Source organism: Strix uralensis, chromosome 6, assembly GCF_047716275.1.
Source record: "Strix uralensis isolate ZFMK-TIS-50842 chromosome 6, bStrUra1, whole genome shotgun sequence".
NCBI lineage: Eukaryota > Metazoa > Chordata > Aves > Strigiformes > Strigidae > Strix > Strix uralensis.
In genome coordinates, this window is record NC_133977.1 from 25,251,212 (window position 1) to 25,395,390 (window position 144,179).

General features: G+C 37.3%; 1 protein-coding gene across 1 annotated transcript; it reads left to right on the forward strand.

Annotated features, from left to right (window-relative positions):
• The first annotated feature begins 3,090 nt into the window (after positions 1-3,090).
• GRB14 (growth factor receptor bound protein 14) lies at positions 3,091-70,202 on the forward strand. The gene is made up of 14 exons (XM_074873972.1): positions 3,091-3,257; positions 4,947-5,079; positions 39,592-39,748; positions 47,242-47,363; positions 49,324-49,398; positions 55,754-55,891; positions 56,899-57,009; positions 57,204-57,299; positions 57,881-57,961; positions 60,223-60,339; positions 60,436-60,493; positions 60,585-60,672; positions 65,333-65,426; positions 69,521-70,202. The coding sequence occupies exons 1-14, from the start codon at positions 3,091-3,093 to the stop codon at positions 69,665-69,667; spliced, it is 1,584 nt and encodes a 527-aa protein (XP_074730073.1). The 3' UTR covers positions 69,668-70,202.
• The last annotated feature ends 73,977 nt before the right edge of the window (positions 70,203-144,179 follow it).

Consider the following 144,179-nt stretch of genomic DNA (forward strand, 5'->3'; position numbering starts at 1 on the left):
GTTGCTATGACAGAAGGTGGTGTAAAGGTATGATATTAGTTGTCTTCGTGTAACCATCTTCAAGAAATTATAGTGAAGCTTTTTACAGTGAAGGCATTATACATATAAAACCACATTGAAAATATCTTGATAAAAGCAAGGGGTGTGTGTGTGAAAGGGTGAAATAAAAAATCCAGCAAAAACCCTCTAAAGTTTTCAGACATAATCACAAATAGTTTGGATTTTTTAAATCTTCACTTCATCAGTAATAACTGTGAAAGTTTACTCTAATTAAAGGCATAATTTTGTCACATTAATCAAGTGTCATGGTTCTAAATAGCACACAGGCTTTTGAGAACCAGAGCGCTTGATTTTCTGGAAGTGGGGTGCATACTGAATAGCTTGAATCTGTTGGGGTTTTTCTCAATATATATTTTTAGTTTTACTTGATAAACACCTGGACCTGATTAGGGCTAACAAAGATTAAATTAAAGAGAAAATAAAACTACTGAGTTGAAGATTCAGGGAAATGTTGTCTTAGAATAAGGACCACTGTGCTACAGAAGCATAGCAAATACCAAAAAAAACCAGACTAGGCAGCTTAGATGTATTTATGATAAAAAGGAAGCCAAGTCACAAATATTTTCATGTCAGGACTTAGCAGAAATCTGCTAGCCTTTTAATATCAACACTATTAATTGTCCACAGATTACTGGGTTTGTACTTGTTCAAAGAAAGAGTTAAAAAAGGTTATACTTAAACAGAGCTAGGTCAAACGCTCTCACATATCTTTAGCCAAGCTCTGGCAATATTTTTTATCCTTACAGTGGTTCACAAGGAGAGGCAGTAACTCAGGAGAAACTTTAGTTTCACATTTTCACCTATGCAACATTTCCAGTGCTACACCGGAACAACCACATCAGTCTTTCTGTGTCTCAGCTTTCCAGTGACTATTTTTCTCATACAATGCTATTCCCACAGAAAGCACTGAAAGCAGCAAGCATCAGGACAGACTATGAGAAGCAGAAAAAAAACCTTTTAAAGTCCATTTGTTTCTTAAATTCAAGTGAAATTATAATAGCATTACATTTTTATTGATCTCTCCTACAAGTGGCATTTTTGCTGTCATGACTCATTAGAATCCTAGCAAAGCTGTTTTGAAACAGAAGTATTTATTTGCTAATATTCCTCCTAATTGTGTTTTTTATTTGCCTGCCATTTTAAAACAATTACATGACTAAGCCAAAGACACAAAAAAAGGTACCATGTGTGTCGGGTTGCAACTATGTAACAAGTTGCGAAGACTGTGTGAAAAGTCAAAACATACTTTCTTTTTGTGGCTGAAATTCTAAAATGCTGATTGTATCAGCATACAATTGCCACCTGAAGGTTTTTATCTCTTCCCGACCTCATTTTTCTACCTAGAGCACCTACACCGGTTGTCCTTCCTTCTATTCTTTTGAAAACAGTGAGGTTTAACATGCTACACGTATGCCAGTGAATCAATTAGGCAGAAAACAGTGGTCTGGTCAGTGCAGTTGTGTCAAGATAGCTGTTTGCAAGCAACGAGCTAATCAAGCCAATCATGTCACACTGTAAAATTCCAGATATGTTTGCCATTCTCTGTATATAAGAATTGTTAATCAACTTGGACTTGCACTTCTGCTGTCAGCATAACAGAGAATGAGCTGTTCAGAGGACAAGGAATCCTTCGTTTCATTGAAAATAAACGTCCTGCAAAATCATCTGTGACTCAGCCAAAATGAAAACTGTGAGTATGGCTTCAATGTCAGAAAAATCTTTCTCCAGAATTGAAATTTTGACACATGTGTGATGATTTCTTCAATGGGTTCAGGAAAACAGCAGAACACAGATATCCCCAAACAGTCTGTATTTTCACCAGTCTGTTTCTGTTACTGTGCCTGAGCACAAGTACGGTCAGAGGGTTTCTCATACAGCTGTTTTCACCAGGGGCTGGGCTTTGATTATTTGACTTTCTATCAGATTGACCGATTTATACAACTTTACCCACTCTGCTTGGTGCCATCAAACTGTTCTCCATACAGCGAGGGGCTATTTTTATTTTGCAATAGGGCAAACGCCAGTAAGGACGGCCGTGGAATTGCCACATAGGATTTTGTGTACATAAAGCGGGGCAGGAGCTGCCTTCCTCACTGTGGAGGAGCTCAAGGCGTGAGGCAAAACCTTTCCACTTCGCGCTCTTGTCGGAGCTGTGGCTGACGGAGAGTCCCGGGCCCAGCTGGGCGCCCGGCCTCCCCAGAGCTGCGCCTCTGGCACAAGGTAACGGGCCGGGCCCCCAGCCTTGTTCATCCCTTCTTTCTCCAAGGTGTAACCATAAATTCCCGACCTCGCTGAGGGATGCGGCACCTTCGTTAATGATTTGTCAGGCTCTCAGACAAGCGCCAGGCCCGCCCGGCGCAGCGCGGCTGGGCCCCGTTGCGCTCCCCTGGGCGGGGGGGCGGCCCTGTCTGGGGCAGGAGTTACCGGCCAGGCCCGGGGCAGGGCAGGCCCCGGCAGCGTTACCCCTTCGCGCAGGCGGAGGGGCCGAGGCACTCGGCGGGCAGCGCCCGGGGCCCGCTCGGCGGGGCGGCCGCCCGCCCCCTCCTGAGCAGTCAAACGGCGGCGCCCCCTCCCCTCAGCCGCCCCGAGCGCCCTGTCAGGCCCGGCCCGGCGCCCCGAGCGGTCCGGCTGACGCCGCGACCGCGGCTCCCGGGGCCGCGCACCTGCCGGGCCCGCCTCGCTCTGCCGGCAGGAGCGGAGCGCGGGTCTCCGACCCACCCCCCCGCCCCGCCGCGGCGGAGGCAGCCGCGAGGGCACGGCTTGGCCCCCGCCCGCCCCGCGCTGCCTCCCCGTCGCAGCGCGGAGCCGGCGGCCGCCCGCCCCCGCCGCCGCCCGCGCACGTGTGCCGGGGAAGGCGTTCGGTGCCGCTCGCCGCCCGGGCGGCGCTTCCCCCCCCTCCCCGCTCCCCGCCGCCTCCTCCGCAGCGGGAGCGGAGAGCAGCCTCCGCCCGGCACGCCCGGCAGCGCCGGGGCCGCTCGCCGACGTGCCTCCCGCGCGGGCGGCCGCCCAGCCAGGACGTCGCCGCCGCTGATGGCCGCCCCGCCGCCCGCTGTGCCGCCCGCTGTGCCCCCCGCTGTGCCGCGCGGCGCGGGGCGGGCGGCGGAGCCCGCGGGCGGCGGCCCCTGCGGCGCGGCGGGCTCCCCCTGCCCGCTCCCCCGGTCCCCCGGGGGGCACCCGTCGCCCTCGCCCCCCGACAGGTAAGGCCGGAGCCCGGGCGGGCGCCGCCAGCCCTGCCCGCTCCCTCGAGGGCCCGCCTGCTGCCGTCTAGGGGCGGGCAGGCGTCCCGCGGGGGGGGGGTCTGAAGGTGCGGGCGCCCTGCGGCCGGGCAGCGGCGGTTTGGGGAGGGGGCGAAGCGCCGGAGGGGAGCGGCCTGGCCCGGGCCCGGCTCGCTCCGCCTGGAACTCAAAAGTTGTTTCCCGGCCCTGCAGACACTTCCCTGCGCTGCGGATGCGTCTGTCTGTCGTCCCGTGTGTCCCCCCATGTCGTCCACCCCCCGCTTTTTCTTTTTGGTGTTTTTTTGTTTTTTTTTTTTTTTTTTTTTAAGAGGTTTCCCAGTTTGAGGTGAAAAGAGACGACGTTGCTGAGTCTGTCTTGTCTAACTGAACCGAGCCACTACTTTCTCATTGCAGTGTCTTTCTTATATGTTTGTGAGATAAATCGCTTCACGGTTAGCGATGTCGCTGTAATTGCTGTCAGTGATGTGCACGCTGTTTCTTACCTCTCAGGCTCTTCTTAAAGGCATTAGTCTCTATTCTTAGTAAAGGAAACTGTGATTTAGGTTTTTCATGAAGCGTCTGATCAGTTTTGGTAGACTGAAGTTTACAAAACCTTAAAATGCTGCACAGAGGATTTTTTCACTCCTTGACGCTAAATACTACTTTAAATGAATGCGGTGACAGTTTCCAGAAAGTAAAGCATCTTCATTCTGCATCATTACCTTACTCTGTTGGTTTTCCCCACTTTGTACCAATTAGTATGTGAAATCTGGAATGATTGTGATGAAGGTAATAAATACTAATCTTGGAGCCATCAACTCACACATGTAGAAAAATCTGATTATATGTTGACAGACTCAAAATACCTCAGGTGCTTTGGGTGGTGCTCTCCACATGAAATCAAGTAGACAAAGTGCTGCTCAATATTTTATGTGAGAAAACCATGCACTGTAATGTACACAGCAGTCTAAACAACCATGTTATTAATGTGATACTTTAAACCGGTGCATAACTGAGCTCTTCAGCAAGTACAGTAGTGATTATCTTCACTACTCTAGCAAAATGCTGCTTGATGATACTTCCAAGACAACCAGATTTAGGTAGCCAGCAACTACTGAGACATTTATTTTATGATGGAGCTATGGAGATTCAAATACAAAAGTAATTGAAAACAGAAATTAGTGTATTGCTTTGCACTATTTTGTCTTGTCAGTCACTTTGACTCCTGATTCTGGTGGAAAAAAGTTTCCATTTGTATAAAATACAGTTGTGATGTACTCAGGAGATATTACTGAGAAGTTACATGCATCCACTGTTGTAATATGTGTGCATAGGGAATGGCATGAACACAGGGACAACAAAATATTTACTAATGCCCTTAGGAGCCAATATAAATATATCTGTGCTCTTACTCTGCAAAGACTTACACATATTCAAACAACTTTATATTCAGAGCTGAATACTTGGATTGCTTTCAAGTAGTGTTAAACACTATGTTAATAGATTCAGCCTACTGATTAAAAAAAATAACTGCACAAAAAAGCTAATTGCTGCAACCAGGAAGTGTCATGGTATTAGTGCCTTAGGATTTCATGCATTGTGGTTGGATATTGCAATTTTAACAGCAGTTGTTACAATTATCACTTGCTATTATCTATTTTGTTGAAATAGGAGAAAAAAGAAAGATGACAATACTTTGGAGATCCCATCAATTCCAAATCCTTTTCCCGAGCTGTGTTGCTCTCCATTTGCATCAGTTTTGTCAGCCAGTCTGTTGCCCAAGGCAACTTCAAGAAAAAAGCAGGTAAGATTTATAAATTATTATTTGACAAATTCTAAATTGGTTTCATGAAAGCTTGAGGAAAAGCTCAATTACATATTAAGTTATTTTTCTAATAGAGGTGTTCCATATTTCTGTAATTTGGTGAAATTTTTTCTGTAGGTCATTGGTGATTGTAGAAAATGAGGTTTCAGAATCTGTGAGTTAAGACGTGACTGTTCTTTCACAGAGTCCACATGTGACTGTGCACATTTTTTGGGTAGAGCAGAATCAGGGGCAGGCAGGTGGTACTTTATGTCCTTAAATGAGAAGGTAATTTCTTCCCTTCCTCCCCATCTCCAGTTACTGTCATCAGTGCTATAGCATGGAGGGTTTTAACAGTCACTGAGCAGCTTCTTTTGTCTGAAGGTCTAATTTTGCAAGGATAATTAAATAAAACTGAAATTGATGGGGAAGGAGCAAATGATGTGTACATGGCTATAATTTATATGCATGTGTGTTTATCTGTGTATGGCTGATGTTACTGTAACTCCATAAATACCTTAAACTGTAAGCCAAGGGAAGTTCTGAGTAGGCAGACAGACCTGGCAGTGCTCTTAATACTGTTCACACACAGTGTATTTGTTATGCTGAGCAGGGGGTAGGGTTGAAGAGGAAGAGTTGCCAATTAATGGAGATTACTGGTGTCGAAGATCTGTTTCATTCTTTGAAAGCTTACTTGTCTCATTTCACTTTTCTTAAGACTGGAAAGAGTTCTGGCAAGGAACACCTGTGGGATTAAGCGTACTACCTCCTTCACATTCTCTTTTTTGGTGGTCTGCAAGATCCCTGTCTTAACAGTTTTAGTGGTGACATTGAAGGTGTAAGAACTTACACTGCTGCTTACTCAGTTTTTAGATTTGCATGAAGAAATTGTCTGGAAATTGAAGTTTCTTGTAGTTGTATTAACTTTTCTGAAGCTGACCAGCCATGTCTGTTTCTGTGCACCTGCAGAGAACTTTACTTGCAAGTCTTGGCCGGCACCTTAAGCAGGAACCTTCTCCCCGCTTCTCCAGTGAGAAACATGTATATGTCTGGGAAACAACTGATTCTATCTTGCCATATTTTGCATATTCTCTAAAAATAGCTGTGCTGTCTTTCTGGACTACTTTTATTGCTTTTAGTTCTTTCCTACAACAGCAATACTAATCTGAAGCATTTTCTGGTCAGTGTGTATCTAAACATTGCTAATGCAGTGGGATAAAAGTGTGCTAGTTTTGTGCTTGGGCAAGGTGGAAGCATTGACTGTCTCTGCAGAGGCGGGAAAAACACTGCATTGGTAACATTATCTTTCAGAACGTAAGGACTAGAAGTCACATTTTAAAAAAAAAATTAGTTTAAATTACTCATGTTGCTAGCTTAAATTGTGGTAATCTTTGTGCTTGCAACTGGAAAGTAGATTTCCCAAGCATAATTTAACACACAAAGGTCAACTATCTGTTTTTGTGGCCTGTCATGTTTAAAATTACTGACTGGCTTGATCAGTTAAGCCAGCTAAGTGGTAGCTTCAGTCTCTCAGAAACTTATGTACGTAGCTTCACTGATTTCACTTCTGTTTCTTCACAGAGGCTCTTGTCATACCTTTTGTGGCAATTTCTGCTCACAGTCCTTCCATTTCTCCTGGTTTTCCGTTTAAGAATATAGTGTGTGCTCTGGTAAAAGCAGGATCAGGTTTACTGACAGAAGTGAGCTAAAGTAATAATAGTGTCTATGGAGGGCCTGATCAATTTTTCAGTTACTATAAAAATTAAGAAGAGTCTTCCCATTATTTTCTGGAGGCATTTCAACAAGACCATGGTTTCTCTCAAAAAGCCTTTCACCTAGGTATGTGTTTATGACCACTGGAGGAGAAATGGTACTGGGCTAAGTAGACCTTTTGTCACACTCGGCATGACTGTCGCTAAGTTCTTCATCTAAAATTATTAAAGGTTAAAGCCAAATGTCAACTGTTGAGTTAAACTTTTACTTTGAAATTCAGGTAGAAGTCTTCTAATATGTTTTTAAATTAATTAATTTTAAAAGGAGAGAGAGGGAATGCTAGGCAAGTGTGCAAAGAGAAATGAACTGGCTGTGATTTTGACTTCCCACAATTGGCTGTGGAGATTGTGCAAATGTCTCATTTCCACCCTGTGTTCTTATTTTCGCAACTTTGTAGCAGCTCTGTCTGCAAGTACCTAATCCATATACTAAGATGTCATTGAATATAGCCCCCAAGGTCATGTATATTACTGTTACAGTTTGCTAGTTTCCTAACTCTTAAGATAAACCTGCTACACTTTTTGGTATAGTGTTGACAGCAGCCAGAATTTTTTCTGTTGCCTCTGTGATGATCTACATATGTTTTCAGTGATTCTTCCTTTAGATTAGTTTATTTTTCTGCTGTATTTTTAATTTCAGGCATAAAGAAAAATTACAGAGTGAATTTCTACTTATGTCTAGTAGGTAACTATTATCAAGATAGGTGTTTCTAAAAGAAAAAAAAAAAAAGAAAAGTTATGTCTCTTCTGTCTTTTCTCTCAATAAAAGATTTTCTACTTCCAGGGAAAAAAGAAGTTGTCACAAATACCTGCTTTCTTATTCATAGCACCTGTGACATCTGAAATCTTTCCTCTTCTGAATAGATTATTAACATTATTTTGAATTCTTGTTTTTCTAAGCTGAAGTTCTTACTGTCTTCTGATGATCTTTTATCATAAGCCTCTCAAAACATTGAACATGCTGCTTGAACAGCATGTCTGTTTGTGGGGTTGACTTACTGGAAATAAGTTTATAAAAGAAAATTGGCAAAAGCCACGTAGCAGAATAGTGAGTTGCCTCTGTGCTTGGGAAGTAGGACATCTGTGTGTCTGAACACTATTCAGTCTGCCTCATCAACACAGCTGTCCACCTCCTTTCACCCCCTGCAGTTAGGAAGAGTTTTGTGTTACATCCTCACAGACTCACAATCGTGCCAGTTAACAGTAATTAGAACGAACTTTAAGATGCAACCTTGACTATTTTTTTCTCTTTTAATTTCAAAAATGAAGGGACGGGAATGATGGGTATCAAAATAAGAAGTAAAAGTATAGTCAGCATAGTGACAAATTTTATCACGCTAGAGAGAGGACTGGGACCTGGGAGAATGCAGTGAGCAGGCTTGCACTGAACTGCTGAGAACATGCAGACTTGTACCTCAGATGACCTGTTCTCAGTGGAGCATTTCATGGAGGTGACCCTGTGAAGCTGATGTCATGGTATCACACCTGTGTTTGGGAAGGTGGAACTTTGAGACATTTCACAAGTGGGAGTGGGATTATGTATTTAACATCCTCATCCTCAAGGGAATAATATGGAGATGAAATCAACAGCTGAATGTATGGATAGCAAGACCACCTTGTGGATTGCATAATCCATTCTGTAAGAAATCATCAAGTCTGGTATCCTTGGAAGAAATATAGGAGGGAGTTGGGTGCTTTTTGCATGAATAATGTTATATTTATATATGTTCAGATAAACTGAATTTTATTCTTCAGGGTGGAGACTTGTATCTGAAAAGGCAAAAAACCCCAGCTTTTTCCTCACATCCCACACAGCATGGTCAACAATTTCCCTGAGGAATCAATCATTTGCTGTTATTAGGTGGAGTTTGTGAACTCGTGTGGAAAATCCTATCGTCGCAGAGTCTGTGTTCTCTAAGAAGTGACAAGGAACTAAAAATATAAAACACTTTGTACTTTTGTCTCTAATTATGATCAAAATGGATAATAGTAGGGAAAAATATAAGCTGTAAGAAAACTTTTTCTGTTCTTTAGTATACTTTTGGTTTTCTTTGGTCAAGTGAACTAAAAAGAAGTTATTATCATTTTATGAAAGCTTAGCTTTTAAGTCTTTCTGAATACAAAACCTGAATCATTTGCACTGGAGTGACAGTTCTTGCCCTGCTCAAGGATAAGCCAAAAAGTGTTTCATCACAAAAGTAGTTCAAGGTAATTAGTGCCTTGTTTCTTTAAATTAAATTAGAAGTGCAAAAATAAAACTCAAGTAAATCTCAAGGTGAAGAACACTCAAGTCTTTGGAGTTTTATCTTGCCTCTTTTGTCTTTCTTGATGTTCTAAACAAGTAGATATTTTTATCATTTAGAATCCAAATATACTCCCACGATGTTCTTTCCAGGAAATCAATTGTATAAAGAGACCTCAAATACACATTTGATTGTAGTGGAACATCACTTCTCTTTTTGCATTAACAAAGATTTTCATGTAAAGCTCTTTGGCAAAAAAGAACTGAGAGGAACTTTATGACAAAGAGCAGATGTTTCTTTAAATGTGTGCTATTCTAAGTTTATGAATAATACTGAGCATTGACTGTTGTAATTGGACTACCATTTATATTTTTTTACAGCTATAGTTCATGGTCTCCTAGTGTACCCTCTTGGAATCTCATTCTTCAAAATTTTGTGTATAATTCTATTACCAGACATAAATGGCTAAATATCTGGTACTTAGACTTTTTAATGACAGATTTTTTGGCTGAAATCTCTGTTTTCTCTTAACTTTTAAACAATGAAAAGATGAAAGGTTTTTTTATTGAAATGTAATAAGTCATGAATTTCCAAACAGTTTCCAAGGGTTGAAATATCTTTTCCAACCAAAAGATGCATTAGTTAAATTTACTCTCTAATACCAGTTGGTCTGTTCCTTGCCAGATTTCTTTCCAGGTTGGAGAGCATTGCACGTATCCTCCTTTATCAGTTCTCAATATTTTTTCCTTCCAGCTCCTAAATATGTATCTGTTTCTCCCATGTCTTTCCCTTAAATTACACAAAAAAAGACAGAATTTGAAAGGCAGAAGGGAGGGGAAAGAGCCCTTCCAACCAGTTTACAGATTAACAGAAAAAGCATCCTGTACAGAACCAATTTGAACAGCTCAAGTCCAAGCTCAGTTGGACTCCTTTTTGTGGTGTCTCATCTGGTGGTCTTCTGCTCCAGTTTCTGTGTGCTGTTTTTCATTGAAATGGCTGTACCCTCCCACCAAGGAAAGATTTGTTGCTGTTACAGTAGATTAAAATTAGTTAGAGCCCTATTAAAACTTGCTATTTTAATGCATGTACCTTTGTGCTTTGACCAGTCACCTTAACACTGTGGCAGAAAGTCACAGGTCTACATAGGTAAAAATCAAGAGGCAGAGTTGAACAATTTCTCATTTTAGCAATAAGGAATATCATCTGGTTTATGTTGAGGTGGCCTAGTGCAAGCTGTCTGATATATCAACCTGAGGAAACTTCAGAATAATCACGCATTTGTGTCTTTTTCTTTCTGTGTTTTACTTTATCTTCTTTTACATTGGTTCATTCACTAGTGTATCTTTCTTACAGAGAAAATAAATTGCTTTCTGCCAAACTTCACATCAACCCTCAGTGTTATTACATATTAACCTTGTACTTTGTTACTGTCCGAAAACAACCCAAGCAAAGATTCTAAACGTTCTAACTTCACAAAAATAGCGTGTTTTTTTATTTGGGTTTGGGTGTTTTGGTTTTGGTTTTTTTTTTTTTTTTTTTTTCCTTTCTAATGAGCAAGAAAACAAGGTCATTCTAACTTTTCTGGTTACTAAGATATTGCCTCTGCAAGCTTGTTTCACTTATATCAGGAAAATATTAGGCTTAAATTTTTACTATTTGTAGCTATAAAAAAATCATCAGTACTGTCAAAGATTCTGGTAGACGGTTTGCCAATGTTTGTCAAATTGGAATGATTTGAATCATCCTTTGATTTTGATTGTTTTAGGCTTCATGAGCCTGAAAGTCAAAATTGAAGTTTTTTGTCTTTTCTGTTAGGACTGTTTTATCAATACAAGAAACTGCCTCCTCTGTGCCATTTAGGAAGTTATATCTGGAACAAGAAACCTCTGGTACATTGCAGTAGATCTAATTCTTTGTGTAGAAACCCTTCTCTGTAAATTTGGAAACCTTTATTCTCCAAAAAAAATTTAATATTAATCTCTTTAATTCTGAGTTGACTACCCGGTATTTTGGTCCTGTGACACTTCTACAGTACTATGTAATTACAAGGTGGCTAGGGCAGACAATGATAAAAACAGTCTCAATTTCTTTGAATATACAAAAGACAGTTAAAGCCAGGAAACTGCAGGGAACTTCTGCTCTAATGTTGCTGAGTCACTTTTAATAACTCATTTTTATTGAGTTTGGCTTTATAAGATTAAACTCTGATAAATGAAGCTTGAATCCTCATAATTTTCAGAAGGGAATGAGATGTGATAGGTACTAACACTGTTCTTATTCGTAAGTGTTCCCAGGGATGGGTGCGTTTGTTTAGGGTTAGACTGGAGCACTGAGAAGTTCAGGTTATTTTGTAGCAGCTCCATACCTGCCGTAGACAGATGCATGATTAAATAAATATTTTATTGACAGATCTTTTTCCAGGTGGTTTCTCACTGGTGGCATTGTCAGTAAGTGATACTGTGGTAAGGGGGGATTCAGGATGTCAGTATTGTAACAACAGAATACTATTGACATCTTCCCTTTTACAGACCACTGTCTGAACTGTCTTTTAGTCAAAACAGATAAACATTCCCATCTGACTTTGAGGGACACACAGTCTAGGTTATTCAGAATAGTTTTTAGTAACATTCATAACTTGTATCATTTATTCTAGATTAACATTATGATTCATATTGAAGAAATTATGTGGATTGCTGTTTAAAGGCATTATTAAACTAGAAGACCTGAATTCTGTTGCTTTTTGAAGCAGTACTCCTCCCAAAGTATTGAGAGCTTTTCTAATTCCTCAAAGGATTGTTTTTTACAGTCTTAGAAATCTTAAACTACAGTGTTTTTCAGCATATACCTTTAGAACTAAAGTTCATATCTGCATGTGTGTGAGAGCTCCATAGATAATTTTCTTTTTTTGTTGCCACAGCAGTTTTCATTTTCAACCAGATAAAAATGAGAATGAGCCATACGTATTTTTGTATTTCTTGTGGTTTTTTCTCCATTTTGTTTTTCCTCAACATTCTTTTCTGGTCTTATAAACCTCTGTGGTCCTGTTCTTGGTCTGCTTTTGTCATCTCATTGACCAGTATTGTAAACACCTGCTTTATTTTGTGTTCTGCTATTTTTATAATATAAACAATTTAATAGTTGTGTATTATTGAATGAGATGAGAGTAGTCAATGATGATTAGTTAAATTACCTGAAATGCTACAGCTCTGGTAAAGCTGGCAACTTAGATGTTTCTTATTGAAGGTTTACAACTTTGACCTCCTTTGAATTAAAAGCTGTGCAACAGATGGAGAAAATACCAAGTAGTTTACCATATGTTTTACAGTACTTAAACTAACATAAGATTATTAGAAATGTTATTATTTTATCATAGTAGAACTTTGTTATCCTAGTATTGGGGCATTAACTGAAGAATGGAGCTCAAACTCAGATCAATTTCTGTTAGTTTTGATGCACTTTTTAGCATATCTTTGGATTGTTGCATTTTTGATGTTCTGAGAGTTGTTATCTATTCAAATAAGAACTTGAGAGCTATAGAAACAAGCAGAGGAATATCCCCATCCTACTTCTCTGTATAAATGTTGACACAATAAGAGTAATTTAGATTTTACATAAACAAAACATACCTCTGCATAAACATCAACATTAAACCTGGTTAGTTTTCACCAGATGGAATTAACTTAATCATGTATATAGAATAGTCTTAAATATTTGTGATTGGTAAAACAATTTTATATTTGTTACACGTGTGTATCTTCTGGTAAGTTGTTTACAGTCGATAGCTGAGGATTTATTTGTTCTTTCACATGATAATACAGTATTTTTTTTCCCCCAATTTTTGCTTCATGATCTTTTTAACTCTTTGCAGTGGTAATCTTTATGCTGTCCCAGTGTATTTAAGAGATCTAGCTAGAATTGTAACAGAAATTGAACCAATTGAATATGGGAATATTAGGATAGAAAAAGGACTTTTAATTTTTTAAGTTGCCTCCTTACATCTCTTCCATGCTTTACTTGCCTTTGCTTTCAGGACCAAGGTTCCTTTGTGTAAGAAAAAGTATAGAAACTGACAATAAACCTGAGATCTCTCACCACCCTATTTCATACAGTGTAGTAGTCAACATCTGATATCTGTGTCTTGACATCTGCAGATTACTTAGATGAGTATCTTTAGGATAAGAGGGGAGTGGGGGTGGGTGGGTGGGTGGGTGTGTGTGCACAGATGCAAGAACTGATACAGCTTCCAGTTGGGGATTTCAGGGTGCCAGGATTCCAAACTTTTCTGAGCTGATTATTTCTATTAACAAGATGGGATATATCTCTAGCAAGTGGTGAAATCCTGCAATGATAAGTTGGAGATGACAGTTGACCACTGGCCATATTCTCCTTATTTGTCTTCAACGTGTTTAAAGCTGTTACTTCTGAGGGAATTCACGCCTTTATGACTGCCTTTAATTTGGGAATGAAGGTAAATGGAACAGTGTGACAGTGTACTTAAGCGTGTCTCTCATGTTAGAGTCCTGATGGGAGTCATCTCAAACAGGAAGATTAAAAAAAAGTGCTATTCAGGCCAAAGAAAATTTTTCAAGAAGGGCTGTTGTGGGAAGAGGGATTAGGAGGGAGAAGAAATTAGACCTCTCTGCTCTAGTAACAGCATGAACTTTCTTTTCTCCTGTTTCAGTCACAGAACATTCATTTGCAGCTAATCAGCTCATATTTTAGCCCTATAGTGTACATGATATTTAACACTTAAGTCTCAAGAGAGAAATGTATATTGGTTATCTTAGAGATGTGCCTGTGCTTCTAATAAGGATACTGATGGATTGTTCCTGCCTGTTTCTGGTATGTATGCATGTGCTGCATACCAGTATGTCTATCTCTTTGCTCCTTAACTTGATATTATATCCATAGGAAAACAAGATACAGTAGATTGCCTTGTGATCAGAATTGGATTTTTCAATGACTGCATTCTTAGGCTATAAATAGCCTTTTTATATTAGTTATGATAACTCCTGTTACTGATTGCATTAAGACTTGGAGTTTATAAACAGCTGCAAGGACTTGATAATGGCACAGAAATGGTATCAACTGTTGAGAAACAGGCTGGAAGTTTGCAATAATTTATTCTCATAATCACTAGAATTTACTGCTGTGTGGTGAGAGGGAAGTCCATGCAATATGAGGATTTTCTTATAACTCAATTGACTTTGTTATCAGTGTGCTTTTCAATCAGGTTGAGTCTATTGATTGCAAAAATGGCAGCTGAAAAGCTTTGCAGGGAATGTTCATAACAAGGCTCTAAGATCCCATAAGTTTGTGAGAATTGGTGAGGATGGAAAATTGCATTATGCTCTTTGATACTGTGAAATTTAGAGCTGCATTAGAGAGCAGTGTTCAGCTTTTTGCAATGTTCTTGTAATGTGAACCCTTCCATAATCATTCGAGGGGAGATGAATAATCTGGTGAGTGAAGATTTTTTCCAGGCTGGTGTGATTTTCATTATTAGGCTTTTCTCTAACATCAGCCCCTCTCTGAATAGTGCGTTGTAGCTAATAATTCCTGTAGAGACAGAAATAGTCTCTTCCACATTGGTAAGCAGACAGAATTTGCCTAGTTTCTGTCTAGTACAAAAATTACTCATTAGGGCTAAAGTAAATGTGTCTATCTCCTGATTTTCATACTTTCACTTAGTTCCCATATCTGTAATTTTTGACTGGTTGCACTTAATATTTATATCTGATTGTTCTCATTAAGTTATATTTTAAAGTGATTTTCTTCTTTGAAAATTTCTCAAAGTATGGGATATTTGTGTGTGTGTGTGTGTGTGTGTGTGTGTGAGTGACATGTTCAGGAGGCAACAGCTGTCTAATTTCAGATTGTCCAGGAAAGCTGTTTTACTTCTGCTGTTGTGTTAAGATTTGTGTTAAGATGTTAATTTTCTGGGTAAAATATGAATTGCTCAGTTAGAATAGACCTGGGAGAGAGCAAGGTCATTTAGACTTCTCAAATAGGGAAAAAGAGTGTTTTACAGAGTTGAAGATTAAGGGTCCTGCTTGTGATGCTGAAGAAGGTTTAAATCCTTTCCTCAATTTGAAGTGATCTGGATAGCAAGTCATTACTCTAAATTGAGAAAAGTTGGCTCTTCCTAGTGGTTTTTATAACTAATAATTCTGCAAAAAAAGAAAAAGAGACTTCACAGCTAAAAGTTTCAATTGACAGTATAGGCTCTAGTCCATGATTAGTCACTTTGGTTATAGTAAATTACTTTGAGTTTACTGTATTCAGGTAACTTCAGAACATGGAGCTTTCAAAGGAAGTTTGTGTGTTGTCTTCTCTGGGCAACTCACTGGACAGTGAGATCCATTTTTACCCAAGTGTCCACATAATTAGTATGGTCTTAAGATATTATCCTTCTCATTCATGGAAATGAGCAGCAACCATGAAAAGGATATGGTGTGGGGGTTTTTTTGTTTGTTTGTTTTTTTCCTTCTTAATGTAAGATCAGAAGTGAGTTGAAAGAATTTTGGAAAAGGATTCCCCTTAAGTTACTTCTTAGGAAGTTTTATACTTTGTACGTTTGCCCATGAGACAATGACCTTATAGACTCTTATAGACTCCTCTAAATAAAATTTAAGAGGATATATACTGCTGTGGCTCCAAGATAAAATGTGTTACTGATTCAGTCCAAGCAGTCTCAATGTACAGTGAGGAAAAAACATGGTTTGTGGAGCTCTTGTGCTTGCTTGACCAACTGCTGTTAGTTGATACCTGTAACAGAAATACTAACATGAGAAAGGCTTCTCTTTCTCAAATGAAACTATCTCCTTTAGAACACTAACATATGGAGACAGTAAAACTGAAGCCAGTGATTCAGCTGTGGCATCAAGAAGCTGCCTTATGTGTCTTTGTCCACTCACTTTCTTCTTGCAACAGTGCTTCTCTTTGCTTTGGTTCTATTTGTATGATTAAACACATTTTCCTGTGGAAAACTGGCACTTGATAAAAAATTGTTTTCTAATACAACCAGCCTGTGATCTTGACTGTCAGAAAGTACAACTGCAGAGATTTTTTTTATCCAAGAATCTTGTTTTAAGTATGTCTAAGGGTCAGTTTGACCCAGGTATATCATAGCTATAACCAGGGGGAAGAGGGAAGCTGACACATGGGTTAGTAATTGAAGGACAGCATTAAAAAGGAGGAGTTCAAAGTTCATGTGATACATGTTTCTTGGCCAGCAAAAAGACAGCAGTCTGCTGAGAACTATGAAATTACATATTTGGAGATGGCTTTTCAGTGCAGGGTTTGGGATCTGTGGTTATCTTGCTTTGCCCCTAGACTGCTCTGGCATGGTGTGTTTGTTTGTAATGCCTGGCTCATGCATGGAAAGGCTAGAAGAGGAAGAGCTGAAACTATGAATTGAGGTCGTTCTTTTTTGTGGTGTTTTAGTCTCTTAAAATAGAAGCATTTAATAGGTGGATAATTGTATGAAGAGAGAGAAGAAGAGAGATAACAATGGCTCAAATTTCATTATGAAGTTCCCAGGTACACTATAATACATATGTTGCATTACAGGTAATATAGCCTGTTTTACTGCAACTGTTTCTGCATAGGAATCAATCATTATCAACCCTCTAAGAAGGTGTAATGTATTTCCTATCTGAGGAATAAGACCTTGTTACATTTCTTTGTATAAGGGACTATAGGAGTAGAAAGGCAACTCAATCACTTTGAAACCTTTCTTTTGTGGAGTGGTTTTAAAGCAAATAGTTATTTGCCAAACGTATGCAAATATACCTATGCAAAAAGTACCCTGTATGTGTTTCCACAGTCATGTTGATGGTATTAACAGACTCTTCTTCTAGTAAAGAGACAAAGTGACTCTCTGTGCCAAGCAGACAGGAGCATTCTCTCAAGGAAGTGCAGATAGTACTACAAATAATTTACCTGACTTTATGTTGGTCTTGTGTAATAATCTCTGCCTTAGCTTAAAGAAAAAACAAGTTCAAAAAATAGAATCTAAGTTTTTTATAAACCTTAATGAGTTTGTATTCTCTAGAATTTTTTTTTATCTACAGAAGCAAAAGCTGAGTTGGATTTACTCTTGTTACCTATAAATGCCCACATTCCTGCGTTATGTCTGGCAGAACCAGGAATAGATCAGCTGTTGTGACTCCATATCCAGTGCCTTAAGTACATCACTGACCTTCCTCTACTAGCAGGATATCTCTATTCCATATGTTGTTATAAAACCCTTACTTGGAGCTACTAACTCTTACTAAGAGATTTTCAAGTCTTGCCCACTCAATTTAGTCACGCTTTCTTTAGTGGCAAGAAGTAGAAGTGGTTTATATTTTGAAGTATCTAAAAAGTATCTGCACGGTGTTTTCAGAACTGTATCTGGTAGCTTAGTGACAAAAATAGGAGTGAAAAGCTGCATGAACATAGTCATTTTACAGAGCTCTCAAGCAAATGAGCCAGATCTGATTTCCTTCCTGTCTACCAGCACCAACAGAATTCTTTGTGCACCTGCCATGGACAAGTCAAATCTTTTACCTGTAGAAAAAAAAAAAAAGTGGTTATATATGTGTTTCTCTGAAAGCATAATTGGCTTTCAAAGCATTTCTGTATCTCACGTCAACAGAACTCCTCTTGACTTTCGCATGGTGAGAGGCTTGCTCTTAGAAGTTGAGATGTCCTTTATTTTATTTTATTTAAATGGGTGTTTGTGAAATTTAAGAGATTAAAGTATTCCTCAATGCCATTTTCAGTACTCCTGGGTGCAACTGATGTGTATTTTCATTAGTATATGTAAATTACTGTGGTATTTTTGTTTAAAATCAAGTCATGTGAGAGTATTGGATTTTTATTACAAAGTCAAACACAACACTTAAGGTTTTGCTTACTTACTAAATAGGTCTGGTCTGTGTATCTGACGGGAGATGATAAAATACAGATAATCTCACTGAGGAAAATAATCCTCTGCTTCACCTTGCAGACAAATAGGTCAATATTATTCATAGAATGAAAAGCTGCACATGCAGCTTCAGTACCCGGGAGTAAGGAAAAATGGCTTGCGTTATTTTTTTTTTCTTTCCCAATAAAGCCACTAATGCAATGCACTAAGTTTTACAGTTACTGTTTCCCAAATATTTTTCTGTAAGATCCAAGGGAAAAAGATTGTAGAGAGAGGGTTTTTTCTGGTGCTGCAAACACATGCATGTCTCATATTCCTGTGAGTAAAATGTCTACAGGATCAGGCTCTGGTACCACAAGTTGTTTTCTGAATCTTACAGCAAAATTTTGAAGATATATTATAGAATTTTGTGAACATGCTCCCATAGGAAATAAAAACTGTGTGCCTGAAAGGTAAAAACCTAATTGCAAACACTTGACATTTATTGTAGCTATCTCTAGCAGAAAAGGATGTTCATTCTAAATGTTACAGAATTAACACTTTAAACTTGATCGCTAGAATAGTTGTTTATTCTTCCGATTTCTCGTAACAGTGATAAAGATTTTGGACTGGAGCTTAAGAGAGAAAAACAAAAGTAAATAAATATAATACCTTAAACCTAAAAGATTAGTTGCTATGGATGTATTGCTACTATAGACTCAATGTAAAATGAGTCAAAGTTAAAACTGAACCTTTATTATTGAGCCAAAGAAATGGGTTTTATGGCTTTCTTAAAAGCTTCTTAAAAGCTCTTTTTTTAAAGCTAACTGAACAAGGATCAAATATCTGTCTCCAAACAAATTCTCTTTGTGACTTGGCATCAGTTTCTTATCAGTTTTTTTCCATCCTGTATGTCTCAATCAAGGACAACAGGTTTTGAAAGTTTAGGAAAATATTTGTCTTTACTTCCTATGCTTGGCAGTATTTTATTATTATTTGAAAGCTGCAGGTAAAATGCCAGTGCACTGCAGGTTTTAGTTTTTGGGAGGGAGCTGTATTCTCGCATTTATGGTGTTTGTTCTTCCTCTTCATCAACAGAATTTGCCTAAGCTTTACTGATTTTAGGATTTCAGGAAAGTGATTTAGCATGAAGATAGGTGCTTTGAATCCATGGATTCTGAAGTATCTTACTGGCGCCAGTGACTTGTTATATAGTTTTTGCCACTTACAAAACTCTCAAAACACAAAATTACATGAAATCACATTGTTTATCTTTAATTTGCCAATATATAATTTCTTATGTCTTGGAGATGAGATTTTTTTCCTAGACATTTTGGGATTTCTACAGAGTGTGCTCATCTCCAATTACTGAGGGAAAAAGACTATCAATATGATCTAGTGAATTTTAGCATGGATTATTGTAATATTTGCCAAGTCAGTTCTGAATGCTTCTAAGACATATACATTAGATGTGTGCTAATAATATACTTGCAGTAACTTCCTATGAAACTACAGTATTCTGCATATCTGATACATTATTATTTGGGATGTTATGAATGCTTAATACAAACAATTTTTGCAGAATGTGTGCAGTCTTCACCTATGGTGAGCAATGTTTCTGATGTGAATTGCTTGTTCAAGAGTTATAAAAGAAATATCCAATATCACAGTTCTAACATCTGTTTAATAATTTTGTTTACAACAGGATTATTGCTTAGTCATGCTGCATAAAACCAGAAAACTGGTTTTTTGCTCTTAAGCAGGTTATGAGACCTCTACAAAAAGATTATAGCTTGCCTTATCTTATAGGCAATGCAAAATTTTACCCTTTTTGAGAAAGAAGGAAAGAAAACACCCTGACTTCCTTAGAACCACGTTAATGAAACCAGACCTGTTATGCAGATATTTGATACATAAAGTAAATATGGGGGGGGGGGGAGAATCAACAAGTTGAGTTCAGAAAACAGTCTTAAAGTTGACTTGTAACATTTTACGTGCCACATTTTCAGGCCTTTGTTGCATTGCAAAAGTAGAAATTGCATTATTTTAAGTAAAAGGGGAGTTTTGCTGCTGCTTTGATTAAAGGTAGTTAAGAATTATAGAATTAAACTCCATGGATTCAGTGCATCTGTTTTTATGCTCCGTTACTTTACTGAAACCCTAAGATCAGAAGCACTGAAGAATATTTTTTTTGTTGGAAAAAGCCAGGAAAAAAAACCCCAACACTGTAACCACTCTGTAAAGTGCTAGAATACAGTCTGATGATTTGATTTTTGTTTTTGTTTTGACAGTGAAGACAAGGTTCTGAGTGATAGAAATGCATGTTTTTCTGCTTATTTTTATAGCCAGAGATATCAGTGTGGGCCTTTCCAAGGACAGAAGATGAGTTTTCAAGCTCTTTGGTTGGTTGATTTCTAGTTAGTCCTACCCCAGTGTCTTCTGTAATTGGCTTTGAGTAGGACTAGATTCACATAAACAGAGTGACATTTACTAAATCCTTAGCCTTTTCTTTGCACTGACTCTCCAATATTTGAGTTATGAGAAGTTAGGCTTCGAGGAATATTGCTAACTACTTTGTTCTGCTTCATGTTATCACCTGGGTGAAGGTTGGCGAGTTCTCTGAAAAACCGACATGAGTTTGTGTTCAAGAAGAGTAACACTGCCTGCAGTTATGCCAGTAACTCTGCAGAAATGGGTATGATACTTAAATCAGTCTTGTAATTCTGACTTTAGTATGGTTTGGTAATACATTCGCTTAGTGTAAATAAAAATGTTTAAAATAAAGAGGGCTATATTTAATTTTTCACTTATTTTTTGTTTCTCTAGTGTAGTAAGAATTTTTCTTTTCTGATGAATGTAGATTTTTTTATTTCATTATGTGAAATATATGTTTACATACTATACATAAATATATATGTGTACATAATTGAATATTTGTTACTGTGCTTTTTTTCTCTGTTACTGTAATTCTGTACCCTGTGCAAGAAATTGATTTTGCTTACAGATTAATGTCATTTTAAAATATAATGTGTCATAATTGCATTTCAGAATATTAAAATATGCCTCTGTGGAAGGCTATGGCACTGTTCCTAATGGAGGATTATTGGAGTCCTCTTCCACAGGCTTTGGATCAGCCTTAAACACAGCATACTTTTTCCTCACCCTCTCTGGCTAGCACCTTAACGGTGGATGGTCCATCACGTATTTTGGGAATCAGGGTAACACAGTACAGTGTTTCTCCATATCCGCTGTAGCTTGCCTTTTTTTTATCTTGCTGAAAAGCGGAAGCAATGCGAAATCATCACACCCATGTGCACTAGGATTGCCTAGTGTAACTCTGTGCATCGGGGGTATCTATGAAGTTAAAAATACAGATGGATGTGAAGTATGAAAATACCACTCTCTGCTAAGCCAGATATATTAACTTCTAAGAAGTTAGTTCAGACAAACTGTAAGTAATTCTTTAGTTCGATTTATTTTGTAAATGTGTAGGTATTTTTCAAAAATCCATTGCTGCATAATATGCCTGAATCACTGTTAATAGGCTCTTCTGTTACTCAAAGTCTTTTAATATACCAGCAGTGTGAAAAATGGAATTTCATTGAAATATTGCTACAGTATTAAATGGTTCTCATGAGCAATTTACACAGGATACAGCATATATTTCTTCTGGCATAAGTCCAGTGGGTCTAAAGTAGTACATGAGCACATAACTCTTATTGATTTTGGACATATGGTATTCTTGTAGATTACTTCATTGTTTGAGTTGGAGGGGAAGCCTGTGAACATAGAATTTTAGTGTGATTGATTGGTACAGATTAGATTATACTACTATCTTAATAACATGATCATATACTACTTTTCTGGTATAACTTCCCTTTCAGATTTAGATGTGTGCAAGATGTGCTCTTACACAGTTTTATCCTAACAATTTGGCATATTTCTGTTACATGCCTCAAAAATACTCTTTTAAAATTGTTTTTTAAATTTAACTTCTCAGTTGTCATCCTCTCAATCCTGTGGTTCCCTCCCCTTCCTCTCTTCCTCCCCCCAACACCCCACCTGGTCTCAAATCTTCAGTTGTCACAGTTATTTTATTTTTGGCTGTTCTTTGGTTATTTGTATGTTAGAAGATGAGAGTCTTTGTTCTTGCAGCGTGTAGTTGTGTTGGACTCCTCTGGTATGCACATAGCAGTACTTGGTGCTATGTGGGAGGGGAGAGATGTGTAATTTTGCTCAATCTAGCATTCAGAAGGCTAGGAAACTCAGTTTTAACTGAACTGTATATTTTAATGGATTGCTTTTCTTTTTTTGCTGTTGAGAGGTGAGCATCATTCTCCGATGAAACTTAAGAGTTTTTCTCTTTTGACAAATGCATGGTGAGTAAAATTGTTTTCTGTGCATTCTCTCCTGTTTTAAAACACAAATATTTTCACACTACTATCAAATTTGCTGTCAACTTCTCTTTGTCTGTGCACTTTGTAAGCCCAAAATAAAAATAATGGAAGTAGGAGGAGGAAGAAGTGCAGGATGTTGCTGTAGGTAGGTAGGTAGGTATTGGGTTACACACAGTTGCAAAAATTCTCAGAGGCATATATCCTCACTGAGGGCTCACTATATGCCAAATTTAATAGTCCTGTTTATGCTTGTGATGTTTGTATCTATGCATGTAAAATTCCTCCTGAAAGTATCTCTTTTCTCTTCTCAGAAAGTGCTTTTGTTATTTCTGTAACAATACCCTAATTTCTGGAACTGGAGTAGTGCAGGGGGGGAAGGCAGGAAAGCAGGAAAGAAAGAGCCTTGCTTGTAAGGGGTAATATTTGTGCATGCATGTGCATGTGTACATACATGTTTTTGCTTCTCATGGACATTAGAACCTTAGACACCACTTTTGACTTAAAGTAGTGCAACTTCTATTTTTTTGTAATGCAAGAAGGATCTGGAAATGTAAAAATGTTATGTTAGCACTGCATAGTCAAGAAGAGCTTAAGCATTAACTCATAAAATATTGTTTAAGCTATTGATCACCCCCAATCATTATTTCTTAAATTTATGGAATGGGTAACTGTGTAAGAAGTCTAGTTTAATTATGGTACTGCAAAAATTGCAAGTCTGTTTTTTTCTTTTTTTTTTTTCTCCCTCACAAAAGGTAAAATTTTGCATTATCAATGTGATAATCTGGCTGTTCTGCCAGTTTCTTGAATACATGGTTTTGTCTCATTTTCATTCCAAACATCTAATATGTCCAAAGTTATTTCATACTTCTTTCTGTTTTAAAATCTGATATGAAGTACTTACCACAGTTGATGTGTTTTATTCTTAAGTAATGTATTTTTAACTAAAGCTACAGGGCCTCGTTTAGATTCCAAGAGGTCTTTTAGCACAGGCAGAAAAATGACTTGCTTAATAAACATGGGGAATTATGCATATTGAGTACTATTACAACCAGATTTATAGACTGGACATATAATTAATCCAACATGGTTAGAGTAAACATCTTTATCTTCTGTGTGAAAAACTTTGTACTCCTCTAAAAATGCTTTTAAGAAATGAGATTTAAAAGGTCATAATCATTCAAAACATTGTTTTACAGTTAAAGACCAATCATTTATTCAAGATAAACACCCACAAGTCTATTAGACTTGTTATGTGGTAAGTAGAAGAGTACTTATGCACCTGATGTTGGATGCAAGGTGTATAACAGTGAGAGTTGTAGTTTTTTCCACAGCATCTGGGAACTTCATAGCGTACTAGATCACACAGTGTTAAAAAGCCTTGTGTACATAGGCGGTATGTATTGCAGCTGAATAATTTCCAGTGATTCTTGAAGAGATTGCATAGTGTCTTTTAAATCGAAGAAATATTGATTAGAAAATGAGGATGTGATATACATTGCTCAAATCTAGGACTGGTATAAACATGCAAATTTCAAGATTCTCTTGCATCTTTATTACCTCTATTTTTCTGGCTTGAAATCGCATGCTGCTTTAATCAACACTCGCCCCTCCCCGAAGGAATAATGGTCTCTTAAGGCAAATTGTACAGAGAATTAGTAATGTCTGTCTGCAAGTCCAAGAGCGTAAAAGTAATATTTTGATTTTGCATTTGGGTTCCCTGAGATGAAAGGCCAGTGTGCTAATCCAGGAATCACATAAGGCACTTTAAGTGACATGATAATGGTGTCATTAAATTGATACCTTTTATAAAATAACTGGAGGCAGACAAAACATTCATGTATGAAACATCTCTTCATAAGGACAGTTTGAAGAATAGTCATTTAAAGATGCATGAACAACACCTGTGCCCTCTTTGTCTTTTGTACAGTAATAAAAATAAAAGAAACACAATAATAAAATAACAGAAAGGGTAACATCCCACAAAGATTTGAAGACAGATGAGAGGTTTAAGTGGGAGATTGACTTGAGCGTGCTTTAAAGATTTTGGGAACAGTGGTCAGAAAACCTGTGGTGGTTGAGGTGAAGTATTTGAATCATTGTAAGTTCTTATTCTTAATGGAATGTTTTGTTTCATGACTTATTGGGGGGTCTGAGAGAAGATAGTGGTAGTAACCATGGGTAAAGCAGTAAGATGGGCCTGACTGAAAATTCAGTAAAGAATTAGATCTCAAAGATACATTACTAGGATAAAGCATCAAGATATGCTGCTACTGGATCTGCAGAATTTAATACAAATAGTAAAGTTTTTGAGCCAGAGCAAGAGTTGAAGAAGGTTGAGGAGGAGGAATATATATGGGAATGGGCAAAGACTCAAACTGAATTCAGGAGACTGGTAGTGTGTTTTTCAAAAGAAGTTTATGTTTAAAATTGCTGGAAGGCCAAGCTAGTATGTAGGCTGAAGGAAAGGTCTTGCCACCTTTGTGTATCTAGCATATTAGGGTAGCTCTATGTTGTTTGAGGAGATCTAGAATTCTTGCTTCCTTTTGGTAATACATAAAAACTTTGTGAAAATAGTTTTACAAGTATCTATCTCAGATACTTGTTTGAGGAAGCATACAACTTCCATGTCAACTATGAAAGGATTCATGAACTGCCTAGAATTCAGTCATCCGTCATACTGTACTTGCAGATATTAAGTTCCCTAGTCATGACAGAGGCTGACATGATGCTAGAGATTCAGTTTGTGGATGACAGGGAAGAAGGAGGGTGACAGACTAGCATTTTCCGTCATTGTGGAAGAGGTCTGGATAGGTTCAGGGACTGTTTAGAAGAGAGCTACTGACAGGGTCTCCTCAGGGGAGGGTATTGCAGGATTTTTCTCCTCTCTGATGATGTTGACCAAATAAATCTAGATCTGATACTATACTTGAGAAGGGTTCTAGGATGAATTTTTGCTTTGAATATGTACTCTTTATACTCAAGCAGGCACCTAAAAATGGATTCTGGTATAGCAGTCATATACTGCTATATGACTATATTACTGGTTGGCCAGTAATTTTTCCTGCTTTGAACAACATGAAACCAGTAAAGCTTCCTACCATTTTATTGTGTATAAAAATGATTCCACATGGATAAATGAAATCAAAATGGGACTAACTTTAGCAGTCCCTATGGTTCCGCTACTGGGGTAGAAAGGGAGGTTTTGTATCATTTCAGTCTCTACAAGCAATAAAATTTTACAGAGCATTTTGTACACAAAATTGTCAATGATCTTGGAATTTAAAATGTATAGCATTATGCTGCATAGTTGCCATGAAAGGTAGATAGGGATGTATGTGTGTGTGTGTATGAGAGGATGAGTGATAAGTGCACAGAGTTTTTTAAAAAGTCTTTTAAAATCTCAGTGGTTTAATGCACTTGGTCATTACTTGTCCCTTGTATAGTTTGACAAGGTTTAGTGGCACAATTAACGTTGCACTCTGTCTCCTCTCTGTCTTCAGTCCTTGAACAAATCTTTGATACGTTTTTCAGTTTCTTCTTGCCTTCTTTGAACATCTAACATTCTTCATACAGTAACCAAGGAAATTGGCAGTGTTTAGTGCCCTACTCTGCTCATAATCCTTTTCTGTTGGCAGAAATCCTTTGGAAAAAAAATAGCTTTTTCATCAATTGAAGAAAGTGTTTGGCCATTTTCTAGCTCTAGTACTTTAGTCTCCTCTTGAATAAATTAGGCTTCAAGAAGTCAGAACTTGACCTTCAGGCTGTGTTATCTAGCCTTGAAGTATATCAAGAGCTATTGCTGAATAGTTATTTCTACTGGTAGTAAACCCCATACTGATTATGCTGCTTTGCTGTATATGAAGGGAGAAATTCAACAAACTGCACACAAGGTGTTGGCGTCAGTCCTATGTGAAAAATCTAATTTCCCTTACTTATTATGTCTTCTGTGTGTTACTTCCTACATGCTGCAATAAGTAAACAAGTACCTGGAAAAAATCAGAATATTTTATTTACTTTTGATAAATTGAAGATATACTAATGAATACAAAGAAAATTCATCACCTTGAACCAAGGAATTATTCATATTTAAGCTCACTTTCTTCCTCATTTTCATGCTGTTGCTATGGGTACTGGCCATGCCCCATGCTCCCTCACTCCTTGTTTTTCTGCCTGTGGGTCAGAAACAGAGGCAGGATCAACCCAACAAAATGCCAGCTGCCTTAAGGACCTAAAAAAGTTATGACTGCATGATCGTGTATTGGGTTTGTGTGGCCCAGTTTTGGTAGTGGGTTGGGGGGCTACAGGGGTGGCTTCTGTGAGAAGCTTCTAGAAGCTTCCCCGATATCTGACAGAACCAACACCAGCCGGCTTCAAGGTGGAGCCAGTGCTGGCCAAGGCCGAGCCCATCAATGATGGTGGTAGCACCTCTGGGGTAACATATTTAAGAAGGGGAAAAAGTTGCAGGGAAAAGGGCAGCAACTGCAGCCAGAGGTGTGAGAATATGTGAGAGAAACAACCTAATGTGAGGAGCCCTCCACCTGAGCAGGAGGGAGCGGCAGAGACCATGTGTGATGAGCTGACTGCAACTCCCATTCCCTGTCCCGCTGTGCCGCTGGAGGGGAGGAGGTAGAGAACTCAGGAGTAGAGTTAAGCCCAGGAAGAAGGGAGGGGTGGGGGGAAGGTGTTTTAAGATTTGGCTTTATTTTTCATTATCCTACTTTGATTTTGATTGGTAATAAATTAATCAATTTTCCCCAAGTTGAGTCTGTTTTGCCCATGATGGAAATTGCTGAGTGATCTCCCTGTCCTTATTTTGACTGAGTCTTTCATTATATTTCTCTCCCCTGTTAAACTGAGGAGGGGAGTGTCAGAATAGCTTTGGTGGGCACCTGGCATGCATGCAGCCAGGGTGAACCCACCACAGATCAAAACTTCTGAACCAATATAATGCTATCGTAACACTGGAAATTTTACCCTGGTTCCAGTCCATCTCAGTCTCTTACACTTGGTAGTGACTTCCTAAAGTTTCTGTTTTGAAGTTGACCTTATTCAGTTGCTTTCAACCCTTTATTTCTCTTTACATAATTTCAAGGCAACCTGTTTTACAGTTAAAAGTAGTTCTATGAGAACAGATTTATTCTGGCACAGTACAGTGCATAATGGGTGCCTAGGGAACAGTACAAAGCAAGGCGAATCAAACTTCCCAAGTCACGCTTTCCAAGAATACATATCCAGCTTCCTGAGCCACAGTTGATAGGCTCTCATCATATTTCTTGTAACATATTTTATCTCCTCTCTCTGACAGATCCTAATGGCTGACCTATATCTCTACCAATACACATGCCTCGACATCAAAAATGTTAACTTGGAGAAACATCTTTGGTTCCTTTCTTTCCCATCCCTGTGGTTACAACTTCCTGCCATATGTGTCTTTGCTAATACCTTTTCTGTTTGGCACCACTGAAATTCTCATGAAGGACAGACCTGGGAGGAAGTGTTCACTTGAAACCCTTAATGCTTTTCCTTTATTTCTTGCTAGAATCCTCTTTTTTTCACTGTTCCTCAGTGTACTCTGATTTCTTCACAGTCTTTTTCATCACTCTTGTTGCATATTGTATCATTTCCACCTCCGACCTTTGCCCTAACATAATATTGTGTTTTTTTCTTAGACCACTTAGACTGCTTTTCTGAACCAGTTAATTCCCTTCTCCAAGAGGTTAGCAATTAAATGGTATCTACACTGAACAGCAATTGGAGCCCTCTGCTTATCTTGTATTAGCTTGACAGCAAGACTTAACCAGCTGCCTATGCAAGCCCTCAATGTTATCATTTTTCCTTTGGTCCTATTGATTGTAACTTGTTGGATTGGTGTCTGTCACCATCCTTTTGGGTATCCTGTTTGACGAGACTTTTAGGATGATCATAACACAAATAAAATACATACATTTATGATGATATGATCATTGCTTGTGTGTGGGGGAGAGAAGCATCATCCAGAAAACCCAGAAGACCTATGAATGTAGGGTATCACAGCATGTGTAGAGATGAGAAATGTGCTACTGACTTCTCAGTTTTCCTGTATGACTGAAGGCTGTTCAGTCTACGTACCCCATTTTTGGTTTAGAACAGATGATTAGAGGTGAATATTGTCAAAATACCTGAATTTCTGAAATGATTAGTCCCTCCTTATTACTACATCATCCACTTACCATCATCTTTCTGTTCTACTTTGTTCACTTGTGAGTGTCTCCTGCACTAGGTGACTGCTACATTTTTGCCAACAATTACAGGGCCTGATTTCCATTCCCAGGTGCTCCTGGTCTTTTTTTCTGTTCCAGTAGTGGGTTGGATTTGTCAGCAAGATTTGCTGACAGTTCTGTGGTAACGTGACAGGATATAGTTGAAGGTTTTACATGGTTTGAGTAGACATTACTAGCTTTATTGCAGGATTTACTCTTTATCTGGATTTTATGCTTTGGCCAGAGGGAGCAATGCTATGTGAATAAAATGAAAGACAAGTTGAAAAGTGCTGAGGGTAAAATGTTCTGTCAGGATAACTATTCTACAACAGTTAAACCTTGCTGTTATATACCACCAGTGACTAGAAACAGATACCCAGAGACAATAGTGGGCTGGAAGGATGTTTTAGTCTGACCCAGTAAAGCATGTTTTTTGGTCTTATACCAAATGGCAAAGTGTTTCAGCATTCTAAACCAACTATTTATTATAGTGGGTTAACCTACATAGCCTTTGTCATACGTGCTCTGAACATTCCTTGTACCACTCCAGAAATTCCAAGAAAATTTCCAAACGGTATCTTCTTTAGCTAAAAATCTAAACTTTGCTTAGTCTTACAGAGTCCGTATGCTTTTCTCCTCTAGTGACCTCCATGGGAATACAGAGGTGATAAAGGTGATGACAGAGGCATTCTTTGCTTTGAAGCTGTGTTGTAATTCAAGGCAGAACTTCTGTATAAAATTGTAAAAGTGAAAGAATGTTTTAAGAAAAAATATTTTTTTTCTTCTTTAATTTTAAAAAAATATTTTAGGGCTGCTGCAAAGGAAATGGAAACTAGTTGGTCTCTTACTGGTGTTATTCAGAGACTTGGTCTTTCTCAGCTTCAACAAGAGATCTGCTCTACCGAGAAACCAGCAACATAGTGTGAAAAACCTGGTAGAAACAATAGGTACTTCTTTTTATAGCTGGTATCTCTTCAGAAACATAGAGTGCAGCCAGAACGTGGCAGTAACAGATTTGCTTTCTCTTGTGCTGGAACACAGCATTCTATTTATCTCTGACAAGCGAAGGATATGTTGGACAAACTGCACTATTAAATACAGAAAGCCTCATTTAAATAACGTTAGTGCTTTGACATAAATAGGGACAAGCTATTCAAACACGAGGCTGATAACATTCTGCCCTTAACTTTTTTGTACACAGAAAACAAAAACCAGAAGTATATTTTATATTTAAATTTCTTTCTCCTCTGATCTTCATACATGACTTCTTTCAAAAGTAGAGTAGTATGTGAATAATTTATTCCATATTTCTAGTTTGGGGGATAAAGAACACTGTTGCACTGGGAACTTTTTTAATTTTCTGTTCATTTTCTATTTCACAAACTTTTTTTTTTTTAATGAAATACTGAAGTTTTTCCTTCAAGTCAGATTCTTTGAATCTAGTATAATTTTTCCATCCTCTCCCTCTTTTTAAGTCCAGTTAGTCTAACTGGATATTTTTCCATCAGTATATGTTAAGTGCATTCTAAATGTTGTTACTGTGTATAGTAAAATATAAAACTGGGTATTACTAAAAGTTATGTAAAGTTAAGACTTAGCAGGCAGTGTGGAAACAAAGGACTGAAGATACTAAATACCTAATAACTAAATAAACTAAGTTTACTAATATGACTAATAAGCTGTTCATCTGCACTAAATTAACTTTTCATGAAGAAAAGTTCATGTGAAAGTACACTCTTATTAACCTTAATACAATAATCAAGTCTGGTCTGAATATTGATCTCTTTAAATTGAACAATAAGGCTTTTGAACTTTTATTTTGAGGGACTTGGTTTGGGGACAAAATATGAAACTCTTAGCCACTACCAAGATGAGTTTTGCACCTTGCTAGTTATTTTAGCAATTTTCTATGGATTTCATGAGTATTAAGGTATTGGGTCATAAAGCATGTACTTTTAGCCTAAATATCTTAAGCTTCGTACCATGAGCTGTATGGGTTGGACATACTGAATGATATGAAAGAGCGAGAGCGTGGTGATTCTGACACTAAGAGGTGGGTATGCATGGCTAGAACGGAAAATAACTTGTGTACAAATGTACTTGTTCAGAAGTTGGATTATGTTATGTTCTCCACTGAGTTTCACAATTACTTTCCATTGGTTAAAGAATTTTACCCAAGTTTCACTGGACTGTCATCGTCCTTTATTTATTTTTAGTGTCTAGGAAGATGTAAAACTCTCTTGTCTTCCTAACTGAGATCCACGTGTCTATGTATTGGGTTTAGATTAATCAGGAAGCCATGTGTACTGTACACTGAGGTTGAGAAGTGACCTGCATTTGATTAGTAGGTTTACATTTGATTAGTAGATTACTGTCTGTAAGTGGTACATAGAAGACAGGAACAGTGAACCTTTTATCTTTCCTAGGGCCAAGAGGTTTTTCAAATAGCTTTGTGTCAGATGTTAATGTACACACTTAGCAGTGCTCAATAATGTAATGAAAAATAACTAAGACTTATTTTTATCATGGCTTGTAAGACATGGGTTCTCCACTCCAATGTAAAAGTTAGTATGAGTAAGAGTCAAAAATTACCTGACTATAGCCAGCTGTTCTAAAAATGAACCAGTCATTCCAAGTTTTTCTTTATTTTGCAATCTCTCCATAACTGTTTAATCTTCATAATAGCTCTTCTTTTGAAGGGCTTGGGAAAAGTTATTGGTACAAATCAATGTGAACTGCATTACCCTACTGAGATTTTTCAGAAGTATGATGATTACTAAATCATTCTAGTAACTGCTATGAACAAGATGGGGAAGCGTTTTCATAACTTTAACAGTGGATTTTCTTCTAGGAAGAAACAGATTCAGGTAATGTTAGTAGATTCTTACCTATCTGCGTGGCAACAGTGGCTCACAAATTCACAATGAAACACCCCAAAATTAATCTGCTGCAGTAGCCCTTGGGCTTTTCCTCTTTCACAGGACTGAAGAGAAGTTTATACCCTATGCACATCAGATGAAGTAATAGATGGAGCCTAAGCCTCCATTTCTGTTGATGTTAGGATAGACTGAGGTTTGCCATTTAAGTTTCTTTAAATTTAGACTGTATAACCTTCTGTTAACTATTTCGTTTTTGCCTTTTTATTTCCAGTGTCCTCTCTATTTAAACTGGCAATTTTATTTCACCTGTAAAGAGTAGATCTGGGAACATGTTCTTCCATATCCGTTGTGAATAATTAATGCAAATAAATAATTTAGCTGCTCTGCAGTGTGTTTATCTTGTATAAGTGATCCTTTGACTGCTTAATCATTTGGCAAACCTGCTAATTTTCTTTCGTTTCTGCTATTCCATGGAATTGTATTATTTGAAATTTTTGCTAATGATGTATAAATTTCCTCAAATCTTTCTAGTTGTTCATACACATTTTACCAGTTGTACTTGAAATGCCTCTTTAGCTGTTTTTGTCTGGAAGCTCCAGTCTGAAAAAAATCTCTCATAAAGCAGAATAATTTGAGACTCATTATTTAAGTAAATTGGCTCATCCAACCCCACCTTTCCTTTTAAATAATGTGCATTCTTTTTAAGGACTTTATTGTGGTTTTTACTTATATAGATCCCTCTGCATTTGTTACTGCTGATTTGGTCCTTTGTTGTGATAATGGCTGTTGATGGTGATAAATCTTTCACTTTCTATGTTTAATCTACATGTTATTTATTACTGTAATTCTTACAGTATGTTGAACTTCACAATGTAGCTGTTGTTACTATAACTGGAGAATTAAATAACTTTTTCAGCAAAGTATCATATAATTATAGTTATTGAATAATTAACAATAATCTCACTTTCTGCTCTAAAAGTAGTTAGGTGTCCAAAGTGTGGAGCTTGCTTTCTCTAGACCTTGCCTTTTGTTCAGTTTTATACAGAGAAATGAAATTTCTATACTATTTTGTTGATATTTATAACTACATTTTGCTTCTGTGGACCAATATTAAAAAAGTGAATGTATCAAATTCAGGATTAAATAATGTTATTTATATTTTAATTTTCCTGTTGTCTTTCAAACTTTGTTTCACTTCAGTTTTACTGATGTTGTCTTTGAGATGATTGCATGTCAGCATTGCCCTCATTCTGCCATTTTTTAAAATATCATAATGTGATTGTCATAACCTTCGTTTGAAAGAACTTTACTGGTATATTTTTGCACATAGCTTATTATAATTTGGAGATCTGCATAATTTAACCTCCCTTTTTATAATACAACATATTTATACATCTAAAGCAGTAGTCATATGAGGAAGTCTAAGTGCTTTGCAAATCTTAATGAGTTCAATCTGTTACCCTGCTGTACAGAAACAGATTTCAGTTCCCCTGCCCCGTTTTACAAAAAGGAAACTGAGGGACTAATACTGACTTGCCCAAAGTCAGATGGCAAATATGTATTTTAAAAGTAAGAATTGGACTTTTTTTGCCTATAGGCAATCTCAAATATTTTTTGTTACTACTTCACATTGCTATTTAGTTCCTTTTTTTGGTGTGCTTTTTTCATTCATGGGATGGTCAATCTTGTGCTGGATTAGGTGGGGCACAGAGTCTGTACTAAGAGTACAGGGAAGGGAAGTGACTGTATGAGCTGTATAATATAGACAGTTGTGTTAGTGCCATAGTAAACTGTCAGAAGACTACTATAGAAAATGAATAGAAATTGTTTTAGTTGATAATGTGTGTATATTGTTACCGTGAAATTAAACATTTTTTTTAATACCTTCTAACAGAATATGTAGTTCTAAAAGAATACATTGTGTTTTGAGGCAACAAATTCATGAATTGCTTGAGAAATCGAGCTTGTCAGTGGTCTTATATTTGAATAAAGGCTGACAATTGACATTATTTTTGCTCTTTGAAGTGTCAGTTTAAAAATGGATAGAATTTGGAAACAATATGAGATTTTTCTGGATTGTGGTAGTAAAGGTAGTCAATTTTCCTAGACTTTCTTGGCACTTTGGTTTCATTGCAAGACAGACATAATTGACTATTAGTGGTTTTATATCTTTTAGTGCTTGTGGGCCCATACCTCAATCTATCAATAACAGATAGTGTATTCAAAGTTAATTTTTGGTCATGTGGAAGAACAGCTCCTACTCCTTTGGGCAACCACTTCCTTCTTTGATGTTTGCTGTACTTGTAATCAGTGACTTGGCTTACCTTCAATTTCTCTGAACTGATCTCCCAAGTCTTCAATATATGGCTTCACAAGCCATACAACATGCTTAACTTTTCCTTAATAGCCTTGATGGTCGTATTGAAGAAGATGAGCGTTTCATTTCATGTCACTTCTGAAGTGTCTATTTTGGCTGGTTTTTATAAATTTTCTGTTTTGTACCTTAAGAAAAAAGCAAGGTATTCTAACACTGGAGCTATAGAATAGAAAATGTTGCTGGCAACGGTATCTTAAAATATCCCTTCCTGAAGCTGATAGGAATACAGTCTGTGCATGACAGAGATTTTAAGTCTAATGCTTGTGTCACCTAAGCTACTGTATATATGTCCTGTATATTTTTCTGCATGGGAGTAGTGAACCTGCTGCCTCTTGAAGCTATACTGTGTTCCAGATAAGAAGTCAGGATTCACTGGGACCTGCATTTTACATAAATTTGTTTTTTGGATTGCATGCTGGAACTCATTTTGCCCTCTTCCCCTATAGGCAGGCTTCCAGGTCATTGTCCCTAATCACTGGGGGACAGTTCATACCTGCCCAAGTATACACATTGACGAGTCTATGCAGAAATCATGTCATGCCTTGTGAACCCTCCTCAGATGAGAGGTTGACAGGCTTAACCACCACCATTTTTGTTTTGGGTGCCTAAATTATTAACTTTGGCCTAGATATTAATAAATATTAATATTTGTTTATTATTTAATATTAAATATTAATTTTGGCCTGGAAAACTTCCTGTTGGAGGAAATATTGGAAGCTGGTCTTTTAACTGTAGACTGAGTTATGTAAAGGGAAAGTCTTGCATTCACACCTGATAATGAAGACAGTAAATGCTACTAACACGCTTTTTTTTTAAACTATCATGAGTTAGCCTGCTCTTAAATATTTTTATGAATGCAGAATTTTACTGATTCTCTCTAAACCCAAGGCAGACTACTGCTAGCGGTCATAAAATGGTTCAAAGTGATAGAAATTTCCAAGCATTTCCGTTGTAGTTCAAATACACTCCAGATTCCCCAACCCTCTGCCAGTATCAATAATCAAAAAACTTTGTCTTGCAGGGGGCAAGGTTGGAAGTTGGAGAACAAATGCTTCAGGCAAATAGCCTGTTAGTTAACACTAAAGATAGAGGTTAGCACAGTATCAAGCAGGATCTCAGGGGAAGTATGGCACCCTGGAGTGTAAGACTTTTTAAGGCCTGGTTTTGCATACAATAACTGTGCATTTAACATAAATGTGACTGAAATTGTAATGCAAGTACAAAATGTGTGATGTTTTATTCATGGGGGGGAAATAGTTGTAGAAAGATAAGCTAAGGTTAGGTGCTTGTATCTTTTATAAATAAAAGTGGCTTTTTTTTTTTTTTTTTTTAAAGATGCTGACCTTCCACTGTCCATGGCTATACAGGAACATTAAGAATCATGTAAATGTCAGGTCATTTTGATGTAGGCACCTAAATATGGACTCCATGTGCTGGGTGGTTCTTTATCTGTTGGATCTACCTGGCTTTTTTTCACATGTTAGGACTTAGTTTGAAATTTGAAATTCCTCAGTGCAGGGTATGGTCTTTCCATATGTTTGTGCTGTTTCTGCAGATTGGAACTTCCAAAACAGATGGCTTGAAGATTCTGAAGAATCAGACTTGGAACTTGGACACCCTCTCTTAAAAGTCTATGAAACACATTATTTAATTATTGTAGTGGAGATGACAGTTGAGTGTGGAAGAAGACTCGGGGGAGTAGAGCCCAGCCTTCTCTTGCTCCTCCCTCCACCCACACTGATTACCTTATGTGCTCTTTTGCTTATTATTTTAAACAGTTCCTGATTTTTTTGCTCCTTATGATTAATTTTTAGTATAAAAGCTAGGGTTTCCTTTTTCCTTTTCTCTGTTAAATACTAGGTTATATTTGTCAATATTGATTTTACATTCTGAGTTCAGATGATTACTGAAATACAAACAATAATATATTTTATTTTGAAGCAATGTTTCTTATCAAAATAATGTTTTGGAAGGATAAAGATGCATTACACATACTTCTGGGATCTTGGCTGATTTTTAATATATTGAAAAATGGAAAGAGGATGCACAGGAAAGCTGTACCTTCTTGCCAGCTCTGATAGGCAATGAAAATGATTAATGCTTGTCATGCTCAGCTTGGTGCTTTCCTCTTATAAGATGATCTTGGAGCTACTAATTTCTTACTTCTGGTGGTTTAAATGGAAGCTATCAAGATATTTCTTTTCCTGACCTTGGGAAGAACTAAAATCTCCTTGTATTTATAAACTAGACAGGAAAGAAGAAGATTTGAGCACTACTGAGACAACTTTTTCTGTCTACCAATAGGTATAGTCAAGGGAAGTTAAATAGCTTTAGAACAAAGCTTGAGGGTATATGGTAATGAAAACCGTAATGACCGCTTGTTCTCAATTAGCAGCTCTTTTCTTATGTGTTACTTCTCAGACAAATTTTCAGGGGAAAAAGATGGAAGAGAGTGGGGATGATTGGCCAGCCTAATGCATGATGATAACTGCTAATAAAAATAAAGTAATGGTCACTCAAACTTCCTTATCTCTGTAGGAGGTCAGCATAACTGCATCTTTAGCATAATCCTGCCACCCTTTAATTCTGGGAGCATCCTCTACTTCTGGGAAGAGAAGTATTTATTGCAACATATTTCCAAGGAAAAACAGGCTTTTGAATTTATCCTTTTTCATCTGATCCACTCCCCTTGGAACAAATACATTCCCTGCAAATCCTATAAGAGACTTTGCTTCAAACACTGCAGAAAGCACAGACTGAGCAAGTTTTTCTAATTAAAAAACCCCTCAAAGGTCACTCTAACTGATGAGATTTACACCATCACATTCAATTCATTAAACTAAAACCGTAACAGAAGTTCAGAAGGGTCTGTTAGGTGGCTGCCTGTCTGTTGTCTCCTGCTGTATTTGAATCCCTTTCAAGGAAGAGAAAAAGGGCATAGCATTTGTGTTTTATATGGTAGCACATGTCATAGCTGTGAACTGGGGTGATCCATTGTCCTAGACTTGCACAGGATTTATTTCCCTATACCGAGAAAGCCAAGTGAGAATACTCACAGAGAATATAAACTCGGGGTTTTTTTCCATTGTTTTTTTGTTGTGTTGTTTTGTTTTAGCTGTGCTCCTGTAGTCCAAGGCCACCTCCAAGGCTTCCCGTTCCCCGAGTTGAATGGCTGCAGGCAGCTCATTATCATGACTTGTGTTGCTGTCTTCAGCATCTTAAAAAGTCTTTTTCTATTTCTTCAGCAATGAGTGTAGTCATTTGCACTGCAACTCTTAACCTTTTTAAAAAGAATTTCTGTAAAAATCGTCCGTCAAGGGCCTCAGTGTGGGCTGTACGTGCTCTTGCTGTAAAATGAACACACCACCTAACTTGATGAGTTCCTGGAGAAAACTACAGTTGCTAGTATGTGCTGGCAGGGTCCCTAGCCAGGGCACTGGTGTGGATTCTCAACCTGGCTTTATTGCAAGAATATTGAGAAATAGAATAGAATATTTCAGTTGGAAAGGACCTACAATGATCATCTAGTCCAATACTAAGGAAGTTGCAGTTGCTTTCTCTCCTTTTTTCCCTTTCTATACAGTCTCTCTCCTTTCTGGCACTTCAGCCTGTAAAATCTTTTAGATTCAGTGTGACACAGACTTAGTGGAGAGACTAATGAAGCTGTCTCTGACCTTCAGTGCTGCCCAGAGTAGGACATGTTTTAAGGTGATGGGATGCTGTTTTGTCTACTCACCTGTACAGCCCTCCATCCCATTCACAGTGCACCCTGCCAGACATGTCTTTTAATTTCATCTTTGAATCCTTGTAAATACTGCAGGAATTTAAATCATGCTGGTTTATCCTGCACTGCAAAACATAATTTCTGTGTTATTAGAGTAGGAGTTTAAGTTGTGTGTGTGGAACAAGACCCTACTGCAAGCAGGTTACATTGCTACTGGTCTCACTTGCTTAGCAGTGGGAATGCTGCCAGAGCATAGATATCTTATAAGACCAACCGTAGCCATCAACAATGGCTGCTTTGGCAGTAATGATCACTGAATTCAATATTGATGTGGTCTTTTTCCCTTTTGCATTAAATGTGAGTACTGGGCTATAGCTTAGGCCTGTGGTAACATCAAATCAGCTTTCTCCAAGGTCTGCCTGTTTTCCCTGGAAAGCTCTGCTTTGAGGTGAGACAGATTTTAACCACTTTAGAAGTGTGATTTTAGTGTTTTCTATATCCTGGAGATCACTGTCATGTCAAGGGTGGCCGAACCTCATGTGGAATTCTTGAGCTGTCATCATCTATTACCTGAAATATTAAAGCAAATCATATTGGACTTCATCATGATTTAATATGCAAGGCCAAAGTATTGTTTACCTGCCTGTTTGTGTTTATAATAAAATCTCAAACATTTGTTTTATTTTAGGAACTATGTTACTATTCCAACATACAGTACCACAGATAAGAGTTGATTCTTGTCAGGAGACTCAATATTTTTCACTTTTTTTTAATGAGAAATAGAGGAAATCTAGCAGAGTATTGAGTTTCTTGACTGCTGTGAGGAATAAGAAATTATTTTCTACTCCTATACAAAAAAAATCTTCTGTATTGACTTTAATGGGATTAGTCACTGTGCAGAGCTTATAAAGACAGAGCACTAGTGTTTTGCATCAATTCCATCCAATTCACTGGTTCATCTGATTCATTTCATTCATTCTCCTTCAGAGAAAGAAAATACAGAAAAAAATACCTGAATGGTCATGTCTTCTTTCAGTCAGTCAGTATGCAATGACACCTTAAGCTGTTCATTTGAAACTAAGCATAAGCAGGTTTAGCTTCACTTCTTCCAGAACTTAGTGGATACTCATTCTTCAGGACTCTAAAATGTGTACCAATGTTGAAAAAAATATTTTTTTACTGAAATGTAAAAGTGAAAATGAAAAGGATAAGTAATGAGAATTTGTATTGACTCCTTCCATACCGCCCCGCCCCCCCCCCCCCCCCCCAACATAATAAAGAATCTTGGAAAAACCACTGAGATAAAACATGATGAAAATTGTCTACTTTGTGATAAGCTTTTTGCATGTACATATTTTAGAACATTTTATTTACTTTCCTGGTCCTCATATGATGGTAATTCTTTTCCATGTATGATGTTTTTGTTTCTGTATATATGTATATATGCCTTCATTTACTCATAGTTCCAGTTCTTGCTTGTCAAAATTTGAAGCAGCTCTGTAGCATCTCCTGTTTTTATGGTCTATAGAATTGTGATTACTGTTATGGTCTATAGAAATCTGATTACTGTTCTCTGAACTAACTCTAATTTTATCAAATCTTTCTATAGTTCTGCAGTCACAGAGTTCTTGAGTTTCACTGTTTATCCTCTGTGGTTTCTTCTTTGGTTTATATAAGAATGTACAGTTTCACTAGGTTTATTTACCTTTACATTACTTTTTTTTTTTTTTTTTAAAGTGAATGCACCAATCTGTCCAGTGTCCTGTGGCAAGGGATGTCCAGTAGCCAAATTTAGAAGTGGGATATGCTTTGCTCAGCTGTTTTGTACTCAATTATACCATCGCACTAAAGAAAAATGACTGTCTTTAGTATTGTATCCTACGTGTATAGGTTCTTGTCTCAGTCATGAAGCTGAGAAAGAAATATATTTGGACTAACTGAATCAAAGATTAAACTTATGGATATTTTAGCTTTTTTATTTATTGCAGGTAATTAAAGTGTATAGTGAAGATGATACTAGCAGAGCTTTGGAAGTACCAAGTGATATAACAGCCAGGGATGTATGTCAGCTGTTGATATTGAAGAACCACTATATTGATGACCACAGCTGGACTCTGTTTGAACAACTTACACACACAGGTTTAGGTAAGACTCATACTATATAATGGTATGGCAGTAAATAAGGTGTTTGGTTTTCATTTTCACATAGAAGTACAATTGTAATAGAAAGGCTTGGGAGGGCTTGTGTGAATTTGTTCTTTTGGGAGTTTATTGCTTCTGCTTCTCCTTTTTTGAAAGCATAGCTATAAAGTACATTTGCCTCACACTGCTTGGTCTGTGTCTGTAAGAGTGATTTCACAGAATCACAGAATCGCCTAGGTTGGAAAAGACCTTGAAGAATCATCTAGTCCAACCACCAGCCCAACATTAACAGTTCCCAACTACACCATATCCTTCAGCGTTACGTCAACCCTACTCTTAAACACCTCCAGGGATGGGGACTCCACCACCTCCCTGGGCAGCCCATTCCAACGCCTAACAACCCGTTCTGTAAAGAAATGCTTCCTGATATCTAGTCTAAACTTTCCTTGGTGCAACTTGAGGCCATTCCCTCTTGTCCTATAGCTTGTTACTTGGTTAAAGAGACTCATCCCCAGCTCTCTGCAACCTCCTTTCAGGTAGTTGTAGAGGGCGATGAGGTCTCCCCTCAGCCTCCTCTTCTCCAGACTAAACAACCCCAGTTCCCTCAGCCGTTCCTCGTACGACATGTGCTCCAGACCCTTCACCAGCTTCGTTGCCCTTCTCTGGACACGCTCGAGTAATTCAATGTCCTTTTTGTAGTGAGGGGCCCAAAACTGAACACAGTCATCGAGGTGTAGCCTCACCAGTGCCAAGTACAGGAGTAAGATCACTTCCCTGTCCCTGCTGGCCACGCTATTTCTGATGCAAGCCAGGATACCAATGGCCTTCTTGGCTACCTGGGCACACTGCTGGCTCAGCCAGCTGTCAGTCACCCACCCCAGGTCTCTCTCTGACTGGCAGCTCTCCAGCCACTCCTCCCCAAGCCTGTAGCGCTGCTGGGGGTTGTTGTGGCCGAAGTGCAGCACCTGGCATTTGGCCTTATTGAAACTCCTACAGTTGACCTCAGCCCATTGCTCCAGCCTGTCCAGGTCTCTCTGCAGAGCCTCCCTACCCTCGAGCAGATCAACACTCCCACCCAACTTGCTGTCAGCTGCAAACTTACTGAGGGTGCACTCAATCCCCTCGTCTAGATCATCAATTAAGATGTTAAACAGGAGTGGCCCCAAAACCGAGCCCTGGGGGACACCACTTGTGACCGGCTGCCAACCGGATTTAACTCCATTCACCACAACTCTTTGGGCCCGGCCATCCAGCCCGTTTTTTACCCAGCGAAGCGTGTGCCCATCCAAGCCGCGAGCAGCCAGTTTCGCCAGGAGAATGCTGTGGGAAACGGTGTCAAAGGCCTCACTGAAGTCAAGGTAGACAACATCCACAGCCTTTCCCTCCCTTTGTAAGACACTGATTGTTAAGGTTCTCACTGCAAATTGTTCCTTGCTCTTCCTTGCTTTTCTTTGGCCGTTCTTCCTCTTGTATGGGTATTTCCTGCTTATCTCTAGCAAGACTTGCATTATTTTCATTGCAAATAAAATCTTTGTTGTTCCAAACATCTGAGTGAAATCTCTGATATCAGGGACAGAAAGCTGTTACACAGTCCTGTTCTTTCTGGACAATAAGGCTCAGTCTTCAGAAGCATTAGAGTAGGCTCTCGATATTTTCCTTCAATATGGTCAGTTTGGCTAGATTTATTGTGAACTCTGGTGCAGGACTGCTTAAAAGCAAACCAAAACCATTCTTCTAAACTTCCACTTATGGACCTATGAACTGTGTTGAAGTGACTTTATGCTTAGTATTTTAAGTTGCTGGAACCGAAATGCTCTGAACTTCCACATTATCAGTGTTCCTCTAGTACAGTAAAAAACCTCTTTTTCTATTATACAACTTAAAAGGTTTAATCTGTGGTTTCAGACTACAACTATAATTTTAACCTCTGGTCTTTATTCCTTTTTGTTGTGTATAGACATAATTTTGCAGTATAAAAACACATTAAGACAAATTAAATTTAGGGAGAAAGGGGATGTTTGCAGAGATGTAAAGAATGCAGAACACAGGAAAGACTTCACTCAGCAAAAGATGAGTTTAGAAGCCCACTACTAGGATGTAGTATTGAACTGATACTCTAGTCAGACAGTCTTACTTATACAACACTGTGTTACTGTATTATGTTTGGTTTTGATGGGGTATTATATCAGAAAAATGTACTAGAAGGCAAATGCCATAAAAAATCTGGTTTTCATTTCATGTCACTCAAAGTTTCTATATTATTCTTGAACTTTAGCACCGTACTAGAGTTACCAAAGGTAGTACTTCCGCAACCTCAAGGGCAGTTCAAGCTGCTAGTGCAAAGTGTGCCTTGAGAAGAAGGATGTTTTGGGCGCCTTCCTGCATTCTAAAATACTTAAAAATCTCCTTGGAGTTCTTAATTCTTAGAAGAAACTGCACTGGTACCTGGTAATGGCAGTACTGTCCATTTAAAACCCCCCTCACACCACCACCAAAAAACCAAATACCACTCCTCTCCCCCCCCCCCCCCCCCCCCCCCCCCCCCATATTTATATATGGCTAAAAGCTATTGTTAAGCTCCCTTTCTGTGTATATATCTAGGGAATCTGGACTTGTGGATTTGTGTAAAGTAAACTTGACTGTGCATCTCCGACTGTATTATGTTTAACAGCTGTATTTTAAAGATGAACTACAAAAGCTAAAACTGTTTTCTGCCCTTTTCTGCTCCTTTATCCTATGAAGGCAGCCACAAACGTTTTTCAAAATTTTTTACTTGCTTTGTAACATTTCAAAGATATTTATAACCTTTTGCACTGAATGTATCAGTTGTAAGATGCTCCCAGCTCAGAGTAAGGTCAGAGTTAAATCTGGGTCGAGGCTGTAAATGACTGACTGCTACAGAAGAGGAGGTATAAAAATAGCTTTATACAACACTACGTAGAAGTGTTTTCTGTATTTTATAGTGTGGCTGATGTTTAAGTAGTGTAGTAAGTATTGAAGAAGACACTTTTGACAAACCATGCCAGAACAATAGTGGCATTGTTTCTTCAGGTTTATTTATTTACACGATATACGTTTTGTCAAATAGTGTATTTTCTTCAATCTGAAGGATTTATTGGAATATTTCAATATCAAATCATTAGTGAAGCTGCTTTTTCTAAGATTCTGAAATTCTCAAAATTGCTGGTGTGCAGGTCTGAAGACCTGCATTCACCATATGGTCTTCTGATTGCTCCAGCTGCTTTGGGCATAATTTTAGAAAAAGGTGAATTGTTCATTTTTAAAATAAATTATTTCCTAAATGATGAGGGTGGCAATTCAGGATTTATATTTATGATACTGTTAGATCTGGTTTTGTTTGAAAGGTTTAACATATTGATCTTGACTTGCATTAAGTATATTCTTAAGCACTGGATGAGTAGCATGAATAAGTATTTTTCAAATGCTAATGTAGTTTTGGACTGTTTGCTATTTATTATTCTGTTGTATGCTTTACCCATGGAAATTTAGACAGGTTTTTTCTGCTCCCAAGTTAAATGAATGGATATAGAAAGGAGAAGTACTGTGAGTGAGTGTGTGTGTCTCTGTAAATTCCAGTGTGATGGGGATTAATAATTCATTCATCATTTAGTGAACGTTTTCTTTAATATCTAACAGCTGTCTGAATACTTCAGAATTAGATATAATTGCATGAATCTTAGTGAGCGGAGCACAGCATTCTGCTTTTAATCAAGACAGACATTAATTACATCACCGGAGTGTGCCTTCATTGCTGTGTGGAGGCATCTGCATGTGAAGGGTAAAAAAGTAAAAACAAAAAAATCCTACCTAAAACAAAACATAAAACCATGGTCTGAATATTCCTGTTTTCACAAACCTATATGCCCTTTACTGTGGAGCTATATTGTTAACAATAAGCATGGTCTTGTCCTCGCTACATTGCATGGCAAGTGCTGACCAGCTTGTGTTGACTCAGAGTGAATGGGCAGGGGAGATGGTTCCTCCATTTGCGCCACTTCCCCGGGGTGCTGGCCGGTGCACCCCATCTGCCTGCCCTGGGGCACCCACACTGCACACAGCCTGCTGCTGCTGCCTCATCACCTGGGATCCAGATCTCAGCCTTCCTACCCATCTTCAAAATTTTGCAGTAGCCTGGGCTCTGTTTCAAATATCTGAAGTATGACAATTATTACAGCACTATAAATTGCAATGTGTTTCAGAACTGTGTGCTTCAGGTATGTGTCCTTTTTGTCTCAAGCTATTGAATTCAAAGAAATCCTTGGATGTTTTTCACCTTGTCTAAGGTTATTGAAGGCAGCTGAGGTATGCCTAGATTTGGATGATGCCATGTTATCCCTACCACCAGGTACCTTGGTGTTGAAGTCCCATGCTTCCATTGCAACTTCCCTGTACAGGGCAGGCTACAAAACCAGAAGCTGTTCTCCTTTCCAAGAAAAGTACTGTCTTCATCCTGAAATTTTTCCTTTTCTAGTGAGAAATTTTTGTGTTGACTGTAAACGGTTTTCTATTTGCTTCTGCAGCTCAATAGACTTGTGTTGTAGGGTTCCTCTTTGAGTAGGCTATAGTGCCTTGGCCAGACCCATCATTGTTGTGTTTCAGTCTCTTATTTTGATTTCACTGTCTGCATTCTTTTAGGTAGCCTGTGGGAAGACTCACAAAACACTATCTGTGCTATAGTACTGGACAATGGCTTTTCTGATTTTTGTTTAGTATCATTTTTTTTCCCCTGCTGGGTGGCTAAAGAGGAGGCTATTTGAAATGTGTTCTGTCATGCACTTCAATGTTAAATTTTCTTTCGTGTGCTTTAGTTACTTCCCATAGTTAAGGAGACTCTGTTTTGGACTGTAGCAGGTGCTCCTAATGTTAGAGATAGTAGTAATAAAGAGGTGGTAGAGAGGAAGGTGGAAACTCTTCAGTCTAACCGGAAGAGAAAAAATGATCTAACTAAACCAAAGTGCAGCTTTTTCATGGCAGCATTTAGGGATTTGATTACAGGTCTGTGTTTTGGAGGGCACTAACTCAGTCTTTCAGTTCCTTCAAGAAAGTAAGTTGAATCAATTGTAAAATATTCCGTGATGTGACACCTTAAAAATAAATAAATACCAGCATCTTTACCCATCCATTGGGGTGACGCAGAATGTCTTATTTTTGTACCAAGAAGTAAGTCTTGAGGAAATGCTATTTTCTTAAATGTCACAATGCCAAGCATTTAAGAGTTTTAAATGTCATCCCAGAGGAGCGCTTTCTCTCTGTAAAACTGAAGGGAAAAAAAATGCTGGTTTTGAGTAGGAGCTTCAGTTCTTTAGTGTCTTTTTACCCCTGCGTCTGAAGAAAGTGTTTTGGAGTCGTAAGCAGCCTGTACAAGATTTTAAAATGCTCACTTTTCTTTCAGTATTTTTGAGGTATTTTTTGTTTTCTGAATTGCTTTATGTTTTTATTTGCTTCCTGTGATCTGGTTACAAAATGCGAGTTTCATATAGCATCATTAATCAGTCTCTTTATGGGCTCAAGAATGAGTTAAAGTCAATGAAGAATGAATTAAATTCAATGAAAGTTTAACTTTTCCCTTCTTGATCATGAGAGTGCTTTGTCTTCTGCTAGTCATGAACTTGATATTTTCCTACTGAGGTGAAATTTAGCTGTGTGAGTGTATTGTCTCTAAATTTTCCAGCTGGAAACTTCCTGAAGAAGTTTATAGATTTGCAGGCTACCATAAGGGTGTTCCCCACCAGATTGGACAGTGTGGAAGCATGAAGCAGTGACTGGCAAAAGAGGTGGCAAGAGAAGATCAATAAAAAGATGCTGTAGTTCTAAAGAGGCTTTAATGATTTCAAATTTGAGGTTTGATTTTTATCTCTTAGAAGGTTGTACATGCTACACTTTATGAAAGTTAGGCTCTTTGCTTAGCCAGGATCACTTGCAAAAATTTACCATTTATATTAAATTAATGTTATGTCTAATTAAGATTTTAAAAAAATCCATACTAGTCTTTTATCTGTTATGATTTTTTAAGATTTTTCTAACAGGCAGTTATATGAGAGCATCAACATTCCTTTAAAGTATATAATAAGATCTTTTATGATAAAGCAATGAAGTGGAGAAAATGTGATCATAAAATTGTGAGTTACATGGTTTTTATAATATATTTTTAATTGCCATTTCCCTTTGAAACCATGATCAGAATTGGATGTTAAAACCCCGTAATTGGCAGGGAGACATAAGTTCAAATCTCAAACCTATTCTTAACCTGTAACTCATTGTTGGAGTACAATTTAAATTTGGAGGTGCCAATGATCATTTAAATAAAATCTACAACTTTGTTCAACTCCATCTTGTTCTCATTAGTTTGAGTTCACAAAAAGTACAAGTGGCCACAAAAACTGTATACTCATTTGGAATCATGTTCATCCTTTTTTTGTAGCATGAGTTCATAAGCTGCTGAGATTTATTAAAGAAAAAAGGCCATACAAATAGTATTGCACAGAAATTATCCATAGTCTTTCAGGATTTATGTGTAACTTCCTGCACTACGAGTAGTCCCATTACATTATTCAGGATACGCAACATGCAAACATGCACAACGCAGGAAAATTCTTAAATTCTATATCTTTCTTATAAGTGCATTTCATATTGCTGTAAAATTGAATCTGAATGGCAGAAGCAATCTAAAGCAGTGAGAAAACCGATTCTGAATGCCAGTGGTGTGGTACAAATAACTGAATTCTTTGCCTTTTCTTCCCCTCGCCCCACTGCAAAAACAAACTACACATTAGGATTCACTTTGTAGGTTATTGTTTTGTTTTCTTTTTAATTTTTTTTTCATGGCTTACTTTTACCATTCCTTTTGCTTATGCTAGTTCTGTGGCTCAGTATCCCTGGTTTGTGCAAAAACATTAAAACACTGAAATGCCCTAATTTCATTTGCAGTTTTAGAAATGCTTCAGGACATAGTGGGGCCTTGGGGAGAAGGTGGCAAATTAATGCTTTTCTATATTGCAGATAACTTTCACTTTACAAATGATGCATTAGAGCAAGGAATTCAACAAGACAAACATTCCTGACATCCCAGACAGGCTGAGTGAATGGTTGAAGTGGTCTGCTGCCTACTGCCCCATGTGTCACCCAGCAGGAACTGCCTGGCTTCTGCAGGGAGAACGTGGATTTGGCCGTGACATGGAATAAAGCCCTCAGCTGCCCCTGTAAAAGAAAACAACAACAACAAAACACAAACAGAAAACCCCCATGTGGGACAGACCTCAGAACTTGGGCCCTACTGGGGTAGAACAGTAACTTGGTATAACATGGACCTGATTAATGGACTGTGTTCAGATTGCTTGTTTCATGTTTTGTATTCATTTTAATTAATTTAATTTGATAATATTTTTTTATCTGACCTTTGTGTTTTTATGTTCTGCTCTTAAGCTCTTAGGCACAGGTTATGTGTTTCTTTTTTAATTTGTTTGTTTTTTTTACAGGAAGAGCTATAGAAGACCATGAATTAGTGATGGAAGTCCAGTCAAATTGGGTAATGGAAGAAGAAAACAAACTGTATTTTAGAAAAAATTATGCCAAGTATGAGTTTTTTAAAAATCCACTGGTAAGTCCTAACGTTCTATCTGTGAAGTGGTGCAATTGCTGTTGCTGCAAAATAGGCTTTTCTGTTACACACAGACAGGCAGAGTGTAAAGCTGTTAGTATAACGTGAGTCAAAAGGAATAATTGGGAAGGAATATATGGGATATAGGAATATATTGTAGTGCATGTAACTGTTGGCCAGTCCCTTTGTTGGAACTGTAAAACATCCATGTTCATACTTTTTTTTGGGTGAGGGGGCAAGCATGGGTTTAACTTTATTGAAGTTTGCACATGGACCTGTGACAAAATAAAATTTTTGAAATTGAGTGAAGTTTCCATCAAGTGACAACAAAATATAAAATGAAGCAGTGTGAGGAGGGGCATCTGTAGCAAAGATGATTTTATTGTTAAAGTGAAAATTTAATGTTATGACCAAGTGCTGTTCAATGGCAGCTTCTCACAGCTGCACCAAAATGACAAGTGACAGAACAGGCAGTGAGCAGCCATAACCTGTTAAGAGTAAGTGAAAGTGAAGCCAAAGTTAGTGTATGTAAGGAATGGAAAGAGAGCAGAGACAACTTGTAACTCAAGGATGTTGCCAAAGGTTAATGTTGCTGATTCAGACCTTGGCTGATGGCAAAGGCTATGGAAGCCGTCCTGGCTCAGCAGGAGAAACTCACCATCTGGTTGCTCAAACGCACAGTGTATTGGGATCACTCCTAATGCTGTCTCTTATAAAGCCAGCTAGTTTCAGATGTCAAAGGGAGAAATAGCAGAAGTGTATGAAGACTTAAAAGGTGAAAAGTGGAAGGGAACTCAAATTATCTACCTGTGAAAAGGCAAATATTAAGATACCAAAAGATAGAAGAGATCTAAGGGTTTGTTTGGTTTTTTTTCTTGCTCCGCCTGTGTTTCTCTGGGCAAATCATGTACTCACCTGACATGGAGATATCACTGCACTAGTGACAAATTCTAAGTTTGAGATGGTCTACAGTTAGTAGAGAAGCTTTCAAAGGATAAGTCTGTATGTATATTGGTTAACCAGTGAGTGGAAACAGCTGTGGAGTGTGGCAGACGTGAAGCTATGACTAGCATCAGCAGCTGTGGCTAATCAGAGTCCTTACTCTTCCTGTTGAGTCATTCTTCTGGGCACTATGGTCCCAGGTGTAGCAAGAATGCTTTATCAGAAATGATATGAATTAACCCTACCAGTAGTTCAGTTTTGTTAAAAATGAAAGTCAGTGGACATTGGATGGTCAAGGGAATATAAGCTTTGAATGTCCAAGCTTTAAGAAAACGTTATTAGTAACGGTCAAACTTGGCTGGTTTGTATCTGCATGACTATATTGAACTCCCCAGCTGCAGATCTGTCCCATAAATTACCCCTTGAGCTTTCCTTGATAATGAAATTGACACTTTAAATGTGGACTTTTTAACCACACTGTATTGAGGTAGTCAGATCATGATGTTAATTCACATTCATATCATACAAAATGGACAATTAAGAAAAACAGAGAGGACTTGTTCTCTATTAATGGAAGTTATCCCAAAATATTTTACTGGGTTTCTCGTGTAATGAAAACAATATATTTTTCAGCATGTTGGTGTAGCATGCTGAAAAATATATTGTAGCATTTGTAGCATCTTGAATCCCCAGGCAAGTCTTATATGTCAACAGAAATAGAAATTACTACTAGAAAAACAACACTAAGGGCCAAGTACTGCAATATGACTCACACTGATGTATGAAACCCTCTTGCTTCCAGAGACCACTGATGTTTTCTCGAAATTCTAAATTTTTCAGCAAATTATATATAAGATGTCACCAATATAGGAATGATATTAAGGTAAGCTTAAATTATTGGATCAGAGAATCTGCAGTGTCTTGCATTGCACTGGGAACTTTAATTTTACATCCACAAGAGATAGGAAGTTTTATATTTATTTTTACAGAACTTTGATACAAATTATTATTGTTACAGAGCTTTTTTCCAGATCGTATGATATCTTTTCCAAGTGACACCAATGCAGCTGTAAGTCACTCTGGGATATTACAGGTATGTAATCTTTGAATGAAGATGAGCCAGCATAGCTCAGAATTTCCCCTTGTCTGTGTTGTGTGAGCATAGTTCTTTGTCACTGTTGGTTCTGTTGCTGGTTTTTGAATAACTCAAAACATGTTTAATAACTTTTCCTTATGAGATATGAAGCGGTGTGTCCCTTCCAGACAGTTATTATATGACCACAGTTGGAAACTTGCACATTCTTTCGGAATCAAGGAGTGCCAAACCAGACACAATGCAGTAAAAATGGTTAATACCTTTATTGGGTATTTCAGGTGAAATATCCTGTTCCCTTAAAAAGGTGAATGCTGCAGTACTTAGCACATACTTAACAGCAGGCCTGGGTAGAATACTGAGGAACTGGTAATGTGATACAAATGGGTATAAAAAAGAATTAAATGGTTAAACTTAATGAGTAGAAAATTTAGACTGACTGGTATGATTTGTTAGCTTGAAGGCTACTGTAGCCTTTGAAAAAAAAAATATGGTAGGTCACTCAGTGTTAGTCATATTTAAGCAGACACAAGATTTTAATTTACAGTGGGAATAATTTCACAGAATGACCATATCAGGAGGGATCATCGTCTTACTTCTCAAAGAGGGGAAAAATGAGTAATAAAGGTGGAAACATACACATCACTCTTGTTTGCTTGTCACTAGAAAAATTAATTAATAGAAGAACTTTCACTGGCCTTAAGACAACAACCCTGCGTGTGAGTGTTTGGGATAAAGAATGATTGGAAAGGCAACATAATAACACAAGATATTTAAGGTAGAACTAAAATTACCAAAATTTTTGCATCTATATAATAAATTCTGCCTTAGCATCCATCAGTAAATAAAAAACATTGAAGAACTAATTCTCAAAGCATTCTTCTGTATTAAATAGCTATAATCCTTATAGAAGCAGATGTTACTCAGGATGTTAATTATCCCAAATATAGTAAAAAATGTTTCAAATTAAATTTAAATGACATGTGCTAGATTCTGTAAATCATTTTTAGAAACCTAAATAAAAACTTTGTAATTTCAAAATATGCTGCGTATCTAGTGAAAATCAGTTCACTTTTGCTACCTAAATAGAAAATAGATTTTGCAGTCTAACATAAATGTTTTGTTTAGAAAATCTTGTCCCCTGTATTAATAGAACTTGATATTCTTTGCTCACAAATGTAATTTGGTAGTTTGAAAAAAAGACTTTTATAATGGAACTCTTTGCCATATAGTCTTGCACAGAACTTCCTTAGGCCCATATTGTGTTATGTAGAATGTATGTAGAGCTTGCGGTTAAGATTAAGAATCTTTCTAAATATATATAGTTACATCCCATTTTGGTAGCTTGAAAAAATTGTTGTGAACTCTCTTCTGTTGCTATTTTATGCTGTATCATCTGTTTAATTGTATTTCATCAAATAAAACTTACTAGGCACAAAGTAGAGAATGCCTTTGTGAATTGTGCAGCCATTATACATGTTTCGGCAGAAGTTGTTGGGTAAATTGTTTACAGTGAGTCGCTATTTCCTTGGAAACTTTCATTAAGACAAGTTAATGGGCTTGCGTTATTATTTGTGATGTGCTTGGTCAAGTATCAAGAGAGACATTAGTTTTAACAAGTCAATGCTTACAAGTGATTAAAAAATCACTTCTGATACTTTTATAGTTTTTTGTGGATTGAACTGTAAGCAAGTAAAATATTTTTCAACTATGTTTTTCTTGACTTTCATTGAAAGTGGGAGAGTGAGTATTTTGGCTGATGACTTTAAATCAGAGCATCTAAATAGCCTCAGAAAAACAGAAAAAGTTTACCTGTCTCCTATCTATTTAGCATGTGCTAAGTAAAATTACTAGGTCTGGCATATACCAAATGTCTATGTATACCAAAGAGAGAGGTTTAATTTCTGCCATGAAGATCTTCAGCCTAAAAAAAGAGAAGCAGCATGTCACTATTTTGATTAGAGTATGGCTGCTCTGAGACACAACACTGTATGTACATGTCTAGTGGTAGGCAGTATGGATCATTTGGAACTTGCTTTAGGTTATTTTTGCAAATTGGATGCTTTAAAAAATGTCAAAAATGAATGTAGTGTGAAGATTTTAATCTGAGGCCTCTCCCTATAGTAATGAAATATTCTATTATTTTCAGAATTTGGGATGGGTTGGTGGTTGATTCTTCAGAATTATCAATTTTCATAGCTGGGCAACAAATTAATTCACTTGGTTTAATTAGATGTGAAACTGTTGTTAAATGTAATTTTAAATAGGGCTTGTTTAAAACATCATCTGCTTATTGGAACAACTCTTATTTTAGATGTATTCATGTGTGTACTAGATCCTTTTGTATTCTTATTCATGGCAGCAGTTCCAATGAATACACTGCACAGCATAGATAGCATTGACAGGATTGAGTTCTGTGTTAGTGGGTGAAATCCTAGCCTTCCTGAAGTCAATAATTATTTTTTTTATTTACTTTGAAGCATCAAAATTTTATCCTGGCTTTCTTTCATTTTGTCTGTGAACATTTCTCCAGTGTTGTAATTCTGTTTTTTTAAATCTTTAATTGTATTTGGAACAGAATTTTTTTCACTATGCAGTATGTCAATCAGTGTTTTAAATTTAACAGTAACATCTTCAAAATGGAAGGTTGAAATTACTTGGGTAATTACACTTTTTTCTGGTTTTGCTTTAAGAATAGACCTATCCCCCCACTCCTTCCTCATTGTTTAATAGATGCAATTGATATTCAGGTTCTGTAGGTAGACTTGAAGTTCAGAGTTCAAGTGTTCTATTGACCAATTTGGCTGCTTCTTTCTAATAGCTTTTTACATATAATGTGAATACATTAAAAAAAGCTATTGTAGATAGCACATGTCCAAGCCATCTTCCAGAGCAATGAAAAAAGCTTGCACCTGATGTAGAATATATTAAAGAAGGGAGCATATGTCTTTCCTAAATAAACATAAAAAAATGTTATATATGCAAAAATTAAGTTAAAGACAGAACAGGATTACCAACACAAACACTCATAATTTTGTGAAAGGTAGAATGACTGATAGTATCTTTTCCTTTTGCCCTTTCCCAATTGATGTCTCTTGCCCCATGTTCTTAGTTTTTCCCACTCTCTGCCTTCACAATTTGAGATTCAGGCTTTCATTTCTTTAATCCCTCTGCCACAGCAAGTCCCTCTTTCCCTGAGCAGTTTCTCATCTGACTCTGTTCCAGTCTTCAGGTTGAAATAGTCGTGCACTGAGTTTCAGTCTCTTGTCAATATCCTAGACATGTTCTGGTTTGCCCGTTGCTTTTCCCCGTCTTAGACTCTAGGTTTTGCTCGCCTTTCTCCCAGTCTAAACTCCTCAGATTGACTGAAGTCTATAGGAGACAATACTGAGAATCAGCATCAGTTCTTCACTGGAATTACTTGGTGCCCCCCAAATTTATCATAAGGTTCAAAGGAAAATCCTTCTCATTCCCAGTAGCATTGGACTGGATCATGGCCAGCTGTCATCACATCTTTGAAGAAATCAGTCATCAAATTCAAACTTGTTTCACAGAGTCTTAGGGAAATGATGGCTTCTTTAGCTTTCCAAAATAGTGTATAAGTGCTCGAGAAGCATCCACCTTAGCAAACGTTGTTGCCTCTTCTACTGCAACCATCCTTTCATTGAAAATGTTGAAGATGCAGACAAATAAGTTGTACAGTTAGGAGTGCAGCTCTCAGTCTTTACTTCATTCAGTGATGTCTAGTATTTCTGCTGTTGTTATTATTATATTCATGTTAGATAGTGCAATGTTTTTCCCGTTCTGTTGTTTTTCACTTGTTGATTGATTTTATTTCCCCACCCCCCAAAAGACATTTATTTGCTTTCTTTTTTTGTTCAGATTGGTTTTAAATTGGTTGGTTTTACAGCTAATCAAATTGTAATCAAGTCCTTGGTACTGTAATATATTAGTATCTGAAAGACATGGTGACATTTGACACCACCCTACATACCATGTTATATATTTCACTGCATGGGAGAGAGGGTGCAAGCTTATTTCTGCATATTGTGTGACCAGTAATCCCTGTCTGCAGCATACCATCGTTTAACTCTGCCCTCTTTTTCTTCCTATATTAAGGACTTTTCTTATTTTTCTTATTTTTCTTTTATTTTGATTACCTCTTATCTGCATAAACAGGGATAATTTCCCGTATAATAAACTTGCATGTACTTCCATTGGAAAAAAAAAAAAAAGCCAACCAACAAACAAAACCAAAACCTCAACATAAACCCCAACCAAAACCAACCCCCAATAAAAAAACCCAAGGAAGTTATCTTTTCTACTATCTTTAGTTTTAGGGTTTTATTACAGACATTCAGTTCTCACTATGAAGTATTTTTACTGTTCATTCCTTCTGACAGTTAAAGGTTTTGACTACAGTTTATTCATGTTATATTTTCTCACGGAGTCCTCAGCTGTCTTAGAAAGAAAAAGATGGATCTAGGATTGCCTTTTTCCTAGCATTATTGCTACTTTATTTTAATTGATAGCATGGGTACAGCAGTGACTGTCGAAGCTGAGCTTTGTATTGCTCCTCCACTTTGGTCTGCTGAGTAAGAAAAGCATTTTTCATGACAGCGCTTCTAGTTTGAAGCTCTTATGGCAGAAATCCTGGGGAAAACACTTGTGCAGGCTGGGAGCCAACCACTCCTTTCATCTTCAGCAGAGATGCTAAAGCCTAAAAAGATGCTCTTTTATTTTTACATACATTGACTCTTTTAGGTTTTCCTAAAGCTTCCATTTGACTTTGTTTATAGAGTTAAAATACTTTTTCAATTCAGCCTTTATATTCACCATCAGTGAACCTGTTAATATGTGGCAAATGGGAAGATTAACAGGCTGGAACACCTACTAGGACCTACCCATCTGCTTCAGTGTGGCTGAAATAGCTTAAACTGCATTTGCACACAGCTGTGTGCCAGCAGCACATGTAAATAGATGTACCTAGCCTTATTGTAATTTAACTATTCAGGTGAATAGCAGTGAAGCAATTCATAATGCATTCCTAGTTGTGGGCTAGGGCACTCCCTTGTCAAATGAAGCCTGCCCATGTTACTGCATTCACACCAGTTGAATTTAATTAGCTCAGGTTGGTCTACAGGTAGTACAGTCATGCATCTGACTGCAAGGGAGGAAAACAATAAAAGTCAAAGAAACCTTGTGTATCTTGTTTGGGCTGCATTATTTAGTGGCCAGAGAACTTGGTGTACTTCCAAAATCACAATCACTTCATCATTTTGCTGCAGTCCAGTACTAGCCAGTCTGTCTCTTGCCTGGTAATTTGTTGCTTTGTGTCCTCAAATCAGATTTTCTGAAAGTGGTAGTGGACAGAAGGAAAATGCAGCAATGAAAGCTGCAGATATCAACCAGAAAATCCTTTGTTCCCTACCTCTGTATAAAACTAGATGATATGATATTTATGATACTGCAGGCCAGCCTGGGGCAAGGTTCATTGAAGAGCTTAGTAGTAACAGAGATTCTTTTGCGTATTTGGAAATTGAAGGTTAGTATGTTTAGCTGTGAGTCATAGTTCTGAGTAGTTTTATTGGAAGAAGAGTAATAAAAATGGATGCATTACATGGAATTAGAATAAAGTTAACGTGGTTGCCAGCTTTTAGTGGGTACTTTTGCAGACTGAGTAAAACTGTGTACTTTGTTTTAGCAAGATAACAGCTGTGTTGCACTCTGACAATTGAATATCTTGAGTAGAGGCAGGAGCTGTCTTGGTGACTGGTCCAACCTCTCCTGGTTTTGGTTCAGCTAATGCTCCTAAAGCTAAAGCTCCTTAAGCATCACTTCAGGTCCTGAGACCTTTGTTCCCTCCTTTTGAAAATGCTAATATCTGCCTGACCTGCATGGTTTTGTGATTCCGATTTTGTGACTTGTTTGTTGAATTAATTCTAACTTGGATCAGTTCTCTTATCTGGCTTGTAACAGAGAGGAGAGAGGGATGGCATTTTTTTTTTTCTTCTGTTGGTGGTTTTATATAAATAGGGTCTGAGGCACGGGATCAGAATTTCTTACACTGGTTTTGTTGCTGAAGTCAACATATTGCATAACTAATGCTCTCATTTGAAACCATATGTTCCATATAAATATGTAACTTGCTTAGCATACCTTGGAGTTGTGTAACATTCTACATGCCTTAAATCAAAGGTACTTTTAATGGGATTAGATGCAATCATAACTGAATTAGTGTGGTATGATAGTGGATTTAGGGGTTTATTCCCCTTAGTCCTGTCTGAGTATGTTAATGAAACAGAAAGCTGGTTTCAGATGAAAAGAAAAGTGCATGTCTGATATTTTCTTTCAGATGTTCTTAAGCTCCAGCACGTATCCTGAGATTCATGGTTATTTGCATGCAAAGGAGCAGGGAAAAAAATCGTGGAAAAAATTGTACTTTCTGTTGAGAAGATCTGGCCTTTATTTTTCCACTAAAGGTACATCTAAGGTAAGGGAAGGAAAAAAAAAAAAAAGAGAGAGAACTACGAAGTTAGAGCAAATGTATATGTATTTATCATTTGTTGTAATAATAACCAAAATTTGAATTTCAATTTATAGTGATAAAAAAGAAAATAAAATCTATTATAACTAAAAATTAGAGCGATATTGAGATATAAAATTGGGAAAGTATTGTCTTAGAAACAGTAGTTTCTTTTTTCCTGATAACTTTGCTTCACTCTGGTTAATATTTTTCCAATCAGTTACCAGAGTACCCTTTAAAAATGAATTTTCAAATAGTAGTTATAATCCTGAAGTATAAGTAGATGCTCTGAAAAGTGGACATAATGGTTCATTATCTAAAATAAACAAAAACCTATGTATAAAAGGATTTTATAGGAAAATTTTGAGAGTTTTTAGATTTTGTCACTGGACAGTTTATCATTTAGTACTTTAAACCTGATTATGGATACATTGGAGTTGAGACACCTTTTACATAAACCACTTAAACCAATGTTTTTTCTTGTTCATTGAGGTGTTTTTGTATCCTTTAGCAAATTTCTTTTGTTTGCTTCCCTGACTTAATTTACCTTAGCGGATGGAGATATTGGTTAGAAATAATACTTGACAGTAATTATTACAGTATGTTGTTTTCCAGATTATGAAAGTATATTTTATTTTGATGCTTGAAATTCATACTGCTCTCAGAACTTGAATCCTACTCGAATATTACTGTGGATTGAATTTAGTGGATGTTTTCCCAGAAATTATATTACCTGTACTTTGGTTTTTCTCCCTCTCTGGAAGAATGATCTTTTTGACTAGTCTGAGGTGTTTTTTCTTTGCATTATAAAATTAATGTTGAATTGTCTCTTTCTAGATTTCACGATGTCACAGTTAAAACTGCAATACGCAAGACTGTTTCGGAACAGGATAACTACTACACTCTTCTGAGTTTCTTATCTGGAGAGGCTGGCTAAAAATAGTCTAACTGTATTACATTGCTCTTCTTTTTAGGAGCCAAGGCATCTGCAGTTTTTCTGTGAATTCAGCAATAGTGATATGTACATGTCTTTGACAGGCAAAAAGATTTCTGGAGCACCAACAAACTATGGATTCTGCTTTAAGGTACAAGCTTATTATTCTGATATATATATATTAAAGCAAGCCACAGTTTTTAGGTAAGCTTAAGTTTCTTTAAGGTTTTTGAAAACAATATTCAGCTGTCTATTATAAAATAGGAGAATTAGTGGCTTTTATTTCAACAGGTATTATCTTCAAGATATGCATTAATGCTAAAAAAATGTGCTGTGGCCTTCTAGCCTAACAAATCAGGAGGAACCAGAGACCTGAAACAGCTCTGTGCAGATGATGAACAAAGTAGGACCTGTTGGATGACAGCAGTTAGGTTGCTTAAGGTAATTTTTCTGTGTGAAGTTACCTTCTTGCTTAAGGTTACTGCATGAAATTTTGACTTGGTGTGGTAGAGAAGTAACGTAATTCCAGGTTCCCATGCAGTAGCAGTATTGATTTTGTACTCCAAAAGCTTATTTTTCTTCATCTCAACAAACAGAGAAAGTCCAAATTACTGGAATCTTTATAGGGGATGGAATGATGTCTTGAAGCCTCAGTCCTGCAAATATGTAACATTAAGCATATGCTTTTAGGTAACCATGGTGAATTCAGTGAGATTGTTGTGTAGTGTTGAATAAAGCGACAAGAATGCACAAGAAGGAAACTTTATTATGTTTTTCAAATGTGTCTGTAAAAAAAAGAATAGGTCAGTTGATGTATTAAATGGGTAGTATTTAATGCAGAGTGTGCATTTATAAAGGCAACAGCAACAATGATGATATTGTGCATTTCCTTATCCTAACAGCATTTGTCCCTGGTTTTTAATGGTAAAGAAAAGCATGTGTTATCTTTTACATCTGGAAACAGATTTACTTGGCTTAGGTTTATAATTTAAAATGCTAACCATGTTATTTTCTGGTTTTAGTATGGGATGCAGCTGTATCAGAATTACATGCAACCATATCAAGGTAGAAGTGTCTGCAGCCCTTTGAATGTAACACCTATGGTATGTCCCACGGTAGCTCCATGAATAAATACCTTGTTTCTGCCGTCATGCTATTTTTAAGTAACTTGTGTCAGTTATACTGCTGACCCAATCCTGCAAATCTTTGTATGTGCGAATGCTTGTCGAAATCTTTAGGGCTGTCAGAGTTGACTAGAGAGCTAATTAATTTATTTATTTACTTGCCTAATACAAATTGGGTAGTTCAGAGCAGTTAACAGGCTTTTTCCCTTTGTCAAATCTCCAGTATTTTGGGTGTTAATTGGCTTATTGTCACAGTCAAAAAGAATGGAAAGAGGATTTTGAAAACAGAGCAGCAGAATTATAAATGCATTAAAAAAGAAGCAAAGTGTTTAAGGTTACACATGCTGTAAATGATGAATAAGAAAGCTATAACAGATCCTTTCTGGTATACAGTAATACTTCCATTTTATTATTCTTTTAAAAATATAAAATATTAAGTACTTGAGATGAATTTCAGCTGGTATAATACTGACTGGACCTCAGGGGAACACCATAGTTTGGCAGAACTGGGTTTTGGAGGGACAACAGCCTATACTAGATGTTGTGTCCATCTTCTCAGTCAGATAGTTGGGATTGGATCAGGTTGTCCTGTTCTTTAACATCTTATGTTATCCCAGTTCTTTAAGTCATTTGATTTTAGACTTTTTCATGGATGATTTATCACTTTTGTGTTTTTTGTTGGCTAAATTGGGTAAAAATTACTTGTTGCTGGGACTTGTGACTGATTTTATGGTGGATTTTTTGAGCTTTTATTACAGTTCTTGCTGTTAAAATGCCCAAAATATGCATTTGCTATTGTAGATATTCACAAAAACAGTTTTTAGTGATAACGCTAATAAGTATAGCTCCAAAACTGTGCTTAATACACAGACCGTGTCTTTACTTTGTGTTATGTGAAGCTGTTAGAATAGCCAGTTGCTGCTTTTATAACGGATCTAGGAGCCATTACTGATTCTCTCTCACGCTGTTGCATGTGTTTAACTCATGTAGCTTCTAACGCAGGCAGAATCTATAAACAGTATTAAGCATGGTACTGTTTTTCTACTTGTGTATAATTCATGATTAAACAGCAAATTGGGTAAACTTGAGAATTAAGTTCACAAGCTAATGAACATATTCACAGGGGAACCACTTCCATGTTTCACATTCCTCAATAACTCACAACCATGTCAGCTATAAGGAGTTCCCTCCACTCTCCTAGAGGCAAACATTTTTTCTTATTCCGCCCTTGTTTTTTTACTTTTGCAAAGTTCTTTACAGGTTACAGTTACTCAGGCAGACCTTAGACTACAATGTCAAGAATTACAGTGAACTACAGAATTGCCATCTTCCATTTCTAGTTACATTCATGTGTGTAACCAAACAGGAACAAAACAAATCTCCTTCGGTTCTGGAATGGGAAGCTTTGCTAACCCTACAGAAATCTGGGCCTCTTGGGTTCTAGATGTTACTTTTAACTTACAGAATGCTAGAATGTTCTTTTAATTATTTGATATTCCAGTGCCTGCCAACATTTGAGCTGTTACAATCCCTACTAAACTTGACTTTGTAAACCTTGGTTTCTGAGAAATATTTTGGTGAGTTTTAAGACTGTTTTGCCAGGCTTCAGTGCTTTTTACTGTATTGTTACAAACTTGATCTTCACTGGGAGAAAAAGAAACAAGCATTGTTTTATAACAGATCCTACAGTTGTTGAGCCTGTGATAAGAATTAGAAGAGATGTATTAAGATAGAAGTTAAGCTCCATGGAAATGGCTGTTTTCAATGCTTAAATCCAGTAAACTTTGAGTGAAAGTTTATCTAGATAATATATAAATTTGACATATTTATAACAAAATGTTTCAAATCTTTGTTAATCTGATGGTTATGTATAAGAATTTTGCATTTTATCTTTTTTCTGTTACTTGGACCACTTAATAGCAGTTTCCTGACTTGTTTTGACATGCAAAGGGCTAGTTATAGTTAAAAATATAAATAATAGTTTATGGTAAAACGATGTATTTATCATCCAGTGCAGTAATGTAAAAAGATGATCTGTCCTGCCAGACTGTAAAATTGAGGTTTGCAGCAGCATACTGGAATTACAAATGCTCCCTAGGGTAAAATGAGTTTGGCTCTGATGGGAAACACTGCAGATACTTGAAACACCACTTACAAAACAATGTTTTCTCAGAAGCTCACTTTTAAATGATGGATCTTTTAAAAAATGAACAAACTAAATTTATTTTTCTTCGTTGCAGAGAAGCATTTCAGAAAACTCTTTAGTAGCAATGGATTTCTCAGGAAACAGAAGCAGAGTTATAGAAAATCCAACAGAAGCTCTTTCAGTTGCAGTTGAAGAAGGATTAGCATGGCGGGTATAAACACCTTTGCTTTTCAGAATAGTATTTTCTGATTATTTTTTTTTAAACAAAAAAGATTTGAAATCATGTTTTTATTTCTCTCTCATACAGAGGAGAGGGTGTCTACGACTCAACTCACATGGTAGTCCTATTGCCATGTCTAGCATGGGTATGTGTGAGTTAATTCATTGACAGAGAAATGCAATAGCTGTTTCTTTCAATAAAGGCAAAATGTTTTTTAAAGGTCTTTATTTCTACAGCTATACACAGATCTCAGTCATGGTTTCATCATAAAATCTCTAGAGAAGAGGCTCAGAGACTTATTTTGCAGCATGGACTTGTAGATGGGTAAGTTAATTCTTTACATAACTCTTCTGACACATTTCTAGTCAACAACTGCTATTTTCGTGTACTTCTTATTGAGGGGAGAGATTGAGGAAGGAAGATTTTAGACTTACCTAATAGAAATAAAAATTCTTTTATATAGGGCTATCTGGGGATCAGTTGGTTTCTGGTTTATATCTTTTGGAAGCAATAAAGTGGTGATCTAACACTGCGATTCTGTCACTGACAGATTAGTTATGTCCGCTCAGAGCCAGGCATTTGAGCTCTGTATTTGCACAATACTCTCTGGGAACTGTCAACTTTGGCACCAGTGTCTTTTGTATCTCTTATTAGTGATGAAAGAATGAAAGAAAGCCTGAAAACATTACTCTAAGATGAACTGTGCAGGGACAGCCATTGAAAAAAGTGTTTTTTTCAATGCTTTTCCTCATGATATGACTAAAAATCATATTATCCCTTAATGGTAAACAATAAACATTAGGGTAAGATTTCTATTTTTCTCTCATTTAAATATTAATTTTAAAAAATAACAAAGCAAGTAGGCATTTTATGTTTGAATCCTCCTGTTTTTCATTTCCATATTTTTATCCTTACTCCTGTATTAAATGTAAACTTGGGCCTCCTTCATTCAATGCGTAATTCCATAAAACCCTAAGTTTCTCTGACTCTGTTTCCAGTTAGGTACCTGTAACATCAGATTACTGGTTAAATGACTTCAGTTTTATATTTTCTACATCTGCAGAAAGGGCTCTAGGAACAAAAGCAATGGGAAGGAAAGGGAAACAAAAATAGTCGTACTCAGCAAGGATGGCTAATTGGACTTCCTCTTTTGTATTTTTTCTTCTTTTTTATTAATTTCAGGGGTCTGGTTTTTAAGCCTGGATAATCATCCTGAAACTGCTTCTGTACTCTGTATTCATTTTTGCATTTGTTACATGAGAGGAACAGGACATGTGGGTGAATCCAACATGTATTTCTGAGCAGTATGTCATTCTAGGACTGATGAATCTTCCACTGTATTTCAGTGGGTACACACACATACTGTTAAATGAAACCCAGTAGATTTGGCAAGTAAAGAGCAATGGTGTTTGAGATGAGAAAGTCAATATCTTGCTAACATTAGTTTAGTACAATGTTGTTTATGTTATATTCTTGTATGTATTCATAGACATGCATTGTGGTTTTGGTGAGGATGATACTCTTGCTTGGACTGTCTAGAATTGATTAGAACATGGTAGTATGAGTGCTTGTATTCAGGAGTTACAATGAAGTCATGAATACCTTAAAGCATGTGAAAAATGCTGTGAGTTTTGATGGGCTGAAAGCCCAAAATACAGAAGCTTTTAATGGGAATAATAAGATTCTAGTTTCTGGGGCCAGGAGCAGAGAAAATAATCCATGTTGAGCCTTTTATGGTGATCCCAAGCAGGGAGATCTGCGTATAGGACAGAGGTCACAGGACCTCTGTAATACCATATGTAGCAACAAATATGCTGCTCATGATGGCTTATAGAAGATAAAGGGACTATTATATAAAGGATCTACAATAGTTTCAGTATTTGGATAACCCAATAACAGAATTAGGGACAGCAACAATCTTAAGGTGTACTACGAAGGAATAAAGTTTTTGGATCTACTGTTCTGGTGTATGTCATGGTTTGAGCCCAGAGGGCAATTGAGCACCACACAGCCATTCCTTCCCCCCTTCCCCCTCAGGAATGGGAAGAAGAAAAACAATGTAAAAGGCTCCAGAATTGAGATAAGGACAGTGAGGGGTGATTCACTCTAACAACACCACTTAACAGACAGAGTGGGACAGTGAGAAGCATTACCACATCTTAAAAACACCTTCCCCCACCCCTCCCTTCTTCCTGGGCTCAGTTTTATTCCCAATCTCTCTACCTCCTCCCCCCAGCAGCAGAGGGGCAGGGAATGGGCATTACAGTCAGTCTGCTGTTCCTTCCTCCTCAGGGGGAGCACTCCTTGCATTCTTCCTCTGCTGCACATAGTTCCCCTCTCATGGGAGACAGTCCTCCACAGACTTTCTCCAGTGTGAGTCCTTCCCACAGGATACAGCGGTTCCCATGCTGCTCTGGTGTGGGTCACCCCTGTGTGTTGCAGTCCTCCCAGTGCCTACAAATAGCAGGGGGGTGGTTCTTCCCTCAGAGTCCCAGCCTCCTTTAAGCACAGCTGCCTGCTCTTGCATGGGGTCCTCCACCGGTTGCAGATGGATCTCTGTTCCACTGTGGACCTCCATGGGTGGCAGGGTGGGGTGACCCTGCTGCCCCACCATGGGATACAGGAGGGTTCTCTGCTCTGGCGCACCTCTCCCCCCTTCCTCCTCCTTTCTTCCACTGACCTCTATGTTTGCATAGGTGTCCTTCTCAACTCCTCCTCACAACTCCCACTCCTCCTCCCAGATTCCCCTTCATAAATACGTTACCACAGAGGCGAAGCCACCACCACTAATTGGTTTGGCCCTGGCCAGAGGCGGATCTGACTTGGAGCCAGGGGAGCTCCAAGAAGCTTCTCACATGGGGTGACTGCTGTAGCCCCCTCCCCCACTACCAAAAACCCTGCCATACAAACTCAGCACAGTATAAACCCAACTTTCTTAAAGAAGTTTGTGTAGCAATATTGTTGATTTCATACTTTATCCCCTAAAGGATATTCAAAGACTTTTCGGTGATAAATGGTTGACAGGATTGCAAACTGATCAGCATCTGATTGGTGTATGCAGTAATAGCATTACCAAGAGGCCCATGACAAAATGCAACTGGTCATTCAGAGAATTCCTTAAGTTTATGAAGGAGCAGTTGTTTGGAGTCATCCAGCATGTCTAAAAAGCTCCCTTTCAACCAACGTTTCTAAGATTCTGTGAGCTACAACCCTTTCTTCATAATAATGTTTTTAAAGGTTCTTTGACAACTAAAGTAGGTCTATTGCGATAATGTTAGAAAAGAGTAAAGATCTCTTTATGTGAAGGAAAACAAATATTGCTTATCTTTGCTGTTAAAACAAGGAAAACATTAAAAAAAAGACTTTAAAAGAACTGATGAATGTGAACATAAATCCTATTCAACCTGTATTTTCTTTCCTACCCAATGTGATTACTTTGTGTATTGTGTCATGTGGATCCCAGTATTTGGTGTAGAGACTCCATTTTGGATATTTGCAAAGTGGCACATTCCTAGTGTCATTTTTCTGAATAAAATAAAATGCCAGTCCTTAATGTCAAACATATAAAAGATTCAAGTTTATGCATAGGATCTAACTGTGCTCTGAATAATTTCATTCATGTCCTGGAGAGGGTGAAAGGCCACTAGGTGGTGAGAGAGAGCTTGTTAGGAGAGCCTGAGTCTATTGAGAAGTCTTACTTGTCCTTATACTTGCCATGTGCTCTTACAAGGCATATGCTGAGTTGGCAATTATCCCTCATTAATAACTGAATTAATAGCAGAGCTCCGAATTAGACTGGATGGGAATTTTGATAGAAATGTTAATGATTATGGACTCCAGATTTCTTAATTCCAGGTATTTTCTTACTTTGTAAAAATAGAACTCTTAAAAACTTTGAGGATGAAATTAGTAGTTTGGATCCATGCTGTTAGTAAGTGAAAATCCACTGTAAGCTTTTCTTCTCCTGAAATCTTCTATTTTCATATAATAGTTGTACTCTCATTCCTGGTATGTGGTTGGGCAAAAGTAGGTGGCCACTAGTGCTCACTTGGTTGATACCTGCAAGTCCATCTTGCCCATTTCTTTTGTGTCCTGAAAGAGGAGCATGCTTGCCAATGGCAGTCCCTCCATTTCCCTTCTTTGGTGTGTTGGTTAGCTCTATCTGCTCCAGACCTGCACAGTACAAGCAGTTCAGACTCTCTCCACTACAAAGCTGTGAACCAGGTACTTCACCCTGTCCTTCAAATTGTTCTCTGCCAATATTCCACACTCAGTGATTCAATGAAAGATATCTCTTATTGGTAATCATCCTTTGCCTATACCAGATTATCCTACTAAGATTATGGCAAAATTATGTCTGTCCATAACCTAGCATAAACTAAGTTATCGGTAAACTAGTGGCAGTGACACTGTTGGCCACTGAGTGTTGTGATTTGAATAATGATGCCATAAAGTGAGCAGAGTGTAGCTCTGTCTCAGTGGCAATTTTGCCAATGTGCAGAAATGACTGTGCATTTATGAATATTGGCCAGATGTGAAAATTATTCTGGTATGTCTTTCATTACCTTTTCTGTAAACTTCCTGTTGAACAACCTTTTGAATTTTCCCTATAACGCTTATGATTTTAGGTAACAGTCAAAGTCCAAAGAAAAATTTTGTTCAAAGCACAAACTTTGAGGGTGCTTTTCTGTCTGAAGAGATGCATTGTAATTCTATGCAGTGTAAAAACTAACGCCTACAGTGTTACTCATTCTGAGAATGCATATTTTTCATGTAATAGACAAGGTGAGGAAGAACTTAAGAAAAAGTTTTTCCAGTGACACATTTGCAAAGAAATACTGATTAAAAGCATAGCTTACGTAATTAATATTATCTCTGTTTTTTCACTAATACTTACTGTAGTGAATTTACAACAATTTTAACTGGATATTTACAAAAGGATTTCCAGAGTGATCTTACTGTGAAAATTTTCAATCTCTTTTAGGGTATTCCTGGTACGTGATAGCCAAAGTAACCCCAAAACATTTGTATTGTCATTGAGTCATGGATTAAAAATAAAGCATTTTCAAATTGTACCAGTAAGTAAATTTTTCAGTTTATATATGCAGTTGTAGAACAAAACAACTGAATAATTGTGATACAATATTGATGGATTTTTTTTCTTTTGCTGTTATATGGGAGATGTAAACGTAATACCTGTATCACTAAAAATAATCAGTATTCTTGAGTTGAACACTTCGAGCGTTGCTGTTTGATTTTGTTATAGACTAGTATCCTAAATCCTAAAAAGTATCTTGAAATAATAGACAAATCTTTTTGAGCTGGAGTAGAAGCAACCCTGATGGTGTGAAAATCATGTATTAATAAAGGTCATATTGCATCTTCATTTTTCAATATGTGCACAATTTCTTTTTAGTCATCTGTTTAGGTGGACTACAATGTGTGTCTATATCTCACTGACTCATCTGTTCAGTATAGTTTGTCTCAATATTTGGAGTCAAACATTTTTTGCTGACTTTTCTTGATTCATGTTATTGCGGTATATTCATGTCCAATCTTATTCAGGGGGACAATTTTAGCAAAATAATGATATCCTCATTTAGTCCAGCTACTTATAGGTAAGCTGAAATGTCCTAAATTGAAATCATATTTGCATCTATTTTCATTGAAGATATCATCCAATTGTCCTGCCAGAATGGCCAGCTTTCTCCATCGCTTTCACTGTCTCCAGAGGTGGTTTATGCTGTTTTATTTACAGTTTGTTTCTGTTGAGATGAGAAACACTTTAGTATTGTGTGTTTTAGCCACAGATACTTGACATAACTGAGCTGACCTATAGCTTTTTCTTCTCTCTTCACAAGAACCTTTCTTCCAGACCACATAGTTCTCTAGCCTCCATGTTTCTTCCTACTGAAGTTTCTAGGAGATTCTGCTATTTCTCAGTAGAAATGAGTGTAGTGGCATTTTTTTTGTTTGTTTCTGATCTTATCTCTATTATTTTGATAGGTGATCCCCTATGATTGTTCACCAAATTTCTCAATGCCTTACCTAGGGCTTGTAGTTGATTATCTTCCCCTAAAAAAGTTTCTGTAGAATAAAACTGAAGCAATACTGGGGAGGAGGAGGAAAGGAGTGAATCAGTCTTAGCTAAAAGCATTGTCCAGGATTTTCGTTGTGTTTAGGTACAAACAAGGGAGGAGTCCTTCATCCAAAAGTGATAGCTATGCCCTGGATCCCATACGAGCATCAGAATCCCAGGTGTAAGATCTCTATGATTCTATTGACTGTGGTCAATACTTTGGGGTAACTGTTGTGTGGTTTAGAAAGCCTTCTGAACCCTGTACAAATACTGTCTGATTCTACTTTGTTGGGATGTAATTTAACTCTCAAATTTAAGAGACCACTTTTTCTTTCCCTATCAGGAAACAGACCCTTTCTTCTCTAAGAGCAGAGGTAGCAGGAAGCTGCAGTTATTTATCTCCAGTTTCTTCTGAGCTGGATGGTTATCCTCTTCCCTTTAAAAAAATTATCCAGTCAATTCTAATGTTCTGCAGATGTAAGCAGAACATTTAAGGAATTAATCATATACACTCATGCTAAAACCTTGCTCTCCTGTTGTAGGGTCTTTGGAGGAACCAGGAATTCTTTGTTTTGACATAGATTGTCTACAGACTTGTGTCAGTTTTTCCATGCTGGTAGTCTAGAATACCTGTACCACCTCAGTGCAAAACCTGTATTGCTTGAAGGATGTTTTTTTTTATTGTCTTTAAAGTAAAGCAATTTGTCCTATGCTAGTTACCAGAAAAAATAAATCTGTAATGAGAACAACTTCATCCAAGAGAGAAAATGTGAACATGGAAACTGTTATTTCCCCAAACATACGCATATTTTGATTCCTTTCTGTCATTTAATTTCCAGTCTCATTCAGTACCCTCATGCCATTCTCAATACCCTGGTTTACCACATGCTTTGTTTTTTGCTAGAACAATACTCTTTAAGGAGTTCAGAAAAGTATTTTTTGAGGGGGAAAAGGTTTTGCTTCGTTGTTGCTGATCTTCTAAATGAAGCTATAATTTTCTAAGAAACAAGGCATTTTGTGTTACTGGAGTAAGTTGGTGGTTTATTAGTTGGAGATCAAGGTTACCTTTTTGAACTTCAAATCCTACTGTTCTTCTAAACCCTTGCCTTTACCAGTCATTGGGAAGAGAAGATAAACTTCCCTACTAAATACAAATAAATAAATAGCATTTAGAAGGTCTTTTTAGAAGTTAAAAATCATTTGGTCTCTAAATGAATTATTTATCTCTTACGTTTTAGTTTGCTTCAGGTTATAGTGTATTTAAAAACATCTTTCAGATAGGGCACACAGCCTGCCAATTCAAGCTTCCCCCACATTAACAGATGCATCATGTCAGCATTGGTAACATGTGCAACAGATATTGCAGGTGGGTGGCAGGGAACTGATTGTAAAAAGTTGAAAAGAAAACCTTTAGGATACATTTGGGATCCCATACTGTGAAAATTGGAGAACCTGGTATCTTAAATGTATTTTTTAGCCTTACTACTCTGAGCTGATACAAGTTAACTTCAGCGTAGTCTATCCTGAAATTAGCTGTTCTGTAGTCCATGTGAGAGAAGAAGAATTGATACACATTTCTGGGACTTTCCTTTTCCAGTAAATGTTCTCTCATAACAGCCACCTTAGCTTGCAGAAGACGCTAGGTTCCTGGGCAACATAACTTTGATATGAGTTTTGACTTTGCAAAATATTGATTGCTTTAGAATTAGCAATCTGGTATGAACTTCAAGGTTTGGGATTAACTTGGAAGGGGAAAAATAAACTGAAAAGGAAATCCCAGTCAACAGGCGTCTGAACTGTCAGCTCTTCCTCGTCTTCAGCATGTTGGTAGGAATATTGCATGCATAAGGAAAGTCCGATGAATGATAATCCATTTCCAGGTTCTTGGCTGGAGCACAGGAATTTACACATGCATACATTGGTAATTCCTTAACTAGCAGTGTTTGACTTGGATTGACCAAAGCCTGAGAATAAAGATATTACAGACTACTTCCACACATGGTAGAAAGGGGTAGAATAACCAGGAGTCATAAGCAGTTCAACAGCTGCTTCAGATGAGAAATCTTAATTACAGGTAAGAGAGCTAATTATATCTTCTCCTTTCCCCTGTACTCAAGTAAGGTAGTTACATCTTTCCCTAGCACATCATCTGCTACTCCATGCTAGCCCTATTTCAGGATCTTCTGTTCACTACTCTCTCAATTTTGTAAAGTATCTTTTTTCGCTTTTCTTTCTTAAAATGGTTTAAATAGGGTTTTTTGCCCTCTATTTACATTAATACTAATTAGTCACTATTGCACTGAAGCTTATTGATATTAGAAATATCAGCAGTAGAGGAACTAAATCAAGAAAGCATGTAGTCTGCAGTGCAATGCAAATTGTTCAAGAGCTAATGTTCAGTAACCTAGAATAGGAAAATACTGATTGTAAATTTTTAAGCATCTAAAAGTCAAAAGTAATCTTTCAAGGTATGTTTTGCAGTTTCTTCTTTCTCTCCTGTATCTGTGCTGATACATGCATTTGGAGGTGCAGCAGTTCTTTCTCCTACAACAAAGAGCGTATTACATCGCGCATGTTACTTTTGCGATGGGCAGTTTCTTTGTGTAGCAAATATCATCCAGTACACCAGTGCACTAGTGTGTAGCCTCACTGCACCTTACAAAAGAAGTGGTACAAAATGTAGCAGTCACACAGAATGTGAAAGGAGTGAAGGTTGAAATCCATGAGCAAGTTGAAACTTGGTTGTTTCTTGTCACTCTATAAAAACTCAGTGTTCATATTAACTCCAGCTATCATGCCAAAGCAAAGGCATAAAGTAGTATTGTTAGCGCAGAAAGAATATTTCTGTACTTATTTAACTGTTTCATTTTAGGCATGCACCTAACTTAAAGGGGAAGTTAAAGAATGAATTATTTTTCTGTTGTTTATTTTTGATCTCATTGTGAATGATGACTGTATTTTTCATTCTCTCATTAGTCATAAGATTATCAATATCTTGGTCTACAAGAAGATTTCTCAAACAAGTATTTCAATTGGGAAGAAATACCATAGCAAAAGAGGATTTTATTCTATCTTGTTTTTCCATTTTTACAGTTGGAAGATGATGGGAAGCTATTCTATACCCTTGATGATGGTCATACCAGATTTACTGATCTCATCCAGCTAGTGGAATTCTACCAACTTAATAAAGGAGTACTACCTTGCAAGTTAAAACACTATTGTGCACGAATTGCTCTTTAACCAAAGCATCTGTTGTTTCATCAGAGGGAAAGGAAGATACTAGAATACTTTTTCTCCTAAAGGCAATTTGTATAGTAAGAAGGGAAAAAGCATTGCATTGTAAAGATTCTATGTTTAAACTGCAAAAAAATTTATACTCTATAGATAAGAACTTTGCTTTGTGATTGTCACAGCAAAATTAACTTTATGGATTTAAAAAAAGCATTCTTTCCTATGTAATTCTTTAGTGTTGTCTTGGACTTTTTTTTTTTTTAACTGAAAACAATTAAAAAAGCTAATTGTGTAACTTCTACAAAAATATGACTGAAGGGAAGATCTTTGTTCTTAGGTTTAAAATTAACTTTTTGTCTTCAAATGTTTCTCATAATTTCTATTCATCACATAGAAGAATAACATTTACTGTGGTGAGGATAAGCTGAAATGCACATTTTATTTGTAAATAAAATGAATAAATATTTTGCACTATATTTTTGAATGCTACTTTGAGGATTATCATATACAAAAAGTGAAAATCATTAAAACTACTTATAACTGATCAGTTGTATTGAGTTGTGCTATTACTGTTGTAATATTTTAAAGGATTTTTTTTCTCTAATGACTAAATCTACATCTTTATACAGAGCTGGAGTGTCACTTACTTGGCTGTGATATTTATAAACATGCATAAAGTATCATGTGCATAATGTGGTTTAGTGTATACCTACAGAGAGAGGGAGACCTGTTAAGTACTGTGGATTGTTGCAGAGTTGGGGAGGGAATCAACTTCAATTGCCCTTAAAAAATAATCTTATAATATTTAAAAATTTACAATATTTACAATACTTACAAATAAAGGTAAATCCAGTGAACTTTACGCTTTGCTGAAAACCTGGTGAGAGTGTATTTGCAATCCGTTCCTAGCTTATTTTATTATTCATCACAGAATAAAAATTTCAATATAGCTACCAGTCAACCAGTCTTTAGAGATGACCAAACATCTAACATTCCAGCTAAAAAGAACTGTTATGGTAGACTGAGTCAAATTTTGGACAGATACTTTCAGTATCTGTGTTTTAAAACAGAGATCATACTGCTGCATCCTTGAAAAAAGAACCAAGTGGAACTGGGCTTGTATTGAAAGAGACATCCCTGTCCTGATGCTTTGCTCTCCAGTAGGTTTGATCTTGTTATGAGGGTTCAGGACCTGGTTCTGGGCATCTTCACTTGGGGTAAAGGCTGGAGTGCAAGGTAGTGCTTGGCGATGGGCCGCCACTCTGAATCTGGCCCTTTCTTCCTGTGCTTGTTTAGATTCTCTGCCTGTCAGACATACCAGCTGTTCTGCTGTAGGAGTTGGTGGGGAGGGAAGGTGAAGAAGGCCTGGGCAAGAAATGGAGTAAGATGGACCCAGTGGCAGTGTGCATAAGCCAACGAGGTCATGTAGATGGAAGCATTAGAATATTATGGTAACTATAGCCTATGGTTTTGTTATTGTGTGTCTGTGGAAGGCAATAATAATAACATAATACTGTGATACTTAATTTACTGACGTGATCCACACATCACTGACCTTTTCCTCTGGTATGCAAATACAGTTTTTAAAGCTCATTAAAAAAGCAACTCTTCATAACGTGTACCAAAGATGCAACATATGTGGTGCCTGAGCTCATTACATTAGGAATTCCTTGTAAAACTCTTCACAGTCTAATATATTTAACTCTTAAAACATCGAATATAATTTCAAATTGTAATTACAAAAATATAGTTTTTATTAAAACCTCTTCAGATTTAGTTTAATAATGTGATTATTTCTCAGGCCTAGTATTATTTCAGAGATTGGAATAGAATAAGGAGAAACATTCCCCTCTGCATCCCTGATTTTTTGATCATTTTCTGACAAATTAGATGAATTGTCTACTGTAGTCCGTTTCTACTTGGACATGCAAAAGCTTTACCATAATTTTTCCTTGTATGTATATATTTGCTAGCATACTTGGTAGAGAAGCTCGGTGAGTACCTGTCACCTTTGTTCCTATCAGAAAAGAAAAGAGAATATGGGGATTTTGTCATGTGATGGAGGGACATCAACCATTAAGAATCTTTGCCTGCTTTTTCAGGTTTTTTTCACAGGTGAAATTGAAAAGGGAAAAAAAAAAAACCAAGTAAAACAAAGTATTATTTAATGAGGATGGTTTTGGACACTTGAAACTTTTTAATTGGCAAGTCTTCAAAGCCTTCTTACTCTATAAAATGTTGCCTCCTGCATTTTGATAGCTCTCTTAAGATCTAAACTGAAATCTTTCTGAGAATACAAAGTATTTTTTTTACAAATGGGCATACATTTCCTGAACCGTATGGTTGTTCATGACTATGCCATAAAAACCAAAACAGTAAAACTAATAAAATCTAGTTTGGTGTTTAAATGACTTAACATGCTACTTCCTTGTTTAAATATTACTGAAGGAAGAAGCATGAAGGAGGTAGTCTTAATGTGTAAAAACAAACAAACAAACAACCCTTCCAAACAAACAAAACAAAACTCAGACTACTTTAAAACATGCTAAATGGTACAGCCGTTTGGTATATGACTTGCAAGATCCTTGTTAGCAACCAATAGTTTCTTGTCAGAAAAATGGCAAGGTTTTTTATACCACCCAGGATATCTCTGACCATAAAGTTCTTTGAGGGTGTAGGCTTACAGGTAATGCTGTTTAAACAGAATTTCAGTGTGTTAACGGTGACTTCTAATTAGGAATACTACACTTTGGTGCCCACCTTCACAAAGAAAATTGGCTAATTAGGAGTTCTTAACAGCTCAGGAAGAAATCAGTACTATTTTGGGCAAGCCAGTCTATCTGTCTCCAACGGTTTACTTCTCTACAAAATGTGGACAATTTTATATCTACTCATAGAGCATTTAAGGACCGATTTTTAAAAAAATTACAATTGAAATTAGTACTGTGTGCAGAGGCACTTTTTTAATACATAAGGAAGTGATATGTTTTTACCTTTACTTTGGGGAGGTCAGAATCTACAGTCTTAAACTCCTTGATGGAGAATCAGTGTCACCCAGGTTTGAAGCATGATATTTGAAAAACACTTCATACTTTCTTCAGATTTGAAATTTTATACTTCTGTGAGCATATCTGGGTAGTGCAGTGCAGTGCCAGGAAGAGGGAACTAAGCTTGCCATGCAGAGGTACCAGAAGCAGTATAACTACAAGCCCAGCTTTCTATCTGGGGTAATTAGCCCTGCAGGGGTATGCTCTGCAAGATGTGAGCTAGTTCAGAGATTGCTCTAAAGCTCAGCATTGTATTTGTTGGCATGCCCTTTGTGCCTTAGTTTCCAATCTTAAAATCTTCTTGGCTCAAAGGAGATTAAAAGTTAATTCACTGGTGTTTCATAATGCATATACATACACGGCCAGAATTAAGGTTGCACAGGCAGCATTAAATGACATTTTTTAACTTCTGAGTGTTTTTACTTAACAATCTTATTAAGTCACTTAATGAAATTTTTGAAATGTAGCAAGTCTTCAGTTCATCAGATGAAATGTTTTGAAAGAGAGCTTTAACCCATTAAATAAAAGAGGATTACGTATGTAGCTAACGACAAGTGGGATCTTTCAAGGATAATTGAATTTCTGTCAAATGTTGTCTGTTACATCCTGGTTTAAGAATTGTAGCGTTTTGTGCTTCCCTGGGGGTAGAATTATTCTGTACTGTAAGTGGGTTTGAGGTGTCTCATTTTAAGACACAAATCATCTTCTTTCAAGAGAACAGCCTTTTTTGTTGTTGTTGTTACATTGTTTAAAAGCCACTTATCTTCATCTAAATAGAAGCCATTTAGCCACCAATTAGTTTTAACTGTTTAAACCTAATTAATAGATGTAGCTTACAAATCAGTCTAGCATTTGTCAATAAGAAATTTATACATAATTTTTGCTACACATTGCTTTAGTTTAGATAAATACAAAGCAATTTACAGCTTACATGAGCGTTTCTGTTTGGCTAGTAAAAGAATTATTTTTCTTACTGTTCTGATATTTCAAACTACTATTCTTTAGCACTGTAATGCATTCCATTTTTAATTTCAACTTTGTAGCTGAAGCTTTCACTGAAATCATCGAAGATGGGACATACCCCATTACTTGAATATACTTGCAAGCTTTCAGAGGTTAAACACTTATGGTCTATGCATAATCAATGTGTATGGTAGTGCAATTAATGTTAACTTTAATGAAATGCATGAATATTTAAAACTTAATGAATCTGGCTTTACAGTGCGCTTTACAGCCTCGTTCACATATGTGAACAGTATTGACTGTTGGCCTCTGGATGTCAGCAGTGTATCACAAAATTCCTGTAATCAGCTGCTGTTTTCCTGCTTCCTCCCAGAAATATCTGTGACTTGTGGTCTCTGCACACCTCCAGAACACCCAGTGCTTTTTCCTCTTATAAATTATTCACTTACTCTGTACCAATTAGTTCTACCAGTTGCTAGGTTTGTTATCAAGTTAAGCTTCAAGACAAGAACCTGAACTCAATGAGTGATTAAAAATTTATTAGCAGAGATGATTAAATATGCAGATAGTCTGTGAAGCTTGTTCTTGAAACCATTATATTACCTTTTTAATACTAATGATTTGTATAATTAATTTTAAAAAAGCCTGAAAGTCTTTTAAAAAAAATCAGAGTAGGACATAAAAGGGAAGAGATTAAATGCAGAGGAGGCAGTGAACCTGAGTATTAAACCAGCTCATTCACATGTATAGGCAATAAAGTGATTTCCTTACAGGAATAGTTTGTGGTTTTTTTTCCCTTCTGCTAAGTTGATTATTTTATTAATCTTTTAAGCAATTTGGGAAAACTCTATCCACTGGTGAGTCGTATTTTCAAAACAGAACTTTATGTGATTAACACTGATAATACAGACGATTCCCCTAAACCTTATGGTTAAAAACTAAATCATATCAAGATGTGGTTTCACAACATTTAAGCACATGCTGGATTTTAGGCGTGTGAGTAACCCCAGGGTTTCCATGGGAGCCACTCAGGTACATTAATGTTGCCAGGGAACTGCCAGGGAGCATGGCAAATGCCAGGCAAAGTTTCTGAAAGAAGGACTGTCCCCCACACCAGTTTTTTGAGGTGATGTGCGTCCATGTGAGATGGGAGGTGAGAAGAGCCCGTGTCCTCACAGCTGTGCCCAGGGCAGCAGAGGGTGGGGGTGGGGGCAGGTGGGACCCTCTGGGACAGGCTCTGGAGGGGATGGGCCTGTCCTCCCCTCCCATGGGGGAAAGAAAATATATGACTCTATTGCCCATTAAAGGAGTAACTGGAGCAGAGAGGCAGCCCTGGGGCCTGGCTTTTTGCTTTCCACCTTTCTGAGAGAAGCAAACCCTCATGGCAGCGTAGAAGCGGCCTGGAGAGCAAAGACAATGGCAGAGGGAACCCACACAGCTGGCACTAGCTTTTGACATCTGCTCCTATGTGGATCCATGTGATGTGTGAGATGTGTAGCGCCTCTGTGAGAAGGTGTGGAAGGTAACAAGACCTGGCTGTGCACTGGGAGCTGGAAAAGGCCAGGGGTGTGGGGGATGCCTAGGGGTGAACTGTGTGCTGCCATCCCTCTGCGCCAGTGCCCAGCGGGGGAGGTGGTAGGCAGCAGCCCTCAGGCACTGTGCTATGCAGTGGGGAGAACTGAAGCTCACTTTTCTCTCCCTCTCCTTCCAGCTCTACTTCTGACAAACCTGCCTGGTGCAGCTACACCAAAAACAGGCATCCTATGGGAGTGAATTGCTGTGGATGAGGCTTGAAGGAAAGCGAGGGCCTACCCCAACTTCTCCTGGGGGCCCTGTGCAAAGGTGAGTGAGAGCAGTCCAGGAGCTCTTACTGTGCCCTTTGCCTCCTGGGAAGGGAGGAGTCACCCCTCAGGTGAGGCTGTGAGCCCCACCAGATGGAGATTGTCAGAGTTAATGAGTTGCCCATCTGGGTTTGACTAGTAGGTGTGTGTTTGGAGGGGGTATATTATACATCAAATTGAGGTTAGCATGAATAGTGTGTGAAATTGTTTATTTTTTGAGGTTGGGGGCTTGAGGTGGGGAGGGAAAAGCATGTGCTTGTTGTGTTACCCATTTTTTCCCTGTTCTGTTTATAAATTAGAGTACCTTTATTCTCAAATGCAAAGCTCTATGTAGTATTCTTTAGGCTTCAGTTACATGAAGTGCAGTGAATGTTTCTAGCTGTGGCCATAGTAGGCAGCAGAACTGGAGCCAACTTCTTCTAGAGTGAGACCCAAGGAAGATGTTTGTATTGCCATCGCCACTGAACTTGAATGGCTAGGATCTTGCTGTAGAGGATCAGTCTAAACAAGAATGGTTATTCTTTATCCAAAATAGCAGCTGTGCCTCTTTGATGGTGTGAAATTAGACTGTGACCTTGGAACTTCCTTAGAACATGGTCCTGGAAGCATTTCACTAGCTATTTAGGCAATTCATTGACTCAGATATACAACTTTACTTTCTTGTTTTCTTCTTGCTCTGAGCTACATTGTAACATCACTTTTCACAAATGTATTTCAGCTTCCCCTTCTACTATATCAGCTACCTACTTGAGGAAAGAGAAGGAGCAGAAGAAAGAGCATTAACTAGGGTAAGCAATTTGGTAGAAAATATTGAGAGAACACTGAATGAAGTGTTTCCTGTTTCCCTTCTTGTGGCTGAAGCTGAAAAAAATAATAAGTTCTTAGTCTTACATTCCTGAATATGGGGTAGGCTGATGTGCTCCTGAGTGAGATCATAAGTTTAGATTGTTTTTTAATGTCAGTGAAAACTTTCTAATGTTAAGAAAAATCCTTAAACTGAGGGAAAGAAAATATATAGCTTCAAATTTTTTTACAGTGTAAGAGGATGCAGGTAGGAGAAAAAACCCATGAAGCTTTCACAGCTTAGGGTTCTTTTGTTTATTTGTAGTTTGCTGTGGTATTTTTCAACCAAAAAACCCTTATTCTGTTAAATTGTGCAGAACTCTGCAATTGCCAAATCTACAGCCTATGCTAAATGTTTTAAGTTCTGGGAAATAACTCACTGAAGAATCTCTTCTGATGATGGATGTGAGGTCAGCTATTCAAACTAAAATACTTTCTCCCCAGTTACATGGTATAGGGCTGTGGTGCTCAGACCATATGCATAGTTAGTTATTTTTAGGCATTTAAGGAGAATGTAAAGGAGGTGATATGTGTAGGAGGGTGGAAGGGTAAGGAAGGAATTTTAAAAGAGATACTAACACTTGAAACAACAATAGATATGCTATTGGAGTGATTTTTCCTAACCTGTATACATAACGTCTGAAGGAGTTTGCTTCTGGACTGAACAATTAATGAAGTCCTCATTTCTGAAATGATGTGTGTGCTTGTGTGCTGTGCATAATGCTATGGATTTCAGTGTGCTTAAGATAATGTGTGTAAGTGTTGGCAGGATCAGAGTCAAAGATGTCAAAAATAACTTGGAGGGCTTGTGGAAATTCACAGTGTAATAAGACGATACTTCAATTGGTGCTGAAGTGGAAATTGTAGCTGATATTATATTTAATGATGGACTGTGGTCACTGGGTTCACTGTGACTGAACAATATCCATCTCTTTTTTTGAGGTAAATGAAGAGCGGTATATGAAGTTGAACTAAAAATTAAGAATGTTTTTCCTCTTTAGTACTTGTACATTGATAATACTATTTGCACTTATTATCCTGTATTGTGTGTTTAAGAAAACATGCACAAAAAAACCAACCAAGAAAACCCTGAAGCCTTCTTTACAAGAAAGGATTTGCGGTAGGAGTCTATATTTGAAGTGGCCTTGGCCTTGTGAAAGTGTAAGATGTATGATACTTTTGAAGAAGTTCCTCATTCCTCAGCACTGTAGAGTTAGGAACTAAAAAGCATTATGGGAATGATCTAATTGTTTCTATTTCTTTGCTAGAAATAAAACTAACACACTAATTCAAAGAGTATCAGCAGTACAGGTGGCCCTTAAAAGGGCCTCCCCAAGGCAAAGAAGTACAGCTGAATTGTATTACCCCTTTGCTTAAGATAATGAGGGTTTGCAGCAAATGAATTCTAGGTTGTTCTGTGAAAAAGTGAAATGCTCCTTTATCTGCAGGAGTGTGTGTTCCACTTCTGCTCCTGCTTCCACTTGAAATAAGGCCATATCTCTCAGCATGAATTTAGAAACACAGGGAAGAAAGAATATGCTTTTGCCATCGTGTTGATCCAAGGAGCTGCAAGAACGTTAACTACTGACATTCTTCCAGGCTTACAACTTTTCTTTACCTCTGTATATAATTCTTTCTAGATTATATTTTTATTACTTGCAGAAATTAATCTCTTTGAAATATTTTTTTGTAAATTATTTATCATCTTAGAATTTATTCTATAGAAAAGAGGAAAATACTGTCTTTGCTATATGAAGAGCATTGTTGGTTTGCAGATCTTTTAACAAGTTTTTGATGTAATCTGGAAGCAGCATTGATTCTGTATCTACAGTTGCTGAATCTAGTGCTGAAAGCACGATACTGAATGGATTAATGCATGTGTACTGTTCACGATGCTTTCAAAGTCATAACAGTAGGAGAAAAATGTATTTGATGTTATGCAGACTCCTCACAAAGAAATGTGGTGGTGGAGAAATTCTGCTATACTAGATTGTACAGACAAAAAAAAATGGGCTTGAGCTGACAGAACATCTTTATAGTGGAGAGGTTTGCCTTTATAGCATATCAGACTTGTGGGTAGCTTGAGAGAAGAAAAATGAAACAAATGGAGAACTCCCGAAGACAAGAACTGTGATGATGAAGAGGTTGGAGGAAACAAGTTTTGAGTAAAAGCTAGAGAACCATGGCAGTTTAGCCAAGTAGGCTGTGGCTGTTTCAATTCTGAAAAACACCAAAAAGTGAAAGAGTGAATGAGTATATGAACTGGAAGGGAAGAAGCTAGAGAAGAACAATTACTTCAGCTGTTTGGGGCAGGGGAGGGAGGATTCTTAATCTCTTTGACCCACAATTATGAGGCATTCTAGCAGCCATGTATATGAATTTGAAAATTGTCACCAACTCTGTCATTCACCTGTGCAGTCTCATGGAGCAATTCTGAGCTAGTACTGTAACACCAGTATTTTTTCTGAATAACTCTGAACTTATTCAGCAGCCTGATGTTGCAGGAGAAGTTTTGTTGTGAGAGGTGTGTGCATTTGTTTTCTGAATCTAATCTTCTTATGCTCTGCCTTACAGAAATGGCATCATAAACTTGAGACAGGTGGAAAGATAGTGAGACAAAAAGAAGTGAGATAGATGCATGGTATGTGCTGCAATTATGGGGCTTGCCCAAAGATGGAGAGACTAGTAAGAATTCTTATTTCTATTTAGTGATGTGACACCATTTGCTGATGACATGTAGTTGTAACTAAAATGTAATTGTCTTGTGACTTTTCTCTGGCTTAGGCTTCCTGTGCCAAAGATACGGCTCTACTTGTTAGGGGATAGCTATAACAATTGTTACTTGAAAGTTTGATTGGAAGCTGCCTGACTTTGAAGTGTTGAAGTAGTTGAATGCACTGTAAAGTTTTAAAGTAAACTTTGCTGTGATCTCTCTGCTAAAGAGTAGTGTAGATATCTAAAAAAAAAAAAAAGTAGAAAGGTGGAAACCACATATGTAAGCATGCTAACTTTTTATTAAAAGAAATCATTCCAGGAGACCTCATTAAGCCAGGACGATATTCTAAAAGTGAATATACATGTTGACAGCTACACCCATAAATTTGAAAACTGCAAACATGTTCAGCATAAAAGCCATTTTTGAAAAAAGCTGTTGCTCTGCCCTTGTACTAATTTAAGAATTGTTCTTTCATTCTGATTTTTATAGTTTCTTTTCACATATATAACTGGGACAGTTTAAAAAGTACTTTAAAGAATCTTTCATGATGTCACAAACTTCATAATGCAGATGATTATTTTTAAAAAGGCACACATTACATAATGACTCGAAGTGTCAAATAAGCTCAATAATGCCATTCTTTAGAAGGGAAAAGAAACAAAATGACCTGTCCATAGACTGTACTTCTGTACAGTGTTCTTGCAAAGAACCTCTGTTTCCTGAGATTAGTGATGTGAGTTTAAATCTCTTGGCTTTAGCACTAGTCTTGGTGAAGAGGTTCTCTTGTTCTATTCATACTGTATCTGGACACATAATAAAGTCTTCACAGTGAGCACAAGATGACCTCAGACAATCTCTTCTTTCAGTACCTTTGTGTCAGAGTACATTCAAGGTACATGCATATTTAAGTTGGTTTTGGTAAAGCAGGGACTTAATATTAACCCAGTTTGGAGAAGTGTAATTGGTGCAGAGAGACTTGAGTATTCTGCCTGTGGATGCAGACTCTGAGGAACAAGAAACAACCAGTCGTGACCTCAGGTTTGTTTTCTTGTCGGTGTGGGAGGAAAGAAGAGGAACGATTCACTTGGTCTGCTCTGTGTGGGTGGAGATAAGATGGTATTCAGAAGCTAGAATAATTTCAAATGAAGATCAGTAATGAGAAATCCCGCCACAAAGAGCATGGGAAGATGGCAAAAAATCATCAGGTGACTGAGAGGATCTGAGCAAGGGACAAAACCTTGGGTTGGAATGTTTCTTGGACATTAAGAAACGGTGTGATTTTTATTTGGGGAGGGCAGGGTAGGGGGTGGTGGTGTTCGCTTTTTTTCAGTAGGTAGGGATTTTTGTGGCTACTGTTTATATCCAAAATGTGTATGTACAATCTGATTACTTGTATTTTGTCACATTTAGAAAATAGCTTCTAGGTTTGACATGATGGTACTTTATGTTTGGGAAAGGATTGCATTTCATGCTTAAATGTGTATGTTACCTTAGATCTTCTGACAAATGACCAGTGGTGTGTTGTTTTCCCTACTACTTAAATCAAAATATTTTTTGTAGAAAATATATTCTTCTGACTTCCTGTCTGAGTGGTGATGTAATAAGGAACAGGAGAGGCAAAAATCTCTTGCTGAAAATAATCTGATGACGCTTGAGATGAATCAGTACCTTGTGAGTAGAAACAGTATTTATGATAAAGGTTTTGATATGTTGACTGAACTCTGTCATAACATAGTGGTTCAAAACTTTTGACAGGTAGATAGCTTGTTTACTTTGATAATAAATGGAAGACCAAGGTAGAATTATGAGGTGAATCCTCAAGGATTCACATTAATACATACATGTTCAAATATTGATGATTCAATTTAAGACTTTGTCTTGACAGCCAAAAAATACAGTTTTGCTACAGAAAGGTTGTCAGGTATGTTGCACTGCAGAAATGAAATCGGCACAGAGTAAAGGAAGCTGTAAAAGCTATGGAATTCCTGGACAGAACTGACACAGAATCTTTCTAATTAATTGCTGACATGGTTGTGCTGTTTCTGGCCTCTTCCAATCTAACTGAACATAAACTCCTCAGATAGGCTTTTTATTAGTGAATATTAGTAGATACCATCTGGTAAAGGAGAATCTGTTTGTGCAAAGTACTTCTTCTAATTAGTGGTCTCAAACAGATTTTCATCTCTGGTAATATATGTGTATGCTATTTGTGGCTAGTGAGGAGTAAGAGTAAACTTCTTACCTAAATCAAGTGTGTCCCAGGGCATTACTACTTTCTTGTGTATTGAATTAGACTCCTGCCTCAGTTTTACATTTTGTAACATGTGTTCTGGTATCTTTGACATAAACAGGGGCAGGGAAACAAACCCCAATATGAGTGTATAAAAATCTTTTTTTAGGTGATGACTAATATTTAAAAAAGCCCCCACCTTATGCATCCAAACCAAAGGAGTCTTATATGCATAGAAGATGCTTTACATTGTAGAAACCTCAGAAAAAGTGAGGCTTCAAGGAGGCAGTGGCTTTGGCACATTCTCTAGAGCTGACACTTCCAAAATCATATCATGATTACACCATGGACTTCCAATAGGAAATCTTGCCTGAAACTTTTCAAGGTTTTTGAACTTGGGATAGAGCCAATAACAGACCCAGATAAGGGCAACTAACAGTTTAGGAAAAACAGTTGTGGCAGAGAAAGGACTAGAGTGATGCTATATGAGGATAAACAACACTGTCACTGAAGAAGAAAAAGAAAGCAGTGTAGACTACAGCCAGTAACACATTACTGGCTGACACAATCTGACACAAACACTTCTACATTGCCCACTGTTTGTCCTGGAAAAAACATATTTAGAAGCAAAAATGATAAAGGCTCATTATATCAAGCTGCTGGATGTGGAATAAATATACTAGTGACTAATATTCTTAGTTTTGTAAGATTTTTCAGTTTTCTTCTGCTGGCTGAAAAAGATTAGATTTTTCTGCAGAGGTAATAGAGAACGAGAGTACATGAAACTGTGGAAGAAAGTACCAAAGAACTAGATGCCTGACATTGAAGGTGTCTTCCACTTCATAATTGAGATATCTGCTGATTTAGTCAGTGTTGATCTTGGTGATAGACGGAAAAGAATGGTGCTGATGTGATGCACTGGGGTCGGATAAGGAGATGTAGTTTTGGTTATTTGCTTTTTATTGAATATTAGCTAAACTGTTTTTAAGATGGCAGGCTCAAAATAATTGCATAGAACTTGTTCAAGTGTTATACTACTGGTACCCAGCAGGAAATATTCTGAAGTATAACCTATGTACTGTGTACACACTAACAGTGAATAGCAGTGTACCAAATATATCAATGTGCTATTAGTACATTTAATGGCATTCAGCTGTGACTATTATTGCATACAGATGTTGTTTTTTTTTTTTTTTTGTAATGCAAAACATATTATGTCTTTGGGTAAGCATTCACATTCTGGTTTTGTGCCAGGTAAAGAAGTTATCAGTCAAGTAAGTAAACAGTGATATTTATATCTGGGCTAACAGATTTTTAAATGATGCATTATACCTAGAATACCTTTTTCATTTAATGGTTTTGGGGTTTTTTTGTGCAACACAAGCTGCTCTTGTATTGGAGAAGAAAATAGATGGAGCTGGGCAACTGAGCAAATATGACCATATGGCAGCATATCCTAGTGTATCCTTCCAGATTCTGCTGTGGCAGCAATAGCAGTAAGACTCCTATGTTATAAAATAGCTTCTATATCCAGGCCTTTTTCTTAAGGCTAGTTTAACAAAACACAAACCTTGCAGTATTAATTTCATAGTCTAGTCAAAACTACCTAGATGTGTATGGTTCCTTGTTAAACCTCCTTTTCCAGTCAGCTTACTTTCATTCTTCAATTCCTGAATACTTTGGCTTGTACCTGGAGGTATGGGCCCATGCAGATTAGTTGAAGGCTTTAATTTCCTTTGGGTCAAGGAATAATTTTGATGTATCCTCTCTCCTGTGAAACCTTCTGCCCCAAATTCTTGCACCTGGAAAGCTGCTAATGATTGCCAGAGGTGGAAACACAGGCTGACTGGTTCTGTATGAGAGATGGAAAAAGCACAATGGAGCACTGAAGAAATGAGATTAAACAATTTGAAAAGGTGAGTACACTTTGCCTCTAGGAACAACTACTCTGAGAGTAAGGATTTCTCTTCTCCTCATCTCCAAAATGCTGGACGGGGTGGGGAATGCTCATTATGATTTTTGGTAATGTCTCCAAATTAATTTAAGTCAAATGGAGTCAATGTTCTCTTCCTACCAGTGGTCAGTTGTAAATGCTGGTAGAGGGAATAGGAAACAGGAGCTGTATGGAGGGACCTTCCCTGTTGCGCATGCTTCTGGAACCAGTCTGTTGTTAGAGAACTTCCTTACAGTAGGCCGCATCTTTTCTGTTTTGAATTAGTCGTTACTGGACCATGAACTATTTTCAGCTCTGTTTGGTCCCATTTATATGCTCAACTTCCACCACCTCTCAGGCAAGAAGTTGCACTTCTTGTTACACGAAGGAAGTTCTCTGTGGGTTTTTGAACATGCTGCTTGATATGTTTACCAGATGTTTCTAAGCAACAAGTAGTGAGCAGGTGACTTGTCATCACCTTTACCTCACTGTTTCTTACTTTACAAACATGGGTGTAACACCTCTTTGCTGGGAAAGTGTCGCAGATGAAAGTATTAACATGGCAATGATTTAACAGGAATTTTAGATTTATTAATAAATAACAGCAATTGATCATTTACAAAATAATTTAGAAGATGTTATGAAATAGCGACTTATTTACAGATTCTAGGATGACAAGATTCACACTAACTTACTTCGTGGTATCTTAATTTATACATATGTACATGCGCATACACAAACACAAAACGTACAAACACACATACAGAAACAAAGGTATTTGGACCCAGTAGAATGAACACAAAATGTACAAACACATACAGAAACAAAAGTGTTCAGATCCAGTAGAATGAAGTACGTACCCACACACCAATAAGCAGAGAAAGAACAGGTGAAAGAGAAGCTAGCTCAAAGTAAAATTTCCCTCTTGAGTTTAGAGTAAATACTCACAATGCCTTGAGACTTGCGCTGGCTGACTTCGCCCTGGCCTTCTGACAGCAGATGACACCTTAAGGGTTTTGATACCTGAGAGGCATCCCAGCTCAGGGGAGATGCTGGTCACAGACCCGCTGCGATCCAGGAGAGCTCAAAGGGTCTCCTTTGTGGTCGCAATTTATAGTGTCCAAGATAATTGACTTTTGTCAGGTACCTTTTGCTCACGCCCAGCTCGAACAAAGTATTCTGGTGCCTTCCAGCAGTTGCACAAGAACTTGATGAATGTGCAACTCTGTTATTGTTCCCATTTGACCACATCCCAGGCACAGGTGTGCCAGGCCATTAGGAGATGGTGGGCTGTTATAACTGTTTCCGAGCAATCGAGAGGGGCAGGAGCCAGGCTCGTTAACGTTAGCAGTCCTTATCTCCACAGATTGGTGTATAGCTCAGGGGAGGTGGGTGGAATCACACCTAGCACCAAGCAGCCCAACAAGGAGGGGTAAGAATTGCACCAAAGAGGCTAGTTGAAGAGTTGAACTCACTTCCTTTTGGACATTGTCTATATTCCCGCTGATTCTTCTTGTGCTTTCCTTTAATGAGGTTATCAGAGCTGCACTTAGAGTGAAAGATCTGTGTGTATTTGGATTTACAAAGTCACATAATATTTTGATCTCTTATGTCTTGTTCTCACTTTTCCTTCTTTATGTTTTTTTAATACCCTGTTTATATTTCTGACCTCTGAGCATTGAACTGATGTTTTTGGAGTGGTAGTACCTAACTTGTGGCTAATCATTGCATGTGCATGCTTCAGGTTATTCTTTCCCATTTGTGCTGGGTTTGTGTGAGTAGTGGGTGGTGGCCTCTTATGAGAAGCTTCTTGAAGCTCCCCTGGCTCCAAGTTGGACCTGCTTGCACCAAGCTCAAGCTGATTAGCAATGGTGGCTGTGCCTCTGTGATAACATATTTAAGAAGGGGAACCTGGGAGGAGGAGTTGTGAGGAGAACACCTATGCGAACATCAAGGTCAGTGGAAGAAAGGAGGGGGAAGGTGTGCCAGTGCAGAGACGCTCCCTTGCAGCCCGTGGTGGGATGGCAGGGCCACCCCCATGCCACCCATGGAGGTCACTAGTGGAGCAGTTACCCACCTGCAGCCTGTGGAGGACCCCACGCTGGAGCAGGTGACTGCGCCTGAAGAAGGCTGGGACTCTATGGGAAGAAGCCCCCCACTGCTGTAGTTTAGCGTTGAGAGGACTGCAACATGCAGGAAGGACCCATGCTGGAGCAACTCGGGAAGTGCTGCAGCCCGTGGGAAGGACTCACAGAGAAAGGTCGTGGAAGACTCTCTCCTGTGAGAGGGACACCATGCTGGAGCAGGGGAAGAATCTGAGGAGGAGTGAGCAGTGGACTTGCTGTAATCCCATCTCTTGTGCAGCTGTGGGGAGGAGGTAGAGAAATCAGGAGCAAACCTGAGCCTGGGAAGAAGGAAGGGGTGGGAGAAGGTGTTTCTAAGATGCGGTAATGCTTCTCACTGTCCTACTCTGTCTGTTAAGTGGTGGTGGTGGTGTTAGTGTCTGAATTAAAATGGTGTTCTTTTTCTTCCCCTCAGGAGTCTGTTTTTCGCCTGTGACTATAATGGGTGAATCATCCCTCCCTGTCCCTATCATGATTCCTGAGACTTTTGCTTTATTTACTCCTTCCCGTTCCTGAGGGGGAAGGGGTGAGTGAGTGGCTCAGTTTCCCTCTGGGCTCAAACCATGACACCATTACTTTGAATTTAATGACTCTTTAATTTTTTTATTTTTTTAAAAAAATTTAGTTACTGTGAAGGTAGCATGTGGGTGTATGTGAGAGATGATGTTGTCCTGCCTGGTGTGTTGTCCTTGGTGTTGTCTGACATAACTTGAATGTTTTAGAAGACATAAAATTTGGGATTTTAGTGTTCTGAAAAAGTCCAGTGAGGCAGCAAAGATAAGAGACTGCTGGACAACAAAGAAAAGGGGAATTAAAGGGGGTTTCTTGGAGACAGCTGGCTGGACTGGCTTTCTAGGTGAAGAAAGGTACTGATACTGAAAAGAAAGGCTGATAAATGTAGGGCTCTAATGAAGAAAGCAAGAGTAGCAGGAATGAAACAGTATGATCTTTGGCTGGAAGAAAAGTGGACCAAGAGAGAGCTTGGTTACAGAGAAGTTTGAAAGTAGAAACTTTTTTTTTCTAATTTGGTTCATAGAATCATTTGTGTACACTTTTACAAATGACCAGTAAATTAAACTTCTGAAAATTGCCATTTGTAACTATTCCAAACTGCCAGTTTGAATGGACTGCGAAGATATCTCTCCATCCACTCCACTTCCCCTGCCACTTTCAGTTAAGATTGGATCCTGATGGATAGCATCATTTTGTCATATTGTAGCACTTTATAAATAACATAATACAGTGATGTACAGTGCACTGACAATTGCAGTTTTAGTAGCTATTGGGAAAGCTAAAAATGAACATTTTCCATAATCTAGATAGTTTACTTTGGCTGGTGGGCTTTCTGCACATCTCCAGTCTGTATTCCCATAAGATATTAAAAAAGATGTATATGTTTTTATTATATTGTGTATACACTTTGGTAGGTGTAAAATAAGTTTACATTTTAAATGCATTTGTGCTACTATCAGAGAAAAGCAAAACAAAATAAATTGATGCCAGGGGAAATGTCAGGCATGCAACACAGATTTGTTAAATAAACATTACTGTGTGGCATTAGCTAATGTTATTACTTTGTTTCCCTAGTGGCTCTTTTTTTGATTATCTGCATTTCTAAAGACTGTGCACATTTCATACACAGTAACAGAGCACAAGGATTCTGCTTGCATGAAGAGCCTTGCAAAAAATACAGAACATGATGGCATTTTTTATTTACAGCTGTGCTAAAAACATGCTTACGTTTTTGTTGTGGAAGAGGTAATGTGAAGAAATTTAGCTATTGAACTTTTTTGAAACTGTATGGGAACTATATGTAGAAAAACTTAAAAAGCAAATAGAATCGCAGGGATTTAAATAACAGTTAAAAGGATATTGTGCTTTCCCTGAATATCTTCCAGAATAGAAACCAAAATCAAAGTCTAAGTTAGAATTTGTTGAAAGCACTGGACAAAGGGTGGCATAGATACGCTTGTAACTGTGAAGGTGATTTCATAACTTCCACTCAGCCTTTTAACATGTAAATGCTTCTTATTCATATAACAGGGCTGTTGAAGCCGATATGCACTGTAGATAATGTTTATACATAGTGTGAATTTGGGAAATCTTACGAAGACTTCTGTGGGTGGGAAATCCCTCCCTCTGTGGCCAATTCATATCCAAGAGCAGAGACTGGAGTACCTGCAGTGTCACTGCATGACTTACTTAAGCTGGATTTATTAGCAAGGATTCAGGGTAATACAGCTATGTGTTGGTCTGTTTATATATTTGCTGTTACAATATTAGATTGGATAATATATGTATATTTATTTGAAGAGTATAAAGCTCATTTTCAGGGTTTGCATAATCAGCATATTTCAAGCAAGTTTGCAGAAAAGTGACTGGGGTAAAAAAAAAAGAATATCAAAGCTGAATGATCTTACCATCTGTTCAATTTATTTCATATACCATGTTGCTGGTCTTAGTCCAAGTCCAAATAGGCTTGTATCTATACTACAGCTGACATCAGCTGGCCTGCCTTTTGGCTGTTAGTAGAGGAGATAGAAGGCTGGGGCAAGAGAACTGATCTCGAGCATGGCTGAGACACGTTGACTAGAGTATTTAGAGGGGAAAGATTACACTGACATTACCTTTCTCAAAAACAATTTGATTTGAACTCAAAACAGATTGGACATGTGTAATTATCAGTGCTTGTTTAATGTAGTGTTTCCTCCCTGTTGAATGTTGACTTAAATGCTATTTCAGTATATTTACTTGGTTTTGATTAGAAAGTAGGAAACAATAGAAAACTTATATGAAAGGAATAATATTGACTTATTTCTTGGCCAATCCATTTAGTATATCCTACAGTATGGATCTTCACTTGACTTAAGGGAGCAACTTGTAGAAGTGGCAAAAGAAGTAATTTAGAAGAATACTATTAATCTCAGTTGATGAACTGGAATGTAGGACCTGAGTTCTGGTGATGTGGTGTTTTTTGTTTGGGTTTTTTTTTTTTTGTTTGTTTCATATTTTTGATATGTGTGATGTATTCATGGTCTGACTTTCTGTCCCTTCCACTTTCATCTCTCAGACAGTCTTCTGGCTGCTGTTGCTTTCTCTTTATGGAAAGAGGGCTGACAAGACATTAGTCCCTCCTCTTACAACTCTTGTTTTTGACTTTCTGATCATTGCACTGTTCCCTTCCCTAATATAATGCTATCTTGTATGGGTAAAAACAAAGAACAGTATTCCTGGTTTACTTTCTGGTGCCTGCCGCACCTTAGGGATTTCTTGCTGCCAAGAAAACAGTGTGACTTGGGTCTGACTTCTCCAGATTCTGGTATGTTCAGAGCAAATATGTTTTCTGAGGACTGTGACTGCCAAAATATGGCAATGATCATTTTACTATGTGCAAACTAAATGTAGCTTTGCCAGAACAGGTGCAAGTTCTACGTAGGTTAGGGCAACTCACTTTCCCAAATTTCATATTTCTCATGAGAAAACATGTTCTCCAAGACTGAAGTCGGTTGGTTGTTTCTTTTCTTTTTTTTCCTCCCATGAGTTAGAAGATGTTCAAACAAGAAATTATCACTTTGGGGAAAAGCATAATTTTGGGAAAGTTCTTGAGGGGATATGATTTTATAATGGGGAATGAGACATGCTTAACTACAAATATTCTCTGTCTTTATTAACTATGTTATAGAGTGTATATATGCTGGAGACCTGCTGAATAGCAAGCCTCTTTTCTTGGGGAATGTGGCATGCCTGGATAGACATCTGTGTCAGAGGTTCATTGTATTTCATACTGAACCTGAATTATGTTGTTTTAAAATGGAAACTTCAGAATGCTCCTGAGCCTGATCCAGCTGAAGATGATAGTTGGTATACCATTCATTAATTTCGGAGCTGGGTCAGCTCCTAAATTATTCTTCCTTTTGTTGCATAAAACTGAAAAAGAAGGAATTCAACAAGTTTTGCTGTAGGTATAAAACTAATTGCCACAACTCTAATTTCTAGGCTGGTTTTCAACTCTCTTTTAAAAAATGAACTATAAAAATAACCTTTCTTTTTTGTTAACCCTATTAATGGATTCTATCACCTACTGGTGGGAGTTTAATCCCAGCACCCACCCTTTCCCATAATTTTCCTGAAATCTATCGTTTGCAGCGTGTGGCAATAGAGACACTTAAATAGTGACACATATTTATCCTTAAGAAGCACGTTGTGCTGGGGTTCATGCTTGAGTCCGTTTTTCTTATCTTTCTCAAATGGCCAAAGTTAACTGATTTGAAAGGGCCTCATTTTAAATTACATTCATTCAGTGAAAACAGAAATTAACACTTAGAGACATCTATATGCTAATGATTGTAGCTCAGGGAATACCCTTCTAACCTTTTCGAAAGGAGTTGGTAAAAAGCCATTTCACTTGAAAGCAACTTAGTAAAAAATGGTAGATTAATTAAATACAATAAAATTTCCCTAAAATCTTTATCCCATTTATCACTTATCATTATTTTTTCCTTTTCACATATGGTACCTTAGCTCCAAACTGAATGTTCCAGGATGCATTTATTAAACCTGTTTTTCTGGTGACATCTATTAGATGCTGAAAAACAGAGGTTAATAATGTCATGAGTTTTAGGGATGACATGCAAACAGAGGTGAAAAAGCAGCTTCATCTATCACAGTACATAAGATACTAAGTGTATGAATTTTGGCAAAAGGGTCAAAAATGTGTAGGGGAAAGATTTCTTTATAGCCCTTCCAGATGCTAAGCAATGAACTGAACAAGAAGTTCCCAAGCTTTCAGACCTTTTAAGTGCTATGTATCTGCATCCATTAGAGAGTTTACTGTAAATGCAAAATATGACTATTGCTGATTATAGGCATATTTATTATAGGTACAGTCTGTCTTTGTTCTTGACTCTGTTTAATAGGAGGTCAGAATTCCTGAAGAGTATGGATTGAGTATTGCACATATTAAGCTGCTTGTACACATTAGTATTCTACCTTGTAGTACCTGTGTTACTGCCTTATGTGTAATGTTTCTTGGATAAGGTCACTGCTGTATATAGAGGACTTGCAGGTCCTTGAGTCTTGTGTTCCTATTTGGAAGAAAAGGAAAAGCTTGTGGAAACAGTTGCCCTGTTGTTCTTACACTGACTACTATTGTTGCGGTTGTTCTTAGAGGAACAATTTCTAAGGAAAAGGCCTAAAAACCTAATGCCTGAAGCTTCTGTGAAGCTACCCATCTGATTAGTCTTGTAGATCCTGATATCAAGTCAAACTAAGGTCAAATGAAGTATTAAGCTCTGGAGTAAGATGTGTCTGCCCTAGGCTAGAAGCAATTTGCAACTCATACTTGGTTTAAATTTAATAGCAGTAAAAATCCTATTGAAACAAAATGTGGCAATTACTGCACTTGAAATTCCAGTTCAGGAGAGACTGGAGGAAGGTTGCAGATCTGTACTGGTTTACTGATGAAAATCTGTAAAAGTGATGTGAAGATCCAAAAGGATCATAAGCTTTAGTAATACTTAAGCAAGTATTACAGAACAACTTCCTTTCCACCAAGAAGAGAATGCTAGAAACCTTCCCGGTTGGCTGAGCAGTGCATCTGCAAGCCCTAAGAGACAGGCGTAAAAGACTGTGTTCAACTCTACCTCAAGAGAGAATCAAACATGCTGGGCAACCAGACAAGAGAAGATAGGTGGTGACGGTCCCTGAGCAGATAGGGACACTTGTGACTCGAGGATTGGAGGGTGAGATTTTTCTGCAGGAATTGAGGGAGAAAGCTAAAAGACTGGGTGATAGCTACCTCCTACACAGCAAAAGAAGAGAGGCTGGGAATCTTTTGACGAAGAGCTGCTAACAGGTAATATATGATTAAAAAGGAATAACTGTGCCTTGAAGACACACCAGAAGAGTATGTGGGGTGTGAGAAAATGGCTTTTGCTGGCTTTATTAGCAGCTCAACCATACCCTAGGTTTTTTAGTGTTATCAGAAAAGTAATGATCTACACTGCTGTGTTTTTGTCCCCTGGACTGCAGAAAGACAGTTTTTAAAGAGGCCGTTGCCTAATACCACGAAAAGCTAACATGACCTGGGATCAGGGCAGTTATGAACAACAGGATCTTTGTTTTTCCACTGTTCTGAGCAGGAGCTGTTCCCTCTGCTCTTATGACTTCAACTTGCCCCTAGGTTTTAATCAAAATGGTGTCTCTTTCAAAATCCTTCAGTAAAGGGAAAATATCCTATTCGAGCTGCTGGATTTTGGTGTGTGTGTAAGAAAACACACATTTACAATGCTAAAATATCTGTCAGTCTGTTATTTCTCTCCCCCCACCCCAAAAGACAAGATAACTGTTAAAATTGCAATTCTTTACCTAATCAATTTTGGAAGCAGCACTTACTTCTTCTGGCAGCCACTGAATTGCTTTTCTGCACTGCTTTGACTCTGGATAAAACCTGATAGTTCAATTCACTTTCTTAGTTAATGTGAGATGGTGTTCTTTTTTCTTTTTTTTTTTTTTTTTGATAGCTGGTACTCTATGTTCTAGGTTGGTCTAGTTAAATAAAAGCCCTGCTGTCTTGGCTGTAATATGGGGCACTCCAGAACTGTTAGAGCTGGAGAAGCAAAGCTTTGTCCTTCTTCTCTTACACTTTTCGCATCAGTGTGTTGAGCACAGCAGGGAACTGTAACATACTCTGCTGGTCTGCAGTCTGAGACTGGCTACAGGCTTTCAGCACTCTTCTTGCAAAGGCAGGACTGAGAAACCAAACATCTGTAACCTAAACTATTTGGTACATTATAAAGCAACAGCAAAATGTTTGTAGAGTCCATGACTAAACAATAGACGCAGGTTCAGAGGTCAGCACACTTTTATAATCATTGCACTGATTTTTGTAGTGATGGTTAGTATGAATTGTCATGCTCTTAAATCATAAGCTTTGAGTACTAAACTGTGTACAACAGTTTGGATTTTGCAACCACAGTACTTGTGCAAATGTATGGAATGGAAAAAAAATAAACTATACAAGCAATGGAAAATAATTCAATTTTCAACGCACTGTGTTTTTAGTTAACATAACAGTGGTTTAACTGCTCTTTCCTGGGACTCTAAATGAGGGGGGGCATGCTGTTCTGTTGGTCCAAGAACATTTTGTAATGAAGGATATGTAGCTCCCAAGGTGCTGAGTTGGTGTGTCTGCGTGACCACTCTAAATTAAAAAAACAAAACCAAAACAACTAAAAACCAAACCAAACCCCCCAAAAACAACCAACCAAAAAACCCTTCCCAAACTCCTACGAACAAAACAAAACCAAATCACAAACAACTCATTGATCCTGTGTAGAAAGAAATAGTGACAATGTTCATAAAATATTGCAGAGAGGGGGAAAAAATCAGCAGAGAGAGCAAATAAAAACTGTTGCTTTCACTGTGCCTCCCATGAAATAATATCTGATATCTACACCACACTGGTCAGATTCTGCACATCTGTACACCCATCACGCTATCAGACTAGAACCTGGTCCTCAGTTTGCACAATTTCTGATAGTACGATGTTGTATGATTTCTATAAAAAGCTAAGAATATTTTGTTTGCATATTCATGTACATCAGGTTTTCAGTTTATCTGAAGGTGAAAAACTTGTTTCAATCTTGTGGGCTAGATGCTACAGTTAATTACTGTGCAAGTGGTGGATTCACTGCTTAATTAGCAAAGCATTAGTATGAGTGGACATGGTATTCTTTGTTTCTGGACTTACCTGTGTGCATTTAATTTCTTTTTATTTACTTATTTCCACCTCTTTCTTCTGCTAAAACAATGAAACTAAAATAGGCTGTTTAGAGACATCTTACTGCAATGATGCTTCATAGCAACACTTGGCTTTTGTGAAGGTAATAGGTATGTTTCTTGTTCATGAACAATTTAGTTAAATGGGAGCTGACTGTAGGCTGAGGACCATTGTCTCTTTTCACTGGGAAATGAGAACAAAAGCAGACGAATGGGAGCATGTAGGTACTTTGATCTAAGACCCAAGAGACTCCATTTTCAGCTGAATAATGATTTGGAGAGGGACCTAATATCTTAATAGATGTTCTTGGGGTTGAGCAGAGCTCCTTGTGCAGTAGTAGCAGGAAGATAGGGAGCTGATGGAAGTCAGGAGCTTCCAGAGCTGCTTTTTGGGTTCAGAGGCTTGACTTGTCCCCTGCCCTAGGGCACATAAGTGCTGTGGGACTGGTATGGAGCTTTGAGTTCCCTGGAGGTGGTGGAGGTAGGTGACTGATTGTAGCTCCATGTACCCCAGGAAGGCTCCCCGTGCCTGTCAGTAAATCTACCTACTGCTGATTCACAGTCATAGTGTGCCAGACTGGATTGCTTTCTCAGACAAACATTGCTTGTCTTCAGCCTGCAGTTTATAAAAGCAAACCCACGTATAAATCCCTCTGGCACTGTAATAGAACTGGATTTGCAGGAGTTTAGCAAGCTAAAGCAGATCCTACAAGTTGAACAGATATAGATTTAAAGCAATGGAAAAACCTGACTGGGGGAATTTCATAAATCCTGTTTGTTGAATGCATCAGTACACCAGTTGTTTGGTTTGCTATGGTATGAAAATTTAGTTAGCTGAGATAGTTAGATAATCTTTTGAAGGTTTTACTCCCTGCAGCAAGATCGAAACTGAGTGAAGTTGATACTGTTTATGTTAATGAAAATATTTTTAAATGGGTAGCTATATTATAATTAGGAATTATTATGGTTACAACAGAAAGAAAAAGCCTATCAAACTTTCTGGGTGAAGATAACTAATATTTCAATCACTTAATGGTTTATTATAAAACCAAACCTCTCTTAATGAAGTCTTATTTTCAGTTGGTGATACTCTCCTTTACTGTACTTGCACAGGTTGTGGCATAGGCTTCTAAATCTAGAGCACGTATACACTATAGCTTCATAGGGAGAAAAACATTCTGTGGTGGCTTGTTATAAATATCAGCTGAAATTATTAGTTTTTAACAAAATTATCAATTTAATTGGAATGCTATTTTTCAGGCTTATTTGAAATGTGTCAGTAGAGTAAGTTTGTATTATACCTGCCTATGTCACTGGTACTGTCTGGAAAAAAAGTGTTCAGGGTATTCCACCTTTCCCCTTTATGTTTTTGAGACAATATTCAAACTAGTACTTCAGTTGTAATGTTGTGAATTTGATATGTCTTGGTAGTTAAGGTATTGAAAAACATACTAAAGTCTTAAATCGCCCCTTCTAAATGCAGTACCTAGGCACTTGTGCGTCCTTTTGTAAATGAAGCGTTAGTTGCCATGTGATAGATTATTTCGTTACCTGAATTAATGTAGATAGAGATGAAAAATTATAATGGTGATGTTTAACAGTTTATAATATTAGTACAACTGTCACTAGCATCAAATTTCATCTGCATCCAGAAGAAGCAAAAAAGATGATGTATGGGTTTTTTGGTGTGGTGGGGATTTTTTGAGTAGTGTCTCAGATCTCTGAGATTCTAATTAGAGTTGAAAGTTAATTCCCTGGTTTTATACATTTTTTTCTCTATGAAACTTGATGTAGAATTTTCCCTTGTAAATGCTTCTCTATTTTTTAAATGTTTCTTTAAAATATAACATCAGGGTTTTGTAGTCATACAGGTAGACTTCTGATAGTGATTCTAAGAAAGTTTAAGAATAAAATTTTTTTCTCTGCATCTTGGTTAAAGAAACATCCATGTTAAATTACACATAACTTTCAAGCTGATTCACTTGAAAAGGAAAACAGTTAGGGTTTTTTTGCTGACTCATTGTATGGAAAACTATGTATAAGCTACTCATTTAGAATATTAGTGGAATGGAAATCAGCTTGGGTAGAGTGATGCATGTTGGACCCAAGACTGAGCATGCAGTTACCAAAACAAGGAGAGGAAGAAGTTTCCTGCATGCATAAGCAATGCATATACATTACATAATGTAAGTGCAGGAATATGTGAGATTAATGGACTTCTGGAAAAAATATGTGGCCCTATTAGTTCATTTCTACTCTGTCGTTGCTGGTAGAGATTTATTTGTCTTTGCACTAGGCTTTAGGTATTCTGTTCCTATAATAAGAGCACAGCAGAGCCATGTAAGGACAAGGAGAAACCCTCTCAGGAGAGAAGAAGGACACAAGGCCAGCTTTGAAGGTTTGGGTCTCCCATGCTGTAACCAGGCACAGAGCCAAACATCCAGCTGATATCCAGTGTATCACGTGCAGAGGTGACAATGGGTTTGTAATCCAGCCACAACAACATTAGTTAATGACATACTGAATTAGAGCAATCTGTAATTTTAATAAGTGTCGTATGGAAATAGATCCTTTGGTGGAGTTCAAGGGATTTAGTGTTTTCATACAAGAGAATGTGATGAGTTACTTAAGAAAAACAAAGCACAAACATGCACGGGGTTTTGATTTTTACATATGCTGTATATAGTTGTGTGATTGTATAAATATTTGCACTAGCTTTGTGTGACTGCTTATCATGGATAGCTGGGTCTTGAGGCTCTTTTGCCAAGTTGTATCTGTACCTTTTGGGAGTGTTTGCCCCCTGCCTTTCCCCCCACCAGTCCTCTCCCAAAACAAACCTTAGAGGTACGATCTTTACATCTAGACATCTGAAAAGATGCTTCATGCTGGCACTGCTTATGGTAGAGCTTGCTTACCAGGAATTCAATGCCCTTAAAATAAAGGGCAGATTACAGCAAATGTAAATTGCCTTCCCCCCCCACCCCCGCCATCTTCTTTGACTGAGCTTTTGGGCTCTGTGGATCATACTGGTATTACTATTTATATAAAGCTTTTGAGACTTGCTTCCACCTGTCCCTTTTCTGCTTCCTTCCATCCCCTACTCCCCAAAGTACTTGTAGTTGAGGGACTATTTGAAGATTACCAAATGTAGTCCATTCAACACCCATCTCTCCAAGCCTTCATAACTTGGAGCAGTTTGTACAGGTTCAAAATGAAACATAATCCATTGGATAGCTCCCAAATACTTCCTGCTATCTGTAATAGCCTGCTCAAACGAATCAGCAAATCTAATTTTTCACATCCTTCTGTTTAACCTTAATCTCAGATGTAATCTGAGCCTAACAGGTGATCTGCTGATGTTTTGAGTGTGCAAAAATAGTTGTATCTCTTAAGTCCTTGCTGATGTCTGCCAATATTCTGCTTGCTCTGTGCCTCACAGGATGAAGAGAAGATGAAAACAGACCTATTCAGGACTTTTTTTAAATGTTCCCAAGCCCATCCATGTCTTTAGCATTAATATACCTCTGTGATGTGGTTTTGCCTGTGATCAAAGAGGGTGAAAGCTGGTCCTCATCCTTGCACTGCTAAGGCATTAAATACCTCGTGTGAAATGCAGGCACAATGAAGTAAAATGGACAGGAGGGTTGTTAATGTTGTGGAATATCACAGGTATGTGCAAACAACTTTCACATAATTTTTGAAACTGCAGGGAGAACTTTATTTTTATAATTAAAGATACAGTTCTTCTGGTTCTATCCCTGTAAATAATCCTACTGGCATCTCAATTTGTACTTCCCTGGTCCTAACCCTACAGTGCTCACTCTCAGAAATAATTTAACTTTGGAATTTTGTTATCTGCCAGTGAGTCTGAAGGTGTCTAGTGTTCAAATAAGGGATGCATAAAAATACAAAATGATTCACGCAGGAAAGTTTTTGAAATAGTGAACTCTTCTTTCATTGCAAGCCACTCAAATTAGTTCTGTGATTCTGTCATTTCTGATGTAAATACTTTTGCAGTTTGGAGGATGAAGAGAATCTCGGATCTATGTAAAATGTAGGTAATTTTTAGAGCTATACGTGTAACAGGAACCACATGAAATCATAACCCATAGCTCTTTAAGCTCCAGCTTGTCTATGTTTAAAAACAAACCATAGGGTTTTTTAATGGCTGTATACATCTTGCATCCTGTTAGGCAAACCATACTAATTTTTCCTTTCAAATAGGAAAATGCTTTAAAGTCTTTTGTCTCATTTGGATAATGTAAATAGAAGAAGGGATCCACACTTCTCTTGTCTCACAGTCATGGGATCAGAAAGGGGCTGTCTGTTACCAGATATTGACAGATCTGTACTTTGTATTTTACTAATACACTTTAGCTAATAGTGATTTGTAGGTGTGCTGAAGTTAGTTTATTTGGTCCTACTCTGCGATTCAAACTATAATTTAATGCCTCTCATGCATAATTCTTGTAGCATTAGACTAGGGATGTGGTATTGTACGGTGTATTATATTCAAACACTAAAACAAAGGCAGCAATAGTGCTTAGAAAGGCTACTTCTGGGTAAGCCACTCTGGATACAGTAACAAACATGAACACGTTTTTAACACTAGAAAGTAATACAACATCTATTTTACAGTTAATATACTTGCTGTTCTTCATTTGCTAGTAGCTATATGGAAGAAAACTGGTACTACTTTATACATTATGTATTGGAGCATACTTTGCTAAGGATCTGGGATTTCCCTCCATGGCATGTTTTGAAAGTATTATTGACATTATGTCCCAGGGTGTTACTGGTGAACAACATGTCAATGCCTGCTGTTAATTATTCTCAATCTGCTGTTGCATTGTGCTGAGGTGGTGCAACCTATGCTGACATATACATAGAGTAAGTAACATTCCTATGCTTTGGGAGGAGGTGAAAAGAACTGAGTGGAAGAAAACAGAACCTGGAATAGCCAGGAGAATTAATTTATAAATATTGCGGGGACTGTGCTCTTGATATAGTTAGCAGAGATTTGATACTGGTATTACCGTTTGGTTAGAAAGATTGCACAATATGATGGTAAAAAGAGCATATTGCAATTACATTCTAATTGCAATTATATTCTAATTACAATGGGAAAATTGTTCTTCGACATCTTTGCAATATATTTTGGAAAATTCTTTGTGCTTTTCGGGATAAGCAGTGTAGGTGGCAATTATCTCACTGAAGAAACTGGAGAAAATATACCAACAGACTCATGCAAGCAAGGTCTTTGGCAAAGAAACTACTATTAAATATATAGGATGAAAAGATGATTCTCACGCTGATTGAAGCTCTGCTACTGTGTAACAGTGTTGAACTTTTGATGGTCCTTTATTCTTTTGCAAAGTGTGGGAACTGACAGCATAATGTGGACAGTTTCAGAAAGGTGGTATGCTTTTTAACTTTAAAATTTTGTATTAAATATATTTCTTCTTTTCAATTTTTCTTCTATTCTGCCTATGGCATTAGGACCCAAAATGTTGTTGGTAGTCTCAAGAGAAAGGCCAAAGAACTACTTTTCTTGTGCAAACACTTAGCCCTTTGGATTGTACTTAAGAAGTTATCTTAAAATTGGTTCTCCTTCCTTAGGATCTAAGATGACTTGAAGGTACCAGGTCAGTCCACTTCCCTTCTTTCAGATGTAAGGATTTCTTAAGGGGGAAGATGGTCGTCTTTGGACACATCCCAGACGTGTTTCTGTATTACTGCAGGTAGGAAGTCCAGCACTGAATTCCAAAACGTGAGAATAGCCCTGCATCTAGGAAAAAATTTCCAATGTATCACATAATATATATTTGTAACACAAAATATGCATATATTTTTCTTTTCTTTTTTTCCTGAACTCAGCTGAAATTCATTGGAAAATACTCTGTGCATTCTGCCTATGATAGTTTGGACTGAAAACTTTAATTAGTTTGTAGGGATTTTTGTTATTATTTTATCTTTGTTCATTATTTTTTGCTCGGTCTTTGTGGATGTTCTGTATTTTCATCATCAAATAACTTGCTGGCTATTTTTGTCAAACAAGAACCCTGAAACCATCACACTGGAGTGCTGAGCCTATCTGCCCATTCTGTCAACAGGATGAAAGTGAATCTCAAGCTTTTTTAATTACAAGGATAACATGTTCGCTCATCTAATAATGAAGATGGTTAGCAATTTTAAATTTTAATAATCAATTACTGAAAGTAATTCTCCATTAAACCACAAGAGAGCCATTAAATCTCAAAAGATGGAACATGCTGTATGTAACAGTAGCAAAATTTCTATTTTTAAATATCATTAGGGAATATCTGATTTTCATTTCTCTGCTTTTCTTTTACCTTTTTCCTCATGCAGACCATCTCATTTTCAGCAGGAAGACAGCACATGATCTTATAAATAATAAAAGAAAACCCTTGCAAGACTTGATCCAATGTGTGAAATATGTGCTAAAAATCTAATTTGTTTCAATCCAGCATATTTTGACTGAATAATAAGGAAAGTGACTAATTAATATCTTAATACACTGAGGGCTAGGTGGCATGGTGGGCTTGATACACTCTCCTTTCACCTCAGCAGACCTGAGTTAAGATCTTATTGATATTGCTGGTGCTGAAAAGAGTTTGGTGGTTTCTCTCTTGCTGCTGGTATAGATGCCATCTAAAGCCATAAGATTCTGTAGTTGGCAGCTTCAATTATAAACATGTTGAGAGCTGGAAAGCAGGGATGCTACAGCTCTCGGATAGCTTGGTGTGATTACATGAAGATGCCTATTCGGTGACAAGCAAGTTGGCAAACATAAATTGATAGTTGCTTCCAGCAGAAATAAAATAACCACAAAGTATTGAGAGAAGAGAAAAGCAATAGATTACTCTCACCTCAGCTGTAAAATAGCTATTTTTCTTTCCAGGGCATTTAATATTGAAAGCTGCAGAAGTGATTTGGAGTGGTTTGTTGGTAATGTTGGACTAACTACTCAAATGTATGCTATTTAAGTGTTCAACTGTAGAGTATGATAAATGTATAACTTGAGTCACTTTGTATGGGGAAAAGACCTTAAATGTCAGTGCAGTTTGAAGGAAAAATTAAAGCTCTGAAATGAAAAGCTGATACAATGATTAACTTCAAAATGATGCTTAAAGTCTTCAGTTGTTTTTACTAGCAAGGAGCCACTGATATTACAGAGCATGAGCCGCTTTCCGGCAGAAGTAGTGTGTATTAGGACTTGCAAAGTTCAGCTTGATTCTTTAGACCCCATCAATGAATTATACTGTCCCAATGTGCCTCATGGCCCATCATTGGAATAACAGGCAGTTGAGGGACTTTTAACATTAGTTGGCATCAGTTCGCTGTACTCAGAAGGGAAGGTCTTTGTCTCTGATGGCTTGGCTCAAAACAGAGTCTGATGACATCAACAGAAAGTTTATCAATATTTTCAAAGGAGCTGAGATACCTTAGGAGCCCAAGTTTAGTTAGAAATAAGGTGGAAGAAGGTTTAAGATTCTCTCTTTTTTTTTTTTTTTAAAAAAAAAAGCCATAGCTGTGTGCCACTGATACCTGGAAAATTCTGTGTTTTGCTTGGCATAAAGCCTACTGCTGCAGCCATAAGCTTGATTTAGAGGTCGAGGGGGAGGGAATTATCTTAACATGAGACTCTACATCAGACTTAGGGCTATTATCATTGCATTAGATACATCTTGTTCTTAGCTTGTGTTTTTATTGATCTAGAAAAAATAACTACAGAAAACTATGTGGTGCTCTCCTATCTCTTCTTCCAGAACTTCAGGTTACAGATATAAATTGACTCTTTAGGTAAAGTTTCCACATATCTGAAGGCTTAAGTAAGGTAATAACAGTATGGTTTTCAGCTTTTTGAACAAATTTTATTCCCTATATGAAGCTCGTTGATAAGACTGATAAAAAAACAACTGCTGTTGCTGCAGAGTTGGGGGGAGGGACAAAAAAACCTTTGAAGCCAAAGCCATTCTTAGTGTCTGAAATAGAAGCAAAAAACCTTCAAAATTAAATATAGGTTGAGAACAATTGCTCTGAGCTTAACTTGATTATGTTCATCAATTAGGCAATTTGAAAGAAAAGGTGATTGGACCCGTGGAGCAAAGGGGAAGTATTAACAAGGAGAGGGGTGACAAGGTCACTAACCTCTGTGGCACAGAGAAAGAGACAGATAATCATCATTTGTGGAACATTAAGGCAATATTTAGGGGTAGAAGGTTGGTGAATAAACTATAATATTCCAAAAAAACATTGTCACTTTGTTTTGTCACTGCAGTTGTCACTGTAGAGCTGTGAATGTTAGTTCTGTTCTTGTCCCTTACTTGTTTCTTAAGCTCTTCCTCACTTCAGGGCTGAGAAGTTAGGTATGGAATGGTTCTTTTGTGAAAAAAACTCTGCTGTAACTATTAGTATTTCTGTCCCTTTTATCAGTTCTCTATTCATATTTAGGTTCACAGTGGTTGTTAGAAATTAGCTGAAACCATGGATGGCTCTGTAAGAAGCGTAAATAATTTTAGCATGGTGTAGTTATGGCAATTAATGGCCATCCTCTGTCCTGACTGCTCTGTGATTGCCTGCTTCCATTAGGTGAAGAACGGCTTGTGGGGTGTTTGATTACAGTGCTGAATTTTGCTTTAGACTTACAGGGTTTGAAAACTAAAAGCAGAATCTTCCACTGTGAGTGAATTTCTTCTGAGGTGTGATCTCCTAGTATAAATTTTAATGGCTTAATGAGGTTTCAAGGAAGGCTGGTAGATGACAATCTAGGATAAAGATGTATTGTATGCTTCTCTATCTTGAGTATGTACACAGTACATCTTTGAAGGAGTCACATGTCTCCTAGAGGTTTTAGGAAAGTCCGAAGAGTCTGGGTTAAAGGAGTATCTGCAAAGTGTCCTTGGGTTGCTCAAGGTGCTCTGAGACCAAGTGAGGCAGTGTTTGAGAGCCTTTCTTTGTTCTCAGGCAATTTTTGATGTGTTTGAAGGCCTGGAGTAGGTGGTCTGCAGGTTTTTTATTTTTTTTTGCAGCTTGGGTAGACTGTACTTCTCATGCTGTTGTTTCAGAAACTGTTATTGAAGAGAAACTCTTAGAAGGATTAGAAAATCTCCTCTTTCAAATTAATCAAATGAAACTTAAGAGCGATAGCTCTCAATTTAGAAACAAGCTAAAACACCTGAAGCAGGGCTTCTGTGCTTGGAAACTTGTATGTCTTCTCACTGTTGTTAAAAATTCAATTTTATGTAGTTTGATTAAAGCTAAGTTTCCAAGGAAGAGTCATCTACTTACAAGTGTAGAACATTGAGTACAACAGCACCACTGTTAGTGAACAGAGGTACATAGGTATATTTGGAGGCACAGATCTTCTCCTGAGCATTTAGTCTTGTGCATGAGCTCAGGGAAATTTTGCTTCTGGACATCCTGACTGTAACTTGTAATACTGTGATACTATTAGCATGCCTGGAGAAATGCTGCATGTTGGTTGTTCACCACAACCTTCATTGTTTAACTCTTCCTATTTTTTTTCTTCTGAAATACTTGTCCCTCTTCTCCAAGGTATATTTGTTTGGGTGGTTTTTTTGTTTGTTTTGCTCAAACTGTACTATTTCTGATTTTGAATTTTTATAACACTTTTCAAAATTTGAAATTTATTACACCTAATGTCCTCTATCCTCTGTGTAGCTTCCCTGCTGGCTCTGCTAGCCTGACTGGTGACACAACTGTTGCTCCTTTGATGTCCCCAACACCGTCCTGCTGTGATTTCAGTACTTTCAGCTGTTTCCTGTTCATAGTGAACACAATTTCTCAGAGTACAGAGAGAAGCTTTTAAGTGTAGGCTTACATGTTGCAATGGCAGAAACCCTAGAAATACTTAGATATCATACAGATAAGCAGAAACACCACAAAGTTTAGCGCAGTTTCACATCAATAAGTGTTGCTCAACCCTTTGCAGTACAATCATAACATCTCCCCAGAGCTATTGGTTGTGCAAGCTGCCTTCTGACAGGCTGCAAGAGGGAATGATTAAATGCTTGTTTAATGATGTCTGAATGGAGATGTAACTATTGGCCAAGCAAATCAGCTGCTGTCGAGGGCTGCACATGAACTGTGTTGGTTTTCCCATGCCGTAGGTAAGCAGTGCAAATTCAATTTAATTGCAGCTATATGTAGTAGTGTATAAATATAGGAGGAAAAGACCCCAAACCTACAGATCCAACAGCATAGCCTGTTTCTATCAGCTAAACAGGGACATTTTTTTTTGTTTAGGTGTGTCTAAAAAGTCTTTCACTCTGAAGAAATAAACTTCTGTTGTCTGATTTCTTCCTGCTGTGTTCAGAGATGGGATTATGTTCTGTGTACTAAGCCTGATGGCTGCTAAGAAAAAAGTATGACCAGAAATCCTCAGAAAGAGAAGTAAAGGAGTTATCTTCAAGAACCTACGAATTATCTAATTACTTAGGCCAAAGTTGTGATGAAATCTAGCCATTCTTGCCGTTCAATCCTTGTTGCTTATAGTAACACAAACCAAGAGGAGTCTGGATAAAGAAAAAAAATCTTGTTGGGGATATGTGTGTGCGAGGAACTGACTTTTGGAGACGAGTTAAAAAATAATCTATTGTCACATACAGTGTGGCTATGCAAATGAAGTATTAAACATAGCAAGGGATTAAGAGCAAGCAGCAAGAGGAGTCTTCAATATTAGCAAAAGGCTGAAACTAGGCAAAAGGAGAAATAGAGCAAAAGTTTGTGAAAGTGTTCTGTAATAAAGCTGAAGTTGCATGTATACTTAATTGTACACAGTCCTGCTGAAGACTGCTGCTAGATGTTCAGCTGACACAAGAATTCTTTGTGGAATAAGCAGGATTTAAATAATTTTGGCGATGGTAAGGACAGGTTTTGAGGAAGAGTTGGGGAGAAAGGCTGGTTTTGAGATCCTGAGAGGGATGCAGTTGTTGGGGGAACAGGGTTCTTTCTTTCTTACTTTCATCCTGCCAGGATATCTGAAGCTATCCCTCAATATTTCCTCCAGGCACCTACCTGCTTACCTCCACTCTTGCATTCTCTTTGTAAGCATGAGCTCTGGCACCTTCCAGTACTGCTGAGATGATGGACAGTGCTGGCTCTTATTACAAAAAGAGGAAGGGCTGATCCCAAAGGGAGCTGTGGGGTAGAAAACTTTCTTGTCCCTACTGCTGTCAGAGTCTGGGGTAGGAATTACTTTGGTGTGTGACAGCTGCCTCTTGAGGTGAAGACTCCAGTGTAGGTTTGGTCCCCTCTCTTGGTGAGAACAAGAGGCAATGACTGTTATGGAGTGACCTGGAAAGCTGACTGTTGCCTTCTCCAGCACAAATAGGATGAAAGTGGCTTGTGGTGACAAACTACTCTATACTGCTAATGCTTTCAGGCAGTTGTGGTGTGACAGATCTCTTGCTAAAGTCTGAATGCTAGTTACTGATCTAATGGCCTTTTTGGGCTCAGGACTCTGGTGTGCTAGAAAATGGTGAATATTGGTGAATATATCTTCCTGGTGAGGCAGGAAAAAAAGCCTAGGGATCAGTCTTGCTCTTGTTTCAAAATCTGTTTTCAAGAATTTGAGTCACTTCTAACCATGAGGCATGTGCCTCTTGGTCAGCAGGCTGGATTTGTTTATCGTTTAGAGGTTAACTGGGTATTGCATGATGTCATGCTCAGTTACACCTTGCAATTTGTTGAATAAAGCAACTGAAAAATCCCACAGATTCTCCCTACCCTTGCCTACAAGTAAATGGCTCTGAATATATAGAAATAAATTGTTATCAGTATGATCAACTGCTTTTCTCTTTGGCCCTCCTAGTATATGCTCAAATGTTGCAGTGTTTTCTCTTTCTAGCTCCGTTTCTCTTTTCTTTTTCCTCCTCCCACCTCCGCCAAGATTCTAGATTTAATAAATTGTTGATGTTCTTGCTTCCTTTATATTCAGATGAAGGTCCAATCTGCAGTGAAGGCATGTAAAACTTCTAGGACTCAAAACTTCTAAAACTTGATTTTGTTTATTCTTCTTAGTGACTTAATGAAAAGTGCTCACTGAATTTAGGAGTTCAGGGATCAGATAGTGTTAGATTTTTTTTAAGTCTTACTTGACATTTAAATTTGACTAGAAGAATTACCCTTTTGACAGCTTTTCTTTTTCCATACATGCTTGCATAACACACTTCAGGTCTTTCAGACAAGATGCAAATTCAAGGTCCTGACCACCTGTAGTCATTGAAGACTTCATGGCACTCTTTTTTGCAAGAGGAGGAAACTTAACGCCAATGACCTGGCCAAATTCCAGCTTCAGTAATTTCATTTGCTTTCCTAAAAATATCTTTGGTGTTTTCAAATGGAAAATCTACTCTACATTTGCTTCCTCAAAATACTACCTGATGATGCTGAGTGGTATAAAGACCTTCAGTGTGGACCAGACAGGTTTAAGTGTAGACTCAGTCACCATTTGCTTAGCTCTCTATAGAGCTGTTGACCTTGTGCTAAACACTTGCACACACGCAAACAGCTAAAAGGAGTTCTGCGTAATTCATAGTTGAAGTTTGAATCTCGGCATGTAATAACTTCTTTCATGATGAAAGCATTTCATACCTCAGAGGATTTTTAGTATTTGTCTCATGTTTCTTTATAAAGAGTTCAAAGTACTTTGAAGAATGTTTGCTACTCTTCTTTGTAAAGTTTCTCCCTCTTATGACCAGAAAAAAAAGAAAAGAATATTTAAGAAATATTTAGAAATCTAATACTGCTACTTGGTTTGTTTCCTCCAGTTCTTGGTCACATGAACAACCATCAAAATATAATCCTGAAACACCAAATGCCATTTTTGTATGATTCTTGTATTCACCGCCACTACAATAAAAATTGTTGTTCTTCAGTGTCTCTCACCAGTGCACTGCCTTCCACCAGCCTGTTGCTATTTATTATACATGTATTTTGATAAGGCATTTTCTGGAGACTTATTTTTGTGGGTAGAGAAAGAATAAGTGCATAAGGGAGGTGACAAAATTGCTTTATTCAGTTCAGCTTTGTAATTAAAGGCAGACCTAAGTAAAGAGCCAATTATATCAATTTAAAATTAAACTAATTCATATATTGAATATATTTTGAGCTATTCACCTAATGATTAGGTACTGAAACATTTGCACAAGAGTATAGCTGTGTAGCTCTCATGAGTAGAGAGTTGGGGAGAAGTCCACATGGTGTGCTGTGATGTGCCAAGGGGAGTACAGTTCATCTGAAGAATTTGATAAATGTTTTAGAACTTCTCTAACCCAGTTGGTCTAGTTTGTTTTGCCGATTTGCTAATGAATTCCCTGTACACTGTAGCCTTATAAATAAAACCAACTTCACCATAAGCTGAAACTAGCTCTCTCCTTAAAACCACGTACTACAATAAAAATTGAAAGTAATACACCAGGAATATTCTCAAAGTTTGTCCTCCATGTGTGTAATCAGTGGGACCTACTGAAATGTTTGAAGACTGTTTCACTGTAATAAAAAAAAAATCCAATCTAAAAATAAGAAAAGTAAAAAAAAAAAAAAAAAAGGGAAATTGTTAAATTCTGCAATGCTGGTATAATTACCAGACATATGTATTCAAAGATACACATGCTCTTTCTCAGTATGATCGTGGGAAGACAAAGTTTCTTACTGCCGTGACTGCAGTTTTATTAAGCAAAACTTGCAAAACACAACACCACAAACTTAGGAAATGCGGCTTTAGCATTGTTCTGTGTTCAATAATTAAATAGAAAATTCAAGAAATTGCCTTCTTGACTTTCAAATCATACTTTTGCCACATCCAAAATGAAACACAACTGCAGGGTACTAATAAAAGTAGGCATGACTAGGCAAGGTAATTTCCTCCTGCATTAATCTTAAATTCTTTAAGAGTCATCAGAGTTTTATTTCAGTGGTTCTGGTTTAAATGGCCGAGTTCAACAACACATTAAAACTTGCGATGGGGAGATCAATTTCAAACAAATGCACCCTTTGCAGTTGTGCCTGTATGAAGAAAACCAATCTTTTGTTGATCAGAAATTCAGGGTACTTTAAACAGCATTTGAAGGAGCCAAGTGACTCTTGTGTATGTTTTAATAGGGCTGGATGCTTGATGTCCACTTGTTTTGTTAAGAGCAGTTTAATTTTAACAACAAGCATTCAGTGTTTTCTTTTGCTCTGAGACTCACTGAGCACAGAATGGATGAGCAGCTGTCAGGGAGAAGGTTGCAAGTAACCACAACCAAAGTCCTGCTGTGCAGTAAATCACTTGTAAGCAATTTTTTTTTCTTCTAAGTGACAGTGTCTAGCTCAGATCCCTAAGAAATCAAACACACTTTTAATCTGATTTGAAAATTTACCACTTCCCTTCTGGGTTCCCTTTTGCTGGAGCAAAAGGGCCACAATTTTATTTCCTGAACTAAGGAAAACTTTTAAATGGGCTCTTCTCTATGCCCAGTCTCTGTGTTACAGAGGAAATGACCTTATTTATGCTACAGTTGAAAAAAATAAGGCAAGGTAAGATTGTGTCACACAACCCTTCTACATTTCTGTAATCCTAATATGGATAAATACATATCCTAGTCAATGGAAAGGAGGGCAGTACAACCCTGTTGTATGACTGTGGTTGTTGTCTTATGCCTTGGCATTTGGAGATTATTTAGGTAGTGAAAGCAATAGGTAAGACTACTATTTATATGGGGTAAATATAATCACAGTCTAAACTTCCTGATTTCTGAATTATCTGATGTCTGGAAGCAATATTTGAACCAAGCAGCCAAATGTAATTAAATTTGACTTCTGTTGCTTAGTAGCATGTGTATGATTTCACATTTATCTTTAATTTTCAGTGATTTTTAGCTGACATCAATACAGAAGTACTCAAGTGTTTTAGGAAGAGACTAAAATAGCTCTTACTGAGTTTTATATTGCCTTTCAGCCTTGACCAAGTTAATTTGGTGGCTTGTGGTGCTTATGTGGCAGGTACCTCTCTGACAACAATGTAGATACGCCATCCTTAGAGCCGTTTTTCATCAAAAGGCACAGGATAAAATTTATACAGCTCTCACCCTTGGGAGGAGCTTGTAGTCTGGTCTGGGAGTGGGAGGCTTGTTTTTTTTTCTTCTTCAGGTTTGTATTTCATGGATTAGTCTGCTCCTGAGCTTTCAAGTGTTGTATGTTTTATCAATCACAGGTATCCCTGCTCACCTCATGCATTCAATTGGCTAAGGGCAAAGTCTGTCTATTTTGACTAGCTTCTCATAAGTTAGTAAATGGCCAGTTTTGTGAGCAACAGTCAGGTGGCCTTATATCTCTCTTCTGGATTCCCTGCCACGTTAGACATACTTGGCTTTTTCTTTCTAACTTAGAAGTAGGAGAATTATTAGAAGAAGGAGGAAGAAAAAGTTCTTCAAGGTCTATCAGATACTGTTCTTAGCTGTTATGCTCTATTGGAACTGACTGTTTACCCACTATCTGTACCTTAGTTAACCAAAACATGCCTTTGTTCTCAGCAGCTTCTCCCTTTGTTCTGACAGCAGCAAACATTGTCTCTGCCAGCTTCTAGTATCCTTAGCAGTTGGAGCTGCTAATTTTTCAGTAACTACAATAAGTCATTGGTGATTATTTTCAGACAACTTTCAAATATGTATATTAGGTAATTAAATTTGCAGTGTCACTCTGTTATGCTAATGTTAAACATGCAACCCTTTCCTTGTCCTTCTGTATTAAGCCTTTTCTAAACTGATGTGTCAATAACTAATTTTTTCCAGCTGTTCTAGATCAACAGTTATTTTCTGATCTGTGATGTAAAAAAAATCCACTCACCTCATTTATGCTCTATACAAATGAAATGTAGCACCTTCAGAAGTCACTTTATTGTATTCAGGTGTCATAGTCTAGCTTCTAAAATCACTTTTCTCCTTTGTTACCACATAACTCTTAAAGGTATAAGATAAATGCTTGTATTGCTTCTATTCTGGTCCTTTTGAATCTGTCAAGGTGCAAGACCAACAAACCTTTAACATAGAAAAGGGTCTTAGATTATTAAGAGACCATCTTGTACTCAGAAAATCTACTAATTGCAAGTAATTTAATTTCAAAAATACAGAAATCTTCCCTTTGTCACTTTTTTTTTTTTCTCTTCAAATAGTTTTCTAAGAAGGAAATTGTTCTTATTGGGGTTGGGGTTGATCAGAGCTCAGTTATTTCAAAAGGCTCTTTCCGAGGTGTCTTGCTCTGCAGATTTCCTGATATATAGGACTTTGAGGTTATTCTTACTTCTACTTATTTCTTGAGTTTTATCTCCCAAATGAGAGACTTTAACAGTTGTCCAGGCAGAGAACCAGACTATTCATATATCACCATTTTTAGTGGTGGACTTGGCAGTGTTGGGTTAACAGTTGGACTTGATGATCTTGAGGGTCTTTTCCAACCTAAATGAGTCTATGATTCATCAGGATTCTTGCAAGTTGCCCTGCCTTCTTCTGCCATTCGCCCTTAACTTTTGTAGTAGAAGCAGTAACACAAGATTATTAAAAAATTTTGTTCCTTCAGCCTTTCTTACTACAGAATTTTACAGAATAGATAAAATTTAAAGTCATGATAATGGGAACTGAAAAAGCTTTCCTTGAAAGAGAAGGTGGGGGGGTAACTCTCAGGACTAGGGAGTCAAGATGGACCCCTGCCTAAACATTCAGAGAGTTTTCTGTATGTCATGCATTCTTATCATCCCTAAAAAGGAAAGCAAAATAATACTTGTTTTCCCTCTTGACTATGACTATTTGTGAAAAGCAAATTTAATCTCTTTTTCCTTTACTTCGTAGTTCCTAAAACAGTGCCTACTAACACATGCTTGGTAAAATCTGAGATGATCCTAGTAACATATATTCAGCAGTGGTACACCCTAAAGGTGTAAGTCTTTCTCCCCGTGGTACAAATTTCTTTTCAGCCATCAGTGAGGACTTCCCTAGGTGCAACAAAAAAGGTAGAAGCAGGTAACTAAGAATTTGGAGGAATGAAAACATAAAACAGTTGTTTGCACTTGGTTTGCTATATTCTAGAATGATATTCCTTATTGTATGTGTACATTGTGGATGTAGACTTTTTCTGCCTGGAATATGTAACATAGGGTACTACATGCGTTTACCTACAGAAAGTACATATTTGACTGAAAAAGGAAATAACTATATATTTCAAGACTGTGTTGTAGCACATACACATCCAGGAGCAGAGCTAATGTAATATGTGCAATCTCAAGCCTTGCCACTTCCTGATTTTGAGTTCTTTCCAGTGCAGCCCTAATGGCAAGTGCCGCATCCCTACCAGATTTCAAGTTGCTCACCCAAATGGAATCAGACTTCTTTCATGTGGCCCTTTTGATGTAATCATGTGTAAAGTGTTCCCTGTGTTTAAAACAAAACAACTTAGAAATGAGTATTACAGGAGAGCCAATTTCTTTCAACAGACTTGACTTGGGGAGTGAAATGTCTGTTATCAAATGACTAAGCCCTGCTTTTGGGAGTTTACAACACAAGTTCTGACCACACTTAAATTGGAACACTGACAAGGTGATTACATGCAGTCTTCATGTCTTCCTCAGGATGGGAAATGGAACATAATAGATTTTTGTGCAGCAAGGCACTGAATGCCCTAGTTTTTCCATGTTAATATAATTTAAAGATAGGTATGTGCAGAGAACTGTCCCAAAGGAAAAATTCTTTATGAAGATAGTTTGCTTTGTTGTACGTGTTTAGTATGCAGAGGAAGAAATTCCTTTTTCTCTTCTTCACCTACCAGCTAAAATATAAGATGAGCTTACCAGGAAAGCATAGTTATCAGTGCCATAGAACTTTATTAACTATAAAAAACCCCACACAAGCAACGCCTCCCCCCAACTTTTACTTGTTGCTATATTTGCTTTTGTGATTGCCTTGCTTTTAAGTATTATGAAAATTCCTATGATGACATAAGCCTTCATTTCCAAAGGTTTCCAAAGGAAACCCTATGACATAACAGAATTAACATGAAGTTAGTCAGCCACAAGAGATTCAGGGTGAGGTTTAAAGTGCTTCCAAGTTCTCTGTATAGCCTACTCAGTTTGGACCAGCAGGTATATGTGCCCTTAAAGGGTTACAGTACAGCTGTTATAACACTGGATGTAGCAATAGCTGACATTTAGGGGTCTCATTTGTGACATGAAACCTCTGCTTCGGCTACTCTGTCTGATAGAGATTTACTGCTGGCATAAATCATCAAATTTACCGATCTCTTTTATGCAACGATACTTATAAGGTGACCATCTAAATTAGTCAATAAGAAATCATGATTACAAGCAGTATTGAAGCACTGCATTAATTTTTCAGAGCTTGAACATCTACCTCTATGTGATATTTATAACCTTAAGTTATCTCTTGGTGTTTGATCCTTGGAGCTGTTTCGTTACAGAAAGCAAAACAGGATATTCCTTTTCTGAAAGGAGTTTCTTTCCACTGGTATGAGGTATTCAGCAGAAGGAGCATTGGTCAGACTGACAGAGACTTGAACCTATATTGGGTTCAAGCCCATATCTCTTTTTTTCAGAGAGAGACCTCACTATCTTATATTGAGGTTGCTCTTCCCCTCCTTCTTTGCAGAAAAGATGTGTTGGCCTGAAGGGAACAAGCAGGACTCCTGGCTGGGACACTCTGCTAGGAACAGGAAATCTGTTCTCTGGTGCTTGTTCCAGTGACTGTGTTTTACCCAGTAACTGTTTCCTACAAAGTGAATGAAATCTTGTTCATAAAAGCAACTTCCCAGCGGGCTATATGAATATATGGTTGTTCAGTGCTCAAGAATAAGATGCTTCCGGGCATCTGAAGCAGAACAAGAGAGTAAGTCACCATAGTCCAATGAGTGTTGTGAAGAGGTACCTGAACTACAGGCTAAAATAATGAAACCATATTAGCTGTGGCTACACTGTCTGTACTAATCATCACATCTCAAGAAAGCTAATATGGTTAGACTGCTCCTGGTATCTGAGATGCCCTGGGAACCTTATAGTCTATTGTGGGTTAAGTGTAGGCTGTGTCAAAATGTAGATTGTGCTATTTCAGTCTTGGAGCATTCAACATATCTGCACATGGCTAGAAGATGTATTATGGGAAACCTGCGTGTTTCTGAAGTGGCAGCTGGAGACCAGAAAAATAGGATTTCTACAAAAGTACGTGTAATAGGATGCAACTGAATCCCATTCCTGGGCACAGCTTTGGACATCTATGGAATTAAGCAAGCATCTAGAGGCTGGTACTGTTGAATATCTGAACATGAATCTGCCCAGACCCGCAACAGCCCATTGAGTATGTGTGCATGATTCTACTAAAGTGGAAGGGAAAGCATAGGCTGGGATTACTGGCAGATGGCTGACCTGCCCCCTGGGGAGGTAGGAGGTATGGATTTGAACCTTGTCAGACAGCAGAGGAAATTGATACCACAATTTAACAACACATTTGAGTGTCTGCTCAAAAGAACCTATTGGGAGTGTCTGAGTTGCAGAACAGATGTTCTCCATGGTGCAACTTGCAGTCTTATTCCCTGATTGTCTGAACTGAATCCTTCTGGATTACTGTGAATTTAAGGTTCTCTCTGAGGGGATCTCTCCAAGGGGACCCTGCTGAAGACCTCATTCCAACCTGCAGTCTGAACACAGCCACATATGTGTCTGGGTGCCAGCAGGCACAGGGAAGTGTTGTCTTGCAGTGCATGTGCAGCTAAAATGCTTGAATTATGATACCTGTGGAGTCCTGCTGTGCCGCACCCTAATATTTTCTTGTCTGTAAATATGCATACCTAGAGCGTCTGATCTGTCTATAAACCACCTATTTTTTTTTAACCTGGTCTGTGCTCAACTTACATTGCAATGTCTTCATGCACAGAGCATGCAGGCTCTCCTCCTTCAATACTTTAGTGTAACAGAATCATAATGTAGTTTGAAGTTCAGTTCATAGAGCAAAAATGTTCTTTTCAACATGTGTGTTTTCATCCAAACTACTCAGCTTTGAGGTCCTTGGAGCACAGTCAAATCTTTGCTACATGTATGAAAAGGACTTCACATGATGAAGGCTCCTGTGTCCCTGGCATTTAGATGCTGTTTTGAAATAGAAAATAATGATATTGTAGTTACAGTTTTTCAGTGAGAATGGGAGGGAATAATAAAGCTGCATTGTAGATTTATGGTAAAATTAACCTTGAAGATTTAACTATAAGAAATGTAAACTTTCTATTATGCTTTTGTACTGCAGTGACACATACAAGTACAGTTTTCTCAAGCTGAAATCATATCACTTGTATATATTCTCAGGATGACCCCTTTTCTTATTTTTTGTTAAATGAAAGGTGGAAATGATGATGAAGTAAGCTTCAAATGTCTTATTTGGGTTTTTTTAGCTCCCTAGTACTGTATGAACCACTCATTCTGGCAATGGCTATAAATACTTAGTGGCAGACAAACTGTACAAATGAACTCAGAGCTATATAAATATGAGGAAGAAAGAGTTTTTTTCACTGATTAAAGTGGAAAAAGGAACATTTTCTTGTGATATCAAAATACAGCTTGATTGAAGATATGCACAGGCGTACAAGCACACACAATTACTGCTTGAGCTATGAAAATGTAGCTCTTAATATCTGTTCTAACCTCCATTAGGAATATTATAGAGTTGCAGTCTGCATCTATATTGGTTATTTAACAGTGATAGTGCATATTGTAATTGATCTAGATAAAGATGTTGGCATAAAGTGTGGCAGATGTGCTTAAAACCTTATGTCCCTATGTAGTCATATTGGCCAATGATGGCTTAATTTTTCTTTGAGATAAAATGTGCAGCTCCACGTTGTAGCTTGGTGTATCTTTTAAAAGCAAAATTCCTCTGCATCTTTATTTAAAGTGACAGAGTTTTTATCGAAGAATATACAGATAATTAAGTGCTGAAACTGAAAACCATCTCCGAGTGAAGAATTCTGCTGATTTTGTGTGCGTGATTGTTTACGGATTTCATTCTCCATTTGCTCCCAAAGAATACACTTAAACACTCAATCAATGAATAACCTACAGCAGTTTGTTGTAGATTCAATAATGGGGAATGGTGCATTGTACCAGGATAGTCAGATATACCCATAGGGAGTGTCAGTGGTCAAAATGCTTCCATTGCCAGAAGGTAGTCTGAAAATGGTCTAGAAATTCAATACAGCATTGACCCTACATTGTATACATGATCTACAGTCAGTTTCTCAAGCTTACTTGAAGTTTAAAAAACAACCATTTTAATTCTAGGATTCAAAATATATATACAAATATATATTCTGGATTAAAACTATTTTTTTCTCTAAAGTTGTAAGTTTAGGAGGTGTTTTTTTTTTTTTCCTCCTTGTATATATGTACATTCTTGTTTTGTTTTAACACAAACATATTTTATGACTGGGGTTTCTGAACATACAGTCTTAGAAAATTTACACACAGCCCACCTCCCACTCCGAATTGTCAGATATCTCTACCTGGTCTGTCTCTGACACCAAATGTTTTTGAAATGCATAGCGATACCAAATTACAGACAATAAGTATGTTGCTAGACTTACTGAAAAGCTTTAGCTCCTCTTGATATGCGCAGCTGTCTTGAGCTATGAAGTTCACAGTTCTGTCCTTTAAAGTGGAAGTTTATTTAAATACTTCAAATTGAAACAAAAAATATGAATGATATTTTTTAATATAAATTGAAGATTATATTTCTTAATTGGTTTACCACAGTACCCAGAATTAGAAATGGTTTTTATTGTATAAAAGAAAACTAAACCTGTTTCCATCTATGCATATTTTTATTCTCTGTTTTTGTTTTTAATTTTTTTAGAGTGGGAGTAATAATTTTCCAAATAATCCTGCCTGGTACACTGCTTACTCCTAATGCCCCAGTGGATGCTATGCTGCGACTTCTTGGATGGAACAAAAACTTCCTGCTAATTAACACATCTCTGCCTTGCTCCGGTCTACCGACCATTCTAGGTAAGTCAGACACTTTCATTCTGCAGTGTGTTTCTTATTTTCTAAATTGCCAGTGAAGGTCTTGCTAAACTAAAGCAAAAGTGTGCATTGCATTGCCCTGTGTTTCAGACTGATGCATGTTAAAGTGATCGTTACTACTAAATACTTAGAAAAACAGTTATTAGACTTAGTGCCTTGAGTTATGCATGTGACCATAAAGTGAGATTGCACCACTTGTGATTTTTAATGTCAGGATTCGTACAGTGTCACAGGCTGGTTTTCAGAAAAGAATGCACAACTCTAGTATTTGCTTCCCAAAGTGAAGTCTAATTTTTGTATTAAAATAGCAGCCATCAACTTTTTGGTTTAATTCAAATTTTTAAAAAGATCGTTCTCCCTTGAGATTGTTTGCAATGATGAAATATTTCTTATTTAACAGATGCAAATATTTTGTAAAAGCAGGAGAGCAAAATAACCTTCCAGCTTTTCCTGAAGCCTAGAAGTGTTTTGTTTTGCCAGCTGTCTATGAAAGTTCAGTGCATAAAAGGTTAGGAGCCTGACTTTTTTCTGTCTTGTATATCTTTGAAAAATTGGTTTATGGCGAGTCATACATCATGTAGCTAAGACATATGGGAATAGTTAAAGATTAAGGTAAATAGACAAATTGAACTGCTTTAAATCATTTTTCCCTGTTTCACTTTTATGAAAGAGCTTATGAACAAAAGTTGACATTAAGCAATCACAATAGGCTATTCTATATATTTTAGACAGTGGTAAAGACTTTAGTGTCAGAAAGTGTTGCATCACTGATGCTTATATCAATTTGATTGGTGTCCAAGTTTTAAAAATGTTACTTTGTCAAGTCATAACCTTTTCTGAGTCTTTCATTTGTCATTGTTTTGATGATTATATCTTTTAAAAAAGGGGAAAAAAAAAGAAAAATGTTCTGTGCATGAGGAATCACATCATAGTTTATAAGACTTATCAATTATTTGGATAAAATTAGCACTTTTGTCATTCTTATGTAATAAAGTTGCTTAGATGTTTTGGTGGAAATGTTTCATTTTAAACACAAAGATTAGAAATTTCACTCAAGAAAAGTATGTTAGAAATGTATTTTCGTGAAATGTCAGAACAGTTTCGCTTGCAAAGTCATAAATGAGAAGATTATAGTCACCATACTCTGACTGTTATTGATAATAGTAGTACCATGAGCTGGGGCCTTCCAGACCAAAAGAAAAAGTGTCAGCTGACAAAGCAAGGTAATTCAGAGTATGAACTTGATATAAACAGACAAGTATTTTTGTTCTTGTTCTTAACTGGTCCAACAAAATACGGCTATTCTGTAGACACTGAATAAGTAAGAGGGAATGGATCTGTTTTGCCTATTTGTGTTTTTTGAGTCTTTGGCAGGAACTTAAGAAATGAGAAACAATAGGAGTTTGCACTAAGAATGCCATCCATGATTTAAAAGTATTGTTTCCTTTACTTTGTGATTTCAGAGCAATTATTTGTGTTGTCATTCTGAAGGGCTGGGAGCTGGGGTGGGTGTTCAAGATGTTGTTAAGATGAATTGACCATGTCTAAATATTTCTGTGTGCTATAGGAAGCTTTAGGGTGAAAACAACCAAGCTATCAAGTAGGATTTTTATTCTGATCCTTGGGGGCAGCTTAGGCAAATGGTCTTAAGTTACAACACTAGTTTCTCCCAAAACGGTGGCCAAATATAATGATTGTTGTCATGCTTTTACAACTGTTGTGGATAATGTGACTACATAGCTACGTGGTTTTACTCCTTTACAATATTTGCTTGTCATTTGATTGTAGGGAGATCATTGCTACACATAACTTGTAGGCCTCATATTTTTATTTGTCTAGTACCAGTCTTGTAACTAATAGCTAATTTGTTTTATTTTTGCTGTATGCAGTAATGATGAATACACTACCAAAAAGTTTTGAAAACCTATTATTTTGCAAGAGATAATTTTATTTCCAATATAGATGAGGGACGAAACCACAGAAATAAATAAGATTTAATGCTGGGAATGCTCTTCTATATAGCAAGGTAATAATATTGCTTTCATAGCTAATTTTAATGGGTCACTGTTTTGAGATAGGGAATGTGTTTGGACTGTTTTTGTGCACTATGTAAAAACCAACACCAGTCATGGTATTTTCAGTACCATGGGTATCCGTGCAGCGTTTATCCTCTGTGGTAGGAAAGTGCTTTTTTCCTGAAATCTATTGCTATCTTCCCTGTCTATCGCATCAGCTAAAAATAAGGCAACTGAACAAAGCCCTGCAGTATTAAAATAATTCTTAGGTCAGTTATATTCCTTTAATGGAGAAATGACTCTTTTTACTTTGCTAGATTAAATTTGGATATTAACCTTGATTATTGAATTACATTGCAATGTTTTAAGTTAAAAAGATATATTAGCATGATTTTCTGGTAAGGCAACTTCTCTCTCCCTCTTTTTCTTAATATTGGCTGTGGAAAAAGTGCCGTTAAGCTTAGCATGACATCCAAATGTAGGTGCTTAGGCAAGAGAGCTTTGACATTTCAATCACAAGAGGGAGCTGTTGGAGCTAAAACTACTAGAAATGCGCACTTGCACATTGCCGTTTTAATCAATACTGCTCAGTTCTAAATATTTAATGAAATACATTAACAATTATTAGTTTCCACCATCACACCCTATGACTACCACTGACATGCATTTTCTAAGAGAAGTATGAAAACAATAATTAAAGTGAATAAACCTATATGTTGGTAGTAATATATTTGGCGTGTGTGTGGGAACAACAGCCAATCTTTTCTCCTTATGTTGGTGACAAGCTTAAATCTGTTTCAAAGCAAACAGTCTTGTCAAGCAGTGAAACATTACTTTCGTTATAGAAACCTTTGTTACTCATTTATGTTGTTGTGTATCAAAAGTCTGTGGGTCCAACTTTTCTAGTGGCTCTGGTAGGAAATTGAGTGCACACATGAATGTCATATGGTGAAGAATGTCAGTTTATATGAAAATTGAAGAATTATCTGTTTTCTCCCTGCAGTTATGCACAAAGGCATCATTGTCAGTTGCCTTTCTTAGACCTTCCCTGCAGGCATGATCAGACTCAAGCAGACAGCTATTTTCCTTTAATTTTCCACAGCAAGCCAGTAATGCTTATGATTATTGTGAAGTCAGGAAAAGTTTAGTTTCATCAAGTGACATGTAGTGTTGCAATTAGTTACTTAAGCACTTCTTATAAAAATTTCTACTATGGTATCTAGCTTGTCAGATGCAGCTAAATATTAGCATCTTGTATTAAACAGGAGGGTAAAAACTCCTAGCAGAAAGCACAGCTGACAGCTCTCAACATGAGCTGAATGATCACTCACAATTGTAATCGATTCTGTAAGTACTGAACACAAACCCCCAGGCAATTGAGGAAAATAGGATGATGAAGGACTGCAAACTAATATGTTACACATCTTCATTGATTAGTCATTGATTAACCATTATTTTTCTGAATGACAAACAGCTAGTGGTAAAGTAACTGAAGCTGATGATTTATTTACATGTTAGACAGAAGATGACTTCTTTATTCAGCTGATTGTGTGCTAATGTGAAATCAGAAGGCAGCAACAGTTTAAGAATAAAAGCAGGTTTATAATCTCTTTTGACAACATTCCTAGATTCAAAATATTTTTACTAGAAAGAAATTTAACTAGACTTTCAAGCAACACATGAAATTCAAATGCAGATCATCTACACGGTACCTGTAGTATAACTACATTTAAAGAGAAGATCATTTTATAGACTTGGTATTTACAAGAATATTGATCAGTGTTTATTGAACTTTTAATTTAATTCTCTGTTTTCTTCAGTGCTTTATTGGCAATTAAACACAGCTGCAGAAATGGCAGAATAATGGTTTGCAATATACCTGCTATCTTTATTATTCTGAAAATACCTCAAAACCCGAGCTTTGAGCACCTCGTGAAATTAGGAAACACATAATTAGGAAGCAGTCTATGCATTTGTAGATCAGTTTTTTCTTTAATACATATCAAACATCTAATTATAATCAACTCCTACCAATAAGTATGAAGTAAAACTGATTACAGTGGAAGGTGGCAGGGGTATTTCAGTGAGGTTTCTGCCAGTCCAGTGGAGTTGTCTTGAGAGTCCAGGTGACCTTTACCCCTTCTGCCTTCAGTTTTCTTTTGTGACCTCTTTTGTTTTTTATCCCCCCCCCCCCCCCCCCCCCCCCCGAACAAATCTATTCCTAGTGAACGTAGTGCTTAAATCAGTTTAAGGAAAGAAGCCTATGATACTGTCTGTTTTGAGAGATTCCTTGGTACAGTCTACTTCAGCTATGAAAGTACTGTGGACAATGCCTGTTATTTATTAGTGATGAAACATTAGAATTCTTCAATTTTATTTTTCACAGCATTAATTGTGATGAGCTTTTTGTAAGCACATGGATATATTTCTTCATACTAATTATGTTCTAAATTAACAGTAATTAATGTGTGCTTAATATAGAGTGCTAGTGATCTGTGATGTGTATTAACTAGTTATCAGAGAGAGTTTCAGTGAAAGATGTGTGCTTTCAGGAAATATGAATGTAGAATAACTATTTAAGGGAAATTCATCACCATTGCTAGATTTAAAGGTTAATTATCGTATCACATAAATTAAGAAAAAGAAAGATGGCAGTATACCATAGAACTGCAGCTGAAGTGCAAATGTGCTTGATAATACCTCTAATAACTGTTCCGTTATTAGACATACAATTGTGCAATCCTGTTGTCTTCTGGACTTAATAGTTTTCTAATTCTGTAAATTAATACATTAAAATATCACTACACACTTGGCCAACTCTTTATACATCAAATTTCCTCCCCCCATTTTATGGTGAAAACTTATCCTATACTTTTTATCTTCTGTATGTGTTTTTATGAGAGGCTTACTTGCAAGTGGGTAACAACTGATATCCAGCTGGTGTATTCTGAACACATTTAGTATGAACCTCTGCTAAACTGTTAGCTTTAACGTTGAAAATGTTGTCAACTGTCACTAAGCATTATCTTATTTCAGGGTTTGAGCATTTTTTACATTAAAAACAAAACCCCATGCTCTTTGCTTTCAGATTTGTAACTTGCTTGCAAAAGAGCTCTGGGACAGTGGTGAATTTATACCATTATTACTTTTGCCTTTCTGCCAACAGAGTAAAGTTGAACCACTCTGCCCCTTTGGACATCCAGTTGTCCCCAGGTTTCAGGACTGGGTTGGACTGGGCAGCAGAAGCATTTCACCAGGCAGCAAGTTGCTGCTTGCTAGGCAGTTCCATGTTATGAGCCCTGAAACGATGGTACATACCTGTTTGACACATCTTAATTATAAATCTCTACCTCCTCATGGCTAATCAGCCCTGTGCGTTTCTGAGGAACCTGCAGCACTCCTGCCCTCCCAAGTGCTGCCTCATGCTGCACGCCGAGCATTCACAACTGGACAGTGCTGATTGCTTTAACAAGTCTGAAAAATAACAAAAGAAAAATTGCTCTTACAGTAAAACCACAAGGAAAAGCCTCTAGGAGAAGCTATGAAAATACACACTTCCATTCCTACTACACCTGCAATTTCGATACCTATTTCTGGTTTCCTGTGTAAAAGTGAATAAGAAATCCACTGAATCCTTATATAATTTTGTGTGTCATACTCTGTTTGTGTTACCCATTTAAATTGCCAATTAAGGGGACTATTCACATGAGCAAGAGTGTGATGTGGCCTACTATGTAATGCTGGTACATACTTTGTTATTGAGGAAAAGAAGTATTTTTTATTTTCCTTCTCATTCTTTTGAGTCTCGATACATTATCACAACTACACATGGGGTAGAATATGCCTCGGTGTCTTCAAGCATATTTAATATCTGGAAATTTTTAAATGAAAATGTAGCTGTCAATTTTAAACTAATTTGGATGGACAGCAATAAAATGCAAACCTCACTTCAAATTAGAATTTTCAGTGAGGATTTCTAATGGAAAGTAATTGCTGACAATAGGAAATGACAAATTACTAATTACTTAGTTCAATTAGACTTTTGTGCCTTTGGTCCTAAGTGGCAAGCATACAGCAAATCTTGCACTTTTATAACAATTAATGACAGTAAAACTATTTAAACTGCCAACAGATGTGAGTAAGAAGACATGAATTGAAACTTACTTAATTTACATACTATCCCAATTTTATATCAAGTAAATGGTGTTTAATTTTTATGTTACAATTAAATATCACTGGCATAGTGTGATTTCTGCAGAACTCTTCAGAAAAAAATAGTTTTGCTGAAATGCTAGTGCTAATGCTTTTTTTTCTCTTATCACAGCACTATTTATCTTAAAGTGACTCTAAAATATATAGGGGCAGTGAATGGAATATAATTTTTTTAGAGCTTGTGTTAACAGTTTTCCTGAAGTGGGATGTAGAATTGCATCAACTAGACTACTGCAATGTAAGACTTCAAATTCTGCCTCTAATTTATGGACGAACGCAAAACTTCATCCAGTGTATAGCATTCAGAAGCAGTCAAACATCTTATGTATTTGCTTCTCAGTCTTTAATAAAGTCCTTCCAGAATTTGTATGTGAGATATTGTTTCTTTGTTAATGCTGTGCTGGTTTATGACATTTTTTAGTAAAGGCTGGATTCTTCATTCTTTCTTACATTTTGCAGTTTAGCTCTTTTGAATTGCTTTCAAGTATGTTTCTACTGAATATAGAGTGGCAGACCATAAATTGATCATAATGGTTTCTTTGCAGTAATTAATATATTTATGTACAGGTATGTTTTCCCTGTAAAGTTTACCATAATTTCTACACCTCAAAGCTTCTAATATTGGATGCCTAAAATTAGATGCCCAAATAAATCTTTTATGCCTTAGGAACTCCTAGCCTCTTTTCTATGTATTCCATATGATCATTAAGATTTCTTTAGAGAACTGACCACTTCTGTTTGGATATATGAATACCAAGCTATGGAAATTGCCCAGTAATATATTTTTGTCAAGAAAAGAAGGAAAAGATACTAAATTGTGAAGCTATAAATCCAAAAAAGCTCTGTTTGACATTACAGATTATTTTGCAAAGGCCTATTTTTGACTTCTTTCCTTAGGCAAAACAAAAAGAAAGCTAAAGGCAACATTTAAAAGAATCCATTAATCTAATAGTAATTTATGATTACTTAATTTTCCAGAAAAATCTCCCTGTCCCTTTGTTTTGTAGCAAGATAGCAGTAGAGGGTATTGTAGCAATGGGTGTTTGTGTTGAAAAGATGTATAGATACAAGATAATATGGGAGTAGAAATAGGAATATCTTTATAAATGAGAAGGCTACAAGGAAATTAAAATGTAGGACCCAAATCAGGAAAGATTTATAGAAGTGCCTACATTTAGTTTGAACAGTTGTCTTGAAAAAGAAGGTGTTTTGTAAGGAGCATTGTGCAGGTGTGTAATTTTGGTTTACAGAAGAATTAAGTACTGATAATGTACAACAGTCTTAATGCAGAATACTTCAAGACAAAGTATGAGATTGATGAATATACTATTATGGCATTTCTTCCTTGATGTGCTTTTATCTAAGGTCTTTGCAAATGATGACCAATTGATCATCGCTTTCCTCAGTCTTACACGTTATGTAGTACTGCAAACAAAATAAGGTAATAAAATTCTCTTTGATTTGAAATATTAGGTATCAGAGAAGCTGAACTGAACAGGTGTAGAGGGTGTATGTTGCACATGAGGGTTATAACCATATAACTATATGCGTTAAGAACTAGCTCTTCACCTGGGTTATGTTAGTGCAGTTTTGTTGTTAGTAGAGATGCTTCAATCTACATCACTTAAGTCTAGCGATTTCTGTTGAGTTTTACAGTGTTATAATCCTCTAAATAACAACCACACAGTGTAGGCAGTCTGTGAAACTTCTGGCAAAAGGATTTCTGTAAGTGCATTTCCCCAAGAGGTTTGTCTTGGTGTTTGGTTTTTTTTTAAATGTTTTTATTTTATTTAATTTCTGAATTTCCAGTAATTAGGGCAATTATACTATTACTTGAGAACAAAGCTGATAACTGAATTGAATTGCCAACGCTAGTTTTGGACAAACCTATGTTGTTTCACCACAGCTGTAGTTTTCTCTTCCCAAAAGCTCAGTGAACTTTAGAGCTAGAAATACAAGAGAGACCATACCTCATAATAGAGGAGAAAGGAAAAGCTTAGGCAGGGGGTAGGAAGCCTGGGCAGGGACAGAGGAAAGAAAGACTTTCACAAATCAGAAAGGGAAAAAAAAAAATGTGGCATTGGTATTGTGCTTAGAAAGAGATAATGTGGAAAAGAGGTGAGAGCAGGGACAGAAGTATACCTGGAGCAAGAAGGACAGAAAAAAAGAAGTGGCCTAATTAGAAGAAAAAAAAGAGAGAGACAGATGATGGGGGGAAGCAAAAGAAGGGTCAAAGATACCAGGCAAAAAAATAATGAAGCTAAGGAAAATTAGCAGGACAGATATAAGGCTAAGAATATGGTGTCTTCATTCATGCCACAATGAATCATGAGAGTAGAATGTTTAGGCTGATTTAATCATCCGTGCAGTGTATCATTTCCTTTATAGCTCCATCATAATTATTGAGGCACTGGCAACAGATGAAATGTGCAATTCTCAGTTGTTTGGACTATTGAGGAAAATGAGGATGAAAAGGACAAAAAGCAAGAATACAAATGTGTTTAGTTGCAGTTCAAATAAAATGTATGGATATAAGTGTACATCCAACTTGCATGAAGAGATATCTGTATCTCTAGTGATACATTAACTTGGAAGCTAGATTTCTAGTGACAGTGTTGTCAACTGAAAAGAACTGAGAGAATAATTTATTTCAGTGGAAATATATTGTTTTAGTAATAAAACGTACTGGGAAAAGTTAAGTTTCTAAAATGGACAATACCATTATTGTTGTAAACATTCCTTTAGCCAAATATTAATCTTTTTCATGATTAAAAAGGTATTTTTATAAGAATTGGAAAATGCAAACACCAACAGTCATTTAGAATTTAATAAGAAAATAAAGGCCATTCAAAATTGACACATTTTCTCAGTTTCTCTGGCCCAGAATATTTAAAAATTACATTTGTCATTATAGAAACTCTTAGTTGTCTGACATGATTATCCTCATGTACTTTTCTCCAAAGTGGAAAACAATATGAATGAATTTGTACCATGCCCGTCGCAGTTAATTTTCTGTTATCATAACAGTGAAAACTAACAGTACAGGATGATGCTGTAAATATTTTCTAGCATATGGAAGTAACAATGCTGTTAATCTAATAGTTGGCTTATTATTTTTCATCATGGAAATTACCTGTTTCCATTTTATTTTTTAAGACTAATGACTTTGAATCAGAGTAACTCTACTGGAAATTTCTGATAAAAGTAGATCCCATTCCCCTCTTTTTTTTTTTTTTTTTTTAATTCACTGACAGACGTTCTACTATTCCAGTGTTTCTGAACAGGTAAGCAAACTGCTCCCCAACACACAACTTTTTTTTTTTTTTTTTTCCAAAGAGAGGAAATCTGAAGTGTGAAAAGAAAAATTAGTATCATTTAGAACTAAGACCCTGATTCAGCAAAAATCAGCTTGACTCGTGCACTGGACAAGGCCGCTGAAGTCCTGAGCAATTGTTTTTCATAGCTACACATCCAATGGAAGACAGATGGCTGTTTTGCTAAGAGAGGTCCAGTCATCTTAAATATGTTTAAATGAAATGTTTGATAGAATTTTCCAGCTATATAATAGCATTAAATAATGGTTCATTATTAGCAACAAAACAGATTTTTTTTTTTCAGATATACAGGTATAAGACTACTGTCAATGTGATATATCTGTCGATTGCATTTGTTAATGAACTAAAACTTTGCTAGATTTCATGCATTTGTTTAAAAAATTGCTGTGAAGGATGACACTTTTCAGAAAGAAGAGTAGTGACAAAAAGAAAATGTGAAAATACAGCAAAATATGGTATATTCTATAACTTCATTAAGGATAAAGCACTGCCATAAGTAAAAGACAAAAATCCATATAAAATTTAGAAGAAAGCAACTGCTCCTTTTAAACTATAACTGTATAGAAGAATAGTGGAGTAAAGAGAACAACAGTTTATTGGAACAAGCACGCTAAGGAGCAGATGCTTTCAGAATCAATAGATAGGTTTTAGAGGGAAAAAAAAAAGCTTTTCTTCTTTTCCAACTAACGTAGCGGAAGAGAAATAAACTATTAAACTCAGCTATTGCTAATGGCTGGAAGCTGGTGTACCAATACAATCAGAGAAAATGCAGATTATAGGTATGGATTTTGTTGTTGCTTTGTAGTGGATATGTTGCTGCTGTGGACAAAGTGTATAAAGCCAAACACCTTTTCAAGAAAACAGAGTACAGGGTATTTTAGTGTGTGCAAAATTAATGTCTTCGTACATGTATCTTGACTGACTAGATTGTAGGCGAGAACTAAAACAGGGATACCTGATTTTTGGCCTATTGCACAGCACTGACCCTTGCAAATGAAGTACCTATGTTTTTTATATTGACAGATGTCTAGAGTGGTTGCAACTAAAAATTTTACCTCGTCACTATAGTACTGGAGAGATAAGTTAATGACTATTGTAAAGCAAACTAAGCAAATGTGTTTTGAAGTCAGCCATCCACAAAAGTTAAGGTCAAGTTCCTGCTTGACAGTGCCTGTTTTGGCAAAATATAGTAAACCAGAAACTCACGTACGCTCTCCTTCCTAAACTTTTCCATTAATTATGGAGGATCATACAGATATGAACAGAAGATGATCTACCTCACACTAGGTTTTCAAATAGTTGTTGTTGCCAGACTAAAGCAGTCAAAAAATAGTTTTTTTCTGAAATCATGCACTTGTCTAATCTCATGGCTTCTGTGATGATCATGCTGTGGTAGTGTATCTTTATTTAACTTTAATTTGCTAAGTTTATATTAGTCAGTCTTTTTCCACTTTTTTGTAAGCAAAAATGGAGTTTAGAAGCAGGATCTTCAGAAAAAAACCAGTCTTTTTCAAGAGCTTAATGCTATGAGCACTGGACATGGCAATGCTGAAAGTCGTTGCCTCTTGATGTGGCACATACTGCAATTTGTCATGAGGAAGCAAGAGTGAGCAAAGCTTCTTAGGTCTGGGCCGTGCGTTTCTAAAGAGCTTTGCCTGCTGACAATCCTGGAGAGGTGGAATCAGCTGTCAAGCTGTCTTAGAGCCTTATGGCCCTACCAGAAAAATGGATTCATATGGCATTAAGTTGTTGTTGCCCGCATTAGGTTGCGTCATTATTGCAGCCAAAACCTGCTTTTAAACTTTGCTTGTATTTGATCCCCCGACTTAAGTCCTCTCAATGGTGTAAATTGCTTCTTTGGGGGCTGGCCATGTCTCTATTGTAGCTCTTAGTAACAGGTATGTTCCACTTCCTTCAGTGATGATTTTTTTTTCTTTTTAAAAAGAAGTTTTGTACAGTATCTTTTTTTCTTTATTTTGTTGCAGAGAAATACCAGTTAGTAGATTTAGAAATGGCTGATTGCTTAAATTGCAGAGAATGGGTGAGCTTCTGTTTTTAACTTGCAAAAATCTAATCTAACATCATCAGCAGGTAGTCACGTTGAGAATTAGTTCATGTGACTGTATTTGCTATAACTTGATGTCAGGTTGTGCTCTTTGTTATGCTAGAGTAAGTCTGATGCAAGTCTTTTGGCTTCCATCATCCCTGGGGATTTACCACCGGAACAAGGCAGAGCTGAGGACAGCATGAAGCCCTTACCCTGAGGTACTCCGTGCATGGTGTCTGGCTACATGTCTCGTTACTCGCCAAAGCCTGATGGGCCTTGGTAGAAAGAAGCAGCTTCTGGCTCCTTGGTTTCCTCCTCTTCCTTCTCTTTACCCTTTCATTCCCTCCTTCCAAAAATCTCCACATTCTTTCAGTACAAATACTCATAATTTAAAGATAATCCTTCATTGCTTTTCATCATGTTTTATGTTCCCTGCATGTATCCAACTGTTCTGTTTTGCTGGGAGCGTCTGCCTCATGAAGTGTCTTTTCCAACCTAAATGATTCTATGAAAAGATTAGAAAGTGAAGATGCAACAAGGCCTTATATTAGACTGCAAAGAGAAAGATCTATTACATTCCCACACTGAGAAGTGTAAGTTTGTCAAATATTTTTTCCTCTCAAAGATGAGGTAGCTTTAGGACCCACAGCCTGTCACTGAAATCTACCTTTTGTACCCGAGGAGTGCAAGTGCTGGTACACCCCGAGCCTGGGGGAGAGCAGCTCTGTAACTCAGTATAGTACAAGTAGTCTTTTCAGTTTTTCTAGATTCTTGCTTAGTCATGAAAGGTAATTTAGCTCTGACTTTAGTATGATCCTCTGGGTTTTGGCAGTAGTCTATTGATTTTTGTGTTTTATTTTTTATTTATCTCTCTGAATTCCATATGGCTTTCGATTGAGTTGTGCTGGAAAAGGACAAAGAAAAATCCCACTCTGGTATGTCAAAAACTACACTTTGACTCGATAGGGAATGATAAGGGATGAAAGACATTTTTCTATGGGCTTATAGAATGCTCTAGCTGTTTCAATAATTCACAAAACCACTGGTGTTTATAAACCATTGTCTTGTACCAGGACACAGAGTGTATGCAACTGCCAGGAAAGGACAGATCCTACTCTCATGAACTTACTGTCTCCCCCTTTACCTCCTATAGTTAGAGAGTTCCTTAACTTTCATATACTGATCAGTTTGTTCGTTCTAGCTTATATTAATGTTAACACCAAAAAAGATTTATTTATTTTTTTTTTAATTCCTGAGCAGGCTCATTTTCTTTCAGGACTTGTTGTCCTTCCTCTGTTACTGAAACAGCTTTCAGTTTCCAGGCTAGCTAGCTGAAAGACTGTTTGTGGCTATAAAAGAGCCAAACCAGGGCTCAGTACATGGATCTGAGGAGGATTACTAAGGATTCTAGGGCATTTTGCTTCTGTCCAAAATTACTTTAAGGCATAGGTGTCAGATAGCTTGGCTGTGTCTGATGGATCAAGGGGACGGAGTGAGAGTGAGAAAGAGAGGTGAAAGGGATAAGGAACGGATTGAGGACAAAAGGAAGATCAGAAAGCAGTCTGGGTAGTGAGGGGAAAGACAGGAACAATATCTTACTTGTGAACTTCTATTTCTAACTCTTTGAATACCAAAGGCGACCGAGAGCATTTCTTCAGACATATTGACACAAGCTGGAGACAGGTAGCTGGCTTTAAAATTCATTGCTGATTGTGAATTATCTACATCATTTTTAAAATACTTTGAGAGACTCTAAAAGAAGTTGTATATTCTTGTTTTGAGTCATAAATAAAAACGAATCAAGTGTTTTTCACTGTGGGTCCATTTTCTCTCAATTTCATTCATTTTGAGAATTCTAGCAATACCTGTTCAAGAAACATTCAAATCCACAATAAGCAGTGTTGGAGGTCAGGACTGTGGTGCATTTACAGAGCAGTGTCTGAAGAGGAGAATCCTGACCATGCTGTGCATGGCCATGGGTGCTGAACAGGCTGGCTGCCGTGAGCCCCAGTACCTGGTGCACTCTCTGCTTGGCACTGGGCACTTGGCTTAAAGTTATCTGGAAAACTGCTCTCAGGGCATCTGCACTATAATGCTGATGTTTCTGGATCTTGCTTCCTAGCTTTGGTTCTCTGGGTTTTCTGCTGAAGTGGGACTCGAGTAATTTTTCAAAAGCACAAGCAGGAGCCACAGGGTTGTGAAGTCTCCTCTAGCCCCTCCATTTTTGAATAAAACCAAGACATTCTTGTTCTAGTATAAGTTTAAACCATGTGCTGGTCTATATAAGCCATGCACTGGTCTAGTATAAACCATGCACTGGTTTATAGCCAGATGACCAAATGTGCAAAGTATGACCGGTTTTACGCTCTCACTGCACATCTATGGTTATACAGCCAGAAGAGAAGGTAATTTTTTTGTCTGGGAGCAAGAATGACCTCCTATGCATCTACAGGTGCTGCTTAATCTCTGGTTCACCTGGGGCAGAGAACGATGGTGATAGTCATGGGGGTGGCAATGGAAAAGCCATAGTTATATCTAACTATTTTTAGTACTTAGATACCAGGGTGACTTAGAAATACCTGAAAGGTGTAGATAGAGTAAGTCAACAAGAACTGGTCTCCTAGATATGAGTGTTTACAGCACACTGGGGAGAGGAGTATGAACTTTGGAATGGTGGGCCAAATTTTGTCCTTATGTCTTTTAGATTTGGTCTGTATATTCACTATTTTCTATATATTTTGCTAATTGAACATGGTTTTTTTTTCCCCTCTGTCAGCCTATAATCATAACTCTTTCCTAATCTTCTTCTGAAGTAAAAAGCATGGCAGAGAAATTGGTACGGTAGAAGTTTTACTGCATCCTGCAACTTCCAGCGTTTTGTCTGAAATGTATGAAGTTATTGTGCAATCCAGAATTTTTGCTTGTAGAAGAAGGTGATAAAACATATCAGAAGTTTTGAAGAACAGCTTTTATTTTTAGCAGGGAAAATAACAGTGGGGGAACCAGCAACCCATACAGAACAGCAAATTGGAATTATGTTATCTACATTTATAAGAATGTATAGATTAAAGTGATAAAGAAGTCCCGGTGGAAAAATAATGAAGATACCAATAAACCATACTTTTAGAAGTAAACAGTCTTTTCCAGTGAAGGCATGTATGATCCAAATTTGGTCACATTTGGCTCAAATGCATACAAATTTATATCAGAATTAGATTTTGGGGGAGGGGAAAAAAACCCCACATCATTATCTGAAACCTTGTAAAACTCTCTACTGAGATAGTTATGTATATGTATGAATTATATATGCACATGTAATTATACTTTCTTGCATTTGCTTGATATACTAGCAAAGAATTGGGATCAAAGTGATATAATGAAGAAAGCTGTGCATAGTTTTAAAAAATGTTTTTGTTCAGTCCCTTATATTTGGTCAAACTGCAGTTTCATTGCTGGATAATATGGTAAAAAGATTCATTGTAAGAGTTACCTAACAACATTGGTGGTGTTGATGAATAGTTGCAATTAATACATTCCCTTAATTAGTCTGATACCCAGAAGATGCACCTGGCAGGTCATTTTAATACTACAATTGATTTATTGCTGCTAGAAATGATTTTACCAGCTATCTTCAGAGAGCACAATTAGAGAGGATTTCATTTTTTTATGCATTTTCACTGCGGAATAAACATAAAAGGTCTATGTAATTCAGAACAAAGCAGCTATAATGTACTAATGGTTTATGGATTTTATTAATATTCAGCTAACATTAGAGGTAATTTTAGGGAATAGCTACCTATTTTCTATATGAAGTATTCCGTTTTTAGTATCCAAGTGCTTTACTTAAACAAAATCAAACCATGATAATTTAGATGAGTTGTTATTATCATGTTTGGGAAATCTTATAAGTGGTGTAACAGTAAGAATATATCGATAGATGCATGTTTCTGTATGCTTTGTGCTGTGTGTGATATATGTGTCAGATGAGCTGAGATCTGGAGAAAAAATATAAATTATGTACTATTTTTGAATCATGATGAAGTCCCTCTAAACAAAGAAATATTTTTCTGAGATTACTATTACCATGTAACTAAATCAGTGTCAGCTTAGACCATCATAAAAATATCAACTTCTATTTTCATATTTTTAAATCTGTTTTTGAAATTGATCTTGAAATTAGCTTGTTCTGCTTTTTTTCCCCCTCTCATTTTACTGTATTTTGCTCCATTTCTAGTGCTGCAGCAGACAGCATGGCTGCCTTTTGTTAGCTTCTCTGTGCACTAATATCACTGCTGCTATTGAGGAAACATCCAGCAGGCTCTCTTTCTACATCTTAGAACAAAAGGTTATATCTTTAGTAGCAGCCTATTAATGCCTAGGTGCTTAAAAATTACTTTTAAAATCTATTTTCCAAGTGAAAAAATGTTTTTCATTGATGGGGGAGAAAAAGCTGTTCAGAGTTTGGACAAGAAACCTAGCTGCATATTGCTTCCATGCTCAAAGTTTTAAATAAAATCAGAGGGAATTTGTTCATGCACAAAATGTAGGATTGCCCTTGATGTTTTAGGCTAATTTGGATTCACCTAAGCTTTACCTGTCCTTTCAATGCCTTTGGCTCTCCCTGGGAACCGAAGGGCCAAACCTGATTTGCAGAGTGCATTTCCATGATCCTTAATGCAGGAGTATGATGTGTGGACACAAGCTGTTCTCTCAGCCTTGGCATCCTGAATTGAGGGATCTGGATTTGGAAGTGGAGTTCTGCTTCTTCAAATTAGTGCACTAGTAGGATAACTTTTGACCTTGCAATAAATGTGTGAGAAAATATAGTTCAGTATTTATGGGTGGTATTTAGCCTCGTGTTATTTTACATCACTCCAGAGTGCATACAAGGCACCACATAGAACAAATAAGAAAACATTCCCCTTCACTGCTGAATCTTCTGATCTGTTTTCAATGAGAGACAAAAATGGCATAGAGCTCTAAAATAAGTAGGATATTGCTGCTAAACAAGGACGTGATTTATAGCACAGTTAAGACCTGGCTTAAGTCTCCCTGAAATCAAGGTCCAAGTCTGGGATCTCTGCTCTGAGATGTAGCCCAGCATGCTGGATTTTCTCTCTTATTATGATTAAAATGTTCTGGGCACATACATGTGTCGTTTTTTACTAGAGATACTAGTGAAGAGTGCTTGACTGAGAGTTTGCTAGCAGCTTTGCAGACAACGTCTTTGAGGGCCAGAAGAATACAGTGGGTGAAATGGGGAGAATTCTTGGTAGCAGTGTGGGTTTGAACAGCTCACAGGTGAAGTAAGAGGGCAGTTTGGGGATGACAATAAAAATGTGATAGCAAGAGATTGTCTACAAGGCATGATGTAGGTAATGTCAAGACTTTCAAGTGCTGTGTCTTGGGATGGGGGACCTGGTGAAAATATGCAAAGTTGCACCTGTGTCACAGCTGGACCACAGAAAAAAACAGTCTCTGTTTTTCCTGAGACTTGGGAGGAAGGAAATGCTCTGCATTCATCACGGAGTCTAGAGTAGATGAAGATGCAGTGATCAGTGATTACGAGTGACTTCGAGGAGTTTCTGTTAAACAGAAATCACTTTCTTTCTGTTTAGATGACAAGGAAGCTGAATGATATTATATATACTCGAACAATAAGGTCAGGATATGGATGCTGAACATAGGAGACATAGGTTAAAGTTGAAAGAGAATTAAAAAATGAGTTAGGGTATAACCTAAAGTAGCAGGAAAATAATACCTCTGGATGTTTTTTTCCCAGCAAAAAATTCTATTGGGGTCTTTGTTTTTATTTTCTTTTTCTTCTTTTTCTGGCTGAAATTCTCATTAGATTTGATATCTAAGGTGTAACACAAAGCCCTTGGATGCCATATAGTCTGGAGGCTGTTGAAAACTGTCTCAACAAATATTTCTGTTGTTAAAATACTGTCCAATCTCTTAACCTTTGTGGAGGACCCAGAGGTTTTTCTATAATTAGGACTTAAACCAATTGATTAGAAATACTGTATAAGTGAGTGTAAGTATAATTTAGCTTTAATTTTTCAAGGCCTAAAATTACTTAATTAAAGAATGCTATGAGTATGAAAGAGTATAAAACAATAACAACTGATTCAAAATAAAATCATTCAGCATATTTAATATAGAACAAAACCCACAAACATTTCCAGTTGCAAAGTTAATGTCAACATATGTGTGTTTTGTTGGGTTTTTTTTCTCAGGGATTTTAGTGAAGATTTACAATTATCATAGGACTCAGTGCAGTTTGTTTGCTCCCCACAAAAGCAGAGATGATTTTTATTGACCAATCTTTGATCCAAGAGATTAAAGAAAGTACTGTAAGAGCAGTGAAAAGGATAACACCATGGGGGTCAATAGGCTTACTGCTACTTGGAAATGAAAGTGAAGCATTCCATTGGGAGAGGGGGTAATTTAGCATTCTTACTGGGAACTTGAGAGGTTTCCCTATCCTTTTTTTTTTTTTTTTTTTTTAAGGAAGAAAAAAATTATTCATTTTTCTTACAGGTTTCTCCATGACTTAATACCATGGCCATATTATGAGGTCATTTAGAGGGCACTAGATTCGCCCAACATAATTCTGCACAATGCTTTTTAGCCCAAATGGCCTGGCTGTCACATACTCACACTCTTGATTGAAATGTTTCTGGTAGACTTTTGGAATGCAGTCTGAGGGCTTAGTGACTCAATATTTTCAACATGAATACATTTCCTATCTCATAGAAAGTTTCTATGAACTACTGCAGAGTTAATGTGTCTTTCTGTTGTTTCTTGAAGCGCTGTGAACTTTACACAAATCTGGTAAAATTGCATGAGTCAAAGGGAAATGAAAGTCCTAGCTTGATAGAGGGTTTTTTTTTATGGCACGATCATCATCATCATGGCCCTTCTTTATGAGGGTATCAAAATGCCTGCTGAAAAGCAAATTTTTCTTTCTTGAAATAGCCATTAATATCCCTTTTCCCCGATGTGTGTTGTTTTGCTTGCCTTTTTTTTTTTTTTGTTTCTTGTCCAGGCGGTATGATTTTTGTCTTCCCTTTCACTGCAGAGAATAAGTGCAGGAAGAACAACAGCTGGTATGACTTTGATTGGGGATGCGCTGAAGTGCTTTTGTTTAGAGAATATTCACAGAGACACTTGAGGCCTGGCAGAGTACTCATGTCACACTTCTTCTCGTCTTTGAAAAATTGCCAAAGAAATCTGATTGAAATTGGCCAGTTGTATTTATTTTGCTGTTTGCCAGAGACAGATTTGGAGGCTTAGAGCATTTTAACATTTTATTTAGTTTTCTTCAGGTAAATAGTAAATGATTATTAACTAATTTTAAGAGGGAAGAGGCCTTAAAAAGTTCTCAGAAAGCTTCTTCTGTCCTATGGATCTAAGATACTACTTAAAGAGCACACCCGATCATTTCACCCAGGAGACTGATTTGCTTTGTCACAAGGAATATTCATAGTTGATTTACCTGATCACAGCTTGTGAAGTTTGGGGTTTCTGCTGGTACAATGTGAAGTAAACGTTCCTTTACTCCAAAATCAGAAGATGCCTGTCTCTGCTTCTAAGTCTCTCAAAACACTAGTGAAAAGGTAATTGTACCAAGAACAATGGCAGAATGCCTGTGGACTTAACAGGAATTGTGATGCTTTTTTGTTTATTTTTCATAAGAATTTCCTGAACACTAGTGACTTTGGGTACTTCAGTTGTCATATGAGAATTAAAGACTTAAACTGATTATTAAAATTAATGAAATAGCTATATAAAATGAATATTCTGTTTACAATCAGGTGATCTGGGTTTTTGACAGTTCATTTACTATTTCCAAGTGCTTGTTGGCAATATTAGCTAGGTTCTTGAAACTTTGTGCTATGTTTTCATGTACCTGGATCATGTTAGGTTTTCTAGAATATCATCACCAGCCCTGTTTTTCATTACTTGGTCATGGCTGGGTGTGGGTTTTCTGGAGTTTTGCTTGCTTTTTTGTGTGTCCCTGGCCTTGACTGTTCAGGAAGTTGTAGTTCTCAGTTTTGTTAATAAGCACTGAAAGCTTTCTGAAAGTTTACAAGACATATTTACTCCCTCTCCTTTATTAAGTTTTAGATTCAGTGCTCTAAACTTATACCTTTCTCCTGATTCTTTTTCTTTAGGGTAACTTGCATGTTTTCCATCCCTTAGCTGTGGAAATGTGCTGCTATAGTGTTGTTCATAGAGGATGTGGCTGACTTCCATCCTTTCTTCTGATCTTCTGTTTCACAGATCTTGCAATATTTGGGGTTTGTTTGGGTGAGATTTTTTTGTTTGTTTTTTCTTTTGTTTTTTGTTTTGGGGAGGAGGCAAGGAGAAGGCAGAAGAGAAGGATTTTTTTTTTCCCTTTCTGAAAGCCTCAACTTCTGTAGGAATGGAATTATATGTGAACAATCAGCTTGCTTTTTTTTTGATGGTAGGAGAGTAAAACCTAAAAACATAGACTTGACTGAACTCTAAAGCTTCAGAAACTAGAAGACAAATAGAATGAGTCCCAAATGTGCTACAGAAAAGCAAAGCCCTTTTGATATGGAAGGACCTACTTTTTTAATGCTGCTCTCTTGGGGTGATGTTCAGTGAATCTGGCACCATTGCATGGTGGTATATTCAGGAGCAGGATATAAGGAAAGGCCCCTAGTGTAGGAACAAAGATTAAGGGTTTTACTGGTAATGACTTAAAAATGAAATAACTTCTGTACTCAATGCTGCTTTTGGGTATAGTGGACAAGAAGTGGTATTAACTTTTGTGTGCCCTGAAATCATAATATTTTCTCTAAAAGCTAAGGGGTTTTTTAGAAAGGTTTTCATTGTTGTTTTTTGTGTTTGGTTTGTTTTTTTGTTTTTTTTTTTTTTTTTTGTTGTTTTTTTTAAACAGGAGACAAATTGTGTATGAAAGCTTGTAACGCATCTATGCAAAATTTCTGCTGTGTTCACAATTAGGTGTCATGTTTTTATGATCATTTGTTACTTGAAGTGGTGGTTGTCAACATTATATATGTTCCTGAAATTCTAGTGTGATCTATAGACATTTAAAAAAAAAAAAAAAAGGAAAATAAGTAGCACAGATTTTTCCAAGTAATATTATTGGGTTTTAATTTTGCAGCTCAGTTTTGTCATAGAGTATCCTCATTGCTAATCTCAGACTTGTGCAGAAATAAACAAGCTTCTTCTGCTGCATTTTGGAATTAAGACACATACATCTTTCTTGCTAACAATGTGTAGGGTTTTGACTACAACAAACTGAAGGATACACCCAGTGTTATCAAAAACTTCCCATCTTGTTTTCCAGTTCAAAACTGAATGACTTATTTTAGCAGTACAGAAGAGCGAGAAAAATGTTAAATTGAGCTAACTGAACATTGTCAGAAATTGTGGAAGACATAGAAAGTAGGTTAAGGACGTCACTGAAAACAAACAAAAAGATGGCAAATATTGCATACTGGATTCCTTCTTCTGTGTTGTTTTTGCAGTGAAACATTTGGGTACTGAAGAATTGCTAGTTATGTGTCAACAGCAGCTGACTTAAACTCTGTCCTGGGAATTTGTAGCCCAGTCAGTTTTGGTCCTTGTCTCTAGACTTGCATCTTTCTACTCAGGGATAAGAGTTTGGTTGCCATAATTAATTTCATGTTAGTTGTTTTGTATTTCGTCATTAGATTGTCACCAAAAGTAAATCCTCAAGGGAATGAGGGATACTATAAAAAGGTCAAACCAAAGTGATTAGGGCTTAAGCTTAGAAATGTATACTGATTATTTCAGTTTACATGAAACTTCACAGGCTAAAGTGTTTTTTTTGGTTTTGGTTCCCCCCCCCAGCAAAAGAGGTAAAAGGTTTGGGTCTTGTTTTCAGAGCTATTTCTCTTAAAAGCAGACCTTACTGTTAAGCTTTCCTAAGCTATTTGGCAGGTATGGAGCCATGTGTGTGTTTGGCAATTTGGTATTCACTTTACTTCAGTATCCCAGGTTCTCTACAAGGTGGTGAGGAATAAAAGAAATATCCTTGAATGACCTACAGGGTTATGTTCCATTAAATTCTGTCAAATTAAATATATAAGATAGAAAACATTATTATAGCAAATATATCTTAGAGTTACCACAGTGGTGTAGGCATGGGGCGGGGTGTGTGTGTGCAGTGGGGCAGAAGAGGACTGTTCCTCAGAAACTGAGTCCCTTAGGGTGTCAACTTCAACCAAATTAAAAAATGTGTGCCAGCCTCAAGTTGGCATGCTTGAGTTCACTTCACTCCAGTCAATGAGGCACCTTAGCACAGTAAGCACAATAGAGACAAAGAGATGCCTTGCAACTGACAGAGAGAGAAAAGAGTCCTTTGAGATGAAATGTTAACATAAGAAGTGAAAATGGTTTGTGGTAGTCTCAAGCTGGCTCTTTTGGGTTCACTTTCCTATAGTTACTGAACTATAGTGCTGTACCTTAACAGAGGAGTCTCAATAAAATTAGAAAGATATCCTAAAAAGGACAGAAGACGAGAGAGAGTAAAAGAGAGAGAGAGAGAGTTCTTTTGATAAGAAGCTTAACAAAAGTGGAAAAAATGGTTTATGTGAATGTTAGTTTTCATGGCAGTCTCAAGCTGACACTTGGGCTCCCTTTATTACAGTCAGTAAGCTACTTTAGCAAACAAAGGAGAACGGAGAGAAGGATGGCTGGAAACAGAGAAAGGGAGAGAAAGAGAGACCTCTTTGACAACATCTAACACAACATGAAATCTCTGCCTCTGTGTTTCCATTTTTGAAACATTTTCTGTAAGGCAGAGAAACACAAATGGTTGAATCTTTGTGAAGATACTTCATAGATAATTAAACAAATTAAATGCTGAGATTTTAAAGTTGCTTAAGCAACATAGCAGCTTAATTGTGCTCAATTAAAAGATGAGACAAGGGCTGTGAATTGCCTTCTTACCTCTCTAAAAAGAATTTTTTTCAGCATGCTGTTTTTAGATATTAATAAAAAGCATCCAAACCAGGAAATTCTACTGTAGTCTTGAATCCATTTTAAATCCTCTTCATGTATGACAGTATGTGGGGAAAAAAGTCACCAGAATTAGAAAAGTGTGGGGTTTGTAATACAGTACTCAGTAGTGCTGAAAACTGAATGGGTGCAGGTGTATACTTACATCATGTGACTGATGAGCAAGTCTGTCTTTCAAAACAGGTGAAAGAAAAATTGCTAAACCATCTTTTCTCTGCATTTAATCCAGTTCTTTGGGTTTTAGCTATTCAATTCAGTCTAGTATTTAAAGTTTTAGGTATTGAAGTTCTTCCTCTGACCTCTAGTTCTCAGTCTAATTGGAAAGGAAATATGTTTGATTAGCTTCCACAAATTTAAGCTTTGCAAGGTGAACATGAGAGTAAAAGAGACGTCAGGCCTTTTGTACCTGTTAGGCAAATATATGAGGTAAACTAAACCATACCCATCAAAACTGTAATTAAAAGACTCGTGAAAATTGGCAGATTTCGAACATCATCTATTCATTGCAAAATAGGCCATTAGATATTTGGCTGACAAATGTTTTCATTCTGAACCTAATGTGCACTGATCATACGTCATCTGCAAATTCTGTAGAGGCACACTTTGGAGAGGAAGGGAAGTCACAGTCACAAATTATTCTTGCCCTCCATTAGGCAAATTGTCAACTTTATAGAATCAATAGAAGATGCTTTATAATATACAAAGTGGTAGGCATCCATGAGCAAAAGCAATTGGACAACCAAGGATGAAGTTTATTTAGAGCAGAACTTGCTCTTAACAATATCGGATATACTGAAGATGCACTTCTAAGCAAACAACATTGAAGCTTCCAACTTATTCATCATTTTGTAATGTAAACTCCACAGCACTCCAACTCTACTCATCTTTTAATAAAATGCATGGAGGGAAAAATTGCTTTACATAGTTAAATGTTATGCTATTAACCAAGATGATTAAGTTTATAGAAGCATAATAGAAATATTCTAAAAGTATGCAATAAATTAACAAACACAGTATTTACAGAGGGACTGGAGAGTAGGAAAAAAGTGACTGTGAACAAATTTCAGTCTGCTTTTTTGTAAATTGTTCACATTGGCCTTATGCTCTTAGTCATATTGCATGATTGTTCACTGAAGGCATGTGATACCTGTTCTGCTCTGTAATGGACTAGTTTGAAATGTTTGAACATCACTATAATAAATAAGTAGCAAATTACATTATTTAATAGAATAATATTTAATTAATAAGAGTCATGAAACTTCTGCAATTCAAAGATTTTCATTAATATCCTTCAGTCACTCAAATATTCAAGAACCACCTGTAAGATACTAGAAAATCTACTGACATTGCCAATTCTTATTGGAAAAGTATTTACTATTTTCATTAATATCCAATTAAATTATTTGGACTGGTCCTTCAGACCTAAATTTCAGTTACTTTGTTCTGATGGCTCTTTGAAAGCCTCTCTTAAAGACTGGAGACAGCTGAGGATTGAGTTCTACTTATTAGGTCATAGCCAAAGAATTACGGATCTTATATTTGGATTCTGTAGAAGATGGTGTTTTCTGTATCTACAGCTTAGCCAATATTAGTCAGAAGAACATGGAGAGCAGATGGACAAAAATAGGTGAAGAAGACAGCATTTCTTTCAACAGTGAAAATGTGTTCTTGTGATTCAGATTAATAATGGCTCTGTGGGCTTTAAAGCTGACTGTGTTCACAAGTGGCTGCAACATATCTACAGGGCTAGGCAGCAGCACCTGTGACCAGTCTTCACTCGTTTGCTTTGTTACTAATCCCTTAAATTGTGACAACACCCCGAACTGACTTTGTATCAGCTCATTTAGTGCTGAAAGATGGAACCATTTGACAAGTGCTGGATGAAGAAACAGGAGTTGGAACTACAAAGTGAGAACACACAACTCATTAAAAAAAAAAAAAAAAAAAAAAAAAAAAAAGAGAATAGATCCAAAAAGGAGAAAACTGGAGAACAGTGAAACAAAAGAATGGGAGATGAAAACAGGCTGGAGAAGGAAAGCAAAAATATGGCTATCGCAAGATAAAGAGGATTTTTTCAGTCAAGCCTAGCACTACTGATCCTGCATTTTGGAGTCCCCTGAATTCTTGCTCTACATCTTATTGACACTCATTTTGACTTGATGAATACCTCAGTCCCCAAGTTTAGATGATTTGAGAGAGTAGATCCAAAGCAACCAAATTATTAACTACCTGTGAAAACAATCAATTTTAATTGGTAATGGTAAAAACAGGTGGCAAGAGTAAACTTGCAGCACTAAATTAAAATATTCTTTTTTCTGCCTTGCTAATGTGGGGGTGTGTGTGAAAGAGAGAGACAGACTGACATCCATCTGCTTGGACTATAGAGACTAATGTGAACAAACATGCAGCATACTAAATGCTCCTCACAACCCCTCAAGAACCAGCACTTCTATTTAACGTTATTGTGTGCCATCCAGTTTTGTAAGCTACAGAAATTCTGACTTACCCCCAGACAGTTCATGTAAATTATGTTAATAATTACTGTCTACTCCCTGCCAAGAGCAGCACTGATGCTGCTACTTTTGCTTCATGTAATCAATTCTTTCTTTTTCTTCTAGTTTGTTTGTAATAAATCTTAAGGTAAAACTGCATCAGAAAGCAGCATCTCCCTCCCCTTCCCTTTATATTTTGAGTGATGATTGTTTCTGAAGTCAAGGGTCTAGATCTTTAAATCGGGTATGCTGCCAATGCATCCTTTTCCAAGAAAGTGATAGTGCTTGTCAAAGACACAGTTTTGGTGTCTAAGTGAAGAAAACTTGAGAGGTTTAAGGTACTTCCTCTTGGTTTTGCTTTACGTTTTATGATCAACTGTATTTCTCAAAACCAGGTATGTTGAGTTACTGTTGATACATACATTACACTAGGTGTGATGCCTAGAAAGCAGCTTTTCTTCTACTTATAAGGAATTAAAGATAGAGGACTATGAATAACATTCAGGAGCGATAGGATTAAAAGACACATTTTCATTCCACCTAATACTAGTATAATGGAGGGGGGATGTCTGTCTGGTAACCAAGGTCTCTTGCATGATAGTTCATTTTTGGCTAGGACATAATCAAGCTGTCTTATGTAGTGTGGTTGCTTGTCTGTGTCTGTGTCATGCTACTGTGTAATGTCCAATCTGAATTAATACAGCTGGAGCAGATGCTAAATGACTGTATCTAAGTCACTTGTGTCCTATTTTACACTTCACTTCATGATCTGTGTGAGGCTGTGTGAACATTTTATATTCATTTTGGAGTCTCACCATATGCCCTCTCATTTATAGGCTATAAATCCATAATCAACTACTCAGTTGATATTGGTATTGCTTCTCTCAACTGCATACATGAGAAAAAGCATTTGGAAATAACCTTTATGACTAAATGTGCTTACATGAATGAGTGCTGAAGAATCTGGAATGTTTCATGCAACTCTACCAATGGGGAGAAAAAAGCAAGTAGGGGACTGACTAAAGACATTGGGTACTTTATGTAAACTTCTGGGGGAGTCCTCTATACCCATGAACTCCACAGGATTTGAAACAGAAATCTCCAAATGTGTGTACAAAACGTGTTTCATTACTGCATAACTTCCTGTAGGAAAAATAATGATTAAAAAACCCTTTTCATCATTGCCTGTTTTTAAGAGAGTCCCTTTTGTTTGTTGAAGATCAAAGAGTAAGTTATTTTCTACCACGTGTTCCCTTCCCACATGACATTCAAACACCCTACACTTTTCTATTCTTTGTCCTGCAGTTCTTACTTCCTTAAATCAGCTCTTGTTCCCTTCCTGTTCTCCTGTATCCAAAGTAAAAGGTTTGTTAAAGTTCTCTGTCCCCCTCCTGTCCCATTAAACACATGAAATGTCAGTTCAGATGACTGCAAATTCTCCGTAAAAATTTTTTTTCATTATTAGCAATCATTGTGGTGAAATGGGGCAGCTTACACCTCTCTAAGCAGACTTCTGTAAATAATACTTTTGGCAGCAGTCACAGATACCCTAATTTTCAGTGGTTTTGAGGCTGCAGCTTCCTTTGGCATTTTAATGCTATATGCTTTGTACAGTGGTCGTAGGATAGCTTGGTCAGCCAAAGGTAGTTTTGTATTGTAGGAGAGTAGTAAAGCACAGTATAAACATGAAGAAATTGCTTTACCTTTTTATTCCTCAGTATGTTCCAGAAAATGGGTTTTAATACTGGCAACCTCTCTGAAGTGCTGTCAAGACTAATAGAGTGCTGAAAAATGCTATTTATGTAAATAGGGTAGATCATGTTATGCATCAAAGGCCTCCTCTTGAAGGACTACATGATTAATCTTTACTTACATGAGTAGCTGTGCTGATTCCTGTAGGTTATAGTATTGTTGCAGGGCAATATCTAGTTACACATTAACAGGTTATCGCAACTGTGCTCTTCACATGAATGCTTTCTTCCTCTCTGTCTCTTTAAGAAATTGAATCTTCATTGACTTACAGCTGACTGTATTGGATTCATAAAATAGTCTTTCACTTCTCTCTGGGCATATGCTGTATCATGAATTGTCTCCTTAGAGACAGCAGGCCACCTCATTATGGTTACAATAGACAAATTCCTAAGCATGTGGTCTGCTTTTATGGCCTTGACTTGTACATTTTTTACCTCAGAGACTTGCCACTCATGTTGACACAGATTTGTTGTGTGTGATGGAGTGATAAAATCAATGAAGAGGACACATGTGCTTCTATAGCTTTGAAAAAGACTTTATTATTTATTGTTTATTGTTGTAACTTAAATCCACTCAACAATTTTCTGCAAAGGTACATTTACTTTTTGGATTTGTTTTATTCTGCCTGCAGCTTAGAAATTGCTCTTAGTGCATACTGTATGTGTTAGCTTTCCAAAAGTTGCACTGGAAAATAGAGTGAATACAAATCTATATGTCTTGGCAAGAGCTATACCCAAGGGGTGGGGGAGAAGCATTAAGTAAACAATTTTAGAAAAACAAGCAACCTGAATGCCAAGCATTCCTGTGTTATTCCTATTATCTTTCTGCCCCCCCCCCCCCCCTTGCTATTTAAAGGGATAAAGAGAGCTAAAAAAATATTTATTTTTATCCTTCTATTTTAAGACATAACAGTAACCAGAGCTTTATGATAAAGTTGTCGTGATTATTTTTGGCAGTTAAAAAAAAAAGTCACCTGTTTACAGTAAAAAGCAAACAAAAAAATGTTACTGTGTCAGGAGTTGAAGAATAAGAATGTAACTTCTGAGGAAGCTGAAAGTCTACAGCACCCATAGTTCCAGGCACCTGAGAAGAGTACACAGCAGTTTTGTCAATGCAGAAAGTAAATTTATTAAATCTAGACTAGGCTGGATGATAGAAATTATGCCACAGGCATAAATGCTATGACCATAGAGAAATTTGCCCACCTCCCTTTAATAGGACCAAAGTTCAGTTATATGTAAGAAAAGATTTGAAAGGAACTTTTGTAGAAAGTATTTATTAAACATCACAGAAGTATTTGTAGGATGAGAAATCTTGGATAAAGTATCTTAGTCCATAAGTTTTTGTGTTAAGTGTTCCTCAAGTCATTTTCCCTGGTTACTCAGCCCTAAGAAACAAGGGGACAAACTATAATTTGGATGCATTTATAATCAGCCTAGGTTGCTGAGAGTCTCATTGATTTGGTAAAATACAAGTAACTATATTAACATTTTGTTGTTATTTGCAAACATTTTAAAGCTTTTTATGAAATAAGGACATTTTCAGCAGTTGTAGATTCCTGCACCATTTTCAAATGTGCTCTTTTAGCTGAAAGAGTGACTTTAGATAAATTACCCATCCTTTTTCTTGCTTCTCACATATGGCTGAACTTAGTCCATATGACCTGCAGAGTCCATTCAAACATAAATTTGATGGGAGCGCTGAAGAGAAACAGAAAAATCTGATTAAAGTGATTTTTGAGACTGAATCTGACTGGCAGACCACAGTGTAGATTACTAGCTGGTGTATTTAGAAGGTTTTCTTTGATAAACATATAACTGATTACACTCAATAAGTTAATCTGTTAAAATGTAGATTGTCTTGAAGAAACAGGTAAAAGGATGAAAAACCAACTGGCTCAAACTTTAAATCAGGAAGACAGAAGAAATGAAAAATTTGAGAGACAAGATGAAAAAAGTCAGACTTGCTGGAAGATTGACCTCTGCCTTGATTGAGGGCATCTGACCACTGGTTTTTAAGGTAGTGTGAAACAATGGTGTCCTGCTTGACTTCCC

Bases quoted from the DNA above. Each gene is read 5' to 3' on its own strand.
- GRB14 (XM_074873972.1), top strand. From the start codon at position 3,091: ATGGCCGCCCCGCCGCCCGCTGTGCCGCCCGCTGTGCCCCCCGCTGTG. The intron at 3,258-4,946 runs GTAAGGCCGGAG...TTGTTGAAATAG, and splicing joins TCGCCCTCGCCCCCCGACAG to GAGAAAAAAGAAAGATGACA. The intron at 47,364-49,323 runs GTAAGTCCTAAC...TTATTGTTACAG, and splicing joins AGTTTTTTAAAAATCCACTG to AGCTTTTTTCCAGATCGTAT.